A 144,179-nucleotide genomic window follows, 5' to 3' on the forward strand; every position below is an offset into this window, starting at 1 on the left:
AATCTACAGAAAATCTACGAAAACCTTACGTTAGAGGGGGGGGGGGGTCAAGCTTGTTTCGGATGTAATGAAGTTCGTTCCGAGCTGATTCGTTTCAATTGAGGGAGGGCTCAGGGGAACATCACTTTAACTTAGAACAAGTGAACGCGATGGTGCACTTCCGGTTGTTTGGTCGACGCCATTTTTACCGGATGCGGTAGGTGACATTTCAGGTAGGTAGACACAAGCGTAAATACAAGGAAAGCGTTGAAAGCCAGGCCCTTTGAACCTGTTTGAACCCGCTCTGTACGCTGGCATGCCACCTATGCATATCGGACATTGCTTTACGAAGTCAAGACTCCGCTTTGAACAGTCGGACTTAGCCCTTTGCTCGGGAACATCTCGATGCATAGCCGACGAGGAAGCAGACGGCGTCGTTGGCCAAACCTCGAAAGATGTCGGACAAAGTGGGTGGCTTGATAGTAACTGACTGGGGAAACGGAGGAGTAAGAGCGTGAACGAAGGGGGTATAAAGGGGTTCAGCACTGGTGGCGAATACGACTTGAGCGCGACAACGGGTACGACTGCCCGGTTATGATTATTGCAAGTTGGCAAAAGAGGCAAAGGTGGCCACACGCACTTTAGAGCAGTCGGATTCCTCGTTTGCGTCGAGCAGTTCGCGCAAGTGACGGCAGTGCTAGCAAAGAGATTCAGTTGTGGCCTGGCCTGCTTATCGTGCGGGAGTTGCTACCGAGAAATCATTAAAGGATAGCAAAGTTGCTAGTGGCTCTCACAACCTCTGACCGACCTGACGAGAAGCTAGCGATGGGTGAGCGCTTCGCGAAAACTTAGAATCCTCGTCGTCTTTAAACCTTCAACGGCTGCCGCTCTTGGTTCTTGGTCCATGTGGGTTACTTCGACTTGCAGGGTACTTCCAGCTTTATGGGGCCATTCTCACTACAGGCAGCTCAGGACTTGAATATCAGGCATTTCCTCGAATTTTCCTTGAACTTTCCCTATATGTTGCCTTCTACACATGGCCTCTGCTCACACATGCGTCGTTCTTGTCTATATGCATACTTCATTCGTTTCAGCAGCGGCGGTAACTGCTTTTGCATTGCACTTTATTCTCCTGTTGCCCCCTTCCAGGTCGTCCCTTCATTCTGATTTCAGATCGACAGCAGTTTCGACCGCATTTAAGAGGAATTTTGATTTCTCGTTTTGTTCCGTCGCTTAACCCCTGGGCTTTTGAAATCGGTAGCGGCGATGACGATGACGACGATGTCACGACGTTCGCTTCGCTGCCTCTCTCTGTCAGCCCGTGTCTCACGCGGTTACCGGCGGGTTACAGAAGTTATAGGACAATGCCAGTGGCCGTTGGGCACACAACGACATCGGGCAAACTCGATGCTTGTATACATACAAGGACGATGCGTACATGTTTTCTCCGCTGTCACTGCCATCACATCTTAATCTGTTAATAATAAACCCGCTCGAAGTCAGGTCATCCTATGCACCGTCGCCCTTGTCTTCCTTTCTTCTCGTGGATACCCTGCCTTTCTTCACTGACGCTCGGCCCCCATTCATCCCTTCACTTCTCCCACTTACTCTATATCTCCCTACTTTTACAGCGACGCTAGCAGCCACACTTTGCGTGGTATCTTTTTCGTCCGTACTCTCCCGCCTTTTATGTCCCCTTGACTCTGTTTTTCGTATTGGCTCGCTGCACGCTCGTCTCTCGGTGTCACTGCCCGCCGCCCGCATTCGCTCATCTCTCGCCGGTCACCAACCCTCGTCAAAGCATCGAGCAGCAAAACGACGACGACGACGACAAGCAGAGTTTCCATAATGTGTGCCTCGTGTCCAGTAGCGATTTTTCCTTGACCCGACTCCTGCTGTTTCTTTTATATCTGTAGCTGGTCGAGATTAGTGACATCCCGTGTTTTTCGCCTGTTCCTCCCCCTGTTTGCCCCACACCGTCTATCTGTATAACTGCGCTCACACATAGGCACACGAATATACAGTCCAAACTGTCTCCTCTGTCGGATCTGTTCACTTCATCGAATTCGCTTTTTCATGCTGTGTTTTTCTTCCTTGTCGTTGACGGCAGCAGGAGCGGCGGCGACGGTGGCGCTACCGTCACCATCTTCTTCGTCTCATTCGAATAACAGCAGCACCAGTAGTCAGAGGATATGTCTCTGTCTTTCCGTAGCTATTCCTATCTCCTATTGCTAAGATTCTTATACGCAGAAGTCTTTTTGATGCTCTCCCGACTACCCCACGCCTCTTATCCATCCTTCTCTTCCTCGCTCCGGCTTCAAAAAGCAGAAGCCTTGTTTTATTCGGCCGTTCTCTCTCTGTCGATAACCCGCTGGCGGACTTAGGGTGGCAGCGGACGTTTTGAATCGGACTCGTCGACGGAGCTCGAATGGACCGGTCGGGCAGTCAAAATGAATCGGGCCGCGCTCTAGCTAGTATAGAAGGGATAAGGTAAGCGAGGCAGGGAAAGGCTGAGGGAGGGGGCATTAGGGAAACCCAGTCCGGTCAGTCAACCCAGCCAAACCCGTTCTGACTCGAAGAGATGGTCAGTGGCACTACTGCCATCGGCGTCAACTACTGCTGCGGCCACAGCACACGCCAGGATAGGAAAGTGAAGGTCCAGCACTGTGACACATCATTAAAAAGTTTCAAAAGTTGAGAAATATACCAGCTTGACTCGCCGCTGCCCAGGCAGCTCGAAAGTTGAAGGCTCGCAGCGGCCGGACGCTTCGCGTCAGTCGCTTCGGGCAAATGGCTCACAGAACAACGCCCCACCCCATTAATGCCGTGGAGACATCTTTGAAGGCAATGTTCCTCAATCTGTTACCTTCCCCGTACCCCTATTTTCTTCGCCAGCCCCCAATGGCAAGCTAGCTGGCTGGCTTCGTTGGCGACGCTTCCCGTACCCTGCAGATGGGGGAAACGGCACTAGCCTTTTCCATGTCTGTCACTCCATCGCAAACCTGTCGACCACTGTGTCCACAACGAACATCGGTCCGTAAAGAATTGGACAGGCCAAGCACCTGTCACGGTCTTCATAAGGCTTTGCTACTTCTTAGCAAGCGTGGCGGTTCCTCAACTCCCAAGCAATGGATTCAGAATATCCCCAACGCGACAGAGAAATAGAAGTGTATCGTTACAGATAAGAAAAAAGAAAAGAATTAAGATGGTGAAGATGTGAACAATTCGAAGCAAAAGCAATAGCGACATTTCCGAAGAAGTCTTTTTACCCACGCATAAACAGCATACAGTTGTTAGGTCGCGTGGGAGACCGCTTCAATTTACTATGACCGTAGCTACTGTAATCCATAATGTATAACATGACGATATAAATCTGTTCCTGAGTCCTTCGAAAACTAGAAGTAATAGACGGAAATTGTGGCCTCATTAAGGATATAATTCAAGGCTTTACTAATAATATACAGAAAAGTTTACTTTCTGTTGTGTCATATTGAGCTGTCAAGACGCACTTATTCGAATTACGGAACAATTGTTATTTTGTCGGTAAATTGTCCTATCTCTTCAAAGCATGACTGTGATCTTATAACGTTTAGTGCCTCAGACTTGCGGAAATAGAAGAATTTAAAGTTGTAAGAATGGGACAATAAAATAAGCCAAAAGTCACTAGAAAATGTTTTGTGATTTCGGCTTCTCATGTATAAATGTACTTTGTCGATCCCGTCTCTTTTTTACGATTACATACACAATACAATTGACACGGGAACTTCTTGCAGAAGTTCGCAGTTAAATAGATGTACGTATATATTCGTAATATATATACGTGTACCTCAACAAAATGAGGTACAATATTTTCTTAACCGATGCTTGGCTTCTAATATGTTTTTTCTTAAAATATATTATGATCTTGGTAAGACTTCCGTTATTGAAATTACTTGCATGCTTCTACTCAATGTCAAATGATCTCATCTTTGTTTTTCTGGAGGATTGCTATAAATGTCTTTATAGAAACTTGGCGCAGTTCAAGCATACGCTATTAATGATGCGCTTTAAAAAATGGAATTATGGATTCTGAAGTCATCCGAGCATAAAAGTGGATTAGTAGTTCGAAACAACGTAAGCTTTAATCAGATGTGCCTCTATTCAAATGCTAATGACGATAAATGAAACGATCTACTCTAGTTTTAGAAGCGTTCAAAATCACTAAATCACTCTTGCAAAAGCGTTCGTTCCGTTTTTACAAACTTTCTCAGATTTGTGAATTTTTGGTGCAACTGAAACAAGCAAACAGAAAATTTCGAAGTGGTAATCTGATGAATAGGTCAGTGATCGATTTTGACGATCCTGGCTTGCAAAATATACATTCTTTGAACTCGTAATACATTTCCTGTTGGAAAACGCACGAAATGAGATCTAGGGCTTGAAATTTAAATTGCTAGTCAGTATCTCTAATAATCAGCATTTATCTATTTATTATGTATCTATTTCAAAAACACCGGTAAATATGTATTTGCTAATAGCTAAATTACGCCGCCGTTTTGTATGGAGAAATAAGTGAATTAGCTTTTTATGACAAGCTTACTGATTTAAAAAGTTCTCTGAAGACTGCGTGCTTCTTAAAAGTTTTAGAATTTATTTGACGTATTCCGTTTTCCTTATTAGAGCAATACTTATGATGTACGGCAGCTGAAATTTTATGAAGTCAATCTAATTGCACATGAATCAATACACGATCTGTACCAACTTATACGTATTTGCGTATCTTTAACAAATATGAAAACTTTTCTTCATAGGGTTTCAAGGACATGTTGAGTAATGCGTTCGAAATTGAAGTATAGAAAATCAATCGGGCCTGAGGTGATCGTGTTTCATGTACGCCGGTTCAGCTCTCTAAGGTTCTTTCAAAATGTTTGCAAAGGGTGATACAATACATTTTTTCTGTAGTATTATATATTGTTATCTTTACGATATCGTCTTACTTTAGTGTGATATTTTGTAAGCTGCTAAACTTCAGTCAGCACAAGGAATATGCTAAATGAGATGTTTTCATGCCTTCTTGTACACACGCTCATTGCTAGGCCAGAGAAACCAGGCTGACGCACCCTCCTGAATAAGTAGTACGATGCTATTGTTGTTGCTAAGGCAAAACGCAGTATAAAGCCTTACGTTGTTTATTTATATCAACTGCCACCAGCTCCTGCCACATGTCGACCTATCAAAGCCAGAGATGCAAGTGGTCGAACTGGATGGGATAGCGTCTTTGGAGGTCAGAGGAGCTGTTACTACGCTACTGAGCAGATAGGCACCATGCTGATGAAGCCCCGACGGGCGCTTCATTCAATGGAACAGCGCAGAGGCCTTCTCCGCCCCAATGTGCGGTTCGAAAGTAAGTTGCAAGTCATTTTCGGTAGCTGAAGAGCGCTACCCTTTAACGTTCGCTATCTCGAGCTGTTAGAGATGTTGAGGACGCACCTAAGTTGAGTTCTCTCAACTGCCTGCTGATGTTACGTTGCCGTTTGCTGGCCTAAAGGAGAATCCGCGTATTGCGGCTGTTGTCCTAGTCTAAATACGGCAAACAACGAGTCGACTGCTGTTAACTCTGCTGCGGAATCATTACCGTAAACTAACTGGCAGAGCGGACATCGCGCCTTACCAAAGAATCAGATTACCATTTCAGATGAGGGAGAAGCATATGCGACGTGTGAATACGGCAGCGATTTCCAAGCGAAAGCGACGTGATCCTCCTGTCCGCCGTCGTCTACAATCTTCACACTGCAAAGATGTCGGTGAGACGTTTCGAGATCGCAGTGCAGTACATTGAGACGCTGAGCAAGAATACAGCTATTTCATACGTCTGCTGCTGGTATGACCGGGCAGATTTAAACGCGCTGGCTGGAACCCATGTATAGCCTTTAATTGTAAACCGAGAGGCGCGAGAAATGAGACCCTTTTAAGACGTCACCGGACGGTTTTGACAAGGATAGCTATTATGTCGAGATGCCATAGGCACTTGGCCGAATGCGTGAAATGCCTTACGAGATAGTACGCATCTGCACGTCGTTAAAGACCTTTCGATGGCATTGACTAAATTTTTTGTGTATCTAATATCATTGTATATTTTGTTCGCACTCAATGCTTTAGACGGGCTTTATGTTATGAAAAGAACCGTATACTATGTGGGGGAACAAGTCTCTGAAAATGATCTATAACAAAACCTGATTGTTTCTTTATAAGTTTTGTACATATCGTTTGGACAAGGTAGATGTATCCAAAATATAAGCCGATACCTTGTGCATATAGACCTGTTGTATATAGTAAAGTGAAAGAGAGGAGTTGATTCTAACTGCAGTCTGCGGCCCATTTTCAAACAGGCCGGTTAAATCACCATACCCACAAAAGACGCGCTTTATGTAACTATGTTTAGAATTATCCAGATCAGACACAAAGATAGCTCTGCCGACAGCAAACGAAGCCACAGAAAGAGGAGGGGACAGGGGGGCAAAGCCTGTGGGCTTACTATGTTGCGCATGAGTCATGTCATTGGCACTGCAGTTTGCTTAGCGTTCCTTCGTTTTCTACGTAGGGTTCATGTGGAATTGACAAATCCACTCAACGAGCTCCGACTGGTCATAGAAGTACTCGTTCAAAGGCCGTACGTGTATATGCACGCCTCGTATTGGGCTATATCAGATTGACCATATCGTTACCATCGGCACTGCCGTTGACCCTGATTTTTTGCAGATAGTTTTAGTTTGCACTTGAGTGATATATGCAGTGGATTGATATCGCGAGTAATTCTAAATCTAAAATTACCGGTTACATAAAATTCTACGAATTTGTACAAAGTTACATTCTGAAAAATCTCTTTCCCTGATTTTTCAGAGTGGCAGGTAGTTGACATTCAACGACAAACAAACGACATTATTTATGTAGTTTCATTACTTATTATTTGATTACTAAATAATTGTAACTATCTAATTAATTGCATAAGTTATGGTTTAATGAAAAAAATTGCTCAAAGATATTGATTCATATATTAGTGTGCATGCATATTCTTGAATCCGACGTTTTACGTTCATAGCTTCCCGCTAAGTTGGTATGACGTTTTACATAACTCTTTTTCAAGAAAGGCTTTCGAAAATCGATGCCATTAGTCCATATTTACTTATAATCACGTGTACTCCAGTCATATTACCCATAGACCCAAATAGACGTTTGGCAAAAAACAGAGCCCTGATAGACTGTATAAGTAGACATCTAACTCATGTATGACGCACCGTATATATCTTTTAAGCTACTTCCCAAGCTAAATCCGTATTGCAGCAAAAGACTAATAGAGGTACAGCATATTCGTCTGATTTGTATCGCGAAATACACAGAGCGAAATTAACTAGCAAAAGACAAATGAAACGAAACATAATTGCAATGTGTCCATCACGCCTGGCTTGTAAGTCCAGTTAATGATAATGATCTAATAAGATGAAACACATTTGTTTGTCGTGAAATTATATACTGTTACTGTCCTAGCTCCATTAACGAAAATGATAATCTTGACATTGTTGCGCGCGAAACATATATATTAGGCTAAAACGCAAGCTTCCACGCTTTTTTTTTAAACTTTTTCCCCTCAATCTTACGTGTTGCTTACGTCTGTGACGTTGTCCAAAAAAGCTTTTCCTGCTCTATCGGCGTGCTGTAATAGCATTGTATGCGATGCAATTTCATTTCAAAAGAACTTCTCTAGGATGGATATTCCAGGCAGAAAAAATGTGCATTTCTAATATGTCTTGTATTAGGCATCTTGTCGAAATTAGAACGCTGCTACGGCGGCCCGGAACATCTCCTTACTGTACAGTAACAGCGCTGTTACTCAAAGGACTGCTTAAAGGTTGAGAGATAATGGAACGTCGTGAACAAGGACGGGAAATACGTAACATAGCGAGAAAAATGTGTACTATATTCTGTAAACAAGCGCAGAAACCTACCTTCAATTTAGTATACCGATTGTACTGCTGCGGACTGCTTTAGCTTTGACGCTGGTTGCCAAGAATGTGTACTGTATTAATTCATGTATTTATAATATGTGTATCATCACATCTAGGCCTTTGTTTCGTAGTCTATATCATCTAGCACATAGTTGTCTGCACTGTCTAAATTTCATGATCCCTTTGTGCAAGTAAAAAAAAAAATGTTTTTAGAACCTAGTAACAAGTTACACAACTTCGTGGACTATCGGGGTTGTCCTGCTTACACAACTAGGCCTTTCTTATTCCGACGCGTACCCTGCTGCCATAACAACACTCGTTGTAATTGCGGCTATTCGCGCTACCCGATGGAGTCGATTCCCACCTTCTTCTAACAGCGGATCAGCAGATACTGGTCAACGGATGGAACAGGACAGGAGATACTCTTCCAGTTTTTCACGCAAGTCAATGCACATAGCCGTCACGAACGTACCCACGTGCCTTAATCCCTATCTTTCGGCTCAGAAAATAGTGCGCTCGTACAGTTTTGTAAACGTCTTGGTGACTCTCATGACGGGTTGAAAACACCAACGCTTTGACGGATTTTGTCACTTGTTGATCCTCTCTGACTGGAACGTAATAAGGTGACTTTGTCAAAAGCGAACCCATGGATCTTCCATTCTTTCTGCAACACCTATATTATCACTGTTCATCGAGAACTAACTAGATGATACGCATCAATGGATGCACTGGGAGCACCTTTTTTGATGGATTCACAACATAAACACAAATGGAGCATGCCAATCTAGTATATCTGCCTGGACAACCGCAATCCTTCCCTGTAAATGCTGCGCATCTTATTTGACCTTGGAACAGCGACAGCACCCAGCACTCAGCCTTTTCTAGGCGCATTTTTAAAAATGGCTGTCAGGCTTTTTCGGCGTGTTGTCTCCAGCACCGCAAACTTCGCGTAAGCTTGGCCACTGTGATAAAATTCCGAAAAATAGTTGATTTAGAATTACTTCGGGTGTTAGCTATGCTGAATTGAGTTTGAGCCTCAGCTCACCTAGCAGTGCTGATTTAACACAAACGGTTGGAACGTCTCCCGTACAACCTGAAAGCTCATAAAACCGCTTCAGCAAGCCGGGCTACTTCAGAAAAGAGAGAATACAGCCTTTCCTTGAAAGCTATCTAAGTCTCCCGCGCACCGATCTTCGAATTAAGCGAGAATTACTCGTTGCGAATATCTACACGGTTATTTCACGACACCCGGTCATTTCCGTTCCTACGCTAGCCACTCGTATTCCTCAACCCATCTCTTAGGCTTCGTCTCGTCGAGGACTACTGGAAATGATTAACAACTTCTTATTCTCTGAACCTTGGCCATAGACACAGTATACCTATACAAGCCCATGGCTTTCGGTGCAAAGAGTCGAATAGATGTTATTAACACTGTTACTACGTAGGGAAGTCTAGCCTATATAATGTAAATCGCCTAACAGTCCTAGCACAATTAAGATTTGTTGTTGTTGATATTGTTCTATTTATACTTTGTATAACAGATAAATGTCGCCGATATTGCGAAAGTTAGCTTGCTTTTTTTGAACTCCTCATACCCAGATGATGACCATCAATTTCAAATTATTTTAAACGGAGCTGTTCAGGATGTTGACGAACGACGTCAAACAAATTCAAAATTAATTATGCCCTTTCCTGGATGAAAAATAACAAACACTATCAAAATGATTTTTTTAATCACTATTTATTTAAAATGTCATCTCTTCATGGTAAATCTCAAGTTCAAGTAGGTCCTAACTTGACCTCCACATAAATTCACGTCACTTAACACACATTCAGCGACTCCTGATTACATTGAGTTGTTATGTTTTGAAACAAACGCCTGGATGCTATACTTGAACTCAGCATTTCGCACCACAAAGTCCTTGCTAATATTTCCTGTGCTGTAAGCGATCCTTTCCAGCTTACTGAAATTTGTTACTGTAGCTTTTTTTATTTTCATGTTTGGCAGATGTTGTAATTCGAAAACGAGTTCAAAGCAAAAAAAGAAAGTACATTTGGGCTATTTACCTTTTCTGAAACGGTACCTTTCTCCGAGTAGTTAGGGGTATTCTTCTTCATTGAACAGGTTTTAATATAGCATTTACTACTCTTCTAGTCATCTCTTTGTTTATGCAATTTTTCCTTAAACAAGCTAGCGTAGCTCATGCGGAATCTCAGCTTCATTCATCAGAATCAAGTGCACCATATGTTTCTACTTAAACAGTGCACAATAATGTATACAGATAGAACCGTCGTTCATATACACACACGTATCACGTTTAAGCTAACACGCTTAGAGTCTGTCTATTTAAGTATTTGTTATTTTTCTTCTACTCCTGTGAGAGTGCTTGTCACGCATTTCAGCATTCTTATACCGCTTTTCATCGTCTTCTGTTTCTTTTTCTAACAATACAACACAGAAACAAATATTTTTTATGCTGACATTAATATATATATATATATATATATATATATATATATATTATTCATATTTATCTATAGTATGCATCTATATTTTTCGTCGCACACTGGCATTAGTCTAGTTTACGATCAGACAACATTCTAAAAGACCAATAATCACTGATATTGGGTCAACGGAATCTCCTGTTATTGTGTTTTTCGCGAAAACGTATATAATTTCTACGTTTTGTTCCTCATAATCCGCATCATCATATATCAAAGACCAACACAGTGGTTAAGATGCCTAGATCATATCAATGCGCGCGTTAATTCTGTTTGTTTTGCTATTTATTCTTCATTCCTCTTTTTAACGAAACGTTCCTTCTCTGTGCTCATTTTTTGCGGATCTCCCTCAACCATTTATCGATACGGACCTTCAGCTCTTCGTTTGGTTTAACCTGCTCTAGGTTGAGTGGCTGCCGGTTGAACGGATCCGTTTGGTCACTTAGTAAGTGCCTTGCGATAGTATTACGATCCACAGTAACCCCGGACGACGGCAGTATGACAGGATCGGTCATTAGTGTGAAAATAAGAGGGTCCATGAATTCTTCCGGCGCATCTTGGGTGAGTTCCTCCTGTCGAGTAATCGCATTTTGAGCTTCGGTTACCTTTCGGCCCAGTTCCTCTATCTCGACACCAAGAACACCTCGACCAATCCGATTAAGGACCTTCTGTGCTTCAACGAATAATTCTGGCTTATATGAGCGTTCATCACGTACCAGAGCTTCATAGAAGCTTTTGGTTGACGCGTCTTGCTCAAATCGGCTGTCCTGAGCGTCGTCGGCATACTTAACGCCGGCCAAATGAAGGTAGGTTTGAGCTATGCTTTCGACAAGAAGAGCAGGCTTAAACTCGTAGTCTTGGAGATTCTGTACACGCAAATTTTTCTGGTCAGGACCGACAAGGTGAAGTAAAAAGAAGTTGAGCATAACAACAATACGGTCAATGAGCACGGGGTGTAGAAATAGTCGTCGCACAACAGGTGATGACGTAAGCCATGTTAGAGTGCGAATAGTGTCACGGGCCATCACGTTATGAAACCTGGCAATCATGCCCTGATGGCGAAAATTGCCTAGGCAAGAAGCATCAAACAGAAATGACAGTATGTACACGGATTACAGAAGGATTACCAGTCATCACTTTCCATTAGAGCTTTCGATTTTGTTTGTTTCAACATGTTAGTTATTTATCCAGACACCTGAGAATAATAATATTAATAATAGCATTGTCCTTCGCCGTATTTTAAAAAATTCACCTTCGTTTTGCTGCCGCCGGTCTATCGGCAGCGTTTGCCACGATGCTCGCTCTCTTTCAAGAGCCTTTAATCGCTGCATGAACTGGAAACTCTCGTCGACCAGAAAGTTAGCATCATTAATCAACAGATTGGCAAACCTGTATCAAAATTCATGGAAAAAGGTACGATCGTAGTCCATATTAAATCGCTGAACACTCTGGTATGTACTGGTAATAATGCTAAGTAGGGGTTTCATTACAAGTTAATGTGCTATTATCAGATTAGCGTGTTTTTGATGAAATAAACTACTGCTACGGAAAAATATATAAGTTCGACTTATAACACGTGGGTGTTAACTTACCTAAGAAACAGTGGCTGGTTTGTGTCTTCAATATGCAATACTGCTTCCTCCGATAGTTGCTCCATATGGCCTCGATGCTTCTTTAACTTCCATAGCTGCTCCAGTACCAGGTACATCGGACGCCGATACTGAAACTTTTCCTCGAAGGACACGCTTTGACCCGTCATTTCAATCGACACGAATACCTATCAGGTTTTCGATTTCAAGAAACATGAAAACCTTATTCCAATCTTATTGTTAATTCAGCTTTTTCAAACGTTGCAATATAACAGGCAAGAGAATGTAGATAATACAGGAGCGTGTTGCAAAGGGGGACAGTGTTATCCAGTTACACACCCAAAGGTTATTGTAAGGGTCTGGAAATACCTAGAAACGAATTAGAATTGTAACAACAGAAAATGTCAAAGAATTATACTTAGATGTGTTTCGCAACTCGCATTTTGTTCGTTTAATATGATGTGTCTAATTGTAAACTCTATATATAAAGGCCCTTATACATACATAAAAGAAGATACAATCTAGTAAAAGGAACTCCGACTTCTAAAAACCTTGTTATATAAGATAACTTTGACATTACTAAATTTCGTACTCGCTTTATTTTTTTCGTAATATTTTTATAATTTTTTGTTGTGTGATATGTAAAAATACTACAACTCCATTACATTAACACCATTAGGATAATGACTCTACGTGTAGGTAGAATTCCTTGCTTGTCACCTGAATTAAAGTTTCGGCAAGAGGATCCGAAATTGAGGTCTCAAGAAGTGCGCAAACATCCCCGTTACTGATACTTGAATTGATCCCGTGCGGATCATGTGTATTGACGGTTATTACTAGACTTTCAAGCATTTCAGCTAATTTCGCTCGCAAGTGGGGATTGTTGACACGATCGGCCGAGCCCATAAATGTAGTGATGAGTCGCAATAATGGGGCAAGATGAGGCGTGAATTGACTCAAATTGCGCTCACCAAATCTGTAACCATACATATATCATAATGCGAATAGCATGGTTGATCATCCATCACTACTTGTTTTTTTTTTATTTTGACAATCTGGTCATGTAAATTGCTGGAAACGACGCATGATTTGAAACTGTAATGAGCACCAAACGCTACAATTAGTTGTGAAACTGTCCCAAAGTAATGTACCTAGTAAAAAGTAAAAACACCTACAGTATTATTCGGCATATGTATTTCGATTGATGACTTCATTTAGCCCACCTGCTGTAAAAAATTGATAATCAAATACCTTCTCGTCATGACGACGCTGTCTGAAACGTTTTCGAGTATATGTTCAGGTACTAGCGACAACCGTTCCGCCGGCGTCACTTGCTCGAAGGGTTCCCCGTCGCGAGTGGCAACCTCGACAAGCCAATGAGCTGAAGCGACAGTAAAATTCACTAGCATCTTGAAGAAGTCTGGCTCGAACAGCGTTGTCCGCATACTCTGATACCTGGTAAACGAAATAGAAAAATTACGTCTCAATGTAGTGATGAAATGATGGGGAAAACACTGTCATCATTGTAAGTACCAAGTCAGCGTTATTAATATAGTCGCATGTGCTTAGAGAGACTCTTTATCACGCTAATTAACTAACACCGTTAAGCAAAACAATGCTATAAGTACCCACCAACTCATGCATGCATTTAGCTGTTGTTCAAGCCTTTCGACAAAATCCTGTCCTTGTAAATCAATAACCTGTCCCCGGGAATCTTCGTAGATGGTTCGCATTCGGCCCATTTCTTTGTTGAGCTCCATCAGTCGGTCATGAAGCACCCTAGTGCTAATCAGTAATGCTTTGTGAGCCGCGAAGAAACACTCAGTAGGGAAATTCACCTGTGTCATTGCATTCGGGACGTTTCCCATCAATACATTAAATATATCACCCGGTATGAGATCTAACAAGGCAACTTCATTTTGAACTCACTTTGTTTTCTGTTGCCCGTGCAGAACCGTATGACGACAAAATTATGATAAAGTACAAAAAACAACCGAACTGACAATTTTAAAAGTGTTGCCTTCAAATGCGGCAGTAATTTGTCCAAATATACTTATCGCGATATAACTTCACATAGAACTTACTTGTTTTGTGAGCTTATCTATAGGTTTTTTCGGTAGTAGTGTCGTGTCGTTCTCAAGGCCCCGAAGTCGTATTTTAACTCCGTCGTAAGTCCACGCTCCATAACTGAAATCTGCTTTGAGCACTTTCTCAGGGTCACGTACTTTGCAGAAAGGCTGCGCTAAACGGAGCAGAACCGCGGTCAGATTCATCGCAAATCCGTGAGAAACTTGGCCTACTTTCAGACCCAACTTCGAGCGGCTGCTGCAAAGCTACACATGGAGACGACGCGTTATTAATAATGCGTTGATGAAGTGTTTTTTGGCCATATCCATAAGGCTGCGCATATGGTTAACACGGCTTAAACTGCTACTTACGTCCAGCGCATATCCCACCCATTCGATGACCTGAGCTCGTATTGCTGGACTAATTCGTAGCAATTGGTCAATCATTTCAAACAAGTCATTCTGCACGCGACGGGCGGGCAGCCACAAATTTTGTTCTTCAATAGCCACGTCCTGAAGTGTTGCCGTCATCATTCTAGGAACAAAAATTAAGGCAACACACATTGAGATAGCAAACAGGGTAGGTCTCAGATGCAAAAAATGTTTTTAAAGTGTTCGGTGTCAAAGCGAAGCCATCTTACCGAAGACTTAACCATTAACGGAACCTTGTTATTTATGACTTTTGCACCAGGCATATTAAAAAAACTACGTCTATTAAAAATCATAACTTAAACCATACGCACCTTTCGAAAATACCCCAACCCGTTTGTCCGCCTTCGACGCCAAGGTATGATAATTTGAACAGGGCTCCCAGTAACGAACTTTCCAGCTCCGCGATCGCCTGCATCTCCTCGAAAGCTTGAGGACGGGCCGACCGTGGCTGATGAATTGGCTGTGCTGCAAGCATAGCTTCGGCGAGCGGCTCGTTTTGCATAAATAATCTTGCTAATGAAAAAAGACGATGTTGCTGCGGTGACATAATGCCCTCATCGGTGACAGCCTGAGCGATAGCTGTTAAGGATGGCTTGATTATGTCCTACATAACAAAATAGAGTGCTGGGAAATATAAAGATCGGTCTTGGCTATATTATAGGTTCTAGATTTTCAATCTCGAACCTGTAAGTTTTGTTTTAGCTTTTTTATATAGCTTTTTATGTAGCTTTTTTTTTATATCCCAGTTTTTTTTATGGCTTAGCTTTATATTTAGAAAGCTAGAGTGTCGCAACCTTATGGCGCAAATACAGCTTCAATACGTTTTTTGATACCCCCAGCATAATAGATGTAATATTTCACTATGAAAATTATCCCTGACTAGTTAACTTGGTAACGCATAAACGAACCGTGATTTATTACCAGTGCAGGACAGTGGGCTATAAGGGACAGAAAAAAGGGCCACACCATTCTTTCTGGCAAAGGAACGCTGATTTAAAATTTTATTATAATCGAGAATTCTGATTTTTTCAATGCACGCGGGTCTGGAATATAGTGCAGTTCGCATTATTGGACTTCTGAATTTCAAAAAGGAGGTTATATAAGACAACTAAGTGCTTTTTTCGCAATTTTGTTGAACAATAAAGCAGCAAAATAACTATCTTGTTTTTTAGCACATTTTCGGCAGTCCTAAAGTTACATTTTAAAAGCTAGACTGAAAGCACTCATATTTTATAAAAGCGCTTACACTAAGAAACAACCATTTTTTTACCAGCATTTTAAAAATATATATAGACAATATTTTAAGAATATAGACACCACATGCCGTTGAATCTAATTCTAAAAAAAATTCTAAAAATTCGAAATAATAAATGATCTCAGTACTTAACTCAGCTTAGTGGGAATGCGTATATGTATAAATATGTCAAGTCAAGCAAATGTATCGTATTTTCTTACTCGTTGTACCATATGTGGTAGTTGTCAACAACGTGCCAGATGTAGTCGCTTTTAAATAACATGTTGACGACGGTACAGGCATAGTGCACTTTTCGCACAAAACAATATTGCGCTATAGCATAAGTAGTCATGGATATGGATCACAATTTATATGATAAATTGTGATCCATATCCATGACTACTTATACTAACTATATATGATATAGTTATTTATGCCTGAACTATGCGTTACTACAATAGTCATATAGGCTTCAGGTCTCGAAATTGCTATTCCTTTCTTACTTCTTGAATGACAGGCAATACGTGGATGTGTCAGTGGTTAGGCCATCTAAAACTGAGCTCCACACTGCCCAGAAAAATTTCATATGGGCCGAACTATACTGTTTAATCTGCCTAACTTAGCCGTAGATGATTATAAAGCCTGGCATTTTCCAGTTAGAATCACAGTTTCCTCTATAGAAAAAAAAAATTGTTGCTAGCTTTATTCAATGGCTGGCTCTTTTAACACAAAGTTAATAATGGCCCAAATCGCCCAACCTCTGGCCTATATAACCCCATCTTGTGAGGCTATATGGGCTATATAATGTCTTTGAAGTCATATTTTTAAAACATGGCTGGCTAGAAGCAAATCCATTAAAGTCACATAACAGACGAAAATACTAGTATATTTTTTTTTCTCTTTTATGGCATCTACTGCTCTTAATGATATCGTGAAGTAAATTTTGGCTTGCATAGTGCTACCCTGCCGTACAAGTTTTACAACCATTCGAAAAAAATCGTGTTATAGCTTGAGTACTCGTTGGGAGCCACGGTCTCGTCAAAATGACTGTACAACAAATAAAAAACTGTATTGGGATGTACAAAACCTAGATCTCGGAAGCTAATAATCTAGGGTGTATTATCGAATGCATGAACAGATCATATGATTACTGCATTTGCATTTTTGTTGTACAAAAAAATTTTGTAAATTTACCTTTAATGTAACTTCCTCTCCTCCGCCTTTATAGCGTTGGTCCACTATGACACTCAATTCCCTAAGGAAGTCTGCAATGCATGAACTTCGTTCATCCATTACAATAATCTGGAGCTGCTGTGCATGCGAAGGTTGCGGCGGACCTGGGTAAATAACCTCATTCATGAGACAGGTGACTGCTTGTTCCAGCACGACGCGTCGCACCTGAACCGCCACATCGTGCGGGAGTAGATCGCTTTTGAATGTCCTGTAAAAACACACGTACATATACAGGAACGGAGAAGCAAGGAGCATTTTTACACAACGAATCGTGAGTGAATGTTCATAGTTGAACGTTTCATTATAGCCAGTTCACTAAATACCTCGAGAAGGCGCGTTATGATGTGAGAGCTGTTGTCGTTTCCAAAAAAACTGAATCGCTGTGTACGGGTATTGTTAGGAATGAGGTATTTCACATTAATGTTTTGGTTAACATTAAATCCAGTACAACAATCCAGCTCAAACTCTCACTCGTTGAATGAATATTGTCTATCTAAAAAGCCAAACATGAAAAACGTAACGGCGTTATATTACCGACTACCCTTTGTGTACCGAGTACCGAGAGTGCATTCTAGGGTTTCTAAAGGAATTTAGGAAACAAAAATACTAATTCCACGCATTAACATATACGTGCCCGCGCTCAGAAGTAAATATCCACATGTATAAATAGATAAAATTGCATCATAGTATCCTTCTATTGCAATTATACTGAGACCATATAGTTAGATGTGAGGCAGCTAATTTTCGAGAAGCACACATTGTTATTACAAAGGTAATAAAAATTTTCTTCCGATTTTTCGTTCCGAATTCGGCTGTGAATGGTCGAGATTGTTTTGACTTGGTGTTTCCTGTCAATCTGACCTTTGGTAGCACCCGTAGAGATAGCAAACGTGCCGGGCATCATTTCGATTCTTGGTCAATTCTGCCGGTTCCATCATAAGACGCTCGAACACCGCCTCGTTCATTCGACGCACCGTAAGACGCGTGTTGCTCTCTGCCATACCTTCCAAAAACAATAGACAAATAATTTCTTAAATCAGATGATCACTCTGACATAATATACTTCAGTGCCAATAGCACGAAGCTAGTTATAGACAACCTTCAAGGCATAAGCGTAACATTTTTCATCATCTACAGATAATGGCTATGATCACTTGAATCTGCAATAAATCTGAGTGTAGAAATTTGTAAATAATTACCTAGTAAAATATACGTGTGAAGTGCGAAGTTCGGCTAACAGCCAATGACTTTCAGTTGATCTGATCCATTATCAAAACGATTGACTAAGATAGTCTAATGAATATCTCTTGCAGTTCAACGCGAGTTCATCAGATTTTTGGCAATATTCATCAAAATTCTAATTCTTATTGCGAAGTCAAATGAGATCCAAATGTTTGGTTTGATCGTTTAACTTAAAAGTATTTGTTTTGGAAAAAACCCTAGAATTTCTTCTAATAATCTCCTAAAGAAATAATCTAACGAAAGTGAAAAACATGTTTCCATTGTAAATGAAAAATCTGGATAATAAATTTCCCTTTCTTTTTATAAAAAAATAATATTTAAATTTTGCTAATAAGAATATCTTCGAACGAAAAAATTCTGAAAAGGAAGCTATTACTAATTTAAAAAAAAAAGTACTCATACCTTTAAACGTGTTTTAGAGTTCTCGTTAAAATCATTGTTTTAGACCTTTTGGGGTATGAAGTATATTCTAAGCTGTTCTCTATAGACCTCAGAGGCATAAGTGGTATATCACAGCGTTTTCTGCGAGCTTCGCTTCTCACCTGTTTTGCTATTAAATGCATCTTAGTTTACCTATAGAGACGTATAAGGCTAATTTCGTTTATTGTAAAGGTAAAGGCGCACAGTCGCCAGATTATTTCCTAATAGCGTAGCATAAATTTATCAGCGCAAAAATCGATTTTCCAAACATTGGTGTACCTTTGTTTTCAAGCCCGGAAAACGAAAAATAAATTGCTACTTTCGGTTAACGATCAGCCAAATTTACATTACGCTTTGTATTAAAAACAAACTTTTCCTTTCATTAAATATTTACCCAATCGGGTCAGAATTCACTCATATGCACTTCCCATGGCACATTTCCAGCTAGCTTCAAAAAACAACCTCTAAAGGGACAATACTGTTCCCGAAAACTTACAAAGCGCATATATATATATATATATATATGTATTGCAGTACACATGCTGGATAAAAACAAAGAAAAATCGTTTTTGCAATTTCAGTACGCAACTATTGGTTATAAGTACCTACATTAAATCAGTTTACATAATAATAAGGAAATCCATAAAAAATAGTAGGGTGGGTTAACTCAGCGTTGTTTATTAACCGTAATAAGTGACCATGTCGCCATCCCCCTTCGCTGCACCACGTGAGCGACATCATCATCAGTGAAGTGACAAGGCGCCTATCGAAATCTATGCCCTGCCTATAGCGCAGTTAGATTCTCGCAGTTAGATGTCCTTATAGTCAGTTCTTATCATAAATGCACTCTAATTTAGATAAAGATATAGTCACATCAGCCCTCATTGGGTAGATATTTTTTCATGCATTTGCTTATGAATATTGGTTGCGCGTCGAACAAACGTGACCTCAACCCAAATTCGCGTCATTTGTGTATATTAAACATTGACTTATTTGAATGGCGTTGTTATTGAAAGCGACCCTCTTAACCTCGATAACTGGAGCTTACTATTCATATGACATTAATATTCGTATAATGCGTTACCTCGTTTAATGCACAGACTCGATAATACGCTGGACACTCAGGTAATCTTTTGCGTGTTTGTAATATTTACCCTACGAATGTTGACTACAACTAACAATAGCAATAATCAAACTAAGTTACGCAGCGAAGTAACGTGATAATGACTGATCACTTGACGCGAACAGGCAGTACACAGTGTTTACTTACCTTGCAAGAAGACACATTTTTCTTTGCCCGGCTGAGCACTAACCCGTAGCACAGTTTCCAGTCGGCTCTCAAGCACTGCTGAGGCTTCATCGTCGCTGTTGTCACCGACTGAATTTTTCTCGCTTGAACAGTGATTCTGGCTAACGGCATCCGCTACTTTGGCTGCCTGTTGCTGCGAAGGCTGCCGAATTTGCTGTTGCTGATCTGTGCCAACTGATCCTGTCCCGTTTCCGGCCACTGTGGAGGGAAGCAACGACATGAAGGGATTGTCCGCTGGCATTTTTTCGCTAGAGGGGACTATGAAAAACGTCAAATAGCTGACACGGGACGGACGCCGTGGCTGCTAAACGTGTAGAAAAATAATTCTTCCTTATTCCGTCGAAAAATCTGGAGGCACACGGCACAGATATGCGTAGATTGATCCTAGTTACTCCAGGACATAGCAATTAGTAGGCGGGTCAACCAGTAGTTTCACACGCAACCACCTGATTTACGCCGTTTAGCAAACAAACTCACAGGTGCACACACACGCACGCACGCACGCACGCACGCACACACACAGTGAAATAGGCGATTGGGTTATGGTTTACTGCACTTGGGCGGTCAGATAGACCCGGACGAAGGCCAAAGTAATTGCAGCAACAGCAGCTAGAGCACGGAACGCAAGAAGGACACTGGCTCTACTCCCCCTCGGATTGTCGACGAGTGATGAGTGTGTCAAAAATCGTTCGTGAAACAGCGAGAGAAAGAGAAGGAGCGAGAAAAGAGTGAGGGAATGAACTGAGATCGATCGTCACAAGGAAAATAGCGGTAGCACAAGCCAGCCAGCCCCGTCAGCTGGACAGTGGTAGATTGCTTTCTCGGTTAAGCCAAAACCATTAGGACCAGAGGGAGTAGCCACAATAATGAAAGAAACGACGACACAGACGTCAATTGAGCGCAGCACTGGGATTGCTAGCAGTCGACGGTAGACCGACAGACGAATGGACAGGTATATCGAACGAACGAACAAAACATATAAAAAGCCAACGAGCAGACGCATTCGGAATCATATTGGAAATCAGCAGTTGGTAAACGCTACTTCGCTTATCAGCACCATTAATGAGTTGAGGAAAGTTGGAAAAGAGAGATCTAGTCTAACGGTATAAGATTGATAGTGTCAAGCTGAGTTCGTGTACCCCTTGCACAGATGAACTTGCGGTCATTAGGTGTTGTTAGTGTACAGCCTGAGAAGAAACACGGCCGGCATAGAACATCGCATTTAAATGCACAAACGGCTGATACTGGTTGTAAACAAAAGGGAGAGGGAATATCGCTAATGCGAATCAACATGGGAATTGCCGCGCCGGATTGAGAACAGACTGATAACAGCTACAATAAAACATAATCGTGTTCTGTACCTGGACGATACTTGACTGTGTTTTGGAAGCGGGGCGACATTCGGCTTGTTAGTTCGTAGCACATTTTATAAGATTCGACGGCCTAAAGCAAATAAACGTCACGTCCTAACGCTTTGAAGAATTACTATTGCATTATAATGGTACCAATATATAATTTTTATTAGGATACAGACAATCAAAGCACATAAGATGCCACTAAAACTAAAAAAAAATTCAAAATCGAAAAGTAAAAGTCTAAGTGTGCGGCTTAATAACATTTACAAGCATATCTCGCGTTCACTAAGAAACTGCTGAACGGTAGTGTTTTGGCTGCAGTTCTAGGAAGTAAACCGATAATTCGTAAGGTATTTAAATATCCTAATTTCCTTTGTTTATAAAACACACAATGAAGTAACACAGAGCAATTATTACTATAACACGTAGAAAATAAATGGATAGAACGCCTCTGGCTAATTCATATCGAATTATATGCCGTGTTGTAAATGACGGTTTCTAGGCAATCTAGATTATAATAATAATTACGTTTCCGCTAATTGCGATAAACGGAACACACAGACTGTAGCTCTGATTTGGAATCCCTGTCACGGTGCACTGGTAATGCGTTTACCTACTAAGCCTAGAGACAGTAACTATGGTTCGAAACCAACTGTAGAGATGCTGCACTAATCTTACCGAGTTGTCCATTTTGGACCTCGTGACTACGGAAGGTGCAGATTATGAAAAAGAAGGTCCAGATGGCATGAAAGTGTCGGAAAAAAGTAATGCTAGTTACCGGGCAAGAGGGGTGGAGAACTTTACACAAGAAAGACCGCCGCGCAAAAATACGAAAGATCTGATGCCTGACGTAAAGGAAGGAAGGCGAGATGGATTGCTTCATGGCTCATCTAATAACGGGTTATAGAGACCTTGATGACCTTAACGTGGCATCCACTGTCCGTAAGGAGAAAGAGGCGATGCGGTTCACATGCTTCCTGCCTGTCCTGGCCTAGAATAGGCTAGAGCTGCAGCCGTAAGCAAAGTAGTGTCACAGCGGAGAAAAGAGAGTGATCTGAGAGCTAAAAATACGCCTGTTATGCCCTGAACAGATCTGAAACAATTTGTGGAATACATATATAACATGACGAACGCTTGTATAACTAGCGCTGCAACGACAAAACGAGAAGTGTTGGAAAAGCAGGGGCGACTCGGCTGTGTCAGGCTAAGGAGGCTGCTAGTAACTGAGACGCTACGATAGCTACAACACTGTCGCATTCGGTGGAAGAGTGAGAGACAAGAACTCGCTCAGGACATAACGCATCGGGAGAGGAGGCGTCCGACAGGAGGATGGACTGTGACGCAGCTAGTGGAATTATAATAACTGACTATCACTAGCGGTCCCTGAAAGCTCAAGTTAAAGTAATATTAAGCTAAGTTCCGAATGAAGGCCCAAGAGATCGGTGTGCAGGTTTCCTTAACTAGAAGTCCCACAGTGCCAGATAAATAACTTAGCCATGAAGTCTAGTCTGCATTTGCCTTTAATCTGTTTGAATGAGGGAGTTCGAAGGCAACTGAAAAATTATTACAATAATGTAAGCAACTACTGAAAGCGAAGTATGTAGTCCGAACTAGCCTGATAGGCATGGCACATCACGCCACCGATCTACGCTCCATTGCCTTGGTTCCTGGAAGAAAATGGTGTGATGCGAGCCACACATATAGCCTAGTAAATATGCCATAAAAAGGGTCCTTCTCCTTATAATAGCTCTGCTTAAAGACTACAAAAAAATTTTAAATCCAACAGCATTTGTTTCCTTACGATCTCAAGACGACGTACGTAAATTGTAAGTTCTAAATCAATACATTTGGCTAGGATCGTTCAATATTTACAAGGTGATTTACCCAGCGCTAGGCAGTGCGGGATCTTCCCGATACACGACTTAAATACCGACTGAAGGTTTTTGACTAGCTGGGTGTTTCCCGCTTATGTCAGCCTTGTAAACATAGGACATTGCTGATGTGTGTGACCGAAAAGCAAATTATTAGTCAAAAAATCGTCGTCACTTATGATTTTTAATAACATTTTCCCACAAACTTGGGCAGATAAATAGAATCGATCACTTTTGTGAAATATTTGCTGACCTTTGTTTTACTAGAAACGGCTAAAAGTAGAACTTCTCTTTCGTTTATTGCACAAAAAGTTCCATTTTCTACTCCACCATGTCTGGTTTATATACTTCCTGTACATGACAGACATAGGCCTCTTGATACTAAGACACCTTTTGTCTGAATGTTGTCACTATTACATTTGAGATTGTTTTGCATGTGGCACTAAGACCTTCTTCTGTGAAACAACTCGTGAAATGCCAACTATAGGGATGATTTCTGTATGGCTTTAGCGAGAGAAATCATTAAGGTGCAGAAGGCATGCTAGAAATGACGACGAAGGGTAGCAATGCGATTCATAGTATTTATGTGAAATCAAGAACGCGTAACACTTGGCGGTGAATAAATAACAATTTTGTTGTTGAAACTGAAGCAGTATTCCAGAGTATGAGAATCAGCGGAATGGTTCACATTCAGGACTCCAACAAAACTGACACTGAAGTTTAAGTAGTTTAAGGTTTCTTTTTATATCACACTAGAACGTCAAACCGACATGCATACGCAGATATAGGCATTAAATATCTTTTCACTTCAGTTTAATGCGCCAAAAAATAGTGCAAAGTGATGAAGAGACGCATCGTAAACTTGGAAGCAACAGTATCGAAAGTATCTATCTTGTTCCAATGCATTTTGGAGTCCTACTGCTACTTACTTCGAATATTGTAGCATATCGTAGAAGATTCGAAATATAAATACAGGCTATCAGGGTATATATAAACCCGGAAATAATATTGAAAATGGCTCCAACGGTCTTAATTTTGACCGGTTGGTATATCCTGATAGAAAAATTATAACATAATGGACACTTCTAGGAAAACTAATGTTTGTGCTTGAAAAGTTGAAAAACTGTCCAAAAGACTTTGTTTGCCCGCTAGTAACAACAAAGGCTCGACATATTTGCGCAGTATTACTTACGAAAGTATTACTAATAAGCATGTTTTTTAGTTACCAATGAAGAAATATCGTATATCCGGAGTGTTATCGTTCTGTGTAATAAGTGCACCTGCCTTAATAATTATTAAGCTCCAATTATTAGTACATCTGCGCCAGAGACATATGGAAAGAGTAAAGTACGAATCTTCGTGCCGTCGCTAACGAAACAGAATCTCTAAGTAAGCGTTTATAGTCGAGGATATTTTCCAGTATGGTGTATTAATGCTGTTGAGATTATTTATCTGGATAATATATACAATCGATATGTCGAATATTTATTTATATATTATGTAAGCTTGCGTGTGTATTAAAGTTACATTCGTCAAGTTCCACTTGCATGTTTGGTGAATAAGAGGTCGAGGTGTGTTGAGCCAAGCCATGGAGCGCATGATGTGTAGTATGATTCGCTGTTACTCGGTAAAAAAATACCAACCGAAAAAAAATTATCCTAGTAAATAATTTAAAACCATGAATGGCGAAATATAAGGTTCTAAACAAAGTTTCCGCGCTTTTTAACTGGAGAAAAAAAATCACGCCTTTAGGTCATTACCTTATGTATCTCCCATCATCGTTCACGATCTTTCCTATCTCTCCACCAAACTATCTATGACGTCTTGCCAAAACGTAGCGGGTTTCGTTTCGCTGGAGTTTTCATATTTTAAGTTCTTGATCCAAGACCATGAAAATGATTGTCTCAAAAGATGAATATCTGTCGGCACAGGGTCTGGAAAATACGAATGGTGCAGCAAGAGCTTTCATTTAAAATCAAGAAGGGCAACTTTGAGGATCCTCGCCCTCGCGGAGGCCTCGCGCTGCGATAGAGCAGGATGTCCTGACCTCATTTGTCAGATCTTTTTTTTTTGAATAGCATGGCTAACTCGATGTAACTGGGCTATATAAATGGGTCGATCAAGTATCTGGTTTATAGGAAACAACTACCAGTGAATCGGCCCTCAAACTTGGACACTCGATCAAAGCGGAGAGCGTCTTTACTGTCTGTTATACGCTTCTTAAGCTTCGTAAAGTACTCGTGACAACACAAAACAGTCAGTAACATAAAACACCTGGACCGAATTAGATTAGGCTGGGGAATATGCATTTCACTCGATCCTGATACCACCCTCTAAATTTACTAGAAAAAGATTAGGTCATTAGCCTTCTGGCCTAAAACTGATCCATGAATTTCAGCTTCTTTGCACGAAGAACTCTCTGATCCAAGTCATATTGTACTTACGTTATGAATTCAGTCCAAGTATTTATCAAATTTTCGAGAGCACCGAAAGCACTTAGAATACGCATGTAACTTAAAATCGGTAAAATTCGAATGGAAACCTATTGAACACGAATTCACATCAATAACATTATAATGTGTTCCATTACTGTCTAGTTATCTAGCTAAGGTGTGTAATTATCCAGGCCTCTGTGTCTCCTGTTTATGCACGTGATTTAAAAACATGATATCTTTATAATGTCGTCTGCTTACTAATACCAACAGTTAAAACGATTTCAGCTGTTTTGCCTAAGTCTCGAATAATTACGAACATATATCATAGATCTAGAGATATCTTCCCGTATAACTGGTGGGCATGTAACTGCAATCGCGTTTGCCGCATTCAAGTCGATGCTAATAAGCAATTAGGTGGCTATAATAAATAATACGACAGTACTGTCCTCATGCCATCAGTTGATAATTATTCGGGATTTCGTTCAGAGATGTTTGAGTGGCGACGCAGAAGGTTCGTAGTAGTTGTCGTCGCAGCAATGTCACTGGATGAGCCGCTTCCCGACAGAGCTCCGTGACAGCTAGGCATTACCAGATGGTAAATTTCATGGTTTCTATGCGCAAACATGAATTAATGACGCTCCGCGCTGATGTCTCATGTCAGACCTCTTCTAAGTAGTTACATTGACTGCTGTACGAGTGGAAACACCAATGGTAATTTCGTGACAACAAGTACCTCCTGTGACCTGCCACATGCCAGTCAATAGTTCGATTGACAATGAAAGCGGGGCGAGATTGTCGATATATATTGTCGCATCGCTTACTGTCAGAACACTTTTGGAGACGAACATACGAAAGGGATCAGCGTGTCCCAAAGAATATAGTTAAAATAGAAACTTCGCAATCGACAGTTTTCGTGTTGAGTCTACCATACAATACCAAAACCAATGCGCGGTTACTTTAAAAGTCAATGGTGCATGTTAGCTATCTACAGTATTTCATTATCAGTTTTGTTTGTTTCGCCTTACGAAGATGAGGAAAATAACTCCGGTGGAGGATGCAGGGCCTATAAGGACAAAGTGAGCGACCGTTCATTTATTCGTTTGTCTCTAATTTGCGCTTATCACAGGCCTGATTCTGAACCTTACGTCGATCTTTGTCCTAGTTATTTTAGCGATTTCTACTAATATAGCTTATTTGTATTCACGAGCTAGATAAATCTCCTTTACAAAACTTTTATGATCTGAATTACAATTGAGATATTAAGGCATTGAGCACACTGACAAATTCAGGTGAGACTCGAATACGCAATTAGTACTAGTTCCTAGCACTTAGTCAATCGCAGCTCAAGTGAATCTTACTAGAACAATGTCTAGCTGGTTGTAGTAGGACTTCGCGATAGCGGCAAGTTTCGAGAAGAATACAAAAACAATGGATACATATAGTGACTAATTATTTAGGCCAAACAACGCCAGTACCTGACGTCAAATTCGAACTGTTCATTTTAACGACTGTTTAATGGCCTTGAGTGATATTTGCTTTGCGTACTTTCCTGCAAACGTTTCTTCAAAAATACCGAACTTTTACAATTGGTACAATGGCTAACATTAATGTGATGCTCTTTTAGTGCAATGAAAAAAATATTGCCTGTTGTGAAGGTCTTTGTTGCGTCTACAGTGTGTGTCAACCGCTAGAATCCGATCTGAAATGGGGTAAGCGCAGACCTCATCCAACCATCGTAGAAGACCGCCGAAGTCAAAGCAAATCGATCTTGGTGAATAGCACTGCACTTTTTAAATTAGACAGTACTTCGAGAGGCCAAAGTAATTATGGGAAGCGGTAACGAGACTGGAGGACACTCAAGCGTCAAGACAGCCTAGTAGGCCTGCTCAACTCTGGACGCAGGCAGGTCCAATAAAGCGAGAAAGGCGTAGCCCAACCTCAATGCACTTTATAAATATGCAATGGTCATTTAAAATTCCAGGTGGGATTCGAAATGGTGCGCGCGAATTGCCAAATTGGAGAGAACGTGTCTAGCTTGTACAGTCTAGCTGGACGAATCAAAATCCTTCATAATCGTGTTCAGAATTGCGGAAAAACAAACTGTGAGATAGGTTTGCAATCTGTCCTCAGGAATTTCGAGGTACAACATCGGGCGTAGCTTAGAGATTATCTAATAAGAAATTTACCACACCAGAGGTAATTGGGTGTTAAGACTGTCGGAAGGTCACATCGATTCTCAAATTTGTTTCGTCTCTTGCTCACAGTAGCGAAATTAAAAACGACACTTGACGTAGCTAACAATACGTATATTTGTGCATTTGTTTGCGGCTTGCAGCCGACTGAAAGCAATATTCCTCACAGAAAATTTACGATTAACCCCTCATACATATATTTTCTCCGTATAGATATGATCCTCATACGGATTGTTCATTGGCTAGCCACCTTTTATTCATTATGCAGAACATATATATATAATCTAGCAATTTCTCTTTTAGTACCGGAGCTTTCATACACCCTAGCACAGATAAAAGTGTAATTTTGAAAACAGGATTCAAAACTAACCACTCGGCATCTATCTATAATCTATAATGTGTTCAGTACGTGTTCAAACGTATTTTATGGTTAAAAGTCTTGAATATTACCATTTAACGATCATTGCTACTACTTAATAGTCCACTTATTTCTAATGCAATACAAATTGAGTCACGAGTAAGGCTACTTTGTTATGTAGTCAGTATCTAGGTATAATCGGCTATGAGCATAAACTCGGGCAAAACATGTTGGTTACGTGTAGATATTTATCGCATGATGGCCTTGGTCAGAACTTTTAAATCGTAGTTTTTGTCTCTTCTTTACAAATCTTTCCAGAAAAGCCTTTGGTGGCTTGCTTTATAATTCCTGTCGCTCTGTAGTAACGATGTCGCTGTAGTCCTCCAAAATAAGCTGGCCTGCCTTGCTGCCGATCATAATTGCCGGAGCGTTCAAGTGCCCGGTGGTTATCTCTGGCATTATTGAGTTATCAGCTATTCTAATACCGCGTACACCGTGCACCCTGTAAAACAACACCAACAACGTGCCGAAGGTGTACACTCGTTTCCGTATTACATATGTGCTTCTGAAGTCAAACATCTTGAACACGTTCGCCATACGAAACACACTGAACTAACGTATTTTATGCCAAATTAATTTATGCTAAATTAAAAGGAACAGCATGGTTTAGGACCCGGACGCGAAAAAAATTTGCTCAGATATTTGCTCTTATTAGCTAACCCTTAAAGCAATCCTCGATTTCTTGCTTACAATTAAGAGAAAGCGGCATCCATAATAGAATTTATAATATCTTGTAGTAAGTCTATAAATTTAGTTAATTCCATTGTTCGAACTAACCGGAGTCGCTCGTCAACAACAGCTAGCGGGTCTTTTCCAATCCTGCAAGTTCCGCACGGATGGAACGCATTCAAGGTATGATGAGTTGCCAGACAGCGCAGGTAATCATCGGAGAAGAGCTCTAGATGCGCGCAGGAGGGAAAAGGCCTTTTGTAAAGGGTAACATTAACTGAACGCATTCGATTTGAACGCATGAGCTGCAGTGCTTGCCGACCAGCTGAAACGAAAGCGGAATGAATCTATTAAAAATAGGTACCTATAATATGCAGTATTTCGTGATCATTTGATGACATTAAATATATAGTAAATGTACATATACAGTACATATCTCATAAGTACACGTTTATACACTGATAGGTCAACTAACCTGATTAAAAGTAAGTCATTTATGTACTTGTTAGTAATGGCCTCAAATAGTATTATTACCTTTAACGGCTTTTTCAAGGTCAGCAGGATGGCTATAATATTTAGGGTCAATGTACGGTTGCGCTGTAGCATCAGAGCTTGCTAAGCGAACTTCACCACGGGAATCAGGATGCTGGATAAGTACGAACATGGACAAAGTACTTTTACCATGTAACGGTCCGTAAAAATCCATAAACACCTATATGCATATAATGCAGAGGATATTACAACATATAACGCATTTCCTACAGAAATATCTTAGGCGTTATGTTTTGCTTATCCGATCTACTTAAAGCTGAGCACCCGCTAGTCTCAATCGTTTAAACGTATCCGTCGCACTGAATATTGCATTTGAATAGAGATTCACTAACCAGATGCTTTGTTAACTGAATGAGAACATTCGGCTAAGCTGGATTGGCTTTTCTGTTTTCGTGACAATTTTAGTTACCTGTGTTATGTCAGAACGAACCTACATTTAGGTATTTGTCGAAGGACTTATTGCCATAGGAGGTTTAGCTGGAGCGCCTTACTACGTGAATTCATCTCGCTTGATTTCTATTTTTTTTTCTCTCGTTTCTTACTTCCCCGATTTTTTATGTCTGGTATATGAAATATGATTCTTTGTTATGTGACCCACCTTTCTCTATGTTTCGAGTTTTACATGCGGTATCACCGCTGGGCATGTGATCAGCCGGCTGGCTCCCAGCACGAAACGCATCTGTGCTCGGACGCGAACTTAGACAAATAGTGGTCAACGCTACCCTCTAGGCTGGATTGGTTACAGTATATCTATCACTTGCAAACTGCATATTGCGTACTTACGTCCTTACGTAAATTGGTTTCATACACGAAATTCTTTATTGCTATTGGTATAATCTCGGCATCGGCTCGCTTCCCGTTGTCTCCGGTTGTAACGTACATCAGGCCCATCTGAAGACCGGATGGATAGGCAAAGGGTCCTGCAAAGTTTGAGTCTGAACATGTAGTTCTTTCCTGAACGAAAAAGCTAAAAATAATCTGTACTAATTCCAATACTAAAGGTAGGAAAAAGGTATGCCTACGTTGTACGCATGCTATGGTTTACAAGCTGTAATAAGATTATAGCATTTTTATGAAATGCATTGTTCTTTCTTTCCAGAATTTTCATTTCTTATAAAACTAAAATTATGTCAAAGGTGGACTAGGAATCAAATGAGCACGGTCATTTCTTGTCATCACTAGGGCTAGATCACAATCTACGCACTTTTATAGGTTTGCAGCTTACTTAAAACGCACGGACTATTCTTGTAGTTTATTTGTAAGGTTAAATCTTTCACAACACTTATTTGCTATAGCAAATAATAATAATGGCGTTATGGATTGCGCGTTTTTGCAACCGCAAGTGTCCGCTTAAGGTCACTTAACACTGAAAAACATATACCAGTCTGGTTAACAAGCCACTGATGAAGGCCTTCAACGCTGTGTAAATCAGGAATTCCTTCGTCGGGGATCTCTGCAAGGAGCCCGATGAAGCCGTAGTGATCTTGAAAGTTCTTGCCGACTCCCGGTAGGTGATGTACTACAGGTATCTGATGGACAGATTTATTAACCATATCAACAAAATGTATTTTTTTTTTGTAAGCGAGAATATTATGTGGGCCGTTACCTTTATGTATCCGTATATACTAATTATTGCAACACAATATGCATCGCCTGCGAATTCTGACTTATTCAAGCGTCGTAGTATATTCGCATTTTGTCGGCTAGATCTTGCTGAGCTAAGATTAACAAGTGACTAAGGGTTAGTTTCAGTATTTTACACTTTTGAAAATACCAAATGTCTAATTAAACTGTGTGGGCGTAATAATGATGAACGGCACAGACTTTTCTGGCTTGTCTGCGACATTGTTCTAGACATCGTGCTGTCCTAACATACCTGGTGTTGCTCAAGGTGTTCGCGATCGCCAATGCCCGAAAGCAGTAGCAGTTGAGGGGTCCTTAATGCCCCTGCGGAAAGAACGACCTCGCGGGAAGCACGCACTATTCTTTGCAATCCATCACGAACAAGCAAGACTCCCACAGCATGACCATTTTCTATGAGAACCTGCATAAATATAATGTGAAATGAGATGCGCGCAACGTAACAATCAACGACAATTTGGCAGCTGTTATCTTATGTCGAAAAGGCGATTGACTAAAACAGTGACAAATTCGTTTGCCTCGATTAATTATTATATTAAGGTATACTTATATAATCCTCGTTATTTGCCAATCAGGTCCACTTGCATGTAAGCAATAACAGTTATCTCGCTTGCAGCAATAGCTTGGGTTAACCCAAACTGGATCGATCAACTCAATATCAGTTATATAGGTTCAATAGGACTTGCGTAGAATTTGGCGGCTCTGTTTCGAGAAAGCTTTTTCAACATGGGATGCGTTAAGACTCTGTGTGGCGCCGTCTAAAAATAGCACCTGTTCTTATGGGAAGAGTTGACTGCAGCCTTTTGGGGAGCCAGTGGGAGCAACAGGGTCCAAAAATAAGCCGAATTTGTCGACCTATTCTACGACCGGAATGCTTGATTCAGGAAATACAGGTTTCATTGTAAAGTTACGATTTTGGTTTTTTCGACCTCGATCCCGCTTTACCTTAGTAACATGAGCATGTAACAGCACATCAAGGTTTTCTCGATGAAGGTTCGGTTCGAGGAAAGCATTAAACGAAGATACTCTTCGACCGTGTTTCGTTGAGGACTGTGGACAAGAAAAACGATTAGTTAAAGACTCTCCAGAATCTTAGCTTATTCTTTTGTGTTATGATTTACATATACTTTATCAGATGGACGATTTCAAAATTTGATGGACCATCATATCGAAATAGCCCCAGTGATTTCCATCATTTTGATCGCTATATTGAAGTCCAAACTCTTCCTCGCACGCTTTGAAGATAGCTTCCTTAATGGGATGTGATTCCCTATGGGTTGTCACTCCGAGAGGACCCAATCGTCCATGGAAGTCATCTGCAATATATTCAAATGAGCGTCCAGACAACGCAGCAACGTTCATACATAATAACTGCACATACAGTTCAGCTATCAACTATGTATATAGCTATGTATATATGCGTATACAGATGTATCAGAAGACTGAAAAAATAGGTTGGCTAAAAAACTCCGTTCATTCGAACGGTTTCAGTTAAAAACAAAAACTGTTTTAGTAAGTTCCTGTGACAATCCGACAATCTAACTGTGACCGCGACGCAGAAAATCCTTAAACAGAAAGGAACTTACCACTTAGAAAAGGATCGTCAGAATTTTCTGCTTCTTTAAATAACTTTGAAACCTCATCAAAGTTCCAGCCTTTGGCGCCATATACGCTCTCCCAGGTATTGTAATCATCCCTGTCGCCCCGTTGGTACGCCATTAGATTTATAGACGATCCGCCACCCAATACGCGACCAGACGCTATCGTACGCACCTAAAACTCAGAACAGACTCTGAGTATTATCCCAGGTTCAATTTAACCCAATTTAGTTAAACACTTTTCACATCGATCTTAAGAGGAGGACGATAAATTATGTTGCTTGCTGTAAAACTTGATTGTTAAAGGACTCACCCTGTCAACTGCAGAGAGCATTGAAGTCTTCTGGGGTACAGTTTTATACTGCCAATCAAACTTTGGATTATCGAGTGCCAATGCAGTAAGTAGGGGAATCTTACTGAACTCTGGAGGAACGCCGCCCGCTTCGATCAACAAAATCTTGAAAGACTCCTTCGAACTAAGATGTTCTGCTACGCGACATCCCGCCGAACCTCCTCCAACTGGGGTATATCAACAGACCCGTTATTAAAACTGCCTTATGGGCGTTCACTCATAATTTCTTATTCAAATTATTATTGAACGGGTCAGGCGTCTGCTAGAGTAAATACGGCTATATTTTATGACTATTTTTAAAACCACGAGCATTATATCATAATCAAGCAGTTAGATACCCCAAATAGAATTCGGCGCACTTGTTTAGGGTAAACCGTAATATTTTAAAGCCAAAACTGATTGCCCTATGTTTTACTATCGATACGGTTTTTTTTTGAACTTGCATTATCGCTACGCTTACCAATTTATGGTTTTGCCATACAAAAGTTCTTGGACTGTGCTATAGTGTACCAGCTGAAAACTTAGTGATATTGAGTTAGGATATTTTATGTACCTGTAACTAGCAGGTGCGCTAGTGTTTCAACTATTGCTAGCTTGAATTATTTCTGTTTAAAAGCCCCGTTTATCAAATAAGCGTGCAACCTCTCGTGCACATAGTTTGTATGGTACCGTATGGCTCATAAATGGTACGTGGGTCTATTGAATGCGGACCAGTTGATACGCTCCATTAGTAAAAATATGATAATAAACGTATCCCAAAGAGACGTTTATGTGCTGTAGTAATGGTTTGTTCTCTTAGCTCTTAGGTTCTCGACCGGGCGTAGAAATATGTTGTGCCGGAAGCCCACGATCTTAAACCATGCCCAACAGCAGTACTAGATGTAAATGTAACGGACCTAATAAGGGCATTTAATTGTAGAGTTAATCTGCTAATTGAAATTCATACGAAACGAATTCCTATTAATTCATACGATAGGAACACATGTTGCAATATGTGTGTAGCAATAAGTAATTCAGAGAAACGTATTTATTGATTGATTTGCTCCCATTCGGGAAGTACCTTTATTCTAGCTCGACGCAAACGACATTCAGTGCAATACGAGAATTTACGCTTTTCTAATAGTGTACCCAAGTAGGACATGACTTACCGATAATAAAGTCGTATTCTACTCGAAGATCCCCGAGACAGGTTCCATTATAGTTGACGTCGAGCGCGTCAGACGTGCTCACCAATATCATAATGCAGAGCGATACCAACATTTTGGTATCAGCACAGAAACAATTGGATGCGTGTTCTAATGATCGGGACAATTAAGCCAATTACAGAAAAGTATCCAGCTAAATCAGGACACACGGGTTTTTTGCTATCGTTGCGCGATAGAAGATATTCTACATCCGAAAGTCTATAACGGGATGACGTCTGAACTAATGTTTATTGTGCTATCGTAAAGTTTCACTCTTCTAGTCTCGTCCTGGCTGCCATCGACACTCAAAAAGAATTCTCGTTCGTGTAGAATCTCTGCGTAGTACATACAGTAGATGTCGTAATTGGAGCTACCTGCCTGTGTTAATAATAGTTGTTTCTATTCTCGTAACCAAATTTTATTTGATTCGAATCTGGGAAGTGCCAAATAGCATTTAGTTCGATCAATGTGACAGGAGAAGATTTACTGAAAAAATTGAAAAAACAAGTTACAATGACTTTTCATCGGAACACTGAATACAAGTAGTTACAGCATTCGCCTTTGTATACTGAAAACACTTCGCACTCACCGAATAGTTATACCACCGCTTTCGTTCGTTTGCAGCCAAGAACTGATCAAGATTTAAACAAGTGTCTGGGATGAAGTTAGAAGAGCTGCACAAAAACGAGCGTTCTGAACGATACAGAAAACAAGTGGGCCTTCGTCTGGGTGTTCTGGCAAAACGTCCTAACTAATAAGGTCTAATCGTCCACCACATATAGGTAACTATAAGGCGTCTATTGGCGTTTCACATTATGGCTTATCGTCTGCATATCTTTTATGCCACATTGGTCAAGTGGCCAGGAAACTTGTGTGTGTAGACTGCTGACCACAGTGCGTGAGAAGGCCCTGCTAGTAGAGTAACGACACAGACGAAACACATATCGCCATTCAACGCTTCTTTGGCAAACACCTCGATGGCATCGTCATTTGCTCTCGTCTCCTTCGGAAACGAGAACCGGTCGTGTTACAAGGGAAAGAGGATGTGCGGGGATCCGTTTCCTTAGCGAACTTTGTCTCACGTTCTATTCTGGCCACGCAACGGAGCAAAAGTAACACTTGTTTCTATCGATAATACGTCCTGTGGCTGCAAATTTGGTACTCGTAAGCGGTTAGAACAAGTTCTCTAGACCAATGCAAAAAGTACACTATCGAATTGTAAACAGGTCCGGAGTTCCTATGTCTAGATATCCGACAATACCAGATTTGATCATTTAATGCGAAATTTAATTCAAGGCGTTGGACAAACTGAAAAAGAATCAGACAGACGTGAAGGCTGCAGCCAACTTCTTCATGAACTATATTTGTAAGTAATTTGTGTTTAAATGCTACTGTTTTAAATTCCCGACGACAATAAAATAACACCGATGTCTGAACGATATCCGCCTCACTTTTCCTTTCATATACTTAAAATTACACTCTAATTTGCCTAAAGCTCGAACGTACACATTAAAGATACTACTATCTATAGAAAAAAAACTTCAGTGTCGATATCGACGTGAAATGGTATTTTCTGTGAATAACAAATGAGTCAAAATTTTTATAACTTTCTTTACCGATTCCAAATCGGGCGTTGTCTCCGGATGCCAATATATTGGATGATTGTACATTAAGATTATTAGGCAATTGATTCGGCTCAAATTGAAGTTAGGAACAGGTATAAGGCCCTGCATGATTCAGTAAAATAGACCCGTGTCAACGACTAGTGCGAGACATACGATAATAACACACGAGACCTCCAGCTCATCCAAACCACACCATTTCCGAATAGATCTACTGTAAATAGTGCTAGACTAAGCTCCGAAGGTGAGAAAAAATTAATCCTATCTGACAATACTGATTAACGAGGTCTCTGGCAAAAGTAAGGGCTATACTAGCAAGTACCCAAACAGTTATCGGAAATGGAACGAGCTACCTTCACTGTATCGCAATTCAGCTGCTTATGATTTCAGAAATCAGACTGTACAAACGTTCTTAGTGGTTACCTTGTAGGCATGTCGTGTGTATTTATAAGTAAATGAATTTGCCATTGCTTTAATGAGCGAGCACGGTTTCACAGGTTGATTGTTTGGATGGAAAGGCGCACCATGAGCACTAGAAGCCACTATAGACATGGGTCATATCCTCTTCTATTGTCAAAGAAGGACATCTTTACACATTGGCACGTGTACGTGAGTGCCACTCAGACCAATGAGCGCGATAAGCAGCGACAATAGCTGATCGCGCAGAGACAAGACCGCAAGCAAACAGCCCCGTCGCTGCTTTTCGTATACACGAACCCCTAATTCAGTAATAATCTATAAACGTTCACGGGTAGGGCGGTATTTTCTGGGCAGAAAACCTATGCATATTCTCCGAACCATCGCTGCCGCAGCAAGTTCCTGGAGGATCGACTTGTAAAAAATAACTACTGTCACCAGAGTCGTTCGAGAACAGCCCGTAAATACGTTTGCTAGGAGATAGCTATCACTGCAGAAATGTATGCAGCAGTGTTATATTTAAGCTAACGTTTCACACAAATTCACTTGTTTAGAATGTCTCACAGTGTTGATGGCTTCATAAGGATTCCATTTGTTGTTGTATATACTCTACTAAGTATTGTATATTATTATGTCAATCGTCTGCTAACGACGTATTAGGCGTATGCACCGCTCGTACATTTGTCGCAATAGGCCTTGTATAAATGTCATTAACACGCTGCCAGGCACACAATTCGATGCTCTTTTATTTGTACGAGGGCTCCAGGATTACACATTTGTTTACGAAGACTTTTGAGTTCAAAGGAGAACTCCAGCGGATTAATAAATAAATGACGCTATATGAAGGTTTTCCGAATAATGTAATCATCGAATGCTACCTCTCAATAAACTAGAAAATGCAAAAATTGTTATATATTACACAGGTTATTAAGACATAAAACAGGACTATTAACAGTCACATATACTACCCCTTCTATATACTAAGGTTGTGATATTATATGATTTTAGTAGAAGAGTTCCCTTATGCTACTAAAACTAGCTACGAGAGATGACATCAACGGAAGTTACCTTGAAAATGACAAAGTATCGAAAAGCCAATCAATACATGGTTCGTAATCCTTCGCTGCGGGTTGTTTCCTGACTTCAGGCTTATTTATCAAAGACTTTATCAACAATTCGGGCCCAGCTATGATTATCCTGTAGCACTTCATGCATCCGGAAGAGATGATACGTGTAGGAACATATCGAATTGAAAAAAATTGGAAAAAAAAGCTATTTATTAGACCTTGGTAGGGTTGCTGCTTAGATGGCCGTTTTTTCGATAGCTGGTGCATTGTCCTTTTCATTTGTTACAAGCAGGAAAACGTATTCAGCTTTGGTTTTATTCTGTTCATGAGCATTTTCATATTTGTTCCGGACCTGGACGGAAGGCTAAGGCTTACAGATTAACACCGGCTTACAGGTATATGTAAAAAAGATAGCTCAGCCGTAATCATTTCGAAGCCACCACAAGAAAAATAGGATCATTAGGTCTGCCAAGGTCTGTCCCTTAAGTGCTTGTCAGAGGGTAACATCTTCTAATTTCTGAATTTTCAAGCCAGTAAGGTACGGTTGACGGTTTTCTTATCTTAACCCATTTCCTCATTGGAGAGTTATTCTTGTCTACTAATTAGTCTTTTGCTCAGAGCTATTTTTATCTGCGATAACCTTTCTGGGTAAAATATGCACTGACTTATGTGAGATAAATTGTTGACGTGGTCCAAAGTGGAAATTCGTAATGAAACATAGTCCGAAAGTTAGTATCGGTCTGCTATTAAATAATGAATTTTTTTTTTTTGTTACTGAATTAGGGTTGGAGAAATACAATATTATCGCAAATCTGAAATCAACATAACAAAATAATGTATAAATAATAAAATACTGGTTGTCTTAACCGTAACAATTCCCTGAAAGCAAATCTGTTGATCAGCAGTGAATATCGATACTTTAAAAATTAACGCTGAAAGGAGTAATTCGCCCATAAAACTGAGAAAATTTTTTGACGAAACGGCGATACCAAAGCTTTGAACGACACCTTCAATAAAAAGCACCCTTTTCAACGTTTCTTCATACAGGCCAACTGCTGAAAATTTTGTCATTTTTAGATAGGCTAGGCTTTAGTATAATGGCTTTTAATATATTTCAAAATAGATACTTAATCCAAAAATATAAAAAACGATGTGTCTGTGGCTACTGCGGTAGCCATTTATTTCGATAATATGAAGCAGACACCTAAGAGATAATTAAGTAATGAAGTTCAAGCTGCCCATATTATCAATATAAGAACAATGTTTTCATGTTAATTTATTATCATAGCCGTAATGATACATTTTATTGATATTTTTTTTCTATTAATTACTGTATCGGATCGTTAGCTGCCATTCATGTGTTAATTCGGCTTACTCAGAGATTGAATACGACCAAAAAATATCCAAGAGGACCGTTACAATCGTCACCATCATCACTGCTTGCTTACGAGAGCGCTTAGACTGATTAACAAAAGACGTTGGCTTTTGCTAAATAAATAAATATATTTGTTCTAAATCTTATCTAACTTGAATTCCACTCAGAACAGTGCCTCGTGTCGCGTACCCGTAAGGTATATGCCCCGTTTTTAACAGAACTTTTATAGTTTTCCGTTCATTTTGTACAATTACTATAAAAGCGTTAATTAAATCGCATAATGATTTGAATAGTAAGTGAGCTTTCACCTAAACGTTTTTCGCCTGCAATAGCTACTCCAGTTCGCTGTCATTGACATCAGTTGGCGTTGTTACGTTTTTGATTACTTCAAATAATCATAGTGCTATCTAATAGGATCGCAGTCTACTCGAGTTGTTTAGCTCATTCTGATCGAACCTGTGGTCGTGCCAGAAAATCTCAAATCTGGCTGGTTCGGATTTCTGTCGGGGGAATTGGGGTCCAGTGTGCTTTAGGCGCTCGCCGAGAACGGCTGAAGCGCCGGCGTAGATAGACGAACACAGTCGTAAGTGCCAGCGTAACCCCAAGGACGGCCGCCCCTGGCACAGCCAATTGTCATAACTCGGGGGGTAGGAGATTCCTGTTGGGCAAAACAAACATCGTACATACTGCCAGAAATCATTGCCTCATAGAAAAAAGCTCAGCGGATATGTTAGTTGCTAGTTCTGAACATACGATGGGTAGGGAAAATCTATAAATGTTGTTAAATCAACAAGTGTTGTCTAGTTCAAACAAAATAATAAGGACCTAATTTTATTTAGGAATCATATTTTTGTTATTGAGCAAGTCAGTGCCAGCAATTCGATAGTCTATTAGAATCTCAAGCGCAGATTAAGGTTGCTTAAGTCATAAGGAGTAGGATTCCCTGAGCCTATACGCACTTCCAGAAATGTGATGCATTTAACAGCGGGACTAACTTATGGGTTCCTTTTGAAAGTCGCGTATTAATACGGGACTTGAAAACTTAAAACGGTTTTCGTAAATGAGTACGATTGTTCAGGAAACTATGTAGTTTGTAGGCAGCCATATTCGCTCGATTCATGTCTGAATAAAATTAGTGTTGTCCGAGCTACGAATGAAGATGAAGTGTTTACGAAGAGCAGTACGGGACGTAAAGCTCATTGTTATGATGCTCTGTTTTAATCAAAAGTAAAAAGAGATATAATGCGCTTGCCTTTGTTTAATGAGACAGCCCCTGTCTAAATTCGAATGCCGTAACCCTTCATTGATATTCACGACGACCAGTGGGGTGTTACAGAAATACATCTGTTTACCCAGATAAATATTGACGGCAAAGCACAACGTTGATCTTTTATTTTGCAATATACATCGCTTAATTAATGTCCGGGTTGTGGCAAGTGTACACTGAGAGGCAAGAACAGTCAAATTCGATGTGAGTTTTAATAGTATATCTACTTTTACTGAAAAACACATTATACCGTTGTCCTAACGAGTTCATTTGTCTGGAACTGTAGTTATTATGATTACGTTTACTATCAAGCAACTATAAACAAAATAGGAACTTTTCTCTCTCTCTCTCTCTCTCTCTCTAGAGAAAAACGTTCTATTTGATTTATAGTTATAGAGAAAAACGAGGGCTCAAACTACCTAACCAACGTACTCGATGTAGTTCCTAAAGCTTTCGAAGTCCTTATGAAACATCGTAATGAGCTTGCTGCTACTTGAATCATCATGAAGTGACGGAGATCTCGATCTCCATGCGTTATTAGGCTTCGTCGTTGTAGAAGTAGACGTAGTTTGCGCAATCGGATATTTCGCATCCATAAAGTCGGCAAGGATGCTGACGTCCGCACAAGCTTTCAACTGTCCTTGTGGAGGGTCACAGTCTTGGTCAAAGCCACACGGCGATGCTGAAATAACAGATGCAGGAACCAGAACGTCACTACTCACACAAGTAAGAAGAATGATCCGAATGCATTTCTTCCACAGCACTTCCCAAATAACTAACGTGATACTCTCTATAATAGCGTACGTTAGCTCAGTTGTCTAAGCAACCCGAAGATAGGGTCTTCTGGTAAATCTGCGCAGGATATAAAAAGTAAACTCTTGTTTATATTTAAATTAGATAATATACCTGTCCAATACTCCCAAATCAGTATACACCATTGGCACTGGTATTTTTTCGGCAACTTGACACGAAGATAAAAATGACTTTGTGAAGAGTCAATAGTAAATAGGGGCTCGTCTGTTTCCTGAATATCCAGGGCGCGTCTGTAAGCAAAATCGTTAAACTTAATCCCAGCATCATCGCAGATTTCGCTCGCAAAAGCTCCAGCGCATATTGCGTCATCTTCCTATTGGACCATTCATCAAATGAAGATATTTCTCCAAGAAAGTACTGTAGCATAAAGCATACGTGTGTGCATGTCATTAATAAACCACCATAAAATTAAGTTTTTCATGATAATAATAACCCCGCTTTATATACAGATATGGCCTAACGTCGAATCAATTTCCAATCTGCATCGTTTATGTTGCATAGTTTAATAAGAACACGATATAACAGGTTAAAATCAGTCAGTAAAACCTGGCCTGTGATGTAAGCGAGCACATCAAACCGGGTTGTTGCACACGACTTGTACTTTCTATAATTGTAGAAACAGCTAAGCTTCGATAGGGGAAAATTTCGTATTCTGTTAAGTTCAATTATTATTGATTTCATAGAAGGTACGTTTGGAATTCTTAATTGGCCTAGTAGACTTTACCGGTTGTTTTAAAATGTTTCATCGAAATAAGTTTAAATACCTGTTTTTACATTTAATCGGTTTGTTGCCCCGGCGTCTTCTCACCGCAGTCCCATTGCTCGTCACTGTTGCTGCTGTGCCGCTAGCGAAATCTTCAACTTTGCATATTGAGAATTGAAAATATCCACCCATATTCCGTGTGAAGTTCACTTCGACGTCTATATATTCACCAGGCAAATATCTACGCGTTATTAAGCCTGCACGGAAAAAAGATGGCGCACGATAGTGTTGATTAATCAGTTACGTAACTAGACTAAAAAGTACAGTGCGAGATATGGGCTATAGTAATGCTCAGACCATATAGTGGGGCCAGCGCTAAAAGTTGGGGTATAACAGTTCATCAAAATGGCAATCACAATACTTAGCGTACAATCGTATCGAGTGGACAGTTTTCCACCGAGGCTTACCACTGGTTAGTTATAATAAGTTATTTACTGCATTTTTGGCTTTTGCAGTTCTTCGTACACTTACCTTGTCCGTAGAGTCCCCCAACTTCATGAGGTCGTGGAACCGGCAAATCGTAGGCATCCCCGCACATACCGCAGTTCCCACTGTTGACGTGCCAAAGACGCTGAAATACATAACAGGAACGTTTTACACGTTTAGAAACCACTCACACCGTTTCTAATACAAAATTATGGACAACAATGGTCTTTTTCCTATTCCATAGGAATATTTTTAAATAGATCTAATAATAAATCTATATGGAAAGTTCCAAACTGTCTATCTATAGCCTATGAAAATTACTAAGGTAATAATTTTCATTTTTCCTATTTAACGAACATAGTTACATCTGTGTGTATATAAGTCTTACGTTTATTTTTTGAATGCGTTTTAAATAATGCTTTATTTAGTTCTCAGTTTAGGACTTCTACGTAGACCGCGATTGTGGTGTGACGTTACCATTATGAACAGTATATGCTTTGCACAATAAAATTGCACTCGAGCTGAGACATCGTTAACCATCATTTCGTTAAGAAAAGCTCAAAAAAATTATAGGGCTATTTTGTTGTTTTTTCGATATCAACCTTATGGAATGTATGAAAAAGTCCGCTTCATTTAATGGCTTTATATTAAAGTGAGTTTTCCTACATTTTTTTTCTGTACTTTGCAGCTAATAGGCTTAAAAATAAAAGAGAAAAGGAACCAATATTGGAAAATATAACATAGAGTATTTCGGAATTCGGTTCAGATCCTGCCGGCCATAAAAGTGGTCAGAACAAAGAAAATTATTTTCCATAAGGTTGCGTAGTTTCATCCAGATCTCGACGCACTTAATGGACGCGTCAAAAGCAAGTATCGGAATACGCGCCTCTTACTATTTTAATTGGGTAATAGAAATCGGTAACTGCGTATGCCCGTCTTACTATATATGTTCTCTGTTTTCAACCAGATGCCTACTAATGTTAGTTATTTAGGACATAAACTCATCTCAATTTACATCAGCTAGAAGCCCCAATGCAGTTTTGTATACCCCTTGTATATAATTAGATTTTTATTGTTTGCCTATATTAACAATAGACATTTCGAATTGAACTTGTGGTGCTATTCTCAAGCATTGCGCCGAAGCTACGTTTGCCTGTAGTGGACAAAATCAGTGAGCTGGTCAAAGATAGACTATGAAACAAGTCAAGCTTTATATCAATTGCAGAAATGAAGATTTGCAGATTATAATATGATATTAGGCAAGTGTGACATTATTTTGAGGAGCCAGCCAATCGGCCGTCTTATGGAATTATGACTAACGGCGATACCGGACATAAAACTCGAAACATAGAGGCAAGCTTGACGTAATACCAGAATAGACAATGGAGTGCAGTGCCCTGCTGTAATAAAAAAAAAAGGTCACTTTTATCCGATGTATTTCACTGAAGTACAAACAACATTTCGAAGTTGCGCTTATCCAAATCCAAGCTCTGCTCCGCGTATCGATGTCAACGAAGTATAGCCGACTCAGTCTTCACTTGATTGTCGTTGAATTGATGCATATTGAATCTAAATGGTCCAAATAAAGATGTATTCGCAAAAACACAGGCTTACATCGGTTCCTCCGCAGTCGTTACGATCATCTTCCACGTTGACGGGGGCGTCATAACCGAATCGCCATAGCGATCCACGCGCCGGGGGTTCCTTAAGTATTCCATAGGTCTTTACGTGAATAACACATAGGCACAGTATGGTTAGCCAGATGATTGCGGTATTCATTGTAGTACACCACACGGACAGTTATACGGATAGGTGATATTACGTTCACAGTGTTACGCAAACTCTAAAACGTTACAATAATTGGAGGAAACAGTCTTAATCTACGTACAGGCCATGCAGCCTGGACGTTACCGACTGTCAATCTGAAATATGTAGTTACTACTAGTCTGTGTCACATTTGTACAGCGATACATGGAAAAGAACGGCTGAAGTTTCTATACGGCGCATGGGTCTGTGGACATGGATCTTGTCGAACACCGCTAAGGGCGAGAGTGCTTGAGCTGTTGAGAGGATGTAACAGTCCGTAAATTCAAATGAGCTTTAACATCGGTACACGGTGACGCCCTTCAGACAAGCGAACCTGTAGCGCCTCAGTATGAGCTCTTACTTCAACAGCGAAAAACGAGGAAAACCAGTTACATCAACGTCCATGAGAACAAATCCGTTGGGGTGAATGCAGTAACATTATGGCAAACGGAACTATTTCGACCACCACCTAGTGATCTATGCTAGATCATACTTCACACCCAGTATGGGCGTGACATCAGCCTCGCGCTGGGTGTCAAAATGTACGCTTAGTAAAATATAAAAAAATATCTAAACCATGGCTAATCTGTATTCGAGGGTGTGTCGCTAGATGGCGTTGAAAACAAGGACGGCGCGGAACTTGGAATGACGGGTACGTGCTCAACATCGCTTAGCCAAGCGTTTGCGGTAGTTGTGCTCACAAAGAAGAACTAATTTATACAGAGAGGCCGGGCGAGAGCGAGATTTACAAAAGAAAAGAGAACAACAAAGCAATGGCTGTTGTGAAGCCTTATCATGTCCATGCGGCATTTTGTGGAGTTTGGACCGTTTTTATAGTAGGTGTTGCTTCACCTCAGGGGTAATATTAGCTCGAAGTGGTAATCTCTAAGTAAATGCAGGGCGCCTTTGGTATATAACCTCGCGAATTCGGATCACGGAAGACATGATCAGAAATTCCTGTTTAAGGTTTTCAGCTTCATGCGTTTCTCAGATGTGTACTAGGGAAATAATAACTAGACAGATAACTGTATTTGAAGGATAAGATGGCTGTATTGTGGAAGCAGCAAGAAGCAAACGCCTATTAGATTCCAAATATTATCATTACTCAGTAGAAAGTTCAAGCACCGACTAGTTTTCAACGCAGTAATTTTTGGCAATTTTTTTGTACGCCATGAAGCGTACTTCAAAAAAATACACATGCTCACTAAAGTAGATAGTGATAGATCTAACAGCTGATTGTAAATCAACTCAATGACTAGTTATTTTCGTACATGCCTTAAGCAGCCGTGGATACAACATTTCTAACCATCATCTACATATATTAATAGCGACTCGTGCGCTAGTTAATATATGATTTGAAAAAGCTACACTTACTGGCTTATTTTCCCTCCGATTGTGTTCTTACAGCTCTCGTATGTTAATTGATTCGTGTTAAATACGACGACTCTTGTTCGTATGTTCGTCGTTATGGAACTCCTTAAGGCGTACGACACAGGCATCCTCATCTAGCTTTACAATCAACAAACGACTTCATCAGAACGAATTGATCATCTGCTGAAAACGAGCTTTTTCTTAGTATGAGACTTCTTCCCAGTCTGGCACTCGATTTGCATGCCGCGACGAAGAGCAAGCCAAGAAGAACGCGTCGCCTTTTACAATCAACTTCTAGCGTTTCCGTCGTCTGTTTCATTCGATGCTGCCAATAGCAACCCTTTGAACTATCAAGGAAAAAACACAAACACTTCAACGGTAGCTGCTACCTTTCTAGGTAAATGTGAAATCTCGATACAGGCAGAAATAAAAGATGATATGATTTCTTAGTTAGTCCCCAAATAGGTGTTCACTGTAATGTTTAAATTGCTCTATAGAGCTTTCGTGTGGATCATTGTCTTGCATTGGAACTTTCCATTATGTAAACAATTTATCAGACGCTACACGATTATGCATTTTGATACGATTCAAATGTGCGTCCGTTACCCCAAGCTGTTACCAATATGCAGAATAAGTATACCTACAATATGGCTGCATAGACAGATGATGCCATTACGTTAACGGTGGCTACATTTTGAAAGAAAAAAACAACTGTGCTTTTTCGACTATGTAAACATCTATTTGGTCAGTTACATATCACATAAATATCCGTCTACTAATCATGATTCTAATGGTAGTCAGTCATCATAATAAAATTAGTGGCCTTTTGGTAAAATGTCTAGTGATCTATCGGTTGGCTCTGATTTTTGCTTTCAACGAGTACTCCTTGTATCGTCTTCATCTGGAAACCATTCGGAGCCACTGAACGAAGGCCTCTTCTCGTAGAGGAATTCTTGCCAAAGAGCTGTTTTACCTCTATCTCGACCTTTACATTGATACTAGCGCCTACAGTTTTTCTCTATATAACTAGACTTGTGCATTGTAATCATAGATAATATTTATAGATAAACGAAAAAATTGACATTGTTAAAAATAGTGGTGCCAGATAACTTTTCAGGTCATCTAGCAACGTTTTGTGAAGCCATATGCTGAACGCGAAACGTAAATTATGGATATCTAGAATATATGGACCTTTATTAAGTGATCGCTTGAATTCGCTTGTCAATTGCTGATTTGTAAAGGTTTAATTAATGTCATTATAAATAAAATCGTAATGTAGATAGTACCCCGCCAGACAAAACGGTAGCTAGAAAAGGTACAGTCCTACAATCCTTAAGCTAGACGGATGAACAGTTAATCAAGGACGTGGATATAATTACAAATAAATATAGATGAAGAAGACCTTTGCCATTTTTTCAAATATCTGTAAACACTACACGCTTTTTAAGCAAGTGCATTGTAGCGTTAGTATCCGTTGGTGTGTTCGGCGTCCAAAGGGCAAGCGATGGGGGTTTTTTCCCCTTTGACAGTTTGCCCTTTCCGTTCGGCGGTGACTTCTTTTTCCAACGGTGGGTACTGACAGCCACGACCAGCTCACCGCGGACTGGCGCGGACACGATCCAAATGTTAGCTGAGGCCACCTAACGGTGTAGGTGTCGATCGCTCAGTGGTGGCATGACAGACCAATATCTGGTTCATGGTCTTGACTTTTCTCAGCTGCTCACGAAAGAGCATCACCTAATGGCTGCGGTATAATGAGTGGGCAAGCACTTCAATTGGCGCTTGACAATGGCAAGAATAAAGCGCGGATTCTCTTTGGCAGCTCTATTTTGTTTAGCGTTCTTTATACTTGTTTATAATTCTGTTCGCCTCGGTACCTCGTCGAACGCATCGAAGAGACTCCTCAGAGAGGGAAGTCCCTCACGAACAATACGAGAGAAAGTATTAAGAACGAAAGGTTCAGGTTTGAGGGCGTTCTATGATGAATTGTCGATGCTTGGTTACCGTAAAGGTGATGGAGGCGCTGTCTTGTTTCGACAGATCGTACGTAAGCCAAGCATTAGTCAACCAGTGTTTCTTCACGTCTATGTCGCTTCATCACCGTCGCACGACGTCAGAAGGAACGCCATTCGCGAAACTTGGGGTGCTCAAGGGAAAAAGAACAATGTGTCACTTGTGTTTATGATTGGAAAAAGTGAATTGGACAACAAGATTCGCCGTGAAGGAGACACATATGGTAAGCTTTCATTGAACAATTCAAGTAAGTAAGTAAGCAAGCATCTGATTACCTAATATCTTGGCAAACAATATTTACTCTTCTTCGCTCCCCTTAGTGGCTACTCTAGGCAACACAAAATCTAGGTAAAAGAAACGGTGCTCCAACAATTGGAACAGCCACATCTGTTACACTATCACAAGTGACGGTGTAAATTTCTCCAATTTATTAGACACAAAAAGGGCAACGAGATTAAAGCAGGCCGAATATAAATTGTGTAACGCGTAGTTCGCGGTAATTGTTGGCTAATGTTTGGATTAGAGTAAATCACTCTAGAATAACGCAATGAATTGGCTAGCGACTGCAATCGAGCAGAAGAATGCCTATGTAATAAAAAATGGGCATCTTTTCAATATACGAATAATAGTCGACTAGTATTCATTCAGTCTAAAGTACTGCACATCGCGACCTCCATTGTTAGAAATGACAGAAAGCCTACAAAGTGAAGTAGACGGCAGCACTGTATGGCAACAAGGCGAGCAGTATGAAAATTGGGTCGACGGCGAGACAAAAATGTTACTGAATAATTGACCTCACCGTATGCGAGCCGCTGCTTGGCCTGATTGATGGGCATACAGATCCCAACGCACCACAAAGGTGATGTCACCCAGTATGTTACTGCTAACTAACTGAATCCCGTCATGGAGACACTTGAACTAGATTAACATTCGTGTTCGAATGAGCTAGTTCTTATAAGGAATCAGCTTGCGGCCTGCGACTTAGGGTGTATGAATGAAGCATTCGACAAATGTATGAAGCTCCGCTGTTCCCAAAACTGTCAACCCTGAACCGGGACTGAACCTAGTTTTGTTGCTAATAGGGGTAAGGTAGATTTCTAGAGAGTGGCAAAATGAAAACTCCAAAAGTTTAGGCTAAAAAACTAAGTTGGCAAGTTTAAGTTTATCTGCAGCGCCACACAGTGAAGCTCTGCTATGTTAGGCAACTAGAATTATTTTGTCAAGCAGTAAGATATTTTAGGCTGCCGCCGGCTCGTTTTCAGATGACCAAAATGATGCGTTGATGTATAAATGGAATACTTTAAAGAAGACAATGCGATCCGTATGAATAAAGAAAGGTATTTCACTGGGCAAACGCAAATCGATGCAATCTTGTATTTGTAAACTGTTTGTTGAAACATATGATTATTTATTAATACAAGGATGTTTGCCCGAATTGCAGCCTAAGTTATCAACTACTGATTGTCAACCAGCTCACATAGTGGGTCAGTTGATAAATTGGAAAGGTATCATCCAATGCTTGGGGACAGCTTTTACAATCGTCACATGTGACGCCGATTAGTTAACCGGAAAAAAAAAAGGATATGATAGACTTAATAGTATGATGGATAATAGGTATTTGCCGGGGTGAAATATATAGAAGACAAAAAGTGACCCGAAAATTATGTTAGTGACATGATACGTGTAATAAAACTGCTGGGTGGTGCATCGTGTGTATCCACCTAAGTACTTTTATCAATCAATAGATGTGTAGTTTTCAACTAATTGGGATACATTAGTTACAGGTCTATATTTCGTTTTCCGTCTCCGGAATTGTTAAAATTCTCACGTGAACCTTTTGTTTTGGCCTAGACACCCTACAGAGACTCACTCAGAACGCTACGCTACGTATATAACGTGAAGATGTCACTTCACCTAAACAGTATAATAATAGCCATTTCTGTAAGGCGGATTGTAATGATATACCGTTTGTAATTCAATGTTGAGTCGAACGCAGTTAGTAGGACTAGGATACTATCCGGTTTCCCCAGATCAGCTTTCGGAATATACTAAAGGAATTCTTCTTCGTTTACGAAACCTAGTTTCCTTTAAGGATTCCTTAAATTGCATGGTAGGAGCGTTTCTTCTCGAAACTTGGGATCGCCTGATTTTTGACAAACTATGCAGTAGTACAGTGGACGGATTGATAACGATGGTCACTGTTATAAAATGAAGTTGGGCCCTTTTCAGTCCCAACACAATGGTGATGGGAACAACGGACCAGTCAGTAAATCGCACGCCATCGTATAACCTACACACTGGGTGTTACTTCGTCTGTTTTTCAGGACAAAGCCATTTGACCTCCCCTCAGTCCTTCGTAGCGTCTGCGGGTGCCATTTCAAGTGTTTGTTAACATGCCCAGCAGCAGTGGAGGTATCGCCTGTTGCTGCTAATATTCACTGACAAACACCTATGCCATTGGTCTTATTAATTACGATTAGCAGCTTCACGATGCCCCTACGCACGGTCGGGTAATGGTTGTAACATCAGCTTCGTTTCACGTACGGATTAGTTATCGCTTCGATCGCTCGTTTCGAGATAAGCGAACATATAGCTTCTTATATTCAATGGCTTCAACAAGTTTTGCGGCTATGAAACTTCCCGATGGCAATCGTTCGCTTGTACCAAAAACACAGATGTGCATATTGTATATACACTGTATACGAGTACAGTTATAATATTTCGTTGTTATAAATATCGGCCAGTCGTACGATTGATGAATGTGCGCCTTAAGAAGGGATCCACTATGCAAGACAAAAGGCTAACAATTAGATTTCCATTGATTTTGTCTGTAATTGGGACCCTGAACTGAATACTCCAAAGGAGGAAATTTACGTAACATACCATAACAATACCATGCAAAATAAGAAATCAGATGGGCCAATCGTAAACTGCACATATCTCTGTATATAAATGTCAAGACGCTCACTGCTGAAAGTTGCATATGAAAAGTAGCCATTGAGATTTGACCTACATAAGTTAAATAGAAGTTACAGAATAGGTGACTGTCCATTGTTTAGGACAAAGAAAGAGGGCAACACCATGGGCTAGATGCGAAAAAAACACAACACGTGTATTGTTGGAAAACATAAACGTGTTGCGCTTTTATTTAATGACGACAAATATTGTAACAAAAGTAATAGTTGTTGGCAAGTCTGCATTCGGCCTTACTTTTCTAAATCATCTATATTAAAGTACGATATCCGTGTGTTGAATTCATTTGACTGCGGTGCGCCAAGAATGGCTCAATGAGAATGAATATATCTTATCTAAATAAAGAAGTCACTTTCTGTTACTGCGGGTTTTTCGCAATTGTTGTATGTTCAATAAGCCGATTCGAATATATACGTAACAACATAGTAAGTATAATATGATAAAACATACCAGAGAATTGTTGGTAATCCATTACTATGCCGTATGAGATTTTATAATCCTTAAGTCTACGCATGGCATAATCTCAAGTGCTAGATCTTTGATCTAGAAGTAACGAGTGAGCCAGACTTTCTAGCAATGCCACTAGGAGACAGCTGGTTATTATCACCGTTCCCTCCAGATCGGCTGCAACAACAGTCCTCGTTAGGCTAGTCGAAGTCGCAAATTGCGAGCATGTAACGACTTTGTTTTAAGGGAGAGCTGACTTGGGACCTTAATCTCGCATGGGGCAGTCAGGGTTTTTTTTGTATGTCTCTGTCAAATGCGAAATTAAACTATGGCCTTTACAGGATATGAGTAAACCAGATTGACCATTAGTCCGCATAAGGTACATACAGATCCTGGCCAGGCAATCCAAGGCTTATTCTATTTGGAATCTGATTGAGACATAGGTGATCAAACAACCCGCGTGACATCGACTAGATTCCTTCAGCTAGTTATTTGTTCAGGAGGGTCTTCAAGTGGAATTGGCCGAACAAAAGTGGCTCAGATTGTCACCTTGGGGCAGGTTCGTTATTTATAGAAAGAAAAGGGGTAGATTCGCCGTTCTCTCACCTACGCTTACCCTTTTCAGCTGAAGAACTGCGACCAGTAGGGCGAGCACCTCCTAGGGGACACCCACATGCGCCAGGTTACGCAGGACTCGAGTCCTGGACATAGAACCAAACGTTAATATAGCTCAATATAACTCAATTTGTGTCTTTCAGAAACGAATCGAGTCACACAGAATGAGCCATCTTAGATAACTGTTTCCAGCCTCCGTACATTTTAGCGAAATGACCTCGAATAATGTACCTGAGGGACACTATTTGAGCTCTATAATTTTGGTTTCGTTGGATAAGCTTGTTGATCATTAATTTGTGGGCTTGCCGGTTCACCAGCTCTGAGCCTTGTGAAGATGATGATTACCGTTCCCGTATGATTCGGATTTCGTGGGTGCATTCGAAGACATTGCTTTTTATTTATTACGAATCGTGTACAGGTTGTTCAGGCTGCGTGATGTGACGCACGCATGCACAGTCGACGTAGAATATCAAAGTTTTACCATATGGCAAATCATTGCAACTTCGGTGCTGAGTGCCAGCACGTGGAGACTAGACGCAAACAAAATTAGCAGCAGTTCTTCTATCCTGACAGCGATGCCGCACACCCCTTTGACCACGTCACCCACGTAACTAAAAATAAAAATTTAGTGTTCCTGTTTCGTAGCTTGTATGTTCTATAGATGCGATGTTTTTGGTAACGCATGAAATTACAATTGCCTTCAATTGTTTTTTGCTATGTATAATGTTACATCAATTTTTTGCCCATTTTACGTAATTTTTACAACGATATTTTATTCATGGCACTTGTAGTGGTGACCTCAAACGTGGGTAGATCTTTCGTCTAGTAGAGTTCAAAGTGAAGTTTAATGTAAACGTGACTTAAATATGAAACCGAAACAGTGTGTAGCAAAGACTACTCGATAATGATTTTCTTGCATACTTAGGTCCATATTTTCGCAATAGATTTTATCGTTTACGAAGCTAGATCTCATGTTGGTCTTACGTCTTGACGCGCGTTGTACCAGACGGGACTGATTCACTAGCAATAGCCAATCTAGATATTTACATTCAACCCTAGGTCAATCATATGACCTTGACGACAGATGCCTTCCTATCAGATACAGGCTAGTATACGTTATTGTTATTATGCTATTGTGTTTTACGGCAACGACGCTCTGCATGCATAGATATTTAATAGACATACGATTTAACTCTGTCCGTTTCAGCATACGTGGCAAGTTATAGGGAGAAGGAATGGGCTGCAACTCGTTTTGACCCCATTGGCATAAATAAAACATTCTGGTATTTGTCTAGATACAGAAGAAGACGTTCGCTATGATAAGTTAAACTTGAATTTTGTTCGTTGTTATTTTCAGGCGATATTCTGCAAGGCGATTATCGTGATACATATGACAACCTGGCTTTTAAGTCTGTTTCAATGCTGTCGCATTTCTCTATAACATACCCTCATCCTACGTACATCATGAAGACGGACGATGATATATTTGTAAACGTACCAAAACTTGTCAACTTTCTAAGCACTACTCATCCATTGGGTAAGCAGAACGACACCCTGCGGCTAGGATAAATGATAACTGCTGTAAAATTAAGACTCATTCAATAATAGCGACAGACACCGAATCGCATAAAAAAAGTTCTTCAAGATGCGTCCTTTCCATACAGAGATAGCAGCTTCGTAATGTTCACAGACTAAGCATCTGCCAACTGAAATATAATTCATATTTTATCGAAAAAACACGTCGTTCAATATGCTGAAGGTCCAAGCAAAAAATCTAACGTCAGGAGAACTATCGGAGGAACAATATCAGTGACGTCGTTATGACGTGCGAATATTTTCCTTCCCTTGAAAGAAGCTCGACGTTTGTATAATGTCTACGAGTGGTCGGCAGAACTTTTCCTCACTTTTTCTATCTTACGGTTCACTTGAACCCAGTAACAATCCTTTAACTGCCAAAAGCTGTGTTTACACACAAGATGGCAACAAGTGTACGCTGGAAGCAATCTAACAATACGCAGGTATAATAAAACGTCGCACAGTACAACGTTTCTGTCAGCATTGGATCGCGTACACTTTATTGAATTTGGATATTGTGAAATGAAGGGAGCCAAGAGGCACCGTTGCTCTGAGGTGGTTAGATGGGCTTGGCTTCTGTTACATTGAACCGGGCAGAAAAATGATGTCTAACTTAGCCATCTTGTTGGCACCCGACGGACGTAACAGCGAACATGTGGAGAATTTAAGCGCGAAGGAAAGCGTTGTCTTAATCATGTATCACCGTGGCGGTGTTATATTGACTTGTCAAAGGCTGCAAGGCATGCATCATCTAACAACAGTCACCCTTAAGAGTTAACATCTTCCATGGGTTACCGTTGACTACTGAAGACGTCAGAAGATTAGAACAGGCTTGACTCGATGGCTGCTAGCTCATTGAGATGACTGGATTCTCAAGCAGAGCATAACGTTACAACAATGCCAGCGTTTCCGAGCCTCTAGAATCTTCTACCGATAATCCTATCGACAGTAATTATTCAATAATACTCGAACGTTTATCATTCGTTTAATAGTCGATTAGTGACGAGCCGTCTTGCCGCAGGTGGCTGCCAAATCTGATAATTCTAGAACAATATCCGCAGACATTTCTATGAGACGCTCTGCGAGCCAGCGTCGAAATAAATGAACGGAATATTCCGAAGCTAGAAAGTAAGCAGAACCAATAATGGTTTAAAATTAATTTTGAAAAATTTTAAAATTTTGAACGATTGAAGGCAAATAAATAGCTGGTCATAACGTCGCTTTCCATTTCACAATCAGAACAACACAACTGTTCTCGACGATGCCATCCGCCGTATACTTACGCTACGGCTTATTTTTGGCAGGTAAGAACTAAACGACTGAAGCCGATTCCAAGTTCGCCTCTTGGATTTCAGCGAACAAATACATGTTGATGTTAAAGAACGATGTCAGGTTAATCATAGTAGAATGCACACATTGACCAATGCCTTGCTCGGTTAATGCCTGGTCGTCGTCGTCGTCGTCGTCGCTCCTCATCTTTGTTTGACCCCATGGCGGTTAGACATCAGCTTCGTGTTTTGGCTGTTGTTACACCGCTGAAATTAGCGATGCCATTCAATCGACTGTCGGGTTCTTGTATTATGCAGAGGGTCTTCATCACTGCGTCGCTATTGTCAGCGTGAAAGCGACTCGGACCCGCAAGTGAACCAGAGAAGTCTAGCTATACCTCAGTGTGCCGTTGCAGCTGAAGCCGTCTGAAGGCACATCTAACGATTTGGCGAGTTCACGTGTTTCAGATGCAGTTTAAATATACTCCTCCATATTCAAGTACAGCAAAAGAAAGCCTTTTACGGTAGATGACAGTGCATAGAATATGTTTGGCGATTCATCTAAACACCTCGAAACAGTCATAATGATTTAGCCATGATGACGGTTCATCTCACACGCTCAGACGACTGTTGATGGAAACGTTACTTGCAATTTTGCGCCGAAACGTCCGAATTACACGTTCGAGTAGCAAGATCGATTCATCATTAACAGTTTAACGGGCGCTTGTATTGAAATCTATCGAAATCAAGCACGACATAAATGCTTGTGTAGTTAGTGTTAGTCGGTGGGATAAATATGTAGTGCACCGGATTGGCTGAGGTTCACATTTAGACTATTTTTCCTCACGTAGAATCCTATAGTTCGCCTAGGACCGGGCGATGTGGGCAAGCGTAATTCTTACTGAGGATGGCACAGAAGACTTTTTGACTTGCCCTGAAGTACAACAAGCTTTACATAGCATCGGCACAGTCCAACAAAAAAAAATAACAAAGTATTTTGTTATTTTGATTTCCTACCGTCTTTTTTTGTCAATCCAGGCATTGTCGGTTGCGATAAAAGTCAGGAGTTGCTTCCATTTGGCCCAATGGGAGAATCCGTACCGGCTGCATTGGCCATTTCGCCGTTCGTCGTAGGAGCTGGATACGTGATACACCGTAAGTGGATATCGACATATTGGCGGCTTATTGTCGATTTAGCCGATGAACTATTAACAACTTCTAAATCCGGATAGCAAACATTTAATCGATCCATAAAATTTATTATGGATTCCGTATTAGAAAAATAGAACTAGAAACTCTATGCTTACACGGTCTTTGTCGTAGCACCATTTCCCAAATGTCAATACTACATGCTGAGACATTGGGTTACATCTTGGTATAGACATATATAAAGACTCGGGCGTTCCCACTAATCGGTTACACGATAAGCCGGCCATACCTTCGATCCTAATGGATAAAGTGTTATGTTAAAAAAAAACAATTTGATCAGCGTGTACGTTCATTTTTTTCCAGCGTGTCACTGACACTTGGTTAAGACAAGCTAGTTTGATTTTGGCAGGACGACGTTCAAAAACCATTTTGAAAGGTGTATGGTGCCGTTCTGAATTGGTTGTAAAGTTCGCAAATCGAAACATCACGGAATATCTCTGAAAGTGGCATAAATTCCAGACAAGGCACGTACCAAGACAGGTCTAGTTACATGATTAACACGGGAAAATTGAATTCATCCATTGTTGCTTCTAAATCGTATCTTTGTGGTAGCTGAAAGGCGCGGGAAGACTTGAGAAAATGTGACTGTAAAATTAAAGATTAAGTGTTTCTAATTTCATAGCATTTATTTTACTTACGACTCAGATTTTACTACTGTAATAAAATATTTGAATTATAGCTAAGTTTACATGTGAGTATTGTTGAAAGAAGCTGTGGGTCTCAGCTTTCACGACCCAATATTTAGTGAGGACCGTAAGTATTATTCCGTGGTAAAAACTCTTTTAGTCAATGGTCAAAAGCTTTGCCATTTATGTAAGTACCACCTCAGTTTAGAGTGGTCAAAGCAGTACTTCGAAAAAACAGCGGTTGTACAGTTGTTAAGTAGAATGAATTTATGAGAGATTCTGCAATGTACACATTACAGGTTAAGTAAATGAATTGTTTAAAAATTCCATTTCCTGCTCTGTTCAAAAATAATATTAGCTTTCAGAATGCATCAGTCGTACATCCAACATCACAAGCACGACTTACAGCTTAGCTGAAAATCGAATATAGAATAGTTTATTCCAGTAAATTATATCATGATGACATGTAAGTATAGGGCGCACGTTAACGACCTTTTACCGATATCAAATTCTTCTTTTAGCTGCATTGCCCATTTGCTTTAACTCTACCTTCAGGTGACACAGCTCTATCTCTACCATCTGGATGTCTTCGTTCGGACCCAATTCCTGTGGAAGATGTGTACCTAACGTCACGCTGCGCCCGGGCTGCTACGCCTCCCACTAGAGTGCCTACCCACCATAGGGGATTCAGTTGTGGGCGTTGGGTCCAGCACCCCTGTGAGCTTGCTCACGCATTTACTGGCCATCATATGAGTCCTCAGAGGATGCGAGCTGTTATGAAGACGCTTTCTGAAGGAGAGTGTTCGCACCCAGAAAACGAATATTTAATGCATTGACCTGTGATATTATGCGCAAAGCAACTATGCATATATAGCTTAGCTTAGCTTAAAAAGTCATCTTGGAAAATACCGACGTGAAGAATACGGCTCGTTGTCAATTGATCGCGAGTGAAAATTTTCTCTGAGTAAATTAACCAAACCCTGTGGCACAATTTACTTCTAAAAAAACATGAGCTGATTTTTTGGAAGCGTGTGACTTGCTTTTTACTTAATCTAATGATAATAATAGTAACGATTCCTGCTCAGTGCTATCATTCCGGCTGTTATTTGTAAATCGGTACCATTATGACTGTAGAAATCTTCATTTTACACACAGAACAGATGAACCATCATTGTGTCAGAAAATCTTTATTGAATAGTAACCGAGCGATTGGTATCTAATCTCAAACCTATCTAAACCGGCCTTTACCCATTTCTTAACCGTATTCTAACTGCCTGCTTCCAGGTGGCGTGCGCAGCAGGCGTCCTTTGCTGCTAGAAAATGTTGCAAAGCTCATTCCATAAGAAAGGATTAGAAGGGCTGATATTTATGTCTTATTTTGGAAATAACACAAAAGTAGAAAACTAAGTTGAAACAAAGGACGAACGTATATTAAAAATAAAACATCGCGTAGTTATTATGTGTTTATCGGGTCCAGTCTTGAAATGCGTCCATTTATCGTGGAACAACCTACGGTTAAGGTTAAATATAATACAACGTAAAGATATTTAATTAAAAAAAGGGGTCGTCCTAGAGGTTGTAATAGGCCAGAAAAAACATGACGTAGTCCATGAGGACTCATTTTTAGTTGACTTAGCAACCCACCGAACTAAAATAAAACTATGAGAATTATTATACGAGGTTATTGTTGTAAAAATAAAGTGACTATTTTGCCCATAATAGGAAACAAAACAGTGCGAAACACACTGGGCAATTTTGTCCTCCTATGCTTCGATGAATTCTTATGGGTGGAAGGGGTGATTGGTCTTTAGAAACGGGCTCCCTACTGTGCCGTCATTAAACGCACAATTAAATATTATTGAAAGTTATGCTGCAAATGTCAGTTTGGCAAACATCATTCTGCTACAAGACGGTCTGATCTTTCATAAATCCGTGCTGACGTCCTGGTAGTTTCTCGAATATCCATAATGTATGTATTAGCGTGTAATTTTCGTGGTTTTTAGCAGAGATCTGTTATTTAGCTTTTCTGCCTCCTGTAAAGAAATGCTGCTGGTTCTACTTTTCAAGTAAAGGATTACGATAGTGCCCGTGCTAGGTCGGACTTCTCCTGAACAGTGTTACCCTCGGAAAGGAAACAGGAAATACTGTTATGCAAATTTCGGTGCCCGTGAGCAAATCCTTCAGCATCATACACGGTTAGAAACTTTCCTTCGAACCTCCGGTGGTTTATCAATACTTTGGTTAGGTAAAGTTGGTACGTTTTACGTCCTCCGCATTTCCTGAAACAGGATGGACACTCGGAATGCATCAACTTTTTAATGAAGTAAGTCAAAAGATATACAGTTCAGCTATACTAATATACTACTAAGTTGCTATGTCTGATGACCGCAATGGTGTTGGAATTGGCATTCAAACAATTTAGACGTTAAAGCTGCCTGAAATTAGGCTTTCTCATTTTCTTAAATTTCATATGAATACTACCGACGAGAGGCGGGAATCGCCATAAAGTAAGGATTGAATCAAATATTTTGTTCCGTCCGATCGCTCGGGCACAATAGAAGATTTTAGTATATTTTTATTTAGCTGGTTCAGTTCGACCTAAATGCTGAAAGAAGCAAAAATATGTTTCTTTAAACTAGGCTGGAAGAACGCTGTTTTATTTTACGCAAGGACGCCTTTGATTGTAATTGTGATTGTACGGTTTATAAATAAATTCTTTTTTTTTTTTTGGTAAGGTTTTGCATATTTATGAAAAACTTAACCGGGTCGAAAAAAAAATGTACATATATAAACAATGCTTCAATTCAGATTCACATGGGATGACTAAAAGTTCATCATAATATTTAGTATTATAGTAGAAGGATAACTTCAGATTATTTCAGTTCTGGTTTGCAGAGGTTATGAACAGTTTTTCTGATACACTTTACTCGATATCTGTAAAAAAACAAAGTACAAATGCTTGTAACTTTTTATTCGTTTTTTTAGCATGCTGAGAATATCAATCGATATGTTAGTACAATCATTCTGTAAGAAGTTACAGCCAGCTTCGTTTGTAATACTTGTAGGATTAACAGAGAGATTGTACCCTCAATAAAGCCTTTTTTGGATTGGACTAATTAAATGAGCTGCCGATTGCAACATCATTCGACATGAGTGTCGGCATCGTTTCCCCATACGGTTGCGACTTTTCAACAAATTTTTTTAACCCTAAATCTCACACTTGAAATTCTATTTCTTTTGTTAGATTCATCATGTCCCCAGTTTGTTTTTTTAGTAGCGTATCAGTTCTTTCCGTTTGCGTACCCTCGTCCTAGGGACTCTGTATTTAACGAATAATTTGATCAATCAAATCACCCTAGAACATTAGTGATGATGATGATGATGCGAAAATACGTGAGTAAATTAGAAAAAAAAAAAAGTAGTTTTAGCTTAGCGACATATGACATAGAGCTTTAGTACATAAAATTGATGTTTACAAAAGTTCTCAAAAAAATTCATTGAGTGTTGATCCATAATTAGGATTGGCGTAAAAGAAATTTTGTTTGTCGAACTCATGTTGAAAATCCTTGTATCCTGTATACCTGGTAAAGTTATTTAAGTTTGTTCAGTGTTGACAGTTGAAACACCTTCGTAACGCTTTCTCGGAAATAGATTCATCATGATTATCCCGTTCCTTCCGCTATCATTGGATAGAGAGTTGACAGTTTGCAAGTTGGCAGATGCCATTTGGTAGAGATTGCACGCTCACGATGTCTACGAATAGGCTAAACTGTATTCGATTACTCGGATATAGACCGCCTAGAACTTAGAATACTAGAAATCAAGTTAACTACCGGTGAGGTAAACGAATCACTGAAATGTCCCATTACATTATTATAAGTTAAACTGTGTAAAAAAGTTTGTCACAAAGTTAAAGAGAAAAATAGGACTTTGCGGATGGTAACTGAAGTTGCATATGAGGTAAGTACCCGCTGCGATGGTACGAGCTGCTCTTTTTCTAGATGAAATAGTTGGCTATCAATACAGAACTAGTGATATGCATTTACTGACAATAAAAGAGTATGGAAAAAATGACCATGGAAAACGGCAAAGTGCAATTGAGGTCGTCTCATAGATCTTGCGGACCTTTTAATTTGAAAGAGCTCTTTTTGCGCTTGAATAGGCATAAAAGGAAGCATTATATCTTATCAAGCCTTCGGGCTGCTTGATCTACTGACTTGTGTCAATCGCATACGTAACTATGGGGAACATACTAGAAAATTGATTACTTTGCACGAAGATCACATTGTACTGGTGCGCGATATTTAGATACGGGAAATATTTAGCAATCGGTTAAAGCGAGAAGCATCCCATGTAGAATTGGTGATGATCTTATAATACAACTATTAGAAGAACGCGACTGCAACAAGATCTGACAGTTTCCATTTAACCAGGTGACAAACGTCGCTCCGAATGGTCGTTTGTTAAGCCTATCGGTGAAATGGTATGATTACAGCCCAACGGTGACGAGCTGGCTTTTCTATAAGAATATCTCATTCGTACCTATTAGCGCCCTGTTGTCTAAGTGTACGTACGTCGTATCCCCAAGACTTACTTGACGCTAAGATATTGGGACAGATTTACGTGTGGTCGTGATCAGCCACAAAATAGATTCACAGTTGTCTAATGGGAAACCAATATCTCAGAGTGTTGGCTTCGAACGACTTCCAGAATCGATTCGATCAACGGAGCTCGTTGCTATTGGCATTATGTTTAATAAGTGGTTAGTTTTGTATAATACATCAAAAGTGTATGGTTTCTACTGTGTGTGTTAGATGTTGAAGCGCGTGGATACTACACTGGACGTGGGCCATTATTGCGTCGGCAAAACGTTACTATTTAGCTTTGAGTTCTTGAATCAGAATTACTTTAAGCGGCTTTCGAGGGAAAGCTCGAATTTATTGTTAGCTCTGGACCTCCCAAATCGTCGAAAATCTACTGAGTGGAAATAGATATACTTGTATTTATTTGCAAGTGTGAGATAAAGTGAGCTGGTACTGATAAAATGATCCGGCGACGATGGTAGGATTGTAAGTTAGTTGCACCTAATATTAGAGTAACATTTGCTAGATGCCATCGTTTATCTGTCGTTTCGATGTCATCCGCGATGGGATTTACTCTGATCATTTTTTTAGAACAGAAGCCTTTCTTCATTTAAATATACGTTTAGTTTTTGACGCGATCATCCTCAAGGGCCTCGCCCTGTGTATCGGTAGCGCAACTTTTCCAGTTGAGGCACGGGTCGTATTTCTCTACTCTTTAATGATGAAAACGCGTAAAGAAGGGCATACCATTTCAACTACTTGTTTTTCTTCGTTTCGATGTAGCGGCTAAAATTTGTCATCGGTGATTGTATTTTAGGCAGACTGGTACTTGGAGGTTTATCCTGTAGTTTTTACTGTTTTTTTTTACCGAAGAGAAACGTTTAGTAGCGTCAAGTCTCATGATCGTTGTAGCCATGGTAGAGGTGCTTCGTTTGAGATCAACAGTTCGCCCAGCCTCGCGTCTCTAACAGCAGCGACAGTGACTAATAATACGGTTTTGTTATTAATTAATAGCTAATACAATTTTATATTATAAAGTCAATACAGGTTATTCAGTGTTAACCACAAAAAATCGCTTTAGAAAAACCAAAGAAAGCCTTTTATACCCGGGCCTAAAAAGCGGTTCTGTAATTTCCGAGTGGAGTCTATACTATGCGGTTTTCCCAAACAGTCACATGTGTATCTCTCCGTATGCGAACAGCTTGCTCGTTCTATTGCAAGAACCGGAAGCTGCAGAACGTTACTTGTAAAACGCATGTAAATTAAAAAAAAAACCTAAATTTAGTAATAGAATAACCGTTATTGCAGTTCCTCGTGGAATACTCAGACAAATTTTAGATAACTTCCGTTGCTGCTTGCCAACTATAGTAGTAAGGCCGTCTTTCGGTAAATCCTATTCAAAGACTTCTGTGTTAATATTGTCTATTGAAAACAATAAACTTTATTTTACAATGAGTGTTGATGCCGGTCTTCTCTTTATTTGAGCAATTTATGTCAATAAGTCGTGTGCATTTGAAAGGACTACTTTAAGCAGCATAATGAGCCTTGATTATATCGAGCCACTATCTTTTCCTACGTGTACTTAGACATCGATTTGATTTTTTCTTCTAATTTTTTTTTTAGTAGCTATTTATAGCTTCGAAGTACTTGCTTGGAGGACAAACGTACTCCTGACCCTATTCGGCCTATTTTATGCTGTTAAAGGACTGCAACCTTTTATAGCACTCATTAAATCATTACTGATCGTTGCAATAGACTATCACGTGCATTTTTTTCAATGCGGTTTTTAATTAAGTAGTTGTTTGAAAAGCTGTACAAGCGCAACTTATTTTCTCTGTCCGTCTTTCGCTAAAGAAAAACAATGCTATCTAGACCTAGATACATGGGGAGTTTGCCACTAGAACGTATTAGAACAGTACTTTCAGTACAGTCCCCAGTGGGCATGTTTAACGGCTCATAGCTTGTCTTGAGCTGGGTTTGAAGCATTTTTCTAATCAAACAAAGCACACGTGTGTGACTGGTACGGCTAATGAAAGTGATAGTTCGTGAAAAATCTACCCTTTGAACTATATGATCCTATTACAGAAACAATGGAACGGACACAAAATCCAAGTGTCGTACCGCTTCTTTAAATTGTAAATCTACTAAAGAATAAAGTAGAGCGTTAACAAAAAAACGTCCCTTTTTTCAACGTTTGCAGGCTCGTTGCGGCCAGTTGCTGCGCGGTCGTAACGGCAGTCGACTCATCGCTAATTAATACGTCTAGTAAGTTCGAATTTTCGTTTTCGTTCGTATAAGAATCGACGTTGCAGCAGCACAAACATAAAATCTGTGCAAAGTTCATAAAACGAATCGATTTATAGACGGAATACAAATGGATTGACTAGTCTCGTGCAAAGGCCATATTTAGTTATTGACAAACGTATTTCAGCCGATTTCGGGGTTTTATGAAAAGATTAATCATTGATTTCGTGTTACAAGCTTTCCCATGCGTTAGCGTCGAACGATAGCGATCCGCATAGGGGCATTGATCAAATGTTTATAGAAACGCTGTTAAACTAAAAAAATATACTTTCTTAATCAAAGGTGTTCTTTTTTTTTTTGTTTTATTATAATGAGAAAATGATGCTATAAAGAATCATATGAATATTTTTATGGAAAGTTCCGCATATGGATTTGAGAATTGTTCATTATATTCGGCAACTTAGAAATTTGCGTAGAATTAATTTAAGCTTTCTTAGAGAACGTTATATAGTATAGTGAATAATGCCAAAAATAAAAAAAAAAAATAGATAACGAAAAAAAGATACTGTGTTTTTTTTGTTATCTAGAATAGAACCGTGAAGCATGTATATGTTGGTCAATTTTCAAAGACAAGATAGCTCTGTGCCTTGCTCGAGCGGGTCACCTACCTTCCCTGAATGATATATGCTTGCGTGAGTCACGCTGCACATATTGATGTAAAGCTATGTTAATCAGCTTCTATTGATGTCGTACATTGATTAAACTAAAGATGATTTACTCGTGTGACTTTATCTGCATTCTGTATGACAAGCCTGCGGTATCTCTACGACGGGGCGTATCGTCAATGGCGTTCAAGCGGCTTCCGGAGAACTGCCCTGGGTTGTGAATATTCACATCTATGTAGCAGGAGGTATCAATCGATGCTCAGGCTCGATTCTCACCGTTCGCCACGTACTTACGGCCGCCCATTGTTTAGACAGGTGCGTCACTTACCGCGTCGTTAGGAATGATTTAGCCGTCACTCGCTGGCACGTAATACGTATGAGTAATATACTACGCACCGTCCGTGCGCCAATCCTATCGTCAGACAGCCCCTGGTCAACGGTAAAGATGTCATTTCTTTAATTGCCTATTCATTTTTAATTGTCGTTACATACTTGAAGAAGCTTGCCGGTGCCCTGCTATCGCACAGTGTCTATATGCCTAACAATGTATTTTGAAGGCCACACTGCTCATGTAAATCGTTCTAATTTGACGCGCATCGCCCTGCTTCATATGATAGAACCGGCGGAATATACATCAACCGCAGGCCATTTACGCTTTTCGTTAATTCAACACAGCGGGACCAACAAGTAGAAACAATTCTTCTTGGCCTAGAAAGCAGCGGAAATTTTCGGAGTAACCAGACTGCTAATCTGTATATCACATTCTGACCAAAATGGCGTGCTACTACTAGCAGCTGCTAGAACGCTGCATAATGGATATTGTATACAGAATGTTGAACAATCGATTTGTCACATAGTTCAATAAAATACACTAGAAAAAAATTGAGAACCGTAATATATGCTCTAGTTCCTTCTTCAAGTAGGTCGAACTAACTTCATTATGTTAAATTGACTCTCGCACAGATCTACCAAGCACATTGTTATCATGTACGGCAGTAACACCCTGAATACCAGTCAACGTGTTGACGTTTCATCTCTCATTGTGTAAGTAAAATAATATACAAGGTTATGTTATAAGTTACAAAGTAACTATAATGGTAGCTTTGCTGTCAGTGAACGTGTTCAAGGTCTGCTAACGATTACAAAGTGCTGTGCGCTGCCATAATGCTAAAAAACAGCTATAGTCTCAGAAGATTGCTCTTATTTCTACCAGTTCCTTTAGCAAGCTTGCTACACAACGGGTCTACACCTGTAACAGCCTAGAAGGCGGGTTGGCTAATCTGATTGCAGCGTGCTTTCAGATGTGACTACATCATTCAACATGCGGTCCCTACGTTAGTAAACACCAATTTTATAATTCGTTTTGAGCTACAATAAGTTAGTTTTTTTAAACGCTTTAGAATGCCACACAGCAGTTAATTATTTTGCGCTATACATATGCATAGAATAGTAAAGATTGTCAACCTGTGCAGGGAATGGTTTTAACAACACTATTTGGTTTAACCGTTTACCAATAGCCCCGGTATACAAACTACGCGAAGACACTGAGCTACTTCAGTCTGTGTTTCAGTTTCGCTCTCTGTCGAATCAACCTCTAATAAATATCTGTCTCATAATCTCATGCCGTACAGACACCCCAAGTTTGACTCAGCTGAGCTCCTTAATGATGTAATGGTGTTAAGGCTTGCACGGGACGTCGTATATAGCAGATTTGTACGCCCTATTTGTTTGCCTGACGGCAATCTGCGCCCAAGAAATCTTGTTCAGAGAGCCGGTCTGGTGGCCGGATTTGGGGCACTTATCGATCCTAATTACTTGGAGCGTACTAGACAATGTAAGTATAAAATGAGTCTTTCATTGCACGACCTCTAACAGCTGGTCGCTAGTGCCCATAATAAGTCATTGAGGTTTCAAACCAACAGAATCTTTCTTTCGGATTTATGCACGATCCACAACAAATTTGCCTCCCTTACCACCCTAGTTAGCGAAGACCTAACCAGCGGAAGCTGAAGAATAATCGGATCTCTTATAGGGACGCTCATCAAAAGTCTTATATGTAGATAGCCAGTATCCACTTTAGAAGTAATTTGCATTAGTTAATGTTAATCAAATTTAATTATGTTCTCTTACATACGTATTGTTCCCGTTCCCTGCGTACATTCGCTTCTTCTTAGCCGCGTCAAAAGCTGACACCAGCATTCTCATGAAAACTTCCCTTCGTATCCTTGACGACCGTGAGTGCTATAAGCGATATCTCGATGAAGCGACTGGATCATCGCACTTCCATATTGGTTATCAAATGTGTACCTTCGAGTACAACTCAGACACATGTGTCGTAAGTTAATGGATAAAAAACATGTTCCTTTATGGTACGCCGGAGGTTTTTTGATGCATGATACATAGTTTAATAAAATACCTTTCCTTAGCAAGTAAGCATTAGGGCTGGCAATCGTGTTAGGAATAGGCTTGACCATTGTGAAGATTTCCAGTCTGGCAGTAGCGGGAAAATAGTTTATGACAATTTTGACTTAATCTCCTGTCGTGCAGATCTAATCATCTAACGATCAAGATCGTTTAAAAAAAGCCAAGTGTAGATAGTACTCGAAGAATATACACGGAGTCAGATCATTATAAAGGAGCGCACCAACGATTCCCAACGTCTTTTTTATTCGGAGTCGACTGGGCTACGTCTGTTTGCAGCGCAATACCACTTTTTCCAGTAAGTTCTGATGCCCAATTTTTTAGCGCTAATTAGAGCGTCTTCGTCAGTTTTGTTTTATTATGATTTCGTTTCGCCTCGATTCGGATTCAAGATTGTGTCGCGTAAATTGACGAAACGATGTCGTCAGAAACAGCACAGATTTAGGCAAGGGTACTTGCCACGGGGCTCGGAGTCTAATCCTGATGACGAAAATCACACGAGTTTATCCACGAGAGGGATCGAATTTAAGTTCTCACATGGTTTTTATGGTAGCACGTTTAATCGTTTGCTTATAATTTTATTCATAGAAGATTCGTTGACATCGTAACGAGCCTCTCGGTGACCGAGAAATTCGAACGTTATGTCAATTTATTATTACAAGACAGAAAGTTTTTGCTAAAGTGTGTGCATGTCTGGATTATCTTTAGTCTTTAGTCGTATGTCCTGCGTTTCGCTTTGCGTACGCAATGTAGATATGGACGACCATGAGTCTTCCATTTTATAATTATAGTTATAATAATAGTTCTATCAAAATCGTGGACTACAAGACATTCTGCGACCCATTATAGAAACTGGCAAACACTAATTAGAACAGATCAGGATCCCATATCTTAGTTACATCATAACAGCGCGTGCGTACTCGAGCACCTTACGAGAAAAACTCCTGAGCACCAGGTTTTTTTTTCTGCAAATTATAATCTTCTACTTTACCGTTCGCAAGTAGAAATCTAAGAAGCACTACTTTCTCATACATGCGACTTCATGCGTACAAACGCATTTCGTGTTTACCAACTGAATTTCAAAGCCTACACCTAACATTTGAGTACACAAATAAGAGATTTATCCGATGCACGAACATGACTGAAAGGAAAAACATCGATAACGTGTAACCATTTCAGGGGGACTCAGGCGGAGCTTTGACAGTGAGCGTCGGGGGACGATTTTATCAAGTGAGTTCTTCGCCGTTTTTATGTGTGTATTAGCGACGGCTTTTTTGCTAGAAAAATACGAAATTGTCTCACAAGTGTCACAAATATTCTTAATTCGATTGATTTATTTGAATTTTAGAAAGTGGTTCTTCTAATGGGGTGGTACGGGTACCGGGTTGTCAGTTTTGAAGTCTCGGCTGTATATATTTGTCTGATCAGCGCGAAATTCATTATATTTTCCATTCGTAATATATTCAAAATTGATCCCCGCCGTGTCATTATGCACTGTGGCATCTTACAATATTTCGCACTTAAACTTATATCGTACTTTATAGCATTTTTTTTATAAGAAATTCTCTCCGTGACACTCATATCAATCGAAATTCAACGATTCATAAAGTGATTCATTACTTCGCAAGACACTTTGGGTACTTGTTTTTTAAGCATCATCTGTCAACTGGCCAGCGGTTCTAACAGTAGACCTATCTTTCATTTATAAAATGACAAATACCAGCGAGCTATGAGTTATGCGACGGAAGTAATTTTTGCCGGTGTGTCCTTTGAATTGAACGTCGACTTAATGGCTCTACTATGTCACCTGGTCAACTTGTTCATCAGTAACTTGTTCCCATGGGGTGTCGTAAAGTAAAATATGTCTATATCAGCGTGGCATCTAATCCGGGCCCCTTCTTTGCAGGTGGGTATCGTTTCCGGAGGTTTGGAGTGCGCTGGCACTTCTCCTGGAGTATACGTCAATGTATTCAATTATGTGGATTGGATTGCCAGAGCTGTTAAACATTTACGTTGAAAATACATTATCGCTTCCGTACTACCCGAAAAAGTGCTTGTTTTTTTTTTTTTTATCTTCATAGTTGCGAGAAAGAGAAGTAGAAAATAAACATGTGAAATGTACATTTAAACAACGGTGCATATTTTCGAAAACAACAGATAAATTAGATCATATTTGAAAATACATCATTCGCGCATCTAGGGCTGTACTACTATCACTGACATATTCCATCTACGCCCTTTGTTTCCCTTTGGTGATATTCTCATATGATAGGTTGTTGATATCAGCTGAATTTACATACGGCACTAATTTATCTAAATCATTCATTCATTCCTGAAGAAAAGCAAGTACTCGCTGAGCTAGAAGTGATTTCCTTCTGTCGTTCATATCGATCAGCTCTTCGTGGCCCTTTGCAGTATAATTTTGCCCTACTTAACAGTGGAACTACTCAATATCACCCATGGTCCACCCGAAATGCAGGCTGGGGCAAAATTTGAATTAGTTAACTTTAAATTAGTTGCTAGCCTATCAGTCGAAATAAACGCTTCTACTGTAACTTTTAGTAGTAATAATTGATAGGGCGCACTTCTTTAAGACGCCGTACGGGGTAACCATTTGTTGAAGTCAATTGTCTAGATCTTTTATCGGCTACCTTTCGAGAGTCCACTGACGCCAACATAGCAGTTGGCATAAAGTTTTTTGCTATAAAACATTGCAAACATAATTTATTATTTAACTTTATTAACGAAAAGTGTAGCTATCAAGCTTTAAATGAAGCGACTAGTTCAGAAAACTTTACGACGAGTTCCTGCAAAGGGTGGCCGCATTATGCTACGAGCAATTCAATGCTTCAGTGGAACGTTTGGCTCGAAAATACCTTTTAGTCAGCAGTATATACATTTTACTGTTGGTAACGAGAGTGTTTTTTATTGATCTGTTACGTTTTTAAGTTAAAGAACGCTCCCAATGTAAGTGAGTTCGATCTGAGCCTGTTACGTGTACAATGTGTTGCCCATTCTAGTCAATTGCTTAAGTACAGTCGAGAGGTTTTTCTTACATGGCACAGTCTTATGGTTCGCTCTCGCTAGAACAAAACTAATACGTTTAAAACTAACTGAGCAGAAATTAGTCTTCAATATGGTGTATACCTAGTGCCCCTGACTCTCGCTCAGGGCCGAAAGAACTAGTAAAGAAATCTTGTATATGAGCTAGCTCCGAACGCCTAACCGGCTTGTTGGAATGATGGTTTCAGCCTTTTCTAGCAATGGTTCAATGTCATACATCTCTTGATAAGGCGACCCAAAGTTAGTAACTTTTTGATTTTTATGGGTATCTAGATACGCTAAGGATGACAATGTCTTTCAGATGCTAATTATCAATAATAAGGCACTGTGTTCCGACCGAAACCCTTTTCAGGTCCCGCTCATCATCTAACTAGTCGTTAGGGGTCGTGAGTTTGCGATCGTGCGTTGTGATTCTGCGAAGTTTTCGGCTTTATCTAGATGAAGAGCTGTAGGTAGTGTGGGCAAGGTAACATTATGAAGCAAACTTATATAGGTAAGTTAGTGAATACACTCGCTACCGCGACTCATTGACTAATAAAAAATGATTTGTCGTCAAATGCCACTGTGTTATCACGCGCTAGCTAGTTTCGCTTACTGGGCAAAAATATTCTCTATTTGATCGTGCACTATCAGGCCTTGTTCTCTGATCAGTAAAAATGTTAACACAATCCCTTGTTCCTTAGCCGTACTATACTTTCGGATCGACTGTTACCTAGTAATTTTGTGATTGTTGATTATATCACTTATAGTATTAGGAGCCTTTAAATTGTCTCAGTCTTTACTCGGATGATTGGCGTAAGCGAACCCGAACATGATCAGTAAGTAGTTTAATATAAAAGTGCATGTGCCCAACATCCGTACAGAAGCTTATGGCTTTGCTAAAGCTCGTCTGAGGAGCTTCATCAAATTTTAAGACAACAAAGTAACTAAACAATTATTTCAATACGTTGCACTCAAGAAATGTGAGAAAGCCTAGTGCAGGCCAACGAGCAGACTGCATTAAAAAAAGGCTGGAAACGTTCGTGGTTTTGCCGGGTCCACACCCCCGATGGCCGGTCCGAGTGGACGTCGTCTTCGGCGTGAGTTTTGACGTTACTCTGATATCAATGATGGTCCTTTCACAAAATGAAAAAGACCATAAGAGCTTTCATCATATTTTTAGTCTAAGCTCGGATTCATTGTTAGTGTTTTTTTTTCAGCACCTAAATTAGCCAGGATCTAATTGTGAGACTGTAATGAAACGCAGCCACTTCTCGTCAATAATTTGAAGTGTTCTTTATATCGTAACATAAGCTTTTGATTACTTGCCCGTTATATTTCTCTATACTATATCTTTCATATTTTATACAGAAAACCTCTTACAGTGAACGAAATTTGATGTCGGGTCAAGGCTCCGCAAAGGGAAGTGTCAGGTAAAAAGGAAAGAGTACTCTCAATAATTAGCATAATTTTTTAAGGTCACGAAGCTGTCGTAGCCGAACGGGATCTTTGTGCAATGTTAAGTATGAAGGCTATGCCTGAACTACTCGGAAATGGTTCGCTAAATTTACTAATAGCACCTCGCAACGCATCCCGCCCACCCGGAGAGCTATCCGAGTGTAATCAGGTATCTGTCCGATCGCTGAAAAGTTAGAAGCTTAAATACTTTATAAATTGGCTAAAATGTACAGAGAACCGTAGTTTCTCATCCACCCTCAACATTTCGGCCAACGGGATCGAAATTAGAGGTGTCTCTTAATATTGACATGGAAGTAAAAAAAGGAACTGACAGCTGACCGAAATGTGTGTAGCTGCGTAATCATGAGTGGTTTCCGTTCTGGGATGACAATGATTTCCGTTTGGCGCCACTGGGCAGAACAAGACGATTAACAAGGCTCTGTACAAAACCCAGCACCGTCTGACGAATGAGCTTCTTCAGAAGCGCAAATAAACTTAATCATCGTATACTTGACTGTGAAATGGGTCCCGAGACTTCGTTAGACGAGCTCTGGCATCTCCATCATCTCTGATCTGGGACGAAATCAATAAAAAATAGTTGGAAAAAGAGATAAAATCGTAGACTGTTAACGAAAATGTATGTTCAGTTGTTAAGTAAATTAACTATAGCCACGGACCTATTTATTATATAGAAAATTATTGCCGCGAGTGATTCGCTTCACAATGTTCTGTTAAAGAAACTTGTGACGGTGGTGCTAGACGACAATGGTTTTACCAAACAAACACGTTAAATCCAAAGGGAACATTACGTAAAGGAACCCCCACAGTAAAATCAATTCATATAATAAACTATTCATATAATAGTAACTTTAAGGTAAGTCTTTTTTGTTCAGAAAGCTGTATCACGTATTCAGCGTTCTTGCACGATACTGTTGTAAGTAATGATCTTTACCGAGTCAATTAAATTATTCCTATTCGTTTCCTAAAAAAATCCTATAAAAAATTTCTGGGTATACTGCAAGGACACATGTTACGCAGTCATGAGAGTGAAATGCATGGATGCAATATTTGTCTACAAAAGTTGAGCCGTTATCAGTTAATACAGTTTCCCTACGTACTTCGTATCCTGTCAAGAGGGTTATCTATAAACAATAACTTAATTGGTGTGCTAAAGTGTGTCTATTAAAGAGTAGATGTTGTGAGTATCCTTTCGCGGCGTTCGTCCACACAATCGACGCTGAAGAATATTGCTGACAGCTGCAAACACACAGATACCATGAAGCTCCGTCCGTATTTTAGCTCGCAGCTCGACCTACCCGTCAACGACCCCACTGCATTGTACGATGACAGGAAACAAATGAACCACAGATGTAGTTAAGTATAAAAAGCGAAACGTTCTGGCCAATAAGGACCATTTGCAGTTTGTTGGGAGCTGGAAGTAGAAGCAAAAAGTAAGTAACTGGGGGCTAGCGATTTGCTGCTTGATATGTACTCACATACTACGTAAAAGTTGCAACAACATTATAAATTACGTGAAACTTAATTTAAACTCCCTCGATTTAAAACAGTTACTATCAATTTTATAAAATTGCCAGTCATTGATCAGCGTAATACCGAAATAAACTAAGATCATAAAAGCTTTAAGCGCCGTTGCTCGCGCTTGAACACAAACAAAACAGCTGTATGACAATGGAATTCGGTAAGGTACTAGCGTAGCGGTTTTAAGAGCATCTATAGGCTCCCTTTGTAGCAAATCCCTTGCCTATATATATATATTTTTGAGTGACTTGGCAATTCTAAAAGCACGGCAAGCAGTCACCTAAAGATTCGCCTACAGCCGTTGCGTGATTATTGGAAGTAAATTTGATTTTTTTCCAGAATTCTGTTTCAGCCAATACACGCAGGCGACGCTCTATAATTGGTTCATGCGCTGCGATACTTCGCTCATGACCTAAAGAAAAACAACACTAGACCCCGAATGAATGGCCATGCACAATACATACCGAGGAAGCCGTTCGAAAGTACGACAGTACCCACCGCTGGTCAAATCCAAAGAACTTTCTCTGAGCGAGGTATACTGAACAGAAGAACTATATTATAGCGCTACATATGATTTAGAGGCAGCGTAAATCCTGATCAGCTTTGTTCAGATCAGACTAGCCAAGTGAGAATTTTTCGCCGTAATGAACTTATTATAAGTTAATCCATCTTTTCGAAATACGACGACTCAGTTACTCATAAACGAAAATCGGTCAGTCTAAAGTCAGATATTTGAGCTGTTAGAATTCGAATTATTGCCATCCTAAAATGCAAATGTTGCCTTGGATTCATGCGGCTATGTGCTACACATTAAAGAAAAGTTATCTCTCTTATTGTATTTTGACATTTTTTTAGCAAACTTAGTGAAAATCATCCTCTTTTGAGAAAAGACGCGCCGTTGATGATTTTCGCTCTATTTCTGCCTAAGGATACTTTGTATTCGATAGAGCTGTTCCAACTGCGGTTAAGCATTCCTTCCGACGAGCAACTCTCGCAGCAGGAAACGAAGTGTTTCCATGGCCGGCCTCGATTTCGATTGCCTCGCCTATTCTGAAGCCTATTACTAAAGAGGTACACCTTCACGGAGGCTTCGAAGAGACTTGTCACTACTTCTTCGAAAGCTTGCTCTTGTTTGAAGGAATTGTTTTTTTCCCAGAGCTATCAAAAGGGAACCAAAGTATATCGAAAGGAACCGCTCGCCAATTTCGCAGTTTAAGTGAACACTCCAAGAGTCAGCTATAAATAAATTGACCACATTGTTTTGAGAAATAAATTTGCGCTTATGGTCCCGCTATCCTTTAAGCCTGTAAAAGTATGACAGAGAAAGCCAAAGGCAGGATAAGATCGGTAATATTAGTCATCTGTGAGAATGGCACAAAATCTGAGAGGATGCCTTGCCAAAATTTTTATATATAAAAGGTTGAAATTCTTTTTTGTTGGCCCAGTCTCGGCATCAAGTATCTCATAACTTCCAAATCTAGGATCTTCTTGGATACTGCAACGGAAATCGTGAGGTGCGCGCGTTCTACCTTGTAGCCTTGCAATATCTGTATATCCACCCGACTTGGAACCAATGTAGTTAGCACATAGATGTTTAGAGAAGGCGCGCTATTAAAACTTCGTGAATTATTATTAATTGTGAAAATTACTTGACTCTTATATGACGCATAGTGTGAAAAGATAGGCGAAACCGTGACAATATCACGGCAGAGGACAATTTACATAAAATGTTCACAATCTATGGGGGGTCATTCGTTGAAGACTTAACAGATGAACGATCTGCCTTAAATAAATTCTACTTCATTTAGGTTTCTTAATTCAACATAGAGGTCGCAAACTATTTTATCAATACGGGCTATACAAAATAATAACTCTAGAGTATCTTAATAATAATTTTTAGAAACTTTGATCATAAAGCTAATTATTATTTTTTAATCGGCCTAATTAAAATTATTTTCTCAATCATTAAACATTCATAGACAACATCTTGTCTAATAAGTATATAACTATATTTTTATATTCAATATCAACTTTATATATATTTTTTTATCATAATCGTTACTGCCGTTGGATGTACAGCGGGTAAATGCTATTACGGTCTAAAGCTTATTAAATAACAGATGAGGGAAGCATTTCGTTTTCGAACATACAATTATAGTTTTCTAGTACAATTAAATAAATTTAATTAGATGGATTTCAAATGGAAACCTAATGTTATAGTGATTACTTATATTTGTTGTTTATTCGAAGTGTGACAGCTTTCTATCACGCTAAATAACGTAATCGCAAGACATCATCGATATCACATAAAAACCCAAGGGTATTTTTCTCAAGATGAAGATGATTTGCTTCATCTTCATATACAATGCTTCGATCATTCCTCAAATGTAGATCTGATTTGATTAGTAAACTTACGATAGTAATTACCAAAACAAAATACAGTCGCAGAAAATAACGCCTAAGAGTAAAGCAGAGGCGCCATATGCCCGCTAGTTATTTTGACTTCATTCAGAACCTCTCAATTAAAGGTTTCTTTGCCCAAAGTAACTTCAACTTTCACTGACGTGCGCCATTCATGTAATCTGTTATTGGACAGGCTCAGTATTATATAACCTACTACGTCTGATACATTTAAGTGGACCTTCCCGAAAGAAAGGGCTTGGCCTTGACTGGAAATTGCATTAACGTGGCATAAATATGGAAGTTTCATATGGCATTTTTGATCGGAGTGCATCGTTAAGATAAAATTATTAAATAGTGAAATTACCCTCAAGTGGGTAGGTCATGCGATTACAATGGTCAGATCCGGGTTCGACCCCCCCCCCCCCAAAAAAACCGCCTTAATTGGGGATGCTCCAGCTAAGACTCTTTGTAGGATATTTTAAAGTAATTTAAATGCTTGATAAAATTATTTAACCCTACGGTTAGTTAGATTTGACCAGCGAATAAATATAAAACCCATTTTAGTTGCGCTACATTCAGAACAGATTTGACAGGCGTCATGCGTTGTTGAGCAATTACTTTGCTTATACGAAAAAAAAAGTTATATGTTGATATAAGATTCTTTTCGACACCGAACTTTTTTTTTTATCTAAACAACTCTCTTTATTTACAAACATCATGTGGTGGCCTACCTGCGTCAACGTGACTACGTACATGTGGACATTAAAACAATCATCAGAGAGACGCCTTCCTCGTAAACAGTATTTTTTTTACTATCTTTTTAGCTTAATATCGATTCAGCAAGTAAACACAAATGCAAGTCCCATGATATGCAGTGAAATTTCTGTATCAATACAGGCATCTAGAAAGCTCGCCGATTCATGCCTTATATGTCTCGTTCGGGTAGCTGTGCAAACTTGAGAAGGTCTATTTGTCTTGTAAAATAGGCATTGTTTCATAGCATATGATATTCTTCAATGTTTTACGAAGGCTTTCGATACTTATGGACAGCTAGCCAGACCCAGTTGTTCCCTCAGCTAGGGGAGGTACATCTCGGGGGTATAGGCACTTTTCCAATCCACAGTGATTGTGATTCAGTTTGCCAGACGTCCGCAGAGGGCGCCTAGGTCGAAGGGGAGAGTCGCTGTTCATATAACGTGGCCGACGGAAACATTTCCGCTAGATGCCATTGTCAGCATCTATCTATAAACGTTTACACGTGCGCGATTAAATCTCGTTTTTGACACATGTGTTAACATTACGAACAAACAATCGTGATAATATTGTTTCATATGGATATATGGCTATAGTAATGCTGAATAAAATTACCAACGTCTAAACGATAGACAAACAAATCCTGGAGAGACTGTGTTGTCCTGAGAAGATTCATAGGAGTTTTGGACTCGGGCAACGGTGTCACGGATGTGTGCAATACTAAACGTGATACGATGAGGCGAACGGGTGGCAGCAGTCTAATGGGGCCTTTGGCTAATTCCACTACAGCCTCGACAAGTTTGCCAATTCAAACTTTGACATCGATGCTTAACGCTGGCGACACCGGCGGAGTATTGCTTGATGAGTTCTTTGCGAACTTCACTGAAAGTGAATGTGCTGGCGCATCGATCGCTGCTAACTTTACAAAAGGTATGAATCATTTAAGTTATTATAAATTGAGAACCAACGTTAAAGGATTCACACAACTAATTACCGCTTTTGAACAATCTAATAATTACCAGTCATTTAGTAAAAGCATATGAAAACCTATCTTAAAAGCGCCGTTTGTCTTATTGAATGTAGCTGGGCCCTGGATCAACTGGTCCGATAACTGATACATAAATATGAATTCGAGCTTTTCCAAATTCATATTTATCTACTAACTATTAATGTGTTCGAGTTCCGAAAAAGATTATAATTTATTTAGATAAATTATATCTAATATATTCTTATTACTGTACTAAATAACATTGTAGGAGATATTCAGTTTAGCCCAAGTATATTTAGTGTCTGGTGCGCTTCTCTAAGTTCTACATTTGTTTTGAGCGTAGACTGACAGAATGGAATGAAAATAGTAGTTGGCTGAAATCTGCGATAAAACAAGTCACTCAGTTCAAATGGCTGGAATTTCGCCCTATGGGCAATTTAGAACGTAGCTAGGCTAGTGAAAGGATTAAGAGTTTAAAATACTACGGCACCTCTTGTTCTTATGATGTGGCTCTAATGCATATGAAGTTTTTTATTTATCCAGCTGGTACAAAAAAGGTTAAAAAAATAAAAAAATATATAATCATCAAGCGGTTGGCCTGATTCACCTTGTGCCAAACGGATTCGCTCTGGATGATTTAGTCTGATTTAGACGCTGATTACTCTCCTGTCAACATACCTTGTATGTCCACGTTTATTAAACTATCTTGATGATAATAACAGCTTCGGCCATTTCCTTTGACGCAGTACGAATGGACCCGTCCTTACATCTACCTGTTTCCAAACTGTTGCTTTTAGATCTTATTAATCGTAATGGTTACGGTGACATATAATTACATGAAGAACCTTGTCAAATAAAACAACGGAAGCTTCTCTTTCGCTGCTACGTTGGCTTTTTAAAAATAATACTCTTTTTTTTTTGTTTTATTGATACAAGGCGCGTATATGCGCATATGTAAATATGACGGAGACCTAATCTTTATCGATATCTTACGCGCAATCATTGCAGTTGAATGGTCGGAACCTTTGTTTTCTCCCACTGACTTGTTCTGCCAATTTATCTCTTGATTAAATACGTTTCTGAGACTCTTATAACTTGCTGCTTCCTTATAACTAAGAAAATGGTAGATTTTTCCTAAGCGTTGAATGGCTGCGTAGAAGCTATTGAACTTACTTCAGCAAGATGCTCAAACTCATATATTGTTGATGCCAATCACTGTTCTTGCCCTCAAAATACCTCAAGCAATAAATTTTGGAATCGTGTGTCGTCCTGTAGCGTACACACGTTGCTTTCAAGCCTGACTAACCTTTGCACAGGCCAAGTATCCAGATAGAAGATAGAGAACGTATGCCTCACAAGCAGAGGAAAAAGCACTTACGAACTGTCCTTGCTTAAGGGCAGGCTGCAGTAGGCCGTTGAAATTGAATCTCTGTCAGTAAACCCTATGTCGTATTCCTGTTGTTCCTTTCACTGGTTCCTTTCTTGATAGTTCGTTTCTCTGCTTATCTCGAACCGCTCATAAGGTGGACTATGCCTTCGATGTGTGCGTAGGTAACCTGCCGAGTGTCAAGGAAAGGATACAGTGCGTGTAACATGAAGCACCAGGAGCGAGGCATCGGACTGCGCAGAGGGGTATTGAAGTCTGGCACTACAGTGAAGTCTGACGGTAACTTCTGCGTGCGATTGCTTACTGGCAGTGTAAAGTACGGAAACCGTGTGTAGGAGAACTTGGACCAAAAAGCCGAGGAATATCCAAACAAATAGTGCAGCAAGAAACTTCTACAAACAGACAAAATCAGACAGCAGGCAAATTAAGCTTCAAAAAAATGAATGCTTCTTGTGTCATGCCATAATCTGTATTAAGTCTCACTCACTAACAGTTGCCACTGGGGTCTGCTCCAGAATTTCGAGTTCAACTTTGTGCACTGGCAGTCGCGATCAACTACCACGCGACACTCAATGATGCAATAAACTCTACAAATCCAGCGCACCAGAGTGACAACACCAACGCAGCGCCTTGGAACATCTCATAAATGCCATTCATTGTTCTTGTGATGAAGGATATCGTGCTTAAACATGTCCGGGGAAAACAGAAATCTAAGTAGCTGTTGTGGACAACGCCAAAATGGAAGTCAGTTTCAGAAATAATTATTAATCAACAGTGGTAAACGGATGTTAATGGACAGCACAGATGTATAGAATAACTTGATGCTGAAGTAATCGCGGACCGCTTATGCAAAGGCTCTTATACGAACTCAGTATGCCTCAGTAAGCGAGTACGAGGTTCGCATGAGGTATCAGGGGGCCATGTGCGCTACCCGGAGAATAAATATTAAGTTTGTCCGTCTTTGACTACCTGGAGTGGGATCAAGCGGCGCTCAGCATTGTGTCTGAGGTTCCGAAGCGTAGGGCGGATTATCTGCTCAAGCAAGGACGTTCTAGTTCTCAAAAATGAGGTGACAGTCTGTTGTTGTGGTCAAATGAGGATACTGCAAGGGATGTATGAATGGCTCGTCAACTAACTAGGCTTCGGTAAACAGTGATAATACGGGTGTTGCGAGAAAGGTAGAAAATTTATGAGTTTATCCTTACCGAAGCCATCGTATGTCGGGACAGTCCGAACGACTGGGTTTGCCCAAATTAGCCTTGGTGTTTCCTCTCATTGGGCTCATCCAAACGTTAGATCCGTAAGGCAATTCATAGCGTGTTGTTTTCGCGGCTGTGGCGTTTTGCAAAACACAACCACAGAAGTATGTTTCTCTCTATTCCGTTGACCAGAAGTCGGCAAATCCCCCGCTGGAAAAAGGTGAGCATCAACCCATTTTGGGCAGGACGAACAGCCGCTTTCACTACGGATAATACCAGGACAACAAGTATACTTCAATTCGTTGGTACGGTGCCTGGATCCTTTGCCGTAAAAGGCGCCCTCGATCGCGTACCTGTGCCACCCGCTAATTCATATTGGAAACCCCGGAATTGGAGAAATTGGAAATTAACCCGGTGAGATTCCACGAAGTCGTAGACAACACAATGAGAGGTCAAACTTGCTAGAAAAAAATCTTGCAGGATAAGCGTGGCTCAATCGTAATAATGCAAAGATACCATAAGAATTATAAATAAGTACGCCTTTACAATCACATTAATATGGAGCGAGTGGTTGTGAAAGAGCTCATTGTTGCTACCCAATCACAGAACCAAGTCGGTACGCTTAGCTCAAAAAAAGGGAGATAAATATAGTACCTAGCATATTTTACAGAGTAAAGTACGAACATCAATGCAATGAAGTGTTTGGTGATAGATATCACAGAGTCATAATATACGATTACTGTATACTACATATATAAATTGTAAAAAAGCTCAGAAAGTGTGGACTTCTAATATAAATATGATCGTATCAACATAAAATCATGTTCATATTGAACTTAGCTTATTACATAAGCGCACGACTGGTAACCAAAGCAGCACGTGTTTTTGAGGAGCGACATTTTATATACTATGAAATGTTAATAGTTGCTAATAATTAAGATCAAACAAGTCAGTATTGAGGTATAAATCGCGATCGTTGTTTAGCTTACGAGTGAAGGTGTGCTGAAGCCCGCGCAGGATGAAGAACGTACTCTTGTTAGCGTGCAATATTCGTTTGCCGACGCAAATTATCAATTTGCCAAGTTCGCCTACAACTTGGTGAGTTCATTTAAAAATTAATTCTAAAAAGTCTTGTGTATCTTGTTATTGTTCTGCTGGGCTAAAATTTTGCCCATAGCTTAAAGTATGCTACAGTCTAATGTCGTTTCTAAATAGGATTGCTATATTCTAAATAGGCATTTTGTAAGCATTGCTTAAGCTGTATTGAGAACACTCTTGAAATGACTTTTTCAAACTAGTGATAATATCAAAAATTAAGGGCTAATTAAAAGGCGAGAAGGTAGGTGGTCAAGAGTTGAATCTTTCGTGTTATTCCCTTGGTCGTACTGCTGTGCTGAAATTTTCTTGTTAGAACTATTTCAAACCTTATTGCTAAATATGCAGGCACACTAATTTTAATAGGTTGTAAAATCTTTCAGTGTAAAAATTTCTTACCAGATTTACAGCCGACCGAAGAAATTAACATGTCAATAACCGAAGTAATTTTGAGCATATCTTACATAAATACAGATTTTGGGGTAACTAGGGTTAACTCAGCGATCGAGAAAACTCAAACCCTGTCTGAAACAAAGAAAGCTAAAGTTAAGGGTTACGTCTTCTCACTGATAGTCCTTAATGTATAATCTAGGTTAGGGCAACAGTTGGTTATATGTTTAACAGCGGTGAGGGTTCTAATGTTCAATTTAGCATTCTACCTCGTCGCTAGTTCGAATATGTATATATACATACACCATATGTGTGTTAATAAAAGAATGATATACATTGAAAGTCTTCGCGAAGCTTGGTGCACCAAAAGTTTGGTGGCGAACTTCGCGACACGGCATGCTCCAGCTCACTCAACCTATATCGAGTGAAACGATCATAGGTATTCCTTCGTCATAGCACAAGGGGATTAGGTAGCGACCTTAGATTTTCCAGCATTGAGGCCCGACCTATTCCTTTTCTCTTATCAAAGATTTTGAGCTCCACTTTAAGGTTTTTAGTTTCAAAGTTGCTTGACAGGTTAATTCTTCTTCCGGTGAGGTTGGGTGGGACACTCACAAAAGTAACTGATGTTTCCAAGTTTCAGACTCCGCTGGTTAGCTGCCAATATTTTGCCCAATATATGAGAACAGTGAATCTTCCCGATGAGTTCGCATATATTTTCTATTTATGGTTAGCGCTACAAGTAAAACGAATCTGCGTACCCCCCCCCCCCCGGTGTTAAATTATATACATATATGTAATTTCTCTAATAGTTGAATAATTAGGCCACATTAGGGTAAATGTGATTTTGTGATCAGAGTTCATCGAAAGCTTGAAGTAGTTCCTGCCTCCTCATCCGTTTCGAAATGAGTGGATAATGCCGCTGCATTTACACTGCGGTAATACAGCATTAAATTTTAGTCGAAGTTCTCCGATGGAACGGGGTGCACGTAAACATTTGTCCTATAAAATGCATGGGCAAGCTTTTAAAGGTACTGTAAATTTAGCGAGAAATCACTCATATGTACGTATTGATACAGTATAGCTAGAATATTAATCGTCCTATAGGCTGTCCGCGATCTTCGAAATCTTCACTCCTTTTTTTTTTTTTAATAATTCGATAGGAAGTCGATACCTGTTCAAGAGCTTTTAATTCTGTGCTAGCAACCTGTTTTTGCGCTTATATATTTCTCTCTCGTCTCTAAATTGGTCGTAGCAACTATACCGTTTGGTATACTTCGAAAACTGCTGAACCGATCTTCGCCAGTCTGACACATATTAAATGTAAGACGTTCTATGTAATTTCGTAATTATTTATTCCACAAAAGTCAAATTTTTAGAAAAGCCAAAAACGTTGTTGATGTGTGATTTTTCGTTTATTTTTATATTATGAGAGTAACTAAATTAATTTTGCCACCGGATATCCTAAGATATTGACCTATATTGATTGTCATTGTACTGATAGGTGTATCAGATATGCCTAATTATCAGTAAAATGCAAGCTAAGGCTTTGTTGCTTTCATATAAATGCTCAAATAGAACGCAGCTTTTTATTATATATATATTATACTATAGTTACGGGTGTTATAGAGAGCTAGATCATATGTCGTGAATGAAGAAAGCTATATAGCGAGTTTGAGAAATCCATGCTACAAAAGGTAGACTCTGAGTTTGACAAACATTATTTCAAAAAAAAAACTGAATTGTAATTTTTCGCCAAAAGGTTGCTAGGCGAGTACCCGCTGCCATAAAAAGGTTGACAGTCATTTTGAACATAACACCAGATATGCGAAAAGATAAGCCTAAATGCGTATGATCTCAAATCGGCCTTACACGTTAAAAGGCTCGAAAAATACTAGATGGGATAGTAGAAAGCACTTGAAAAAGCCAGATCTTACAGACAGGTCAAATGAGACGACTAATTCCTCATTAGCAAGTAAGAAACGCAGTGAAAGGAAAACGGGACGCTCTGGGGGGGAAACGTGGGGTTTGCGATTATGAAAAGCTTAGGATGTCATCACAGTCGAAATTACTTAAGCGAATACTTAGTGTTGAGTACCATGAGTACCTTTTATCGCCTATAAAATTCCTAGTGCAAGGATCTTTTTAGTACGGGCTTAAAAGACGTCGACAGGACACCATAACAATTTAGCTTTAGCACGAAGCATTGTAGCATCGCCAACATTTCTCCGTTACCACCGAAGCATATCTAATATTATCCTTCAACGCTTTATATGCAAATTGGTTTTAGCGATGATATATATTTTTCTTAATTGCTTGAGACTATGCCTCGAGGGCCAAGTTTCGCCAGTTCCTCAAATGTTGCGTGCAGCGCGTGACGTACGTTACTGAAGAATCACCGTCGTAAGTATTACGTACAGTGTGGTAATTCAAAAGGTAATTGCTGAGTCCGTTTTTGAAAACGAACAAATTGGTGGACAATCAACAGAAAAGAGCCCTTAAGGCTTATTTAGCCTGAAAATCCTTGTTGGAGTTACCGGGCTAGCGCAAAACGAAGCTAATAGAAAATCTGTAGGCAAAAAAACGATAATGGTCTTAAAAGGTATGAGCTGACTTTTTCGCTGAGATGGGCTCATAATAGGCCCATCAAGGGGCAGATATATGCGATCTAGGCACATTTTAGATCCTTCTTTTGTTACGAAATCAGTTACACGTAGTCAATTAAAATACATGTAACCTGAAGATCTCTGGACGTCAACAGCATCATCGCTAGGGGCGACTGTAAAAATATCACGGCACTGTGCCATCGAACTATCCGACAACTATGCATTAAAATCTAACATATAAGAACATCATCGGTGCTTCTGTAGATCTGACTTGTTAGGACCCTAAAGAAGGTGATATTTGTATGTATAAAAATAATTTCCAAACGGGGGCCATTTCTATTGATTTGTTTCCAAAGATTTTTTTTCTAGATTCTCAACTGTCGTATTAGCGGAAATGTACGGAGTTGGGGAAAGGACGAGCTGTCCGTGGAAACCACAGGACTATAGCCAGCGATAGGCTAGCAATACAAAGAAGAGGCTCGATAGGAGTGCATTTAATAAATACTTAGCTGATGCTGCTCATAAAAGCTGATCCGGATATACTAGAATGTGTACTAGGATGATTTCTATCGGCACCAAATTTTCAATCTAGTTTATATGAAAATGCGAAGATGCACTTACTCCATAGAGAAAAAGCCTAATAGTCTGACCTAATGTATTTGGCCTATTATATGACTGACAGAGCTTATTTGATGATCGTTCGTTGAAATAAGATGTCTATAATAACTGAGTCTGCAACGTTTTATTACTAGCGTTGTTGTAAATAGAATGCACTTGAACCTAGAAAGAATAATTTACTGAACCTCATAGATAGATAGATAGATAGATAGAGGGACGAGGCAAAAATCGCCTCACCATGAAATCAGCTAGAGAGATAGAAGAAAATGCGTTTATAATTAAAAGGAAATGCTTACCGCAAAAACAGCACCCGCTCCAACTAGTTACTTTTTTTTTTTAAGTGAAAGCTTAATTCTTCCGACGACCGGCTTATGTCTTATCCAATTTTAAACCTTTTTTTACCAACGTCCCCCCGTATTGTCAAGAAAGGTCAAAAGATATATGGTTACCGACTTTGCTATTGCTTTTACTGGCGCAAATGAGATTCATTATAACCAATAGCTAAATGGTTAACCGAACTTCGTCTCATTTCTAATAATCAATCCATGGTACATCTGCGCAGTAAAAAAAAAAAAAGAAATCTATCACTCACGTAACAAATTCATTCGGGTGCGTTCGAGGGCACATGCTCGGATCTATGTTGGAACAGTGCGTCGAGGGCACATGCTCGGATCTATGTTGGAACAGTGCGTTCGAGGGCACATGCTCGGATCTATGTTGGAACAGTGCGTTCGAGGGCACATGCTCGGATCTATGTTGGAACAGTGCGTTCGAGGGCACATGCTCGGATCTATGTTGGAACAGTGCGTTCGAGGGCACATGCTCGGATCTATGTTGGAACAGTGCGTTCTGACACTTTTATTCACCAGTTAGTCGGAGAGACACGCAATAAATGTCTTCAGTGGGCATTTCTTCTTGGAAGCTGGATATCTATATAGTCTAACGCAAACAGAGCACTCTAATGGGCGTCACGCATTTTCGACTTTTCTCAACTTTTTTTATAGCCGAATCCGTGGACCGATTTGGGGCCCAGTGAGCATCAAACCTAATTCAGCTATTCATAATATCTGATGGAAAAGGTGCTATGAAGCTTCCTTAATATCGAATGTACGATTTGTATTACCCGCTTCGACACCTACGGTAAAGACGGCAACTGCAGACCAGGTCGTGAATAGCTTCAATACAGCCACTACCTGCCATTGCAAGTCACACTATGTTCTCAAACTCGGACTGGACAAGCATCTATACCTTACAAAGAATAGAAATGGAAAGAAATAGAATCGTAGAAGATCAAGCTATATCACTGGTCTCGGATTTGCCGTGCTAGATAAATTTAGTTGCCGACGGGGATCTTTCTGGTGGAACAAATCTGGTCGTAGCAGGATTAGTTTGGTTTCTTGGGTAAACTCGCCGATCTCTCAGCTTGGGAAAATCTGTTGCAGATAATTTCTGAATTCTGAACAGTTACGCCGTACGATCGGTGATGGTGCGGGTGTCTCTGTTGTTTTATTGTACTCCGTTACTTCACTGAGGTGTCATCGGATGCATTCCGATCTAGAAGGTCCCAATGGAAATGTTTTTAGCGTCATTCCTCAATACGTCTTGTTAAAAACGACGTTATTCGTTATTGTAAGCGCGCTGACTTTAGGACAAAACGTGTACATACACCGTTGATGGTAATCTTTTTGCTGACCAATGTATGGTTTATATGAGCACGAGGTCTACTAACATGGGATAAAATTACCAGCCGCTTTATAATGCCTGTTTTCATTTTATAAAAACTAACCATTACTATAATTTAACTATCGGCATAAACCGCCATGTACTATAATCTGATCTTGGGATATCCTTCCGACCTGACTATAGCACGGCAAGCGTCTATTTATTCATTTTGAAAACGTGTCTCAGACACGTATTGGCCATAAGCACGTAGCTGAGATTCGATGGTTTCGATACTTTGCTTACGATTTCAGTCGCAAATACAGACATTATGTAACTTTTGTTTAGCCTATTAGGAGCAGCTTTTCTGGAATATTCAACCACCGTACATAATAATGGCCAGCTGGTATCAGCAAATGCAAAAGGATCCATATCATACAAGCAGCAAGTAGTAGGACCTAATTGAACGCGAGTGCATTGCGGCGTCAAATCGGAATTTAAAGTTCCCGATAAGGACTGTAGCGGCCAAATCGGTGAAGAAATCTTGATTTCGTTACCACGTCTATCCAACAATGCTAACCTACCTCAAAAAAAGTGTTCTTCAGTGCGGTAAAAGGAGACCCTAGCAATTTGTTATCGATCTAACTAGAAGTCGTACTGCCTTCGGCACCACTCCTGGAAATTATCACAGAATTAATAACGTGACATTTAACCATGCATTACATCACCTGTTACTGATTATACAGTGCCCATATTGAGGGTCTCATATAGCGTTAAATGTCGGTTTATATCGTTGCTATTCCTGGGTATGATAAAAATCAATTACATTTACATAATCCGAGGTCTGATGCGGCCCAGTTAAAATCGCTTTCTTTCTTCTTGCCACAATGTCAAAGTGGTATTCAAATACTTTGTTAATCAGGTGTCTACTGATTTCCACAAAAGTATTCAGTAATAAGACAAAAATCGACCCTTACATTAAACCCATTGCCTGTCGACATGAACAAATTTGAGACGATAAAGGGGAAGTTACTCCTTTGAAAAACCTCCAACGCCCAATGAGGCCCACACTTCTTTTATCTTCATTGTTGCTAAATATTCCTCGATCAAAGAAACTTGTCGGGGCTGACTTCTTTCTTTGCCGCTCATCGGAGTGCCAAGTGACCTGAAAATGGGTAGCAGCGTTGTCAGCTTACCAATCAAAGTCAAACACCATTTCGGGAAATCGACAAGCAAGCCGAGCGACACGCCGGAAAACGTTCTTTTTTTTCTTATCATCCAAAACGCGTTCACACTATCTGCAAAGTCCCGTCTTTGTCGATCTTTCAACGCTCATCAAAGGCCAACAATTGAACACCTTTTAACTGCCTTATACATGTAGTACAATATCATGAGAGTTTTGTCAAAACTTTGCCGAAACATTGCATTAAAACGAAATTAATGTAAAGGAGAACGGGGTTATGTTTTTCCTACAGGACAAGAACTTCTCGGTACGAGCACGTGGTATTTTCTCCTTTTTTGCTTTCATATCCTGTTAGGCTGTATGCAGGCAACGAATTCCTAGTTTAAACTGTTATTTTGAAGAGACACTATCCAGACCAAATCTAGCATAAAAGATCTACGTATACTTGTCACAACTATAGCTTTGCCCATATACTTGAAATTGTAACTTTCAACACCAAAGGCTAGCATGCATGTTTGTTGTTATAGGCACAAAACTATACAAACAAAAATATATATATGTTCGACCGATGTAGAACGTAGGGATAAAACCATTGATCTCGACCGTGCTCACGAAGCTCGTACGCAGTTCTTTACCGTTATGATGCTGGAACGCATGACGCCAACCATAGCGTTATACTTTCGAACGATATTTTACGAAGAGCTCAAATAGAATTAAGGGCAAAAAGTTTTATTATTATCATTATTATACGTGGCGTTCTATACTTACGAAGGTTTTTTTTATAAAGTCTAAAAGCATCGAAAGTCGTGGAAACGTCCAAGCAAAAACTATTGTTGCAACGCATGCGGTAATCAACAACGACCTATTTATCGCTTGGCTTGCAATCCAATTATCTGTAACGTGGCTTCCCACCGTTTGATTTAGAAATGTCTTATTCTTACTGTATATGAGTCGCCGAGATATAGATAAGGTAGATTAACGTTTGTTTTGGAGCAAGCTGGGCTTGAACATAGGGCAAGGCTCAAGGCCGCCACGTGCAGAACCATATTAGCCAATTTGCATAAAAATTTGACTGTGGATTACCCTATGAAATGCCTGAGGTTTAGACATTAATTTTTTTGGTTCGGTATTTACCAAAAAACGTATGTATACTCCGGTGGGTGAAATCTATGTCTATATTAAATGCAAGGTTATTTTAATATTATCTAAATAATGTCATCTTTTTCTCAGAGAGGTTTTGTCAACGCTCATATTTATGATTTGGGCTTTTTTGTATATATGGGTTAAAATGGCATGCAGACTAGTTGCACTGATGCTGTATCCAACAAGATACTTGAATGTTTGTAAAACGCCGCACGTTAACATCGTGTAAAAAATTGCATTTCGTGTCCCCTAACGTCAACTATGCGAAGGCAGACGAAACTTTGAATGACACCCAATTCCGACTGGGCTGGGCACAATGGTTATAAAAAGGTTTAGTAGACATTCTTAGAGAGTACAATAATTCGAAGCTTGAGGAATCTTATAGACTGTTGGATTTACCATTTGCTGATTTTATGGTGCTTGGCTATAGTATTGTAGTAGGCAAACACGCTACCACTACATCACCAAAAGGACGATGATTCCCAACGGCAGTACCGAACGTAAAGACGCGAACATTTTATCTAAACCATGTTACTGTACTCTACCACTACGATAGCTTACGGGGCAAGCCACGCCGTAGAAGAACCTGGCCGATACTAGAACAAAGGTAAGCTCGCTACTCAATAGGTATTTGAAAGAATGCTTCGATCTGTAGATTCTAAACCGTTTTAAGAAGACAGCTTTATAATAAAAATGGGCTTCTAGTAACTAAAAAAATGCTAAAATTCAGGGATCATAACTTATTTCGTGTAACCTTGAAATGCACTTGTCTTACACTGTACAACGCTAGAACAAATGAAAGGATCAACTGGCCTCAAGAAGACCGACCTTTAAATAGTATTTATTTAGTTAACATGGCACTAATTGATTCACTCCGCAAGAGTACCCTATAACATGTCAGAGGCAAGTTGCTATCGATTTGGCTATTAGAAAATTTAAACTTAAAAGTTCCCCTCAAAGGGGCAAATTGAATTTATATTATTTGAATGACTCCAGCGAAGTCTAAATCCTTAAGTAGACACAATGAACGGTGCAGCGAAAGAAGTACGACGTGTACAGCAACTAAGCCATGGAAAGTTCAGAGAACCATTGAATTTTTTTGTCGTCGGGTGCACCGTTCCTTTATACATAATTCGAAATGGCGTTGAAAAGCACTTGTTTTAGCGCTTCATTAATCTAGTTGGTCAGCAGCTTGATTACTGCTGCTAAACAGAGCCTCACCAATAGCTTGTTACCTTAAGCCGTACCATAAGCGTTACTAGACTTACAGAGCTAAATACTCTATAAGGTAATCCAAGTACCGTTACCGTCTCTCATATCCGCAACATTGATGATAGCAACGTGAACCATAATATATCCGGTATGACCCGAAACTTGTGGTCTTTAGAAGATTGAGGTTAACAATATTCAGCTGTTCTGGAAAACTGTTTCTGTCGTATTGCCTTTACTATGGAGCAAGGCAGATGACGGGGCACTTTCTCAGTGACAAAGAATTTTTCTAACAGAGCGCGGGCTTTGTTGGTCTCCTGTGTTACACGAAAACGAAACTACAATACCTGATATCGATCGAAAAAAGCGCCATCTTTATCTGATAATAAACATGAAACCCTTATCAACAACATCGACATGTAATGAGATGTGAGAAACATAATGAAAATGACCCGTTATTAGCAACAAAACTCAGAAGGATTGGCAAGTACGGGTGAGATGGCAGATGCTCCCGTTAAAGTGATATTTAAAGATAAAGAAATATTTTCGTTAATGCATGTGATAATGATGAAAGTCCTGCTCTAGAAAATCATTAAACACCTTTTTTAATTTTTTTTTTTACCATTGAACTGAGCTAGCTTATTCATATACAATTGAAATAGCTTGATATTTCAACTAGAAATTGATGATAAACTTAATAGGATTTCTGTTGGTGGTAAAAAAATCTCAGACAGCCCAAGGTGTTCTTCGATCGATGAATCGCCTGAGGCACTGGCTCGATGAGTTCCGATGATTGACAAGTTCATACCCAAGTCGAAGACCGTTACTTTAACGTATATTGCCGGTCTGGGGTAAATGTTTAACTAGAGAACCTGACCAAGTTTTAGCTCGCTTCTCTTCTATTTTCAGAAAGTGACGGAAGCGCTAAAGAGAAAAGAAGGTTCCGTTCTGTAATTTATCTTTAGGCCCAACTTAACAGCAAATTAGCTAACTAGCCATCCAGTAGGCAAGCCCTCTTAGAACAGTGACACCCTGTCCCAATTGTCGGCGCACACTTATCACTAACTTGAAACTGATTGGTAGGGGTAAGTTCGTAATTTTTGGACAGAGCATAATAACAATTCTTTGGCTGCAGCCTCATCTCGACCCGAGTAAATCTCTCGACAGCACATGTAATTGCTGGTAGCGATCTCACTGCCTGGCTTTGGGACAGTTTTAAACTTTAAGAATTTTTGTTTGATGTGAAACAGCGAGCGCGATCTTCCGAAGTCCGCCCATACTTCACACCTATCCGTGTCCGTCTATTTAGAAATGAGATTTCTCTAAAATTATATCGTATAGAAATTCTCTAGATGTGTACTCATCAGTGATGTAATGTAATGACGTCACCAACTAGATACATTTCCAACCTTTCTAGATTGTTTTAGATTCTGTTTCTTTTTTTTTTGATACGACAAGATTAAATGTAGATTCGCTCTTTGTTTTCCTTCAAATTACTTCTTTTATTAAAAAATTCCTAATGTAGTTTTTTTTAATTATATTATTTGTAATTATAGCTTCCTAACGTAAAAGCTGTCATTATCGCGTTTTGCTGATGTTATGGCTGGTTACTAAACGGTAATAACCCAATACGTTGGGTGTTAGATACCAAGTATCTAGTAATGAGCGCTAGTTATTAAACAAACCCAATAATATTTTAAAATTTAATTTTAGGACTCCGCCATGAATGGACTAAAGCGTATCAAAATGCAAGTTGGCTGTGAGCTCTGACAAGGCCTTCGTGCGAATCGGACCTTCGCAACAAGCTGGCGAAAGTAACCTTCTCCACCTTCATATTTTACTGAAGGCTCACACATTGGTGTTGGATATGTCTGGTGTTGAAAAGATATTTCTATAGACGTATTATGCAGAGCGTCATCGGCCCAGATCGGTTGCAAGGCAAAACGCATTACGCGAGAGAACTGTATGTATACGTACTATACGTATCAGAATACATGCTGCCATGTTTTGCCGGTCAGTGGAGCGTTAACGAATTCACTTGTTTTTTTTTTCAAATTTTCGCGCTGTTTTTTCATACAAGCTTGTTTACATATATTATTATTATTATCGATTCATGCTTGCTTCTAAACGGACCAACACAGCTAGACAGCTCTATCTGTAGATGGTTTGTGAGCTCGATAAACGTTGTTAGGACGTCCCTGAAGTTCAGCAAATATATGATTGACACATTCAATGATAGCATTGCTAGATGTTTTTATATGGTTCGTGAACAAATCTTTGTCAATGAACGTTGATCGCAACTCTAAGGGACGGACGTTCGAAAGGCGCGCTTCGGGGACCACTAAATGATGACAGCCGTGAGGAAGGTCTCCTTGCCAAAGTAAATTACTTGTTCCTCTCTTTGTGATTCCTATTGGACGACTCTGTTTAGTGTTTGTTTATGAAGCAGCTAGGTTCCAGCTCAATGGCAAGGAGCCCGACTTGCATGCTGTTATGTACGATATCAATGAACACATGTCATCCCTAGGGATGCTCCTAGCTGGCTAGTAGTATCTCAAGGAAGATTACAAGCGTTTGTCCCAGCTCTTCTCAGATTGGCTATCAATAGTGGCAATACTTTTCGAGTCAGCTCACATTGACGCTCTAGGAAATCTAATTTATTCGATTTAAGACCTACGTTAGGACAACAAATTATAATGATTAATGGCATCGCAGAGATTGAGTGCTCCAGCCAACTTATAGGACAACAACCTTACCTCAAGTTGTTTCTACGTAGATGCTAGTAATGTGCCAAATAAGGTCAAAATCTCCACGAGCAAGTCCACTTCTCCTTTACATGGATGGTCCAGCTTTATTCAGTAACGGTCGTCGTTATCTTTATCAGCATTGGGCGACCTTTCAAATTTCCTCTCATAGGTATGTCTTGAACGTAAAGTTATTAAGGGCCAAAAAGAAATAAAATTCCCTTAGGTGGATCAAGTCCTACGTCAGACTCCACATGACTCGGCGGCAGCGTAATCGAGCGTGTCAGCTTATTCGCTTAAAGACAAAACTCACTTTTGTGAATCGATCACTCGGAAAACACGTACGATTAAGGACACAAGAGACGCTGGCGGTCGCTTCTACGATCGAGGAGCCCGTTGAGCTCCGTTTACAAAGCCTCATGTGTAAACAGTGGCCTGCCAGCTTCGCTGGAACATTGAGATAACGGCTTGACCTACTGGGGACTGAAGCATATGTTCTGCACAAAGATTAATATGAAAACATTGTAGAAAGGGTATATCTAACGCATACAAAATGGGGAAAGTGAGGGACGCTGGCTGGAGAAGTACTGTACCCGAATATTTACGAACGATTGTTGTCCTCTGAATATGTTGTAGTAAATTAATTGAGTATACACTATCGACATAACCTGGAAGCGCACCCATTGGTAAAGAATGTTGTGCTGGTAAAATTCTATTATATGATGTAGACTCTACATTTTTTCTGTAATTAGATTATATTAACAGTATCACTACCCAAGGTTTATAACAACACACTGTTATGCCACCGTAGATTAAAAGTGTTCAACGATTTTGAAGTGGTTGATTAAACAGCACAAGCAATGTGCCGTGCGTTAAATGCCGAACGTTTTTGGCGGGCTTCAATACAACTGAATTTTCTAGTCTTTCTCTATTACGTAATTTGTGTGCGTAGCTGTTAGACATTCTATTATATTTCATAATCGGTTGTCAAGTAATTGTTTTCTTTCTTTTTTTAATATAAATAGTGCAATTGCTGAAGAGTACCATAAAGTTCATAGACATAAAGGAATGAGCAAGTAGATAGACATTCCCCATGGTTCTAGTAAGACACCTGTGTCGACGAGTGCCTTTGTTTGCCGTACGACTGACCCTATATCCTGTCACATCGAAGGCCACTAAGCATGCCGCCGCATGAGGCAACAAACGTGGCTAGCGTAGCTTAGCCATAGTCCCGTACAGCTTCTATGCCCCCTGCATGGATAATAGCTAGTGTCAACAGCGTATAAACTCAGCAGCCTGCCAACGCTATAGTCACCTAAGATAGAAGCCTACAGCTGCAGCCTGTGATACGACAGCGTGTTTTTATGTAAATGAATACTGAAAAATCCACAAAACGGAACGTCGACATTGTAGCGTGCCATTCTGAAGGGTCGTTCTGTCCCTGCTAACGTCTCCGTTCCCAACGGTATTCTTTGTTTGGCCTGAGCGCGACGGCGATAAAGACTGACAGAAACCTTTAAAAGGCCCAACTCTTTCCCCGTTACAAGCAGACTTCGCGTGTCGTTCGGATGAGCAGGAGTGCATGTAGAAATGAAAGAGAATCGGAACTAAGCGGAAAGGCGGATGATTGAGCTCATTCGATATCATGTAAGCAATATTACCTCGGCAAATAAATAAACAAAAAAAGCTGACTCGATATTCCCTACAATATAGGACCGTTGCGTGAGTTAGCCGTTCCTCTGAATAAGAGAGGGCTAACTGATCTGAGAAAACCGTGCATAAATATTACACGTAAGTTTAGAGAACGAGACAATTAAAATATTAAATAGCTTTATTCGTAGATATGATCTGGCCAGAGGTCATAATCCGAGCAGTCGTAAGCACTGTTAGTCGATGTTAAACAAGGCTTTAAAGGACAAATTCCGGTTCCGTAATGCGGCTCAGCATCATAGTGTAGGCTGGGATATCTTCTGCATTACTTTCTTGTTCTGTTAACAAAAAAAGATTAAGGACTGAGTTTTCTGTACTACGCCTGTAGAAGTAGACGGTTTGTGACTGACACATTTAGGTCAAGGACAATAAGCTATGTTAGACCTTTGGTTTTATACGAACGTAACATGAAAACTATCGATCAAAAGTCTGTTGCTCGAAAAGATTTCGAATTCCGCCTTATCCGTTTTTTGTGTAACACCTATTTTTAACTGGAACTTTTTGAGCAAAGTTCACTTTGATAATGACAGGGTCGCTTGAGGGGTAGACTGATTGTCACTAGAGGATACCCTGTTACTTGCATAGTGTAAGAGGTAACAACATAACCGGAAATTGTCTGATGTATATTTACGTCTTTATCTAGTAGGCGAGTTAGGGAAGGCCAGATCGCCAGGCTGGGGATGTATTATTCATCAGGCTTATATAAACAAGGCAGGGCAACGGTATATGGGCTAGAAGAAATTACTGAGTTCCCTAAAAATATTTAAAACTCTTGGCAAGCTACATATACGTACGTAAACCGCAATATGGATCACTCACATCAAAAGCACCGTATGTTACTGCTAATCGTACTGCTAATAGAACTTAATACATTTGAATCGGGAAATCATCCTAACTAGGCTGCGTATACCTCTGCCGCCGACAACAAAATGCTTTGTGTACCAGACAAGTGCTAATGAGTCAGCCAATAGCAGGCCCACTTTTGGTGGCCTATTTCTTTATGTGGTTATGGCACTGGTTCAACTAAATAAGTCGTTTGGTCTATATTAGGGTATCTCCTCCAATTTTTTCCCAGGTTCACATACATGGTGAGCTCAACACAAAGCAAATGCTTGCCACCTGAAGAGAAACTTGAATTGCTCTGAATATTAATATTTGAATAGATGATCAATGAATCGGAGATATCATTTTATATTCGAATCTTTTCGTTCATGGTAGTAAACAAGCCAAGGCACACATGTTGAGCAAGCGGTAATTAAGCATAAATGCTCTTAGAAAGTGCAACAATTAAAAATTGAGCATCTTTCTTGTTATATATTTTCTGTCGCCATCTTATGTTGCCATTTTGTACGAAAGTTAGTGACGACACCAGCTATGAACGGCAGAACGTCGCGTATAGTTATGAATGTTTCTGCTCTCTCGGCATATTATGTATTTCTGACAGTTACCGTTCCTGGCGACCTTTTTGTCCGTACGTCATCGATAAATAAAATAAGAAAAAACCCGCATAAATTTGTTTTAGAGAAATGCATTTTAGACGGTCCTAAGTAATGGCTGTACCTTGTAGTATAGTTGTGTACCGAGGATGTTATGCTATTTAACTGGTGGCGGCAGGTTTTGTCTACGACATGCGACTTAACGAATAATATAGGTCGATATACGACCGACGTTTAAGAAGATTTTACCACCGTTGGGGATTTCATCAGAGGGCGGTCGATGTTCAACGTGCCGACAGAGCTCTCTACCTCGAGCATATAAAGCTGAACGGCGCACGGCTGAAACGAAGCCAATAATTAGCCAGTTAGAAAGTAGATGCCAAATAGGATATATGTATTTGTAAACCTTTTTTTTTTTTTTGTTTTTTCAATAAAATGTGCTGTAAACCCATGTGAGATATGATTATTACACACTTAATTTCTGTTTTTTTCTCTAGTGAAAGGTGTAGATCTTCAATAAATTAGCATCTTTCACCTGTTGTAAAAATCAATGGCGCAGTAATGGATGAAACTTCTGTTTCGCTGGGTCTCAGCTTTGTCAGCAACTGGCTTCTTTTAGTCAGTGGCAAGCTTTGTTTGAACAGATCGACTTGTAAAATTGAATTACAAATATCTAGGCGATCTTCTCTTTTGGACCCTGCAAAACAAATTTGATTGATTGAAACAAATTCGAAGTGCTTGTAGTGTTGTACTGCCTTTGACAGCTTTCGCGAATTTGTCTACACGACCATGTGTACGGAGTCACTTAATCATGTTGACGTCAAGTAATATCGCCAAGAGCCTTGCCTCTGTGACATCTAAACGTTCGAGCCCTCGCCGAAACTTCTTCTATATTAAACGCTTGTGTTTGTGTGCCGATTTTTACCGTCTAGTTAGCTAGTTTGCCTAAGGGTCTGCGGTGTGGCAAGATAGGTCCATTGATTCTAATCCAATATTCGATGAGCGATAATTTTTATCCTAATCTTTTAGAATAATACCGTGCATTAATCAGTATTATAGTGGAATGGGTACGTCTCGCACTGAAAAAACAAAATTATATCGAGATTGTTTTGCCCCTCGTGAACTTTGTATTCAAACATGATAATTTCCAAAGTCCACTTATTGCTCGGCCATGAAACGTGTTTCTCATGACATTAGCATACAACGTAGTTATCTTACAGTCAGTGGGAGTATAACTGGATAATGTTCATTGATTTCTGAGTAGAAGTTTCTACGGAAACTTTTAAAGGAAGCCGCCATATGAATCTTTGCTTCGTAAACTGAATTCGACCTAATCTATACCTATCTACGAGATGAGATTTCAACCTTACCAACGCTTAAGAACCTCTGTAGGTTCACGTTTGTTGCCAATATGTCGTCCTAGACACCGCTACATTTAAGACCTTGTTTCGTCGATTTGATAAATTGGACAGCCCATGCTTAGGCGCAAAATTTCACCAATTATGTATATTAGTTTGGTTAACGTAGTGTTCTGAGGCTCCGAATAAGTGTGCTAGCAGCAAAAATGTAGAGCAATGTCTGGATAGATAAAAATCAAAAAAGCTGCAGAGGCTGATGGCCTTCGATAGGGTCTGTAAGGCCTTCGTGAAAAACAATTTGGAATTGACGCAAATCTTCTCAAAATAGTAGAGATTCCACTCTATGAGAAGAGCGCGTAGTACTGACTAGACACATTTAGAAATCTTCTTATACGAATATATTATTAGTCGATAAAGTGTTATCTATCTCGAATAGAATTAAAATCTAAAGGCGTACGCATTTAGGGTAGGTTTACACCGAAATCAGTATAAGGTATAACACACGCGGGCCACCATATGTTCCATATGTAGGTCTAAGACAATGCCTCAATTAAAGATTCTGCTATGATTGATCCTTTGGGCAACTGATACTCTCCCAATAAGCGACCAAGATGAATGCTTTTGATGTGTTTTTCGTAACACAATTACCACTAAAAACACTCCATTAAACGATGGCAGAAAGCAACGCGCAACGACCGCCTCCTACAGACGAAAAGTATAATCAACGTCTTCTATTGTTATGTCTACTTATGTTTCTTGTCTTTCGGCAGGTCCTCGATGATGTTTTGTTCCGTTCGGACCAAGCTGATTCTGGAAACATTCTTCCATGATACATTGTGTTAACACCCACCAAAAAATGATTCCTCAATAAGCATATCAAGACAAAATTTCTATTTTGTGTTGAATAGGTTTTCCCGTGGGTTTTCTGTCTTTCCTCTGGGTTTGCTCCATATATACATATACATATATATGTATATATACATAAACTCAACGCATATACACAGATATTTTAACCACTTTTTTTACATTATTTGAAAATTTTTCCGCGGAGGCAGGCAAAAAATGGCTGAACCCTATTCCAGACATAGGTGTCTCACCAATTTTGCGCATGCAAAAAAAGTAACTGGATGGCCTTACGATGAAGTTTACAGGTGATCCGATTTCGCCAACCACCCCAAAGCCCAATGTTAACAGGTGAACGGCCTGTATATATTGTACACGCACATTTCTCAAAAACATAACTTTGTATAGTTTTATATTTGAACAACAATAGGGCTAATGTGTAAAGTTTTAAATATTTGACAGCTTGAAATGTATAATATACCACGTTCAGATTATGAATTTATCTGATATGCTCTTCAGTTACATACATTTCTTGAATTTCCAAAAAAAGCGAAGTAAAATTGTAAAGCAAGCTCCTTATAAACGTCACGCGCGTGTTCAATAACGAAAATCTTTAGGAAAATCTAGTTTGTAGTTCTAATACATTCGTAGTATAAAAAAAAAAAACTCGAAACCTAAATAACAATAATGTTTATTTACCATGTTAAAAAAAAAAAGCAAGAACTATAGAGATCGTTTTACCACTACGCCTTTCCCAAGGTGTGAATAATGATTCTGGTTTGGCGGTCTGGCACCTGATGAAAAACATGCCCTTTTTACCTGATTAACAATATAATGATGTATCCAGCCGTATAAAGTCCGTCCAACGGTCGTATAACTTTATGTATGCATAATGTGCGTTGATCTCTATAGGCGAATGTATCCCTTTTATCTGTGCATCCCTCCTGGCCGCATTAACGTTCGTCGTCTGCCTGAACTATAGAAGTACGTGATGGCCTTCGTTTGGGCCTGCAAAAAAGTTTATTTTTAGTTTCCCTTGTCACGAACGGAGCATATACAAACTGTGCGCGCAATTGAATTAGTCAGTTACAGCTATGTGATAATACTGTTGTTGTAGAAGCAATCACGCGGAGTCGACAGTTTCATATACTAGCGATCTCACACCAATGAACGAGACGGAAGAAGAATGAAGCCACTATTAGATAGAAAAACGCGTTAGAGCTAGAAGTAGTATGCAGGGCCCGAAGGCACGATGGCCTTATGCCTAATTACCTTCTCTTTTTTTTTTTCGAACGAAGGCAAACTATCATCGAAATTTAACTAGGCAACATTAACAAAATCAATTGCTTTTTTTAAAAGCTGAGGTATTTTAGTATTCATCTAAATATGCAAAAAATCATATCAGTGTTAGCCGATTGCCATTTTATGTTGGTGGTATAGTAAGCTGGGTAAATTTCAAGAAATTGTTAAATTTCCGTTTAGGGCTCTAAAAGACAGATAAAATTGACAGATCAACAATTCTTCAACTCTTGTTTTGAAACTGCGGAATAAGTTTAAGATTAAATATGTACAAAAAATAATTCAATAAGTCATTTTACTTGAAACACTGAAATAACCTGGAAAAACTTCTCTTTATAATGAAGGAAAGTTGACCCGACTTAAAAAGACTAAAAAGATGTTTTGCGCAATATTTACTTAAAGTGAAATTTGCGTCATTGCAGGAATAAAGCCATTTTGATTAGATACGAGAGCGCATAAAATAAAAAAAACAAGGTGGAAAAATTTTATCAGAATCTTAGCATTTCACAACATCCAGGCAGAATATTTTCTGTTTCGGAGAAAAACACTAACCTATACGTATGGAGAAGTCACACAGTTATTTATATCGCACTGGCTCTGGATCATGATCACTTTATATAAAACTTTTCCAAAAACGTACGTATCTATCAACCGGTCCCAACCGAGGTACGGTTAATAGGTTTTTGGGGATATTCACAGTGAGAGGCTTCAGTACTCCATCAAAACGATCTTTGATTTCGAGTGCTACGAACAGCTTGTAGATACAGATCTTTGCAGATGGAAGATTTGTGTAACTCTCGCGTGTTAGTGAGCCTAGGAGTTGCCCTAGAAAAATAGGCCGTGGCCTAGAGATTACTCACGTATCAACCAAATTACTTGTCCTAAGGAACATTTCGGGACATTAGTAGGGCGATTAAGAAAATCTAGGCCGAACCAGTGTTCATGGGCTGTGCAATATCCGGTTGAAATCCGTATTTAAAAAAATAAAAGAAACGGAAAAGGAAATCAGTGAAAAGGTTTACAGAGCTCAACCAATGACTTAAAGGCCATTAAACGTTAACTGAAATTGCGTCAGCCTTTCGAAGTGTCAACTAAACTTTAATGTTTATTGGACATATTTCTACAGTTCTTTTTATTTGAAATAGACAGTTCTAAATAATTACAAAGACAGGCGATGTGAACATCCTGGAAAGGCCCTCCAAAATCGTCAAGCCTTTGCTAACTCCATGTAGAGATTATTGAATTGTTGAATACCCACTAATATTTCATTCTTTAACAGGGTAAAAATAGGATTTAGGTTACACCCGGACAACATTACGGTAAATGACGCGATTGAAAGAGCCTATAAAGGAAACAGCAATGCACAAAGCGTTAAGGGTTCGATCTTTTGTACTTTATAAATCTAATCGTTTTAACGTTCAGATTTCACTTCTATGATCAACATCTAAAACTATTTTGCTCGTGACCAGGTCACGTTTTTACTGTTTCACAAGTTTTTAAAACCAAAAGAATATTCGTAAAATTTTAGATAAAATGGAAGGTCGGCCAGTCATAGTGTTTCTGTTCTAGACACTTGAAAAATATTTGAAAAGACAATGATAATCACTTCAAATTAAAAAATTATAAACGTAAGGCAACTCATATTTTGTTATTGAAGACGACCTCCAACTCTCGCTGCTATTTTAGGTGTTTATTCAACTAGGCCTCTTTGTTTTTGGATGACAGCCAATAGCCTTCACAGAATATGAAAATGGGCAAATTTTGGAATAATTTATTTTTTAATACAGGCGCATTTTTTGAAAATATGCAACTTAAATAGAGGCGGGTGGGCAAATTTGAGTAAGATCAGCTCCTTTCTGAAAAAGTAGAGTTCAACAAACAGAAGAAGTTGCCCTTAGTACCACTTGGTTTATAGTGCTCGATTTGATCGGTCATATGCCGTAGGACCCCACGCATGTAGTCCCACCTTTGCCGTAATTGACAAGCACTCGAAATGAAAGAAACCGTAGCTGCTTAATGAACCCACATGAGAGGAACGCATCGGTTAATTGGAGGCATCCGCAGATACCTAGACAAGCCAGCAGACAAATCTGAGAGTATTATTTTAACTTTGCATGATGATTTTGAAAAGTAGCCAAACAAAGTAGTGTGCATGAAAAGCACACAACTTCTTTTTCCCTCATGATCTTTGAAGTAAGCACATGATGCTTGCCACATCGTGCACAAAGATATACATTTAGCTTGTGGCATCTTCATGTCGCTTACTTCTAGTCAATGTTAAACATGATAATAGTCAATCTTAACCAAATAACCACATGCAATGCTTTTATCTTTACAAGCTTGGTTTTCACAATCCACTATCTGCCAAGGCTGAGAGATCTTCTCATACTGGCGCAGGCGGCCTCATCTAATTTAGATTTCTTAACATACACGCAGCGTGAAGTGGATATTCGGTGCTATATTTTTATTTCTCCTGCACTTTCTTCCTATCCCAACATACGACTGATATGCATTCGAGAACATTGAAGCACTTCCGCCGCACTTATCCAAGTCGGCCGAATTCGCCTGGACGCTGAAGCAGTGAGCCTTCAGAAGACGTTGACGCACTTTTATGTGACCTTGCATTATCTCTTAGGAGAACAATCGGTAGTGGCTTGTTTACAAGCTGGTATAATGCGCTCCATGGATATCCTTTAAGCCTTTTGCCTTAGGCGTCGTCCTAGTAAAATCATGAGTAGAAAAGGCCGAACCACGAGATGATAAACTTATTAGGTATGGCGCGACGAAACGTAATGGACTCCCAGAAAAGTGTCCAGCTCATTTAATGCAAAAGCACGGTTATCACAACCGCTGAACCAAAGATATAATGCTTGGCATCAAGTTTTTGCATTTCATTAATGTTTTTGAGCAGCGTCTGTCGGAGTGGCAGTACAGTCAAGTAGCTAAAAAAGTGCGATTGTCGGTTACGTAAAACAAACATATTTCTGTACAAGGACCTCATGTCACATAAGTGCCTGCTTGGAACGGCACCGTGTCTGGCAACGTTGCTCAAGGAAAAGACGCCCGTTTCTATTTTTGCAAACAGTGTCCCTTAGAGAATAATTCGAGCCCTACTAATACATATATCTCGTTTCCTTATAGGCAAATCAAAGCCTTAAAAAAGTTTGACACCCACCCATAAGAACTATCGTTTTTTTGAAGCGCCTTGATTATTATTCGATGAGATTCGTAAGACGTCAAGCAAAACAAAAACTCTCTTAACAGAAGGGTGGAAAAGTTTGTGTGCAGAAATAAAAATGATTGTGATCTTAATCGTTATAGAAATATTTGACAATTCAACGGCTTCAGGCGTAATTGAGAAAAAAAACACATATTCGTGAAGCTGAAGTAGATTGACTTTGAAAGAGGCAGTATCTAGGAAATAATTACACAACCAATGTTCACAGAGATTTATTTAGAAATTGTGGACCGATAGGAATTACCTATAGCTTTAACTTGCGTCATATAGGGGGCGCACATGGTAGTCTAATCACTGGAAGGATTCCGACCCGCTTTTTGTAGTAGCTCATATGTGAGAAGGAGGTGGTCGACCCAATCGCAGGTCACTCCGCAGTACATACGATCTCTTCGCAGTTACATCGTGAATAGTACCCCAGTGAAATAGAAATTTTAATTATGCTAGCCAAATTGGTAGAGTAAGCGATTCTTGAAAGTTGACTTATCTTATACATTATTATGTGACGAAAATGTTTCGCAGACTGCTTGTCCTTTTGACGATCAGCGGTGGCGGTTTCATTGTGGCGGCAAAATTAAATTATCCTTCTAGTTCCCTACAGTAGATTGCAAAAAACGAGAAGTCTATCAAAATTAATCATTCATACCCGTATAGTAGTACTAGTTGAAATGCGCTCGTTGGACACTAAGACAGGTACTGGGGGTATAGTTTCAATAAAATAATTGTTTCCATAGGGCAGACATTGTGTCCAGTCAAAATGAGCTATGTGTGAATAAACTGCATTGTTTTCTCGATGTGCGATAATCTGCATCCTTTTTTGTCCTGTAAATGGAAAATCTAAGAAATAATGATAAATGTAGGAGTCGGATCCCTTGTTCGTCGGCGGAAAGCAAACCTTTTAGCTTTTTCATAGTGAACAGGAAAGAAGGAAAGAAAGCTTCGCATGCGTTTGTTGCAGTAGTTGATTATGGCCATGGACGGTGTATTATAATTAAAAGCCCCGACTGTATCGTACGTGAATATGCCCGGTCCATGTTGCCGTTTCTGACAGTGCCGTGCATTATAACACTTCGGCGGTCGTCTTAAATTATTTTATCAACTATTTTCCGGTTTGCCCAGTTTACAATTTGCTAACTGCCACAAGCCATCCGCGAGTCGTGGGGATCTTGGCATTTTCCAGGATGTGCGAACTTGATATCAGGCTGGTGATGCCACAGCGGTCGACGATCTCTTCACAGTAATATTATATACTTAATCATTATAATATTATGTAGAAGAGTTGATATCATTTTCATTCCTTGTGCTTCCATAGTTCCGCTAAAGGTTAATTACGTACAAAAGATGGGCGCTCATTGGTCGCCAAGGGTGATTCTCTGCGATATCGCGAGATCAGGGTCGAAGCAGTTGTTCAGACCGACGTGTACGGAAATGAGGCGTACCTGTGTCAAAAAGTAACATCTGAAATGGAAGCATCTGTCGGCGCCGTTCCAGTTTGTTATAAATCAATATGTGGTCTATCAATGAGGTCCACTCGAATTGTGGCACCATCCATTTGCAAGCGGGCTATTATTTAATTCGGTTGTGTCTAATCAGCTCACTACACCCGTTTAAATGAGGTAAACCAGCCGTAATGATAGGTCATGTACGAAAGGCCTGAGAATGAAAAAGACGCACCAAAACCAATGGCGAATCGAAGTTTTTTCCATAAAGCAAACGAACGCGGTTGAATAATATCGAATTATAACAGTGGCTTTTTTTCTATTGGCTTCTATGAATAGTCACTCGGAACACTTGAAGGTTGGCCAGCAATTATTTGGGCAGCTTAATGACTGATGCTCATATAGAGGGTTTCCTATTGACGAAAAAACCGGGCATTCCCGCTGTCTCTGATGAGCAGTGTTTTTAGGTTCCCTTGCTAACGGAAAAGATAAAGTAGCTGCCATCGATTCCGATTCAGCCGACGGCACTCAAAGGCTGGACGACAGTTAAAGGACGAAGCACCTGTCATAGTAACTTCAGAGGCAAACTGAATGTGCCTTCGTTGAATAGAGTGAACACTATGAACTTGTTAACGACCTCCCAAAGGATATGAACTTCAAAAGTTTGGCAAAATTATGTATGAAAAATACGCTACAGGACCATACAAGAGGAATAGCTCTATTAAAAAAATATTCTATACGTCGGACGAGGCATGTTCCTGCTAGTTGTTTCTGAGAGTGTATCTAAACATCAAAGGGCTCATCTTTATTTAATGTGTCCGCTATCTGCGACCACAGCTTGGATTCGCAACCTTAACCACAGACTTACTCACTCCCAGGGTAAGTCCGCAAGTAAGTTTTCAATAATAATAATAATAATATATAACCGTGTGTCAAACGGAAACTGTAGCTTGAGACTCGTTAAAATGTCACCCAAATACTTTTCATAAAAAAAAAACCAGCGGAACTGAATTTTCAAATAGCAGTAGGTCGGAAGTTAAAAAAACGCGAAGGGTTAAAGCGGCTAGACATTCTAATACAAAAGACTAGCCAAAGTCTGTATCAGTCTTAAACCCCTATAGATAGATGGTCTATATATATATATATAATCTATAGATATACATATATATATCTATAGATTTTTATCACAAAATTTCCTAATGCACATTCCCTGAATAGATTTAAACGCTTTTCTATCAACCGATTCTCTTGTCTCGATACAAAGCACTCACAATGCATTCATTATACGATCAGCATGGCTGGAGGCAAAAACAACAGGGAACAAAAGCTACCTATAAATAATGGCTTCCAATATACGTTGTTCCTTTGTGAGTATTAAAGTCAGATAGAAATATCATTTAAACCTGCATATCTGTTCTTTTAAGAATAGACCATCCAATTATTCCTAAATATATGCCGAAGATTTATGTCGCCACTTTTCTAACAAGTGTTTATAACAAAACAGCTCCTGAAGTAAGACCAATCTAATAACGGGATATAATTATATGCAAAAAAATGTTAAACGCTACTTTATTTAGCGTGTATAGCTTTACAAACTAGAGAAGATTTCCGGTTTTCTAGAAGAGTAATTTCGAAAGCTATCCCCTGACTTAAAGGCGAAAGCGCACACGTATTACTTGAGTTCCTGCCTCGAGAGATTGCCGCCTACCAGTTGCCACTGAAGGATACGTGTCGCTTCGAAAAATTGTAGATTTACGATAAAAAAAAAATAGAGCTTGCAAAGTTACTCTAGTACAGGACTTGGTAGAATCGCGTTAAGCGGATAACATAACCTATTTATTTTCGTGATATTCTCATTTGAAAAGTATCGAGACTCCTGTTTTCAAACGTAATGGAAGCAATGTTGCCAGAAAGATATTTTTCTTATAAAGATGACTGAATATATGGCAATTGCAAGTGACTTTCTGACGAGATACGGATGCATCGAACTATATAGTGGTTGTGTATAATTGGAAACTGAATCTGGCTTCAAGATTGGGCCACGACGCCATTGTGCGGTATCTGGCTATGAGAAACTCAGGGTCTTCTTTCGCACGGATCCTGCCCGAATCGTGTGTGGATTTTTCGATACGTACGTGCTTTTTTTTTATACGTTCCCTGCATGCAGTGCAGACGTACGCGGAACATCTAAGAAAAAAGCTATTATTAGCCTATACTTGTTGAAATTACTTCGACCCATATTAAAATTCCCTGGGACAAAATTCGATTTTGTAGCGGTAAGATTCTTTCCTGCGTACAATTGCAGTACGCTGCTATATATTTATTTTATTTAAGTAGGTTTCGTTAAATGATCACTGGCAATGCCCATTGACATCTGCGCGGACTTTTATTATAATATTTGGTTTTTCTCCAGTTGGGCATGATAATCTGTACGCGCTACACGTACCGCTCCAACAGCTTTTCTTTCTTGTTACCTTTGATTGTGTTAAAGGTGATGTCCTCCTACGCTGTCCGAGTTCGTGGGATGGTATTTCGTGTTGGCCTTCGGTAGCGGCAGGACTGACCGTATCTCGCTCATGTAAACTGCTGTTTGAGACAATGGACGACGCACAGCATTCGTTGTATGCACAGTATGGTGCCGGTACGTTACGAAACATCTAGAGAAATATGTACAGTGCGTTTACTTGCTCAATTGTGTATCTAGTAAATTTATCTCACCTAGTTTATATCGATGTTGTTTGATTTGTGATTATACAAATGTTTACACTGTGAATATTGTTAAGGTTTCGTTATACTGGACTCGAAAATATCATTTTGAAGATGAACAAGATAAACATATCTCTAGCTTTACTTCTGCTCGTCAGTGTCCGAACGATATGGTTAAAATAAGATAGGTGTTGCCTGTCATGGCCGCTACTGCCTCTTGTCGCCGTTGGCCGGTCATCATCAAAATAGAACTCGTCAGCCCCGCGTTCCCTGTCGCAAAAAAAAAACGTTTTCTTCAGTCTTTCATCTGTGGAATGTTTTTAGAGCTCAGCACGACTCCGTCGATAAATTAGCACTTCACCATATGCGTTTTATTAGAAATGATACAGTACATCCTTATTATCGCCAAGAAGCAACATATTTAATTTTAGCCATTACGTTAAGCTTTAGATTCGTTCTCTTTAGGGCTTAGAATAGGTCTCCAGTCATAGTTACCCACTTATTTAGTATACTGCTTTATTTCTATTATGAATATATTATGTATTATCGAACGGCACTTTTTCTTCCTTTCTCCGTCCAGTGACAACATTGGTTCCATCAACTGCGCAATTCTTCATCATATCTACTATGATAAGCCTTTCTCGTTGCACCGCGATACCTGTACATCAGGCCTGAAGCAAAAGATAAAGTTACTTCTCCGTAAATCTCCTCCGCGTGAATTTTCTAGGATTTCTGAGTCTAGCGTGCCTGCGTCCCTCCCTGTCATTCTTGTAGAGCAACTAATATTCCCGTCGGGAATAATATAACGAATCGATTAACATTCGTACGCCTAATGTATGCAGTAAACTTGAATTTGTCCGTAAGGTACAGTTGTGTTCGACATCCAAGCTTTCGTTCGTATATGGGTTAGGTTCCACACGTACATATGGTCGTGGTTTTACTCTATTCATTTCAGACTCTAAATTGGCATGTGTTAGTCTAATGCGTTGTTTTTCAGTAATTTTTCCATGTGGATCAATACGGCTAAACAAACACCAACAAATTTTTAGTTAATCCTGGGCCTTTTAAACAAGTTGTCGAATATGAGCGTGGCCGTATCGAGGCCATATATGACAGTGAAGTTTCGTATCACTGTTTGTGGCGCCAACAACGGGACCTTTCAATTGCCAAAAATTAGACACGCCTAGGTCCAAACCTTCGAACGTATATGTTATACCTTATCTGAACATCTTACGTACTCTTGTGCACAAGTAATGTCTATACGTTCCTTTCAAATAGGATCACGAAGAAACCCCATTTAAGATAGGAATTTTTTCATATACCCTTTAAAGATATCACTACAGATTCGACATCTCCAACGATAACAGCATTTTACTTGTCATCCTTGTGTGGGCACTAGTTAGAGTAATATTTGGCTGTCTGGAAGCTGTATTTTCTCCGTGAGTAGCAGCATTATGCTAAGGTTTTAATTTTCAAAAAACAAGATCTTTGGCAGCGTCATCGAGGCCATGGGGTTAATGCGCCCCATTCACAATGTAAATCGTTTGGTTTTTCGTTAGTCCTTTGTCGCGCCCCTAATCTTTGTTGTCACTTTATACTGGAGTCGTTGCGTTGTATCATCCTCTTGCTTTATATCTTAAGCCCTTAATGTACGTTTCCATTTATGAGCAAGGTGGGTTGTGACTCAATGAGAGCTGACGCAGGCGACTTGTCTAAACAGCTGATGATCACAGATTTATCTATGTTAAGATTTTTTGGACAATGGCATGTAGCAAAACTGGGATGAATGCATTGAATTAATCTGGTTACAGCCAGGCAAACAGGCCTATTTCTCAAAAACTTTTAAAATCTTAATTTAGACACGCTACACTATCTTTGAACTACCGTTCACGTAACTGTAGTATTATTTCGGCTTACCCGTGGAATACAGCGCAAGAAGTATGGGCGTTACCACTATATGGAACTATTCCATCTATAGGCCTCCGCAGTTTGTACACAATTGACTTCTGAACGATTTAGCTGTTAAGAGAATATCCGGTAGGAAAAGGTATTCGGTATTTTCTAGCTTCATCTGTTTACAAAATGTTTTTGAAAAAATCCACCTTGTGTCGTTTTAGCACAAATCTCTTAGTTTCAACTTGATACGGGTAACTCATGTTGCGGGGTCATCGAATCCACTACCCAAATCATAGTAGTTTGGTAGTTTTTCGAGTATACGTCAGAGGTCTAATATATAAATATCAACATACAAGTATTTTATTAGAGGTATATGTGAAATCAATATTTTCCCCATTTCTATTTGATTCGGGTTTTGTGATTTTAGGGCAGTTATTATAGGGCCAACACAGTGTAGTCAATAAATTACACTGTATAAGCCCAGCGCTAAATTTTGTCTCTGCTTAGCGTTTAAAGAGGCGTTTCTGACCGAGATTAGATGCCCCAGTAACTCTCATAAACTTAACAATGAAAACCGAGCGCGTAAAAAGCATATACATAAATATGTATCTAACTTACACAAATACTCTTGCAACAGAAGGCACATTCATATGCTTGCTTCTTGAAGCAAGACCTATCCAGACACCTAGCCTCGTTACTAGTACTTCCGTTTTTCCGAGAAGAAGTTAGGTTTAAGGGTTGAAATAAAATAGCCTGTTTTCTCACGTACGGCCGGCCGGCTTTGCCCGGTGTATCTTCTATGCACCAACGTGATCTGCGAATGAGATTTATGAGTAGTTTCTACAAAATGGGTGATTTCAATTAAAGCTATAAAAATGCATATTGCATCTGTTAGTACGCACGGATACGTATTGGTACATACTATTCTATCTGCTCCCGTCAGCGACGTAAATTTTCCACTGCCTAGTTGTCAACTGTTTAGCTTTTCGAACTTTTAAAATCGATTTATCAGACCGCAAAGACCGATGACAACGCGACCGTAACTTTTTTTCCTAGGATAAAAACGCATATGGCAAATATTTGGCATCGGTTTGTCGTAGTGAGCATCCGTCGATTTGACCGCCAGAAGAACATTCAGCCAAGCACAAACACATTATGGCGAAGGTAGAAGTTTTTAAAATATAAACGAATAGCAGTTGTTGCCCAACGTCTCCAATCATGAAACCAAATTTTTGCATTGACATTAAGTTTATGATATTGCTGATAGTCTACGCAATTGTCGGTGATTAAATAGCTTCTGTGAAGTCCGAGAAAAACTTACCCGAATACGAAAAATCCACGTTGGGGACTAGGCTCATAGTGTATAAAATTCATCAAGAAATAACTTTTGGTTTGCTCTATTCTTACAGTTGAACCCTGTTAGACCTTGGTCGTACCGATCTGGCGATATTCATGGTTACTATAATGTTAAAAACTGAATGAGTCTACGAAATACATATTTGCCTAATGAGCTTGCCCAGGCCAAATTTTGGTCGGGTGCTGGCAATTCTTTAATCCTTTGAAGGGGATCCGTAATATTTTCGTTCATGAGAAAATTAGATTTTTGTAGCATTTATACAACATATTTTTCTGTTAAAATGGCCCACGAGAGGTTCAAGACTGGATCGAAAGAAGAGAAGACCCGAAGCGGGTTATTAAAAATGTCTGAGAAAAGTGATCGGCAAACGTAAAAAATAACGATGCGGAGATAAATTAGCGGCTATTAGCAGCAAGTTCGAGGTGCCTTGCATCCTCGATCTTAAACGCTGCAGCTGGCGGCGAGGAAGCGACCATCGACACAAAAAAGGTCAGCGAGACTGGGCTGGAACTATGTATGATGGTTTGGAAAAAGAAGCGGGCGGCAAAGGTGAAAGACAGGTGAGAAAAGCAGTGGGAGGCAATGGTCGGGTTGCGTACCGCAGTCCGGTCACCAGTTCTGCTGCAATATAAAATAATCGTTTGGCAGGGGTGTCGCTGGCTATAGCCTAGTGCAGACATTGACCCATTTTAAAGGTCACTGGGCTGAACTGGCTTAATTGACCAGCTGTAGAGCCCTAGGCAGCTATTTCGCTAATCGAATTTTCAGTTAACACGAGAACGAAGGGCGGATTGAGTGTAGGGTGGATGGACGTGTTTACGAAAAGCGTCCACCGGAAGTGAGCAGGGCCTTTTACTTGATAAGAGTTTTTCATTATGTAGCTCAAACCTTGCTTGTAACGTTAACTGGCCTTGTCTTCGAAGAAAAGAACGAAGCGGTACTCATGCTTCACGGCGTAGCGCAAGGTTGTGTGCTGAATACACATTACAGGGACGTGCAAGATGGCCCGAAAAGCGCGTTGCCAAATGACTGCGGAGTCACGGAATGATTTGCGAGAAATCGTTGTGTCGTAAGCGTAATTGCAGTGTGTGCGTAGAAATCGCATTGTGCTAAAAACAATGTATCGTGAGCTATTGAAAATGCAGATAAGCTGGTGTGCCAACTGGTCGAGAGGTCAGGAGAAGATGGTAACAGTGGGCAGCGGTAGACAAATAAATGACAGTTTTGTGAAGGTGTATCCGAAGAGATTGCCATATTGTTAAATAATCATGTGAAGAGATGCCATATAGGAAGGTCGATAGGGCGACGTCACGTAAGGCCAATGGACGACGCTTGGAACAGATTGGTTACAAGAATAAGTTCGACGACAGGTGCAGCCCCTTTAAGAAATTACCGCTACAACCACGGTGGTGGGTGAAGGTTAGCCACCATCTGAAATAGGATTTTGTCAATACTCGGGGCGGTTTTCAAGAAGGTAGAAAAGCAGTGCAAAGTTTTGAAGACCGAATCTCGTCAAGAACATCTGCGATTAAGCTCTTTAGTCGATAAACGACGATCGTGTGAGAAGTGAATCCAAGCAGGTAAAAAAGGGAGAGAATAAAGTTAACATGTACAGACCATAGCACTGCAGGTAGTTATAAACAGAAAAAGAAATGTATCGCATACGAGAAGGGGGTGAAGAAGGGGGGACATAGTTGCGCTATGCAAAGGGCGTTTGTAGCACGAAATGTACAACAAAAGTAATCAAGAACTAGCAAACGTGAAGAACATCCTTTTATCGAGACGGGTTTCGACATTTGCTAACGTGTTGAAGTGGCACAAGGAGGGCCGTGAAGCCAAAATGACCCTCACCCATAACTGCAGCTGGATATACTGATAGCTTGGCAATGTTAGCAAAGTCATGTCAAATTAGGCAACCTGCAAGTATACCAGTGGACCCGGTTCGCGTGCTCAACATGGATGTATGCTTGGTTTTCATGACAGAGCGATGCGTATTGACGAAAGTGAGTGGGGCTGTTCGGCTGTTTGTAGAATGGTCGAATCGGACATGCGTGTCGCAGGGTAGCTGAACGTAGCAGTGGATTGCATAAGAAAAAAGGAGCGAAAATGGCCATATGTGAATGAGTTGTTGAAGTTAATAGATGATTTGCAGTCTGGGCCCTTCCATGTAGTGGCATGCCATTGACCGATTTTCTATACCTGTACAGTCGCGGATGACTCGCGTGATGATGAACAGAAAATTCTAACGCAGAAAAAAAATGCAAAATAAAATCACATTGAGATAACTGGGTGGCAACATCCAGCCAGTCTAAAGAATTAGCATTTGTACGGCAGCTGACGGTTTTATCGATTTCTAAACGACCTAACACCAGCTCTAAGTATGTATAATATTAGCGCGCTATCATTTGATCGTTGTAAATGATTCCATCACACTTCACGCATCCGTGTAACATACGTTTTGCATGGACAAGTCGTTATTTTGTCGTTTGGTCCAGGCAGGTTTCCTACGTACTGTCCCACCTGTCAATGTTCCGTGCTCTGTTTTGCCAATCAGGGACTGGTCGACACTTTTTTCTATATCGTGTTCCCCGTTTCATCACAGCAAATATATGCTTACGAGGTCTTCGTGGTTAGTAGGACGGTTATTTGCCTCTGGATTCTTGCATAGCGCGGTGACAGGACCGTTGCTCATCAAATGTCGCACAACGTCTGTGTCTAACGCGCATACGTCCGATGATGAATAGAACGGGTTGTGAAGGCAGCAAGTAAGACATACGTGAATTGTAAATGTAGGTTTGGTAGTTTGCACAAGGAAAATCACATAAGAAAACTGAAAACAAACGTGGTTTAACTAGAAAGAAGTACGGCGAAGCGTTGGGTCGCACGACTGAAGACTTGTGTTCGAGGACAGCCCGGCTAATGAGTTTGTCTATGCTCGAAAAGTAATCAAAGGTTATGTAAGCAACCTCTGTATTGTCCCACGACAGAAGCGGCGCTCACCTTGCCGTAAAATGCAACGATAATTGAGCGAGCACTGACGGAGGATGAACCACAAGTTCGATGCGTAGTTAAAGTTCGGGTCATATAAGCAATAATGGGTTTAACGTATATATTATGCGAAACAACATGACAGTATAGAAATGATACGGGTGTTCTGATCGAACTTGCTCTAACATTGACGTTTCTAGCTTGCAATGTGTTTCTTGCGCATGCGTCGTCAATGAACTGTATTTCATAACATCTTATGTCCGCCCCCCAAATGCCTAAGAGTCATTCTAGCGTGCTCTCCTTCACGAAGCACATCTTTATCAATAAACGATGCAGTTTTCTTCTGAAAATTACAATCTCCCAGAATGTGCTCACTGCGAATGTGATTTTTAACGTGTTTCTGGCTATCATTGAGTAATCGCTGCGTAGGTGGCCGCTGTGGAAACGTAACTCGCCCGTCAGAAACGTGTGGTCCGCTCATGGCATCTCGGCCCGATACTTCTACCGGCTGCTTATTCTTATAAAAAAAAAGAAAAAAAGAAAAAGCTGAAGGTTGCTAGTTATGCTCAGTTCATTCGAATCTTATTTATTGCTATCTTTGGGTTTGCCAATGACACCGAAACACGCCTGTCTTCAGTGCGCTGTCGGAGCACAATTTATCGACCAACCCAAAGACAAAAATTGTTTTTCTGTTCTGGATTGCGGAACTCGTGAATATTATGCTACCTAGAGAGAAACACCTATTATACCAGGCATTTCCTCGGCTGACCGTCTATGCGGATTCCCTTGGACACTACTACAGAACCCGTAGGACAGATACGCTCAACTCAAAGCTTGCATAGCCTAAATAAAATGTGTTATCCCGCACCCTTTATTTCACACTTTTTTTTGCTGACGAGATACCCCTCCGTGACGAAGACAGAAACCACTCGGGCCTTTGTCCTCGGACAGCTAAATAATATGCCCTCATTTATTAATCTCTATCTGAATAAAAATTACTGGCGCTGCTATCGCTACCACCCGCAAGTTAAGTCCCGGTTGATAACAATTCGCAACATACAGTGATTGTCTTTGCAATCCATCATAGGATCCATTCAATGTGCTTCGAATGGAAAGCAATGGAGGGTTTTAGTGTAAACTCTTCTTGATCCTCTTTGTTAAAAATCAACTTTTATATGAAAAACAAATAATAAGATTAATCCAATTTTTCCGCGTCATCTGTGGCACCGAGCTATATATAAGCTGAGTTTATCAAATGTCGTCTTTAGTTTCTGCATAAATAACGTGTATCTCCGATAAACTTAGCCGCTTCTCCACGCAAAACGCAAAACTTTCCCACAATCGTTATAATCGGGAACATTATTAAAATATATCGTATATTCAACTTGAGATCAACGACACATGCACAAGAATCGTGTATATTTAAGTTCTTTTTATGAGAAAGCGATATCCATACGCAGTCTCTTATTTTAGCCATTCTATACTTCAGGCTTTCAATCCTGCGACGTAAATCTCTTTCTAGCAATCCTATGGCTAGCCTAGATATTTTTTCAGAAGTCATCTATCTTTGTTGCCGATTAATGCACCACCGAATTATAACTTTAGTTACGGCAGCTGTAACAAACCACAGTTACAGACCAATCTACCGCATTATTATGGTAAATACGTAATTTCGATTCTGCTTGTTGTTGTTGTTGTTGTTATTATTAATTATGTAGATCGCGCTAATCATAAGAGCCTAAAAGATAGCTAATTCTAGCTAAATCTGTCTATGGACAGATGAGTGAGCTCACTTTGGCTGTCCTGCATTTGCAACCGGCAAGGGGCCTAACGGAGCCTTTATTTTTGATGACGACCAGTCTTTTCTCATCTAGTCATCCGTCTTCTACAAACGATAACTGAATCCGTGTCAACATACGAAAAAATCACAGACAATGCGGAAAATATACGTGAAGCACATGTGCTTACCTGATACATTTGTCGTGTTAATGTTTCCCCTGCTTTAGTAGATAGCGTCATGACTCCACTGGCAATTTTAAAGAAATTCAGATTCACTGAGAAACACGAGTCCACGTGGTGGTTACTTGCTTAATATAAATTAAATAGGTAACTGTTGATATCGAACCCAGTTCGTTGATTCAATGAGTCTGAGTGGAGTAAACAGCTGAAGGCTGAAGTGCTAAAAATTCGCAGAGGTACACAGCAAATTCACAAAAAAATGTGTGCTACAGATACTGTAAATTTATTGGAAGCGAGGATATCGTTTAGAACCTTCTTCGTGAATGCAATGAGTTTCTTTATATAGAAGAAAGATAGTCCCTATCAGGACAAAACAACAAACTTATCCTGACAAGATCTAATAAGCCGTTTTTAAATTATGAGCGAAAGCGAGTTGTTATTCAACCTTTCTACCTTTGAATCTTGCTAAAATTAATAACTTTTTTGTTTTTTCGAAATGGACGGTCCACACTAATACTCGTTTTTATGCGGCTTCTGAAAATTTCAAACAAAGGTTTCATGAGGCAAATCGCCAATGACATTTAGATTTGAGAGATTGAAAACATCATCAGAAGAGCTCAAAAAACCATTTTTGACACCTATCGGTTTTTATGCAGAAATCAATAATAGTTTTAAAGAAAAAAATGATCCCTGCTAGTCATAACTTGAACGGTTAGTCTTGTTGAGACTTTTTTTTGGGTTTTTTGTGATTGAAACTTTTTAGCCGTTTTGAACTCCTGCATTGGGAGGCCTTTCGGTTTGTTGTCGGTCGCTAAAATTTAGTTCCGTCAAAACTGTTTAGGCGTACCGTATCTAAGCGACATTGTACTGTGCTTATATATATTCATATATCTCAACTGATTACTGCTACTACTAGAAAATTAGCTGCGAATTAAAAAATGTATATTTTGAAAATTATTCGTTAGTGGTTTAGGTCTAGAATTGGGGTATTGATGCAATAGAATGGCGATTACTGGTGATTATTTTAAATAAATAAAACCGCTAGGAATAGTACTTCTAAAGCATGCGAAAAAACTTGACTAAAACATTTGCGTTTATATAAGCGTTTATATTTTGTTAAAAAAAAAAAAAAAAAGAGAGAGAACTTAAGAAAAGTCCGGATTTAGGTGTCCTACTTTGTATGCTTTCAATACTTTTTCTCCTTTAATAATTCTTTTATTGGCAAAGAACTTCTTTATGGCTAACTATGCCCTATACGAAGCCCATGTCAAGTATGAAATGAAAATGTAAAACCACGCTACCTATATATCTAATGATCTTTCTGCAAACGTTAGTTTGGTTTGTTTTTAATAACATCATAGTGGCTATCGAGATGTTCAACTGTACGAACCGTAAGGTGCGTATAAACACAATTTCATCTCTATCGATTTCAGCCATTGTGTTCCACATCGGTTTCTGCTGTCACAGTTATGGGCTATATCGTGTGACATTTGTAAATGACAGAATATAGTTATTTAGTATAAAATTGTCACGAGAAAAAACTATGACGCATATCTTAGAGACATGATGACGATCATTTACAAAGCAGCGTTTCAAAAATAGCGCAAATTTATCGAATGACGATTTGATGATGATAGCAAATACGATTTGACCCATTGGGGAATGAGGCCCTTTTCTCCTTTAAAAGGCCTAAATGAACCGTTCTCTTCGGGATAGTACGACTTGATAATCGAAAATGAAGGACATCTATACATTCGACAATTTATAATCTGATACAACTGATCGTTTAATATCGCCGTGACCTAACATTTTTTGCGGCGCAATTATAACGGCATACACTAGCCGGCCATTCGGTCCTAAAAACTGACACGTCTCGGACATCACTGAAAAGCTATAGATCAAGGAGTACAGGTAGACCCCTGCAAATAAGGCTAAAAACCAAAATTACGCAGTCTTTCGCTTGATGCTAAAAATCAAGTCCATATGGAGCCCTGTCGCCGAAAAGAAGCAGTGCCGAATAGCGATATCGACAACTGCCATAAAAAGGACAGCTGAGCATTATCGTCTATTGTATAGGTTTCAGTTCCAACAAGGGTTAAAAAGGACTATTGCACATGTGCCAAGACGGCACCCGAACAGAGCGTAGTCACGTAGCGCAGGTCAGATTGGTGGAATGGTGAAATGTTTAATATGTTTCAACCTAAAATTGTTATATAATTTCAATATTCAAATGTGATCTGCTCTTTTTCCCCCTCAGTTTGAAAAACACGAAGGGTAAAAAGCGTAGTATAATTTGTGGCTCAGCCGACCGCAAAGAGTGATAGCCAGACGACCTGTCGCTTACGACTAGAGACTGCGTTTGATCCTACAAAGCCCGATCCAATGAACTTTTAATAAACGTGCCATTCAACGATAGTAAAAATCGTGATTTTGGTAAAGCACAACCTTCCCTAATGACCGACGACATAATAAACAAATCAAATTACGTTGTAGCCAAATATGGTAAGCTCAAGCCCGGCTCAAGGATGGCTACGTCCTGTGAAATGAGAGCGACAGTCGCTTTTGGCGTACTTCCTCTAAAGTATGTCAGCCCCTAGTGAATGAAAAGGTACCTAGCTAACGAACAGAATGTTGCGTCCTACGCATAAGCGTCACGCATGTTTCGAGGACTAAAAAAGTGCGTCTCTGAATAAAACATACGCCTGTAAACAAACGTAGAAATGAATACAAGCTTTTTTGTCTCTTTTAATTTTATGTGATTATAATGAAATTAACTTTTCCCAAAGGCGGATCATGCACAGTTTGTGCCGCTGCAAAACTAACCCGATCCGGCAAACGAAGTCATTAGCATTTATATTAAAATCTCTTCCACAGCCATCATCAGTTCCTTATCAGCGTTCGTCTACAGCATCCTCTAAACAGACTCAGAGGATATCATTACTTTTCACCAGCAGTTTGTTTTTCTTTTCTAACAGTTTTAATAATTGTCAGTAGTGAACTACTTTGTAAACGACACTCTGATATTTCGACGTACTATTCTGTATCTGAATTTATTTTCTGCTACCAACATTTCAACTGGTCTATATTCCTCTAATGGGCGGTCAGCTGTTCTCCGGAACTATACGCAGAGGGAACGTGTCTATTCGAGCAGTGTCCATAGAAGCTATTTAAATGCCAAATAATACAGCTGTTGTAAGGACATGTACCTACCTACCTACCTACCTACCTACCTACCTACCTACCATATCTAATCTGTAGGTGTTGTCCTTGCTATAACTACGTAAAGGTTGCACGAATTCTCTGTCGGCGTCACAATTGATGGTAGCCAGAGAGAAAAAAAAACAAACTGATACAACGATGGATAACGTGGCCGGCTAAACCGTTAGGCTAGTCTATGTAAGCAAACACTTAGTACTGTGAAGGGAGCCGCGTTATTACTAAAGCCAAAACTTTTACGAACAGCGGCGGGCGACAACGGCTGATCTCATCACTTCTGCCCAATCTAGCTTCGGATTGTTCTTGTTATACAATTAATAGGCCTTAGAGCGGCTGACGCCAGGATATCAACTTGAAACCGCGATCACACTTTGTTAGTTCGGGAACGCAAGAGCACATTCAGACCTTCAGGAAGCTGTGCAGCGGGTATCAGAGCGCTTCTGTATCGGTTCCGGGATCTATTCATCGGTTAGAAGGACGGTAGCCTGGTGCCATCTTTGCTGACGTCTGAAGCTTTGGGTGTAAGGAGAGCTTGTGTACTTTGGCATCTGCTCGCAGTAAGCGGAATTTGAAATTACACAGGCGACTGGTTACGTATCGTCTAGATGCATAGGTATCAAAAGGCAGAGGAAAAGTTCGGTTTGAAATAACAGAATAAGCCCTTGACGACGGTGCATTGACAATGGGGTCCGTAAGGTGGGCGTAGACAAGAAAACCCAAAGTGTATTTTGCGTTTGCCCTCATAGAACGCGTCCTAATGAAAGCTTCTAAATACTTATGGTAGTTTCCTAGGGCTTGGCATTAGAAACAACCATACTTGGAACGTATGTCCTACATCGAGAAAAATGTTTCCATTTCGAAAATGTCCGGTAAGTTTTCAGCTCTGGCTGTCACCAGCAGTACCACTGAATCGGCCTCTGGTCGAGCTTTTGAGTATGTACCCTTTTATTAGAAGCATTACAATATAGAAATAAATAGGGCAGCTTGCAGACAGAGCTGACAGCTTTAACCCTATTTACCGTGAGAACAAAGTCTGAACGCTGAAATCATTACAGCGATAAGATAAAGGACTGCCTCACATTATAACATCATAAAAATATTAGATAAACATTACACAAAGCTTTTGGCCTTTCCAACTACTTCGTATTTTATCACAGCAGAAGGCTTATGAGAATATCAGCTGGATTCAAAATAACTATCGCTGCTTATGATTGAATCTTTTGTCAATAAAGTCAACATAATATGTTGGCCTGAAAAGCGTAAAGGCATCACAATTGATTTTGCCTTTTTCACAGTTTTTTCTTTCAAGTTTGAACTCTTACTAAAGAACAGCAAAACCATACTTATAACTAGAAAAGCTGCACTTAAACTGTCTAACGAAAACAACGGCGACAAAAGCTGCGTATGACGACTTCTTCGAGACTTGCTATGTCGTCCCGAGATGTATAGCGATATAATTCGGATGGACTCTATGCGAAGGTAATACACCAGGAAGGGCGTTTCAATTCAAAGCGTTTTGAACTTACTTTTAATTTACGTTTTCACTGTAACTACATGTGCCGGAAACAACTAAGACTTCGTCAAAAAAACCGTTTCTCTACGATCGCTACTTTGAAGATTCGAAGCTTGATCTTGCGATTTGATGCCATATGAATGTGTCTAGAAGTTCTTGTTTACTATTTCTTTCAACAACGCTGTATAAGTAAAGTTCTTCAAAAAATAGATTAGGCAGATCCAATGTTTTTAAATGATTTTCGTTTGTGAGTTTCACTAAGGGGCAACTCGTTAAACTGCGCTTAAAACAGGCTAGACACCATTTTCTATTAGCAACAGAGAGCACTATGATTATAAAGCTATCCATTTGGCCCATTAAGCTACAAAAGAATTGCGCAGAGGTTATGTTTAATCTGTGTCCTTACTGAAATAGCTATTTAATCTCGTCGACCGACCGCTTTACGTAAAACAAACACAAACACTATTACCTGTAGATTGATCATTTTTTTTCTGTACTGTTTCAGGTCCTCGGGCGTATCGTCGCTGCAGCTATAGCGGTCACTGGGCCGATAATATAACCAATTACAATGCCTGTATCGCAGTCATTAATATGGTGGTCGGTATCTGCTTCGAACTGCATCGTTTCTAGTGTTAAGCAGCCTGTTGGAAAAGACAAATACTCAATTGCTTACACACGATATTATTAAACCTTATTATTCTCATCTTGGTTCTACAATAGATTATAGCATTGAAGACCCATATATTACTATCATGTAATTGAATTACCACAAGAGGGTTCGTTAATACAATAGCAGGGTTAGTTAACCAGTAAAGAAAATTCGTTTTTTTTTTCAGACCTTTATGTACGATATGTAGACCCACATGCGAGAAGCGTAGTTGACAAACGAAGGATGGCAATAGCAAACCGAGCAGCAGCCCTTACCTGTGCATGCTCAGATAATGTAGATCTGCCCAGCTGTGCTCTTCGTAAATCGTTATGGGTATCCGTCGTACGATGTTCGTTGGGGAAACCCAAATGGGTCAGATTTTTAAACACTCAGCAAGACTATGCTGGACTAAATAAGCTTCGCGATCCTCATGGACTGTTTCTCTTGGGGTTCATTTTTAATTTAGCCCATTAAAGTTGTCTCGAAATCGAATACGTTCTTTATGAGGGAAGGATGGGGCAGGTAGTATAGACCGACTGGTGGTTTTTTCTGTCTCTCTATCTATAGATACGTACGTACGTACATATCACGTGAAAACTGAATACAAATGACGGAAGGTTTCAAAAGAAATCAAACGGAAATTTATAAAATGTAAACCAAGATTTTTATAGTGTCATGACAGATGATAACTATTTGCTATGCCAAAAGAAAATTGGCCTGCGAAAAATCTTCCTCCAACGAGATGCAGTGAGTCCACAAAGAGTGCTATCGGATAGTTACTATGATAGAGCTTGTTTGAATGTAAAACATATATTGAATGGAGCATCAAAGATGTTTCTGCTAACTTTTTGAATCGTTCTATTAATAGATGTTTAGTATGTTCTTCATGCATGAACATGATGCGACTTCATTCATACATGTTGCACCAATGTAATTTCAGTGAAACTTTCAATCCCTTAATAGTGTTAAGTTTAATTTTCTTAGAGTTTCCTTGCGACGAATGAAAAACATGGGGCTAATTTTGCCTCGAAAGTTGAGTAACCCTGCATTTTAACCGCTCTTTGATTTGCCAAATTTTTCGGCCGCTGTATTTCAGTTGACCTGATATCTAATTCTATTGCCCGCTCGCTCGAGGCTGTTCGCAGCCACAAAGCGGGAAAGACACTGAGACTTTTATACGATGCCAATTAATGGCAGAAGGTTCGCTCGTAACTTGCTAACCTTGTCTTCTATTGAAGCCTGGTACTGACCTGCAAAGTTCGTTTACCGGCCGCTCTACTTCAATTTATTGTTGCGAGTCCAGTGTGCAATGCTAGTAGTACTATTAGATATAATACTTTAGTCAGCTTAATTATAAAATATTGATGAGGTTAGCAATAAATTAGTTAAAAGTAACGAACGCACACAATTATCTTTTTATAGCGTGAACTAAAAGAAGGACACTATCGTCGATTTTTTATTTTCGATGCATTGTACTCAACAAAAGGTTATGTAGAGAGCCAGCCCGCGTATGGGCTTAGTCGTAGAGCTAGCGCCAAGATATAGAACCGATGATAAAGCATATTTTTTCCCTAGACATTGAGCTAGAAGACTGTTGCAATCTGTGATATAATGTAAAAGCTACTTGAGGAATGCTTTTGACTGATCAATGGTTCTCTTGTATCTGTCTGTTACTTTCAATATACAGAAGATTCCTGAAAGTTCGGAACATGCCGATCTACTTCCGCTCACAGTAACGGGCATCGTGGTATGTTTATCGAGCATCTCACTGTTGTTTCTCACCGCATCCGCTTTCATCTTCGCCCACTTTTCGTAAGTAAACATTTTCTGCCTTCGCATAGACGTGAATGACTACCGACTTTATACAGGCTCTTTTTTTTCTAAAAACTCTCTTTAGAAATCGAAGGGTTATCGACGACATACCATGTCGAAAGCATAGCAAGTCCGATAATGTGCCCGCTAATCAACACAACAGGCCATGATACTAGTGCAACATATATTGTCAAGTTTACATATAGAAAATTTTAGGGTAAAGTCACGTAGTATATTATTATTATAGCTAGGCTAGCATTTTTACTTAGCTTACCTGGCTTGCAGGTTCGTTATAATCGAGGTCGTTACTATCAGTTTCAACATGTCATTTTTTGCATTATTACCACCATTATGTTAGTCTCGGTAAGCCCTATAGAGATGTAGGAGCCATCGGAAACGCGAAAGTCTGTCTCGTTCCTTGGCAGCCACGCTCGCCGACCTGAGCGTAAACATACAAGTGGCTCACACACGCGTATATGTCGACAAATACGCGGGACACGTAAGCACCATTACGGCCCGCGAAAAGGTGACGCCTAATATTGCTCTTACTGTACTCCCTACCTATTTCCGCTTTTGGCTAGCTGCTCGTTTGTTCCTCATTGTCTTATCTGCCCGATCCTGAATTCTCTGGGGGCGGTGATCTCAGGAAATTGCAACTGGGTAGATTCAAACTTCGTGCGGAAACGTCGATCAGAAATCATACACGCGACTGGCTTAGTTAGTCAGCCAGCCAGCTAGCTAGCTAGCTAGCTAGCTAGCTAGCTACGATGGTGTGCCAGCAACTTGCCAGGAAACCTAACGTCATGGCAAGCGGCGATGGGTGATAATAGCGCAAAGTTATAATCACTCTATAAGATCCTTTCGTTTATTTAACTCAACAAATTTAGCAATCAGACCTTGTTCAAGTATCGACTAAGCCCACCAATTAATCTTACTACAATGTAGATAGAAGACAAATGAGAGCGGTAGATTCAGTGTGCATAATACACCAAACAGGAATGATAAGATCTATGTTAACGTAGCTTCGTCAAAGCCTCATCAGATCTCTAATTGCCACAGCAAAAACGTTTAGAGTGATTAAAGATAACAATAAGAAGAAAAAAGATAAGAGAATAAAAAAAAACACAATGTTATTCATCTCAGTTACAGATGCGCAATTTAGTTTTATTCTAAAGTAGCATAGTACCTTTCTCAGGCGGTTTTCCAAATCGACAAATAACATACAGCCTCCGTTGCCTATTGCAAAAATGCTCTCTGCGTTATTACTCCTGTTACTGAAAAGGTTTTGCTAATAATTTCAATTGTGACAATAGAAACGTTAGGTCATAGACTCCCGTTTGCTGCCGATAAGAACACGCAATTTTGTCATTACCGCTATTGTTATCTACATCATGCAAACAAACTTTAACAGCCAGTGTCTTCCGTCCACGTACAGGTAGAGGAGCTGGTATCGCACTTTCTACTGGGGTCACGCCCAGACTGCCAATAAACGTCAATTTTCGAGCAAACGCAGTTGTCCAGGGGCTGAGGAGTGGGGGTAGGAAAGCAGTCTTTCGAAAAGCTTGTCTTATTCTGTCTTGAAGGAAGGTCCGACTTTACAGGTAACGGGTGTCCTGCCTCCACCTCGTTGACAACCAGCCACCCCTATCTAGCCTAGCTAGAAATGCGTGCGAGCCTGGTGAAGGCACTATTAGCATCCCACAAACGACCTTATCGTTTCCGTAGAGCGTATCGACTGCGTCGTGTTCGTTGTACCCAGATAGGCCCAGTCAATTGAGCCAACCAGACAAAGCAGGGCATATGTTTATGAATAAACCACCATCCCTACCTATCATACCGGAAGTTTAGCAAACGGAATTTAAATGAGGCCGTACAGTGCGTGATTCAATGTAATAGAGTCAACTATGCTTGCATGTTCACGAGTTACAGAAAAGAACTCGTCCTCTTCCGAAGGATCATTGGGTACAACATTCGCAGAGGCTTTTCGTGCTAATCGTAAGACGTCAGTCAGTCCTGTATAATCCTGCGATATTGGTTATTTCCAGGATTTCGGCGAGAAGTGGAGAGGCCTAAATGAGTGATCGAGCACAGTTATGAGAAAGTTCAGTGTAGAGCTACGAGCTAGATAAAGTTAACCTATGTACATTTCGTGGATATAGTTATCAAATTCATAATGCTTTACGCCGCTTTATTCTTGACAAGTGAGCGGGATACATTTATATTAACACTGTTATCGTTACTATTTTTGTTTATGGAAAGAGAACGTGATCTGAAGTGATGGACAAACATTTTTTACAAAAATTTATTCGACATAAGTGTGTTGTATGTAACGTACAGGGTTCGCAAATTAAATAAACACCTAATCCACCCTCATAGTTGGTTAAATTGAATGTACAGCTACATTGATATAAAATAGGCTTCTAACTAAAGCTTACGGTATGGCTTTAACAGTGTAACATATAATGGGTACCTTTTTTAGTGGTAGCTCTCACAAGCGTCAGAAGCAGACTTCGCTGTCCTGATTGCCGCCCGATGAGCTCTTTCCATTCCACCTGTCAAGAGCAATTGAACGAGTGATTAGCTCTCTTCCTATCAGGTTCATTGGCACTGTCTGATGCTTACCAATATTAGTGGCGCTTGAAGATGTCTTCGTTTAGAGGTACTTTGAACGCGGTCGCGCACTTCAAATAATTGCCAGATGTGCTTACCATGGGGACCTATTCTATTTCCGAATATATGAAACCCAAGCTGAGAGTTTGTATTGTCGTTTGGTTTCGAGAATATCCATATGGCTGAAATACTGGTTGATTTGAGTGAGAAGCAGTCGTTATTTTCCTCTGCCAGGATGAAAATGACGAGTGTTAGTGCTGTTAACTATTGGCGTGCTTACCTATTAGAACAGTGTTTATTCCGTTATTTGTGCCGACAATCGTCATACTCAATAGCGCATCTTCAGAGATGCAGAACTGTAGCATAGCACCAGACGCTGTGACGAAATGTTGATGGTTCGTATTCAAGCAGCCACTGTAAAAGACTTAAGTAAAACTTGAGCCACTCAGAAATCTAAGATATTCTATAACGCAGAGTCCTGCGCACTATGTGGCTTGCTCCTTACGTTCAAGCAACAGTTCAGGACAAACATGTGCACTCACGCGTAACGAGTACCTTAAATATTCTAGCTATCTAAGATAGGCTAGTTTTTAGTTCTTCGCAATTTTGGGCAAACGGATTTCTACGAGTCTTCGCCAGATCGTCAAGTGAAGTTGAAGACGTTGCTATGATTAAGTTCTAGTAGCTGCTCGACTCATTAGTAGCGTTCTATATGAACTTCAAATTATCTTCGAGTGGTCTCAATATTAAGAACACAACATTTGAACTAAAAGACAGTTCATACAAAACAATACCAGGAGGATTTTGAAGCTGTCAAGTATCCGGCCAAATCAAATCTTATAGGGACATTTAAGGTTAGATAGCTTCTGACTGTCTATACTGTTATTTCCACACTGCATTCGGTTCTACGCTTAAGAAAACATTTTTAGAACATCCTCAATTAAAGAGACAATCGTCGACTTTAGACAGATAGCGGATCTGCTTGAGAGACGAAGAAAATAATCAACTGACATCTGATTATATATTCCACTGGTAACAGAAAAAAAGATTGTTATTCTCCTTTTTTTAAATTTAAAAAAAAAAAGGAAAAAATAAATTGTTCGAATAAACAAGCTAGTGTACAGTTGTTGCTTCAACCGCAAGCCTACTTTATGGCTGCTGTATTTTTTTGTTCTATTTTGTTTCATATTGCAAAAAAATAACTCTGACTTCCTGTAAGATCATCCAATCAGCTTTGCTTTTTCTTTTTAAGTACTTGCACGGATCTGCGCATGTAACTTTTCGTACCCTATGGGTATAACTTAAGTCATTTTGAAAAACAAAGACATAATATTTGAAAGTTTGACCCACTTTAGCTCAGTAGCCAAGCATATATTTGAGATAATTTTGCAGTACAAGGATTTTGAACTATCACAAAATGCATGAAGTTTAAGGTAAATAAGAATTTTGCGGCTTCGCAACAAATTACGAGAACAAAGCAAATGTAAGTGGCATATCCCATTTGGACTGGAAATCAACACAAGGGCTGTAGAAGTTTTGAAGCCCCGTTAACTTCTTTTGGCCAGGCGGCTAAATAGCGTTTAACTTATTGCTTAATTAGACCCATTTTAAATCCTGCCTATGTTTCCGTGGTAAGTCACTGGCAGCCCCTAATGAAATCTTAGCTTCCTCTACGGTAAGGTCGAATCGGATAACTTTTACTATTGGTAAAGTACGGACATCATGCGACATCCAATTGACGCGCGTTTTATCCTCTGCAGTCTTTTTCTAAAGGGCATACTTTGGCAGACGCTATTCGCAGCACCATCAACGTGTCTCATCATCATTCAAATAAAAAGATTTTCCGAAAAGTTTATACGCAACCTCACCGCTACACTCAGGGCTTGCCTTGTTGACTCGAGGAATTATATCCAAAATCCTACCTTAGACGTCTTGGATTGTACGGTCAAGATGTAGTTTAATGTAAAGGGTTGTTATACCCGGTGAGGGATGAATTAACATACCAAATAAGCGACGCACTCTAAAATGTATTCGGTAATGTCAATCTGCAACGAACACCATGTTCTTAATGTCCTGCTGAAGGCCTTTACTCAAGCTTACCTGCCAAGCGGTACGATTTTAGCTGAAGGGCGCAAAATTTAGTGAGACATGGTAATAAAAGGTAGGGACGATTCCTGAAGTTCTCTTCAATGGGCGCAGTCTCGTGAAGAAGGATTTTTGTCCTGAAGCTACTATCGTAGCTCTTAACAAGTTAACTGTGACAATGTACGAATTTCCTTCACACCTTATTCCCCCCCCCTCCCCTGAACAGACCGACTCCTTTCAAGGTCAGCGTAGCGCATCAGCGTATATTAGATCTGGAAGTAAATCTGAACAAGGTCAAGGCGTTGAATTTTTGCCCTAGTGAGTCACTGTTACTGCAGACTCACTACGAGTATGCGAAAGGACGTTAACTCGATCGCTTCCTTAGGGATGATACTCACTACTACCGGTAGAGTTGTGGCTGCTCGTACCGGTAAAGCAGCTTTATGATTTTGACAGTGTAAGCAATGTAATATTGCAGGCGTACTTCTAAAGCAGAGCTTTCTACTAATTTCAAAATTAATTAACTAATTATTTCAAAAACTGAAATAATGATTCGACCTGCCAAAATCAGGCTCATACAGTCAGTTTTAAGTTTAAGAACGAAACAGGTCTAGTAGTATGATAAGCGGGACAGAAAGCAACGCTATCCGTAAAAAAAGTGTAGACAAAAGATTCGTTACGCGACTTACGAGATCTATTACGTTTTGTGCAAGACGCATGGCTACAAAAATCCGGAAGATGGCCGTCGCGAAGGGCCATGCGTCGGATATTAAGCGGCCTACTAATTTACTTATAGTGGTTGTTCTTGACGCCGGTCGTCCAGTTGCCGATTCTGAACTTTTCATGCAACTGAATCTTGTAGTATATATTCACTATGTCATATTATATATGTATCCGACCTAAGTTTCAGACAAGAAGTATAAATCGCGAATTATTGTCATTGAGAAAATAACTAGTGAAAGGACTTCAATTTGTATTAAAGTCCTCTGACTGTTTGCTCGAACTTGAATGCGGTTCATCATTACATATTGCTGAGTGTTATCTACGTTTGAAAATTAACTTTTCCCATTATTTCTCAGTATTTGATTTACCACAGACCACTACAGATACACTGTACAACTTGTATGGTTGACGTGAACAAACTATGGTTTTTGGGTACTAACTGAAGGGTGTGTATTGGCAAACGTAATACCATCAAGGCAGCTCGACTATATCGTCTATTTGACTCCCGTTGCCAACGGATTCATGCGCATACTAAATTATTACGATGTCACCGAGGAAGTCCGTCAGTATTGGTACAGAGGTTGTGAACAAGAAATATAAAAAACTGCTACGGTTGAATACCCCCGGTCTGCCGCCACGGTGGGGTAAATAGCTTAACATACATGACAAGTTAGTTGAGGCTAACGAAAACTGAGCTAATACTACAATCAAAGCAAAAAAATTTAATTTAAAAAAATGATATGGATATTTTCAAAGAGCTTTTCTGCTATGGCCACTACTTTGCAAATTTAAATTTCAACCTTACGATCTGGTCTTTAATGCTGACTAGAATAAAAAAGAAGCTTCTACACGAAAAATTTGCTATTACTTAAGTAAGGCCACTTATACAGCTGGAATAGGAATGGGGGCGATACTATTAACGTGGTATATGAACGTTGGGCTCGATTTTCTGCATTAAATTATCATTATTTTTTTTTAACATATCTCTCAAAATCTGATGTAATACTTATATTTTTATTAGTTGTTGAGCTTGTATTATTTATGCGACGAAGAAGCGACCGATTCGTGCAGGGGTATGAATAAATGTCCATTTTATAGGCGATTTCGATGGTGAGTTAGGGGCAGTTTCCAGCAATTTTGTAACTTAATTAGACGCTCTGTGCTCGAGTTATGTTTCACAGCGTCATTGATTCAATTTAATCCCGAGACACCACAAACGAATTTCGAAACTACAAAGGGTATTGATTATAAGAGATTTTAACTATGATCCGTGCCTATGTAGCCATTATCTACTTAATTCTATAAGTGCGTTTATTGCTGCTGCTACTACTACTACTACTATATTAAAACAATAGTAGAAGATTTTGAATCTTCGAGCAAAAATGCTAACTCTTTCTAAAAATCCTGGAAGGTAAAGGTGGCATAGGCTTCTCCAGTTATACCATTCATTGGACATCAACAATGAGCGATATTTGTATTTCCAAAGCTTTACAAGAAAACGTTAGGCTAAGTGTTTTTCATATGAACGTAAAAAGTTAAAAACAGAAAGCTCGATTTTAGACCGGAGCAATATTTATTTGTCCACAAAAAAGTAGCATTAATAAACATTCGTTGTCGTCGTTTTCAGATTGATTTACTTTAACACTAGGAAAGGTATATTAAGCAAATAATTTCGTACTGTTACCCTAATTTTAGTTCCTATATTGACTTCATATTATGGCATTGTTGTGATTTTCAGAGGCCTGGAGTGCTCTCGCACCCGTGTCCATCAACAATTTGTTGTGGCGCTAATCCTTAACGCGTTAAGCCTTCTGGCCATCTCCGTGCCAGTCACCTTGCATAATCTGCAGCCTGATATACCCAACATTACAAAGGAAACGGTACGACACAAATGGTCGTTGTTGCGGGTTATTTTGTTGTAGATAGATTGAAAAACAGTAACATTCAGAAAATCCATTCAAAAAGAATAGCCAAAAAAAAAAAAAATTAGCGTTGCTCTACACACAACTTCATGTCACCCTAGCTGATTTAGCGAGACAAGCTGACTAACGCTCTATAGAGAAGAAATAACAATTGAGAGATTTATTAATGGGCTCGGCATAATATTGACATGATGATTCTGATATAACAATCGTGCAAGCACGAGCTCTACGAACAAACCTGTCTCGAGTTTGTTGAAGGCCCACCCCTCTAGCTAACTTCAACGATAGTAACGATTAGTGAGAATGTACTAGCACGATCTTCTCCACAACTCTCCAGCATTACGTAGACATAAACGGACGCATATTCAATGCAGGTGTTTGGGTGTTTAGAGGTAACGAGGATTTTGGCGACACTTTCTTACGGTGGAAACTGCAATCGCTGGAAAGCAGTACCAACTCAATAGGAGAACTTGTTTTCGGTTTTAGATTCCCGTCTCTTCGAGCTCGCCGACTTCATTCGTATATCGCACCAGTCACCTCGGCGCTATTTACATGATGGCAGTTAAACTCTGGCTGCTGCCTCCTCATGCGTCGCGCCACGTTTACCATCAGGCAAATCCGTAGTAGGCAAGGCCTTAATATACACTTGAACTCGCGTCGCTGCGATTGTTTGATTAGCGGTGTGTCATTGTCCTGGTGGGCGATATTGAACGCGTATTCATAAAAACCATGGACTTACACATCTATATGATTATTATTCAAGTACGCAGCTGTTCACATCAGTGAAGGCATCAGGCTCCACCCAGAATTGCCGTTAAGCAGCTGGTTAACAACCTCTACTAGAAATCTCGGCGACATTTGTCCGCCCTACCACTTTCTGCTTGAGTTGTGTTTTCGAAAAATTACAATTGGCCTGTCATGTGAAGTTTTTACAGCATTCGAAGCAAGAGCTGTATCATGCTGTTCGCTTTACCCTCTCATAGACCCCCTCAAAGTATCGTAGCGTATTGCGTATGTATTTTTAACACCCAATATAGTAAGTGATACGTTTCATGGAGGATAAATTCGGCAACAATAAAAATAACTTCACTGTCACAACAAAAAACATAAAACCTCGTCGCCAATAAAGTGCGGCGCCCGAATGACTTTGGTTATATACGCGACAGTATCAAAGAAGGACTTAAAACAAGGTTTTCCTTATGGATTTCCAGATTCTGCTAAGGAAATACAAGAACCTTTCAGATATATATATATATATATATATGAAGTTGTCGTGTTGGCTAGGTGATGCACTGGCATTAACATTTCATTGTTATCGTGCAACTTTACTACCGTCTTGGTTGAGAATTGCCGCAATTTTATCCTATGAGAACTATAACAAAAAAACGTATAGTTTCAGATACACTTCTTTGATGCTGTAGAATAGAAATCCATTCGCACAAGATTTTTACGACATACCCGAATTTGTGCATCTTCTCGGCAAACTACTTTTGTTCCTAAGGCTGTTCCATGACCACAGACAGATACAATCTGAAGTTTGTGCGCCTTTGAACTAGGACGGAGATGTGGGACCCTGTGAAATATCTTAGAAAAATCAGTCTAAATACCAGCGATATTTCAATGTATTGATATCTTTTGAGTGTTACTTTCAGCGTCATACAATGTTTGTATCGACCTCGCATTGTTTTATACACGGTCAAATAATTTTCTACCGTATGTAATTGTATTCAACTTCACTAGTCTACCCATCGGCGTCAGCGTCAATACGAGGTTATAATAAGTACTTCGGAGAGCTGTGTGTATCATTGAGTGTTCCTCTGAGCGGAAAATTTTTTTGTCGTGTGGATATCTTATTGCCACGCATTAGGCCAAAAGTCTGAAAGCAGGATGGAAGCAGGGCGTTTGCTACTAATATTAATCGAAAATTACGCTAGCTAAGTGCACAACAAAAGCTGAATAGCCAATATTGTAGGCCAAAAAAGAGTTTTATCAAAGATCGTCTGGGAAAATTTCAGAGAAAGTCGAATGAATACTCGCTGGGTATTTATTTGCACACAGATTTTACCTGACGGCCATGAGTCATTCACAGGCGCGTCACAAAAAAGGGAAGGCTTGAAAAGTGAATTTAATAAAAGACATAAAATGTGTGGCCTTACCGCTTCCGAAAGATTGGATTGGTATCTCCTCTAAGTAGATTTTGCCGTTACCCTGTTTCACTTATTAAAGGTAGTGGCCATTAGGTTCGTAGAGCTTGGTCTATAACCGTGCCCAGCCAGCCTACAATTGATAGGTAGATTTTTATAAAACAACTGCATGCTACATACGTTCGTATTTCGCTACATGCAATAGTAGCAATGTACCGGGTTCATAAGGTAGGATAGTGTTAATAGTTATAGGCAAGGCAGCGTAAGACGATTGTTCAGTGAAGATAATTTTCGCGTAGATATTGTGTACTGGTCAACCAGTTACGCAAATAATGTAACCTCGATTAAGGGTTAAACAGTGTGATCTTCGGAGAAGGTTCCATCCAAACGCTTTGTCATTACGAGCATTAGAAAACACTTTAATATATAAAGGTAGTTAAAATTATGTCAATGAAGAAGTGATTCCTTATCGTATAACCGTATCTCTGTGCGTATTTTTGCGTGTTACTGTATTTTGTTTTTTTTTTTTTTACCTATTGTAACATTGGAATTACAGCCTCTATTATGCAAGTTGGTTCTGTGCGTAAAGATGTACTCTTCGAACGCATCGATCAACTGGATGTTCGTCGAGGGACTTCTGCTACACTCAAGAGTCACTACACAAATATTCAAACAGGATGCGCCATTCCGCTTGTACTATGCAATAGGATGGGGTAAGGATACCGGATATTTATTTCACCCTATCATCAAAGCCAATTGGAGCGATCAAATAAACACTGAAGTATTACAGTGACGACATTAAGGAAAAATATTTATGTTGTTATATCTATTTTTTCCCAGCAATTCATTTGCAAGATATGGCGTAAGCTCGCCGTGACGCAAATGCATCGTGCCGAAAAAGATTTGTTCTAGGGCAGCATCGTATAGATAGTAATCATCATTGTAGTAGCTATGCTGTCACCGTATGATAGGGCAGTGGTAATTTTTTTGCCTAGAAAACTTGCCAGCGCGAGGGATGGTAGAAGTAGGAAATCCAGCTTACACCCTGCTTCATGTTCCATACCATAGGTATTCAAAGGATAAGATCCTCTGCTGCCGGACAAGTAATTTTGCATCTTATCGCCTTGGAGATGATAAATTTTTCGCATTTTCGGTTACCGTGGAAGTGGTAATTTACTAACGTACAGACTTCTGAATAGAACACGATATGTGATTAACCTTAGTAAACATTTTTATATTTGTATTCTTATCATATGTATATATCATGGCACTAAACGAGAATTTTGTCTGGCATCTATCTGTCGCGAAAATTCAGCATATGAGTTAGGTAATCTGTGAGGCTGAAGTACTTATCCACAAAGGTTTCTTGCATTCGTTCCATATACGCTTTTATGATTATTCCTGATAAGGCATGTTTTTTTTATATCTCGCGATTCTTAATACATAAAGGCTACGGGCTAACACAGATTGTGATGGACTGTCCGAGGTTCTAAATCGCTAAAGCTATTTAGCATGTAGGGGAAAAATGATATGACTGTGACACATCGATAAATGTCTAAACGTATTTTTGCTATTTTCTCACTGTTATCATTTGTTAATGTTTCCAAAGCAGATCATTGCCTTACTTAAGTAAACACCTTTTTTTGGTGACCCATACGAGATCAAGAAACTAACCGTCAGCGCTACACAGCGGTACTGACCTGGCCCTAATATCTTTTCGAATATAATATGTACTAAACATCTGTTCTGTGATGTTTTTCGAAGACTAAAATCAGCTAACGGCAATAATGAAATAATTGATTCTGACCAAACGGGGATTAAAGGTCCGAATAAAATGCAGACAAAAAGACGACGAGGATCATATTCATATTGAGCGGTCGGTGAATGAACATTGGGTCGTAGATGGGGCAAATGGCGAAGGAAACTCCGATCTAGACAATTCAGTTTAACCCTAACCACGAAAAGAGGAAGTTGAACGCTTATTTCTTACTAGAAAACTTGAAAAGCCGATCGTGCGTAATGTCTCTAATCAGACTACAGTCACGCACCAGTTTTTACAAAGCAGATAAATGGCCGTAACACAAATGCTTTTTTTCAGTGCTGAACAAACTGATTTGAAATGAATCCGGATTTGTATTTCCTGATGAGAAGGTTGCAGACTATTTCGGCGATTTCTAGTATTGCATATGGAAGGGGTAACAGGACTTTTATGACAACTAGAAGAAGCCTTTACTAAACAGAAGGATAAATTCACTGAAAAATTATAAATTCTTTTCTTGTATCATAAGTCAAGTAGAAGTTCACAACGATAATCAGGTGAAGAATTATTGTCTCAGGTCATTGCGTGTAGGCTACGATAGGGCCTTAGATACGGTAGATTTGTCCCCGTGATAGCTTAGTGGGTAACGTATTTGCCTGCTGATCTTTAAGGCCACGGTATAGTCGAGGCTTGAACATAGCTCGTTTTGTACCGGAAGCCAGCCGTCGGATGCTTAGCGGCGTTAACAGACGTAAAACTTGAAACATAGGTAGCAAACATTATAAAAACCGTCCTGTCCTCAGCCGCACTGTCCTAATATTACAATAGATTTGCGACTTTTTAGTTTTACAAATTATCTTCAACCTTGTACACTAAATTAATATAAAATTGCAGACGAAACAAAAATATATTTCGAAGAACTGATCTATTTATATTATAGCAACTATTACATAATGCCGAATAAATACAACCCTCTGCAATAAGCTTTCAATCCTTAAATAGGCCTTAAATCCTTTGGATTTAGAGAGACAACCAGATTTATTGCGTTAACCACCTCATAGCATATAAGTAACGTAGCGAAAATTAATCAAAGTTTATAGAGTCCCCCATAGGTGCCGTCTACCTACCTTAGAGGCTTGTTTTAAGGATAAAGAGATTTTGCGTTATCAGACCTTCGATTCAGGTGTCGCTAGCACTCGCTTGCAGATATCCACCTATACTCTCCCGGCCAAATCAGATTTCAGTAAATTGAAAAAGGAAAGAAGGCGGTTCTTTCTTGTTAATCAACCCGTAACAAGAACTGATAAAGGAGCGGTTACAGCAAAACTTTAATCGAATGTAACAAATATCTAGGGTATTATTTGATTTCGGATGATATGTTTTCTATAAAGACTGGTTATGGATTGTCTATCTGAAGAGAACAATTCAATAGAGAGAGTCTGGCTATAACAAAGAAACAATGGCTTGTTTTTGACATCATCAGTCTCCCTTTACTAAGCTAAGGGTAACAGGTGGTCGTATGCACAAAATGAAATCCCACAAATAAACAGGCCGTGGGTAGTAGGGAAGATCAAACCCAGATTGATTACGTTCAGCTCAGCTAGCCTGAAATTCACAGAGGTGACGCCAACAAACAGAGTACGCCACACATTTGTCTGAGGTCAATCGTTCAAAAGTAAATACTTTAATATGTGTTGTGCGTAGACGATCACTATTTAGCTTGAAATATCTTTATCGGAACGCCGCTACAATCATGTGACAACTTTTGACAACTGTATGGGATTTTTGTTCCATTAGTTTCATCTGAATATGGAACGTGCTGGTGAAAGCATCTTTCATTAGGTAAATATAGGGTAACTTCTTTAAAATGCATAAGCTCTAGCTACGAAAACAAGAAACTGAGTGTTTATTTCTCATTAAGCAAACACAGTGACCCGTTTGATATTCGCGCTGTGATATATTCGAGTTCAAACGTATCGCGATATATCAGACGCACAGCCGGAGCTTCTTAGTTTGGACTTAAGTTTACGATCCTCTGACAAGAAGTTCTACTTCCTAAAAAGCCGACCGTATGCCAATACACACTTCTCCGAGTGCCAGTAGTCAAACCAATGACGCGCTTATTAAAAGCTTGATGCACTCCTCAACGTACGAACGAATGCGACAGCCTTCGATTGATACGCCCTGTCCATCTCAACGAAAGGGGAAGGATTCTATCTGCAAGCCCCATTATGCACTGAAAATCGTTTGGGTCGCGACGTCTCTTCTCGAGATAACAAAAAACACTATTTGTTAATAACCCCCTTTTTTCAAACACAACTCCGGAACGACAGGCCAGATTAAAATCAAAGCTAATCGTTAGCTAGTACTTCAGTGTAGGTACATACAAATTACGTCCACAGATCGAAGTAAGCCAACAATATCGGCACCGATTATTTCATAATTCCAGTACTACAACCAATTTGTACTGATTAAGTACATATGTAATTTCCCCAATCAAGTTAAGCCGATACATTCTTAAAACTAAAAACGACCTGTATATGTTTCTTCGTTTAAGTTATTGTTTATTTTTATAAGGCGCAGATGCCATTGAGAGAGATGTAAAAAGTTGCATTTAAGCTGGATAGCTATTTTCGTTTTTTAACGCATTTTTATGTCCCGTAAAGTCGAACTGTTTTTAATTTTTTTGAGATTTTTCATACTTGACCACCAGCTTATACGTTGCCTCTGGCTTGCCCGAATTACGCAATTTATCTTTGAAGCTGCATAAGCATTGAGCCTCAATGAGAATTTACTGATATTTTGGCCCTGAATGCTGTTGTCGCCACTTTTATAGATAGATCTGTAAAATGTCTATATTGAAACTGACATGTTTCACACGCCCATTTGCATTATTCCATGTCTTCATTTCGTAAAGTTTGGCACATTGTAACTTTACAAACACTATATGGCTTTTATTATATAACTGCAATGAATGAGGCATATAAAAGGCTTAATGTTTCCATGAAGCCATATGTTTGATCATACGTTGTTACTTTGATCACTGGATACCAATAGCGATTTGTAGTAGATTGCGTCTGTCATCAAATAAAAACAAAGTACGTATATTTTCCAATACATGACTCAATAGCCTTCTCGGCACCGAATTTCGGCGTTGGCTTTTTGCCCATGGGAAAAGCCTGATCGAACATCTCTTGCATTTGTCTCGCTATTGTATTAGGGGTTTACAACTGAAATCCTTTTAACAAAATACACTCACGCTGCTCCACCCTTTATTGCTAGAAAGTAATAGATAGGCCATACAACATCACGCCATGCTAATCCTGTCAGTACGCTTTGCGATTCAGGCCCTCTAGCTGTAGTTGGTCAATCGGTTTCAGCTATTCGAAGTAGGCTTCAGTAAAAACTTCTCATTGAGACACCCATATCTATTTCTGTAATATGCAGCAAAGCCGACAGCTATTTATTGCCGCTTTCACAGTCGCTAGTTTAACAAAGAAAGTAGTTCGTCCAAGTAGCATAATATAAATCTCTTTGGAAACGGGTAAACAACGGATCGTGCCATAGTACTATCATGCATGAACTCGAAACGTAGTGAGCGTAACTGCCGCCTCTGTAAGTTACACCCATTCGACCACTGTCACGTTCCTTTTTAAAAGTTGCCTCTAACTGGGGGGCGACGGTTCACGCAATGTCTCGGATGCCTAATCCTTCGCTTAGGAAAGGCCGTGAGTCGCCGTTTGAGGTGTCACCAACGACTCCGACTTTATGTGCCCATGAGGAACGCTATTGATAGGAACTAGGAGAAACAGCGAAGCGGATCTGATTGACATACTTCTGTCCGCAGACGGATTGGCCAATCATATTAATGGTGGACATCTTGGTGCCATGCCCCATCGGGCACTGAGTTCAAAGTTCTTACCTTTAGAGGCCTGTAATATGCCCTAGGCAGAAAACGTGACTCGATTAATTGGTACAGACCTTTTTTCCTAGAGAAAAGCCCTACTTTCGCGTTTTCGATGCCTCCAGTCACTTAAATAGCGAGAACGAGTCTAAATACGGGCTGCTTACAAGACGCAGATGTCAACTGATATCACTAGTCGGCGATTAGCGCGTACTATCATCATTTTCAATGTTAACACAGTCAAACGAAACAGTTCCTTTATATATATTCTAAGGCTTTCAGTTTGGCGTTCAGTCGCACCGTATATCTGTATTATCAAAACGATGCGAAGAAAAAACGATTTTAATCGTTTAAAATTATCAACGGAAGAGCAGGTAAACGAAGAAAATCAAAGTTAATATACTTCGTTCAATACCGTAGTAATTCTCTGGTTAACTTATTTAAATTTGGAAACATCAGGAAATGGAAGACGCTAGGTATGTAGCCACGGGACACGGATTGAGCAAAGCTGTCGTAACCTTTTAAAACTCCTAGTTTTCGACAAGAAGAGTCCGTAAGAATAGATTTAGATGGCAATACGACGTCGTGAACACTAAAGTACACGGATCAACACGATTAAAAAGTTCGTAGCTATCGCGGGTCGTTTGAATACAAAACAGGTTTTTCGAATCAAGGAAGAACACTATGTCTAGGTGTAGACGTCCGAGAAACTTTCTATAAGATAAGTTTAAACGACTGGCGCCGAAAACAAGGGACCTCATATCCTTTGTGAGGAAGCTCAGCCAACATATAAAACCAAATCTGTTAGAATGAAGACAAAATCTTCAGACTTTTCGTTGATGATGTACCCTGAAATTATTATTATTATTATTATGCATTATTAAGATTTTGCTGACTTATTTATGAGCCTTACAGCACGGAGGTCTAGACCCTGTTCTTCTAGTCAGGATCCGTTGGATCTCTAATCGATACCGTGCAACCCGCGCAAACGAGATCTGTGTGTAGTAAAGCTAACATTGCATTGGACCTGGTGGTGAGTTTGAAAATATAACGAAAGCTCCCTAAAATCGCTCTGTATTAAGTAAGTTTACCATTCCAAAATGCAACAGATTACTGATCTGATGAAAAGTGCTCCATGGGACAATGTAAAATGATTTAAGTCAGGTTTTGTAATGTAAGAAATGCTTTAAAGATGTAGTTTGTGGAATAAAGTTATGAATACTCATACTGCCGGCCAAACGACTAAAGCTTACCTACTGCTGGCATCTGTTGACCGCTAAAAATGAGCTTAACTCTTGACCCCTATAATTGTGCGAAATCCCTAGTTATTACTGACGAAGGAAGATATGAAAAAATGAAACAAAAAACATCCATCTCGTCAAGTCTTGACTAATCTTTACAAATAAGGGGGTAGCCTATGCTTATAAAAAACGTCGACAGCGGGGTTTGGGAAGGCAAGGTTATAGGGCACCAAAGAGAGATCTTAGATACCTTAGATGCGTGATGTCAGGATCTTGAATAGCAACCTGCCTCGCGTTTATATACAGATTTCTCAATTAAGCCTAAACTCTCTTATGGCTCCGCATGATTCAGCCGCACATAAGGAAAGATAAAAAGAACTTGATAAAAAGAACTTCAAAACTTATTTAACTTAGACAAAGCTACTGAAACTTACTGAAGGTATGAACGAGAAGCCGTGTATACTGTCTACAATTTCTTTGTGGTCTGAGACACGTATTATGACTTAGAATTCTGCTCTAGGGTAATTAAAAGACGGATAATGCTTTTTTTTTTTTTTTTAGCAGAAGCATAGACACAGTAGATGCCATTGCAAAATGGAGAGCAATTCATACTTAGGTTTTAATAAATTCAATAGAGATTTGTATTCGCAAGAAAGCCAGCACTCCGTCCTATAAATCTAACAAAAAATTCAACGATATATTTAGGAGAAGTGTTAGCCCTGTCACATAAAATCGGCTTAGACGAAGATAGTAAGTACTTCGTGTCATAGAAAACATGCTTGTGTCATTCTAACTTCACGGCTCTACTACACATAGCTGAGCTATTCTGCCTGCATTCTATCAAGCCGGGTGTTCAGTTTGCTATATCAGCAGATGTCGGAAGGCTCAATCCGACCAGAACGATGTTTTGTCCGTAGATAAACTTTCCCTGCTGCGTCTGAAGGGAAACGGATTATTATTAAAACGGAAATTGTGGATAAGATATTATGTATGCAAAACATGCACTTCTATACGGGTAAGTAATGGCCACTCGATTGTGGTCGAATCTAATCAGGTATGTACACAAAGCCGCTTTCAAGGTATATCGGCTTCTTTATTCGCTGTGGAATACTTCGTGAATAAATTTTGAGACACCACTTGTATCAAGTATTATGGTATAGTCTAAACCACCCTCGTTGCGGCGCCATTTTTGAAACTGTTTTCGTACAAGCTCTAATTCACCGAACTGCAGCCATAAACAGGAGGTTGTTTTTGTTTGATATTGCCAGTATGGAATCAGCGGTGCCACCTGGACTCAGGAGGAAAATCGAGCTTATGACACAACCGCCTATAGAATTTCTCTTCCTTTCGTGATTTGTGACTTAAAATATTAATAATTAAATTGTATCGGCAGTAGTTTACGATACGAAACGTTCTATTATAACAGAATTATAGTCATTCACAAGAATTCTGCAAAGGATTAAATTCGTTTTCTCTCTTCGTAAGAGTATAAGCAATTCTTTGCGAGACCCGCCGGCCACTGTTGCGGGCTCCGGGGGTAAAAAAAATTACACCTCTTCTGAGTTTTAGACAATAGCATTAGCTGTCAGATGACCCGCTAAACGTTCGCAAGGGTAAAAGGTTTAACTAACACCTGACTCGTTCTAGAAGTTCGCAGGCTGAAAGTTAAACTACGGTACAAGAATTAGTTTTTTTTTTTAGCGTTAGCTCGTTATTGAAATACGGTGAACAGATATGAGTGACCACGGTATAATGTTGCGAGATACCCTTGGTTACGCTGATACACTAGGACTTTAGTCAGTTAATATAACGGTTTTATAACCCTAAACGTATTCTACAACGTTTTCCGCTTTAGAATTGCACGTTACTTCCTTTAAGTAACTGCCGGACATATAATGGTACGCTAAGGATGGTTTTACAAAGAACGAGAACAAGAATGGGCGTCCGTATTATATAGTAAATGCATACGTGTAAATAAACGAAAAAATATAGCAGATGCGTTTGTATAGTACATGTGTAGTTGGCCAGAACTACCCTATGTTAGTATACTCGCTGGTCAAACGGCTAAGCACACTTATATCAACCACAGATAAAAAAAGCAAGCTCAATGTGCAAATGGTTTTAAATACGATCATCTTGTTTGGGCATACGGGTTGAATAAAATAATGCACTTGTTAACAGAATATAGTAAAACTGCAGCAAACCAGAGGGTGTTACTCTATTTCCCTGTAAGGCCTGTCGATCTACTTCCGCTCAGTATTTATTATTGCTAATTATTCGGTTATTAGATACATAGAAAACACGTTGAATGTTGCAAAAAATATCGCTTACCATACAGAAGTATAGGCAGTTTGTAGGGTGGTTAAGCGATTTGAATACACTAGGTGTAAATAGTAAAATTAGTCCAAATGCGGCATATTGGAGCATACATCTCCCTTAATGGATCTTACTTTGTCGTTTCTTTATTTAGTCATTATAAAACCTTTCTTGATCCTGTTGGGCAACATTATATGAACCCAAAAGCCAAAATTCACAACAATACCTGGTTTCCTTGAGGCTAAAGGTAGGCCAATGGTTATGAAACAACGTCGCGTAAGTCACTATGATATACAACACAGGAGTAAATACCACCGCGATGTGTTGAATGACCCTCCAAGTACAAGCTAGATGTCAAAAGCCTCGATCCACTTAACTTCCAGGTTTTGGAATAAACCTATCAATGGCTTAAAACAATTACTTCAACCCAACTGGACGCTTCGGTGCCCCTTCGGGGGCATTTAGCCAGACCAGTATTCCGTTAGACCGGGGTCAGACCAAGGTCATTTTTCTATGCTTTTTTTCTCTGACCCCTTCGATTACCTTTCTCCTACTATCTTCCTTATATTACTTGAAGCCTATTAGCACGTCCCACCATCTAGTGAATTCTCCCCATGCAGCCAGGTCCGTTGTCACATATACCATTGACTGTACTGGCTAGGTTTCTCCTTTCGCTCTACTTAGAGCCCCGCAATGTGAGACTCTGTATTGTATGTTCTTTTCTCCGAATACAAACACTCTGACTTAGACTTTACCTCTCCTCCAAAACAAGCACGCGCAACAAGACGGTTTCGTTAACATGTTTTCTACTATTACGGCCGTCTAGATTCAGAGATTTCCGATGGTTTTTCTTCTGGTCCATCGCGTAGACGTCCGTCACTGCCAACATTTTTTCGAGCGAATCTTCTATGTCAGCCTGTCACCACAAAGAACGCTAAATCGATAGTGCCTAATTCGATGCGGCCTAAAGCCGATTTGGTATATTGGGACGTGGCTTCTTATTATTGCGGAGTTTATTGTTGTTGTTTATAGATGCAATCGGATGAAAACTTAATTAGCATAACTATTGCGAAGAGAGGTCACTAACTTGAATCTAACGAACAAAAAAACCGTTTGTGGAACTGACGAAACGCTTTTTCCTAAAGATGAATAATTGCAGGCACAACTTTTAGCTACACTTACGGTAAGTGTGCTGCATTGGCCTGCCAAAAGCAGAGTGGGGCCATTATAGACGATCCGCAGTGAGCACACGGTATATTTATTACATGAAACTCCTATTTGAGGGTGTCTAATATTTCACAATAACGAAGAGTTCTTTCATGTCTGTAATGAAATTATCGCTGCTTAATATTATCACAATGCACTCCCTTTTGTGAGTCTAAGTTCTATAGGGGCTTTTCGTTTGGAATCACGTCCCTTTACGTCCTGTCCCAGTACGTAATTAATTGTACGTCACCTAACCGGTGCAATGTGTTAATACAATTTCCCCTTAGGCGTAATTGCGTATAGTGTACATTGGTTTGTACTGAGCAGTTTCTGCTGGAAGGTTGCTAAGCGTGGCTTTATCGCTGTGTTGAGCATTTTTTTTTCGCTTTTGATGATGGAGTCAATAAAAATGTTCAGACAAATGGTCTTTCACAAAGGATAATGCATGACTCCGATCGTTCACGTTTCACAAGGTGGGATCCGATATGGAGGATGTGTCCGGGTCTTACCTCGATGAACGGCCAACTAGGATCCGGTTAACTGCTCCTTCGCCATCTGGGAACCTTTTTCGGCCAACATGTAGAATATAACGAAAATGAAGAGTATGAATATCATCACACTGTCATCAGAACCTGTGCAAATAGATACTACCCCTTGACGTCGTCCTAAGTGAAATTTCCTGATCTTTCTTAACTTTTCCACAAGAAGGAAAATGGGCTGCTTCGAGGGTGTAGAACGCTAAATGTAACGTGAAAAGTTTGTACTGCAGAAGACATTTCTAGATAGACGCTATGCATTTCCCTGAATTAAACTAAAAACTTCTACAGTAGTTGCCTCGTAGATGAACTAAATGCAGTAAGACGACGAGTAGCGTGAGAGCTTTCGTTATGGTCCGTACAACCTAAATGAGATCTTATGCTCTTTAACGTGAAATGTCATTGTTGACAATCGTTATCGTTATCGGTTCCATACGTTTGAGTCGTGTGTGCCGGCCTTTCAATATTCTTAACGTCATTTCCTCTATGATGACCAATGGCCATTACTAAGCCTTTCATAAATGTTTTCCACGGTTCAGTCCGACTCACTCCTACGTAATCTCATATAGTTAATTTCAACTATTTCGCGCTGCTATTCAACTATATGCGTAACTTAAGCATGTGAATGTCTGAATGTCCAGTAATGTACTGTACACTACAATGTATCTATCTTTATGTAGCCAAAAATTAAGGAGACAGTGAGAAAGACTAACTACTTAACTTATCATGGTAGGAAAACGTTTTGTTGATGAATGCAGCAATTTATATTGAGGAGCAGTTGGGATCCAAAACAGCTTGAACCTTTGCTTCTACGCTAAATGGCCGTTGTGGTCGTTGCCCTCTGTTGACAATTTTTCGTTTGCCGTCGGCGAAGCGTTACACCGGTAGAGCTGTAAAGCTTCATTTCTGCTTTCCAAGCTGAGCTCTATAGTTGCCTATATCGGGTTAGAGGAGTTGCGGCATTGAGTGGCCCTAAAAGCAGCCTTGATATCCGTTTCACGTACGTTAAGAACTCCGTGGGTAAGATACATAGGCTTGTCTAGCGATTCTCTTCGTTCAAAAATGACTTAGGATGATACGTATTAATTCTGAAAAGTCTTATGTAATCCATTTTTATATCGAATATGCCATGTTTGAACTTAGCAAGCCAATTTTCAGGAGAAGTTAGCCAAAGTCCTTCTACACGTCAGACCCATACCGGGTTAAGTCGGTGGCTTACTGAGTTAGGTTAAAGGCGAATAAGGAGCGTTGAGAGTGCGATTTTTTTTACTATCTGACGTATTTCTGTTTGGAGCACAAGATCGGGGTGAGATCTAAAGGTCCACACAAGACTCTGCACTAAACTTTCATATTATAACTGCATAAAACGTCTAGAGATTAGCAAACGGTAAACTAAAAAAAAAAAGCTAAAAATAAAAGCGAATCAACCTAATTCAAAAGGCATTTATTGCCTCGCATAAATTTATTATAATTTTACCTTTAAAAGCAGATGGTGGTTAATAGCATTCAGCAGTAGAATCGCTAGCAGTGAACAATGACTATGGTGGCATCAGGTTAGATGACAGAGGTGAACGAGATCAAGCAGTACAAGTTCCCCCCAGACTTCAGACTAGAAATCAGACATATTATATGATGTCACTAAAGAAAACCACACCCTCACTTACGCGTCTAGAGTACGCTACGTATGCTCTTAAGGTTGTATGTAGCCATGTAGGATACAAGATCGTTAGCCGTACGTCTTTTCGGCCAATTGGGCTTAAGTTTTCACGATGTAACTGTATCGTCATGACGCATGTCTGCGTAGCATTGTATTCTACAAGTGAAAATCAAGGTAACAACAGGTTCAGTACCTGCTCTCTGTTGATACGATTGAAATTATTGCAAATATTCCCCGAGATTAGCGCAATCCGAGGAAGAGAATCTGTTAGATTTTTGCATTAGTGATTTCTCTTGCTATAGAAACACGTGCTGGTCTTTTAAAATTGGTAAACTGCGCCAAAATTTCCAGAGCTAAACTAAATGCTCATTCAATTTAGGCGACATTTTGTCAAAAATCTCTGTTACCTAGATTTGGATCAGTTAGACACAAGCTAAAAGCATTCTCTAATTCCTCTGAGTGAAGTTGTAGTTGAAGCAATCACCCAACAATTGATGACTGAACAAAAGTAATCCTCCTCAGAACGTTCTGGGTTCTTGGCGTTGGCTGACCGTTGTAGATGACCAAGGTATGACTCTATAGGCATTCGAATGGTGAATATACCGCGACGTATTTGTAACCTTCTAATTACTATCTGGAATATTGACCGGACAACGTAATCGGATTTTACCAGCAAATCAAAACAAAGCTATCCAAAAGCAGAAAGCACTGCATTAATTTTCGTAGATTTCTATTAATTCTCATAATGGCTTCGCGCATTCCCAATCAAAATCTTCGAGTTGCTCTACAGTTGCAAAAACCATAGTCGACTGTGTCAAAGGTAGTATTAAATTTAAGTTCGAAAAATAGCCCTGAAAATCTCGGGACCTCCCAAAGGTTTCCGTTTGGCTTTTTTGGTCGGAGTCCTTTTGAATTTCGAACTATTCATAGAAGGCAAATAACAATATAGCTAACCATCTACATTCCTACTGTATAGGGAAAGGATTAGAATGCAGGGACTAAATCAATGATAACCGTACAAAGAGAGGCAACAGAAATTATGGCCAAGATATCTATCTCAATTACTCTGATGGGCCACGTACGTGTGAGTACCAGAGTTTTTCTTTTGCCAATAATCCGCTCAAGTAGTGTCCTACGTCCCGCTGTAAGATCAATTAGATCCATATGCATTCGTTTTGTGATAGTTTATATGACATATTGTTGCGTCGACATTAATAAACAATAATTGTAATATCCGCTAAGTTTTATTCAATAGTTCCATATCAGACAAGCTTAATAGAGTTCGGCCTTTATTACCCCCGAGCATTGCGCGTGCGCTTGAAACAAATAAATATAGATACGTGCCTATTTCCATCCGAACACCGATCTCAGTATCTATCTTTTCCCCTACAGCCTTTGCGTTCGTGCCTTGCGACGATGCTTG

General features: G+C 39.8%; 6 protein-coding genes and 3 long non-coding RNA genes across 14 annotated transcripts in view; 4 read left to right on the forward strand and 5 right to left on the reverse strand.

Annotated features, from left to right (window-relative positions):
• Positions 1-9,683: 9,683 nt before the first annotated feature.
• On the reverse strand, positions 9,684-22,185 carry Ube4A (Ubiquitination factor E4A). The gene is made up of 12 exons (XM_086970139.1): positions 19,950-22,185; positions 17,879-18,020; positions 16,979-17,225; positions 14,862-15,154; positions 14,491-14,653; positions 14,137-14,385; positions 13,685-13,890; positions 13,304-13,507; positions 12,773-13,028; positions 12,056-12,240; positions 11,716-11,852; positions 9,684-11,532 (listed from the first exon to the last, which is right to left on the reverse strand). The coding sequence occupies exons 1-12, from the start codon at positions 20,227-20,229 to the stop codon at positions 10,793-10,795; spliced, it is 3,102 nt and encodes a 1,033-aa protein (XP_086826265.1). The 5' UTR covers positions 20,230-22,185; the 3' UTR covers positions 9,684-10,792.
• A 1,590-nt stretch (positions 22,186-23,775) lies between these two features.
• Positions 23,776-25,712, reverse strand: LOC111264632 (uncharacterized). Its single transcript, XR_002682954.2, has 2 exons — positions 25,659-25,712; positions 23,776-25,148 (listed from the first exon to the last, which is right to left on the reverse strand). It is a non-coding gene; the product is annotated as an uncharacterized LOC111264632 (long non-coding RNA).
• Positions 25,713-26,482: 770 nt separating this feature from the next.
• Positions 26,483-27,604, forward strand: LOC111264631 (uncharacterized). The gene is made up of 2 exons (XR_002682953.2): positions 26,483-26,725; positions 27,274-27,604. It is a non-coding gene; the product is annotated as an uncharacterized LOC111264631 (long non-coding RNA).
• Positions 27,605-27,940: 336 nt separating this feature from the next.
• On the reverse strand, positions 27,941-35,680 carry LOC111264629 (uncharacterized). 5 transcript variants are annotated; one of them, XM_022840693.2, is made up of 12 exons: positions 34,845-35,680; positions 34,220-34,741; positions 33,033-33,238; positions 32,708-32,894; positions 32,283-32,437; positions 32,067-32,171; positions 31,357-31,524; positions 30,862-31,009; positions 30,264-30,400; positions 29,463-29,574; positions 29,037-29,253; positions 27,941-28,701 (listed from the first exon to the last, which is right to left on the reverse strand). In XM_022840693.2, the coding sequence occupies exons 2-12, from the start codon at positions 34,329-34,331 to the stop codon at positions 28,539-28,541; spliced, it is 1,710 nt and encodes a 569-aa protein (XP_022696428.1). In that variant the 5' UTR covers positions 34,332-34,741; positions 34,845-35,680; the 3' UTR covers positions 27,941-28,538. The 5 variants fall into 5 exon arrangements, with proteins under 5 accessions (XP_022696428.1, XP_022696427.1, XP_022696426.1 ...); XM_022840692.2 differs by having other exon boundaries at positions 29,463-29,640; positions 34,220-34,366; positions 34,845-35,678; XM_022840691.2 differs by having other exon boundaries at positions 29,463-29,640; positions 34,220-34,590; positions 34,845-35,678.
• Positions 35,681-38,602: 2,922 nt separating this feature from the next.
• On the reverse strand, positions 38,603-44,313 carry LOC111264635 (uncharacterized). Its single transcript, XM_022840702.2, has 6 exons — positions 43,620-44,313; positions 42,051-42,150; positions 41,581-41,776; positions 40,910-41,046; positions 40,436-40,685; positions 38,603-39,394 (listed from the first exon to the last, which is right to left on the reverse strand). Exons 1-6 carry the CDS (start codon positions 43,782-43,784, stop codon positions 39,370-39,372), a joined length of 873 nt encoding a protein of 290 aa, XP_022696437.1. The 5' UTR covers positions 43,785-44,313; the 3' UTR covers positions 38,603-39,369.
• Positions 44,314-46,777: 2,464 nt separating this feature from the next.
• On the forward strand, positions 46,778-57,393 carry LOC111264633 (beta-1,3-galactosyltransferase 4). The gene is made up of 4 exons (XM_022840694.1): positions 46,778-47,418; positions 52,588-52,767; positions 55,112-55,228; positions 56,464-57,393. The coding sequence occupies exons 1-4, from the start codon at positions 46,971-46,973 to the stop codon at positions 56,742-56,744; spliced, it is 1,026 nt and encodes a 341-aa protein (XP_022696429.1). The 5' UTR covers positions 46,778-46,970; the 3' UTR covers positions 56,745-57,393.
• A 3,005-nt stretch (positions 57,394-60,398) lies between these two features.
• LOC111264634 (venom protease) lies at positions 60,399-67,920 on the forward strand. Of its 2 annotated transcripts, none has more exons than XM_086970140.1 (8): positions 60,399-60,670; positions 62,692-62,756; positions 63,547-63,715; positions 64,364-64,444; positions 65,032-65,234; positions 65,587-65,735; positions 67,001-67,051; positions 67,728-67,920. In XM_086970140.1, the coding sequence occupies exons 1-8, from the start codon at positions 60,657-60,659 to the stop codon at positions 67,836-67,838; spliced, it is 843 nt and encodes a 280-aa protein (XP_086826266.1). In that variant the 5' UTR covers positions 60,399-60,656; the 3' UTR covers positions 67,839-67,920. The 2 variants fall into 2 exon arrangements, with proteins under 2 accessions (XP_086826266.1, XP_022696433.1); XM_022840698.2 differs by having other exon boundaries at positions 60,400-60,670; positions 65,575-65,735; positions 67,728-67,916.
• Positions 67,921-104,902: 36,982 nt separating this feature from the next.
• On the reverse strand, positions 104,903-118,823 carry LOC147752922 (uncharacterized). Its single transcript, XR_015312748.1, has 3 exons — positions 118,662-118,823; positions 105,409-105,533; positions 104,903-105,214 (listed from the first exon to the last, which is right to left on the reverse strand). It is a non-coding gene; the product is annotated as an uncharacterized LOC147752922 (long non-coding RNA).
• LOC111264625 (corticotropin-releasing hormone receptor 1) overlaps positions 105,073-144,179 on the forward strand; it is a 56,858-nt gene continuing 17,751 nt past the window's right edge. Inside the window, exons 1-5 of the mRNA XM_022840684.2 lie at positions 105,073-105,198; positions 118,698-118,789; positions 120,529-120,653; positions 127,810-127,951; positions 130,694-130,850. Of these exons, the coding sequence (XP_022696419.2) occupies positions 105,156-105,198; positions 118,698-118,789; positions 120,529-120,653; positions 127,810-127,951; positions 130,694-130,850 (559 nt within the window). The 5' untranslated portion in view covers positions 105,073-105,155. The remainder of the gene's footprint in view (positions 105,199-118,697; positions 118,790-120,528; positions 120,654-127,809; positions 127,952-130,693; positions 130,851-144,179) is intronic.

The sequence above is a fragment of the Varroa jacobsoni genome, unplaced genomic scaffold (assembly GCF_002532875.2).
Source record: "Varroa jacobsoni isolate VJ856 unplaced genomic scaffold, vjacob_1.0 scaffold_881, whole genome shotgun sequence".
Lineage (NCBI taxonomy): Eukaryota > Metazoa > Arthropoda > Arachnida > Mesostigmata > Varroidae > Varroa > Varroa jacobsoni.

Excerpts from the sequence above, each read along its gene's own strand:
- Ube4A (XM_086970139.1), bottom strand. The coding sequence starts at position 20,229 with ATGCCAGCGGACAATCCCTTCATGTCGTTGCTTCCCTCCACAGTGGCC. Across the intron at positions 18,021-19,949 it reads AAAATGTGTCTTCTTGCAAG|GTATGGCAGAGAGCAACACG; the intron begins GTAAGTAAACAC and ends TGTTTTTGGAAG. Across the intron at positions 12,241-12,772 it reads TTGCCGAAACTTTAATTCAG|GTATTCGTGTCGATTGAAAT; the intron begins GTGACAAGCAAG and ends AAAACCTGATAG.
- LOC111264629 (XM_022840692.2), bottom strand. The coding sequence starts at position 34,331 with ATGTTGGTATCGCTCTGCATTATGATATTGGTGAGCACGTCTGACGCG. Across the intron at positions 33,239-34,219 it reads AGAATACGACTTTATTATCG|TTGGAGGAGGTTCGGCGGGA; the intron begins GTAAGTCATGTC and ends GATATACCCCAG. Across the intron at positions 28,702-29,036 it reads GTTGTTGACGAGCGACTCCG|GGTGCACGGTGTACGCGGTA; the intron begins GTTAGTTCGAAC and ends GTTGTTTTACAG.
- LOC111264635 (XM_022840702.2), bottom strand. The coding sequence starts at position 43,784 with ATGAATACCGCAATCATCTGGCTAACCATACTGTGCCTATGTGTTATT. Across the intron at positions 42,151-43,619 it reads ACGACTGCGGAGGAACCGAT|CGTCTTTGGCACGTCAACAG; the intron begins GTAAGCCTGTGT and ends TATGTATTTCAG. Across the intron at positions 39,395-40,435 it reads AGCTTTAGGAACTACATCGA|GAATCTCCTACCCCCCGAGT; the intron begins GTACGTTGGTTA and ends TTTGCCCAACAG.
- LOC111264633 (XM_022840694.1), top strand. The coding sequence starts at position 46,971 with ATGGCAAGAATAAAGCGCGGATTCTCTTTGGCAGCTCTATTTTGTTTA. Across the intron at positions 47,419-52,587 it reads CCGTGAAGGAGACACATATG|GCGATATTCTGCAAGGCGAT; the intron begins GTAAGCTTTCAT and ends TGTTATTTTCAG. Across the intron at positions 55,229-56,463 it reads AGCTGGATACGTGATACACC|GTGACACAGCTCTATCTCTA; the intron begins GTAAGTGGATAT and ends CTCTACCTTCAG.
- LOC111264634 (XM_022840698.2), top strand. Across the intron at positions 62,757-63,546 it reads ATCGCTAATTAATACGTCTA|CCTGCGGTATCTCTACGACG; the intron begins GTAAGTTCGAAT and ends CTGTATGACAAG. Across the intron at positions 65,736-67,000 it reads ACAACTCAGACACATGTGTC|GGGGACTCAGGCGGAGCTTT; the intron begins GTAAGTTAATGG and ends TAACCATTTCAG.